Here is a 138,428-nt window from a genome sequence, read left to right on the forward strand (position 1 = left end):
CGCTATTTCCTCCGTTGACGGTAAACCTTTACCCGGACTCATCACCACGGTTACCGCCGAAGTAGACCTTCAAATCGGAGCTCTCCACCTCGAGAAGATAGCCTTCTATGTCTTGCCACAACTAGCCCATGCTGTTCTCCTAGGGCTTCCCTGGCTCAGACGGCACGAGCCTGTGATTGACTGGCGCTCTGGGGAAGTTCTCCGTTGGGGGCACTCCTGCCAGGAGCACTGCCTACGGGCTCTCACGCGTCCCCGTCCATGCTTGAAGCCTGCCGACCTCCCGGGCCTACCCGCACCCTATCACACGTTTGCCGACGTGTTTAGCAAGAAGGAGGCGGATTCCTTACCCCCTCATCGCTCCTATGACTGCCCTATCGACCTAGTTCCTGGTGCCACTCCTCCCAGAGGGAGAACTTATCCTTTGTCCCCAGCAGAGACCTCGGCTATGTCGGAATATATACAGGAAAATCTGGCCAAGGGGTTCATCCGGAAGTCCTCGTCCCCTGCGGGCGCAGGCTTCTTCTTCGTCCGGAAGAAAGATGGGTCCCTGCGACCTTGTATTGATTACCGGGGCCTGAACAACATCACGGTTAAAAACCGGTACCCGCTCCCGCTGATTCCTGAACTCTTCGACCGGCTGAGGGGGGCCAGAATCTTCACGAAGTTGGATCTGCGGGGAGCTTACAACTTAGTCCGAATCCGAGCGGGGGACGAGTGGAAGACGGCCTTCAATACCCGGGACGGCCATTATGAATACTTGGTCATGCCGTTCGGTCTCTGCAATGCTCCAGCGGTGTTTCAGGAATTCGTAAATGAGGTGTTCCGAGACCTACTCTATTCCTGCGTGGTGGTGTATTTGGACGATATCCTCGTTTTCTCGACCGACCTCTCCTCCCATCGGAGAAGTGTACGCATGGTCCTGCAGCGCCTTCGAGAAAATCGTCTTTACGCCAAGATCGAGAAGTGCCTTTTTGAGCAAACAGCCTTACCCTTCTTGGGGTATATCATCACGGAGTCCGGTCTTAGGATGGATCCGGAGAAGCTGTCCGCGGTACTCCAGTGGCCTCGTCCAGTTGGCATAAAGGCCATCCAGCGTTTCCTCGGCTTCGCTAATTATTACCGGCAGTTTGTACCCCACTTCTCTACAGTTACCAAGCCCATTACGATCCTGACCCGTAAGGGGACGAAGCCTAACGTCTGGCCTTCTGAAGCCGAGGACGCCTTTCTGACCCTGAAACGCTCGTTTGCTTCTGCTCCGATCTTACACCGTCCAGTGGCTAGTAGGCCCTTCATCCTGGAAGTTGACGCCTCCTCCACTGGAGCTGGGGCAGTTCTCTCCCAACAGGCTCCATCTGGACGTCTTGTCCCCTGCGGGTTCTTCTCCAAATCCTTTTCTCCCGCGGAGTGCAACTACTCCATTGGGGACCGGGAATTATTGGCCATTAAGATGGCGCTGGAGGAATGGCGATATCTGCTCGAGGGGGCAGTGCACCCCTTTACTATCTTCACGGACCACAAGAACCTGGCCTACCTGCAATCTGCCCAGAGACTCAACTCCAGACAAGCCAGGTGGGCTCTGTATTTTTCCCGTTTTGAGTTTAAGCTCCATTTCCGGCCCGGCAGTAAGAACATCAAAGCTGACGCGCTTTCCAGGTCTTTGCAGCCACCAGAGAAGGAGGAGGACCCATCTTATATCATCGAGCCGGCTAAAGTTATCTCCGTGGCCCCCGTGAGGTTCTCTAACCCTCCGCCTGGCAAGACCTTCGTTCCTCCAAACAAACGTCTGGAAGTACTGCGCTGGGGTCATTCTTCCAAGGTTGCTGGGCACGTTGGGATTAAGAAGACTCTTTTGCTTCTGTCCCGGTATTACTGGTGGTCCTCTCTCCACCAGGATGCAAAGGACTTTGTAGCCTCCTGCAGGACTTGTGCTCAGAACAAGATTCCAAGGACTCTGCCCTCCGGCCTCCTTCATCCGTTGCCTGTGCCAGAGGCTCCTTGGCAGCAAATCGCCATGGACTTCGTGACTGATCTGCCCCGCTCTGCAGGATGCACTACCATCTTGGTCGTCGCTGACCGCTTTTCCAAAATGGCCCATTTTATTCCCCTGGTCGGACTGCCATCTGCTCCAAAGTTGGCCGAGATCTTTATCCACCACGTGTTCCGGCTACATGGTCTCCCTCTGCGAATCGTGACCGATCGTGGGGTCCAGTTTACTTCCCGATTCTGGAGGGCCCTCTGTCGGCTCCTGGGCACGTCTCTCGACTTCTCCTCAGCGTATCATCCTCAAACCAACGGCCAAGTGGAACGGATTAACCAAATTCTGACCACCTACCTACGCCACTTTTCTAACGCCCATCAAGATAATTGGGTCTCTCTTCTACCTTGGGCGGAATTCGCTCATAATAATCATTCCAGCGAATCAACGTCCAAGACACCGTTCTTTGTGGTAACTGGGCTAAATCCTGGGGTTCCATTGCCTTTTTCCGCATCATCCGGAGTTCCTGCAGCAGACACTCTCGCCAAGGAGTTTTCACAAATTTGGAAGGAGACCAGAGAGGCGCTCGAGCTGGCCAACGTCCGAATTAAGAGACACGCGGACAAAAGACGAAGGGATCTACCACCGTACCAGCCCGGGGACAAAGTCTGGCTTTCTACCAAACATATCCGCCTGAAGGCCCCTGCTTACAAATTAAGTCCTCGGTACATCGGGCCTTTTGAAATACTTGGGCGCATTAACAAGGTAGCCTACAAATTGAGGTTGCCGGCGTCACTCCGGGTCCCTAACGCCTTCCATATCTCGCTCCTCAAACCTGTGGTCATGAATCGGTTCCAACCAACCTCCATGTCTTCTCCCTCGCCCATTTGTTCTAACAATGTCTTTGAAGTAAAGGACATCCTGGCTATGAAAAGGGTCAAGGGTAAAACTCTTTTTCTTATCGACTGGAAGGGTTTTGGCCCAGAGGAGAGGTCCTGGGAGCCCCGAGAGAATGTCGATGCCCCCCTTATCATGAAAAGATTTCTGACCAGCCTCAGAAGGAGAGGGCATATGGGAGGGGGTACTGTGACATCGGCGGCCGTACCCGCCGATGCCCCTTTAGCGGCGGTGCCCGCCGCAGCTTCCTCTCACCTGCCTCCCCCTGCTCGCGCGTCCTTCCGCGCTGCTTGCCGCTCTGCTGCGGGTAACCGCGCCGGCCTTAGGCCGCGCGCGCGCGTTCCTCCGGCCTCTGTTGGCAGGGGGCGTCGCTAGGGGAGGGTCTGTAGGGCGCACTTCCGGTCTCCGCATATATCAGGCGCCCGCTCCATTCTGAGGGCGCCTGATGATTGTTTGTGACTCGCAGCACCCATCGGCCTTACCTTTTTCAGTGTTCCCTGCCTATCCTTGTTGCTCCGTTGTCTGCCCTGTTCCTGGTCCTTGTCCGTCAGCCTGTCTCCTTCCGTGGTCCTCCCTGTACCTTTCCTGTAGTCTTCCTGCCATCATCTTCTGCCTTCCTCCCCGCTACTCCTGCTCTGTCTGCCAGTCCTCCGAGTCGTCCCTGCTGGCTCCGGCTGTCGCGGTTCCGCCCCCTGTGGTCCTGCCCCTAACGATCCCTGTACAGGGGTCGGTCTTCACCAGGTGCGCTCGGCCCAGGGGCTCCGGATCCGCGATCCAGGGGGTCCACTCTTGGACGTATTGCCAGAGGCGTCACAATCAGAAATCAGGGGTAACAGATACTGATATTTAACAGTGATTTTGTTAAGGGAACAATAGTCCATACATGGCCTTAATGAACCATCCTTCTTGGCCACAAAAAACCCAGCACCTAAAGGTGAGGAGGATGGTCTAATATGACCTTTCTCCAACGACTCCTTGATATAAAATTGCATAGCATCATGTTCGGGTACCGATAAGTTGAAAAGCCGACCCTTGGGAAATTTACACCCGGGCATTAACTCAATTGCACAGTCATAACTCCTATGAGGAGGCAAAGACGCAGACTTACTCTCACTAAATACATCAGAAAAATCAGCCAAATAGTCAGGAATATCATGAGACTGGGGAGAGGTGGAGAAAACAGGAGTGTCACTAAGAACACATTGACAACCCCAACTCACCACAGACACAGATTTCCAATTAAAACAGGATTATGAGTCTGCAACCAAGGAAAGCCCAGAACAATAGTATCATGCAAATTGTGCAACACCAAAAATTTACAATTTTTTTGGTGGTCCGGGGCGACCCGCATTATCACCTGGGTCCAAAACTGGGGTTTATTCTCCGCCAAAGGAGTAGCATCAATACCCATCAAAGGGATAGGCGTCCGCAGGGGTATCATAGGAAAACCACAACGTTTAGTAAAGTCTAAATCCATCAGATTCAAAGCTGCTCCTGAATCTACAAAAGCCTTAGCGGAAAATGTAGACAAGGAGCAGATCAGGGTAATTGCCAAAAGGAACTTAGGCTGTACACTGCCCACAGCAAATGTATGAGCAAAAAGCTTTTCTCGTTTAGGGCAGACAGAAATAGTATGAGAGGCGTCCCCACAGAAAAAACACAGCTTATCACGCCTTCTAAACTCTTGATGTTGCGCCCTAGACAAAACCCTATCACATTACATGGGTTCAGACGTTCGTTCGAAAGGCGGCAACGCCTCTCGTGTAGTTTTACGTTCACGTAAACGCCGATCAACTTGAATGGCTAATGACATAGAGTCATCTAGACGAGAGGGAACAGGAAATTCCACCATAACATCTTTTATGGTTTCTGCCAAACCCTTCCGAAAGAGAGCTGCTAGGGCATCGTCATTCCATTTAGCAACGACCGTCCACTTTCGGAATTCTTGACAATATAACTCTGCAGAATCCTGACCCTGGTTCAATGCCAATAGGGTTTTCTCAGCTTGATCAATAGCATTAGGTTCATCATACAACAACCCCAAGGCTTGAAAAAATGCGTCCACATTAGCCAGAATAGGATCTCCGGGTGTCAAAGGAAAGGCCCAATCCTGGGGATTGCCGCGCAGCAGGGAGATGACAATTTTAACCTGCTGCACAGAGCTCCCCGATGAGTTAGGTTTCAAAGCAAAAAATAGTTTACAATTATTCTTAAAATTCAAAAATTTAGACCGATCCCCAGAAAACACATCAGGAGTAGGGATTTTTGGTTCAACAGCAGATGATTGAGTGAGATAGGCAGAAATTCCCCGCACTTCAGCAGTGAGCTGCTCAACACGATCAGACAATTGCTTAGTCTCCATTTATAAAAAGAAAAAAAAAAATCTCCTCCTGCAGCCCCAGAAAAAAAGAGGAAAAAATATAGAAGAGAAAAAAAAAAATTCTGACTTTTTTTTCTATTTTTCCCCTCTTTTAAATTCCCTCCTACTTTAGAGTACCCTAGAGTCTACAGCTAGGCTGGTGATTCTGTTATGATTGGGTCACCGAGGAGGAGAGCAAGCCCAAGCTAAGCGACAGAAAACCAGAGAGGTTGGTACCTAAGCGGATTGCAGACCCCTGATCCTATCCACACAACTAGCAGAAGCCGTGGAGCGTACCTACGATGATTCTAGATGCCTCGGCACAGCCGGAGAGCTAACTAAGCCTAAAGCAAGAAAGGGTAAATCTAAACTGTCCCAGAGCAGACCCCAAAGGAATAGATAGCCCCCAGACATATATTGTCGGTGAGACAAGATGAAAACACAAACGCAGGCAGGAAAATAGACTGAGCAAATGATGGGGCCCACACTGACTAGACAGGAAAGGAAAGACGCTGTCTGCAATCATGCAAAAAACCCTGCAAAAAGTCCAACACGTCTGATGCAAAAACACAGAAGTCGCACGACTTCGCCCACTATATCAGCACTCTGGTATATTCTGAAAGCAGAGCAAAAAGAGGCCAATCTAATAAGGGACAAAAACAAACTGGCACAAGCAGTAACATATGGACGGTGATTCAGCACAGCCCCAGCCGGAGCTGGCTGACCCACACAAAACTGAGATAGACAAAACCAGATTACATGCAAACAGAATAGCAAATGAACACTTAGCTGAACATGCAGGGACTGAGCTGGAAACATCTGACCTCAGGAGGCAAGAAGAAAATCACCAGCAGGGATAGAGGGAGTCGGCTGACTTAAATCCCAATCTGAAAGAAACCCCAGATCTCCAATCGTCGTCCTCATCCTCATTATCAGGTGGCGAGCCTCTGTTAATCAGATCAGCTCCATTACCTCCAGTAATAATAATAATAATAATTTTTATTTATATAGCGCCAACATATTTCCGCAGCACTTTACAATTAAGTAACCAGTAACCACCAGAGGGAGCCCAGAAAGAGAACTTGCAACCCCTCTGTCAATCTGACCATCTCCACTGTCTTCAGTAATAACCAGAGGGAGGCCAGAAAGCGAATTCACAACACCTTCCCTTTGCATCCTCCCACCATGCAACATCATCATTCCCCCATGCAAGTAACATGACAAACATTCTCATGTAGCCTTTGACGAGTGACATCACTCCTTCCCTGCAGTCTACTGCATGCAGCCCCACGAAAGTAACATCACTCACTTCAACGCTCAGCCCACAACCTCACGCAGCCACCTGGCATGCAGCCTCACATTGCATTATCCCTCCCCCCCACACAGCCTCAACATGCAGCATCTTCACCCCCTTCTCCGCACAGCTCCTCATCATTATCATCCCCTTCTCCGCACAGCCCTTCATCATTATCATGCTCCCTTTTCCACATAGTTCCTCAAAATAATCTTCCCCCTTCTCCGCACAGCCCCTAATTATCATCTCTACCTTCTCCACACAGCCCCATCATCATCCCTACCTTCTCCGCACAGCCCCATCATCATCCCTACCTTCTCCACATAGCCCCCATCATCCATACCTTCCCCCCACAGCCCCTCATCATCATCCATACCTTCTCCATACACCCCCTAATCATTAACATGCCATCATCATACCCTTCTCTGCACAGCACCTCATCATTATCATCCTCCCTACGCATAGCCCCTCATCATCATCCCACCTTCTCCATACAGCCCCTCATAATTATCATCCCCTTTCTCCACACAACTCCTCATTATAATCCCCCCTCTCTGCACAGCCACTAATCATCCCTCCTTCTCTGCACAGCCCCACATCATCCCACTCTTTTCCGTACTGCCCCTCATTATTATCATTGCCCCTCCACAGCCCCACATCATCATACCCCTTTCTCTGCACAGCATTCCATCATGATCATATCCTTTCTCTGCAATGCACCTCATCATCATCCCCCGATTCTGTGCACAGCCCCTCATCATTATCCCTTCTCCGCACGTACCTCATCCCCCTCCTCCGCACGTCCCTCATCATCATACCCCTTTCTCTGTACAGCACTCCATCATGATCATATCACCTTCTCCCTCATCATCCCCCTTCTCCATACAGCTCCTCCTCATCACCCACTTCATTGTCATCTCCCCTCCACACAGCCCCTCATCAGCATCACCCCCCTTGTCCACACAGCCACTTATCATCACCTTCTTCATGCAGCCCCACTCAAGTAACACCAACCCTTTCCCTGTTAATGCCCCCATATAAGCAGCCTCATACAAGTAGCAGAGGCCATTTCCCTGTTCAACCCTCCAACATGCAGCCCCATCTCTATATATAAAAATGAATGTGTGTGTGTGTGTGTGTGTGTGTGTGTGTGTGTGTGTGTGTGTGTGTGTGTGTGTGTGTGTGTGTGTGTGTGTGTGTGTGTGTGTGTGTGTGTGTGTATCACCAACCAATCATGAAGCATCTTTCATTTCACCAGAGCTGTTCAAAAGTAGCTGAGCTGTGATTGGTTGCTATGAGCAACAGTTTTCCCACTTGACAACACCTCAGCAGACACTGACGTGGTGGGAGAAATATAGCATCCCTGGGAAAATAAGCTCCCAGCCATTGTCTGCCCCCCTGAAAGGCGCAGAAAGCACATGACAGAAATGAATCCCCCCTCCCGTGTCCATATACCAATCACACATCCTCTATCCCGTAGGCACATCTTCCATCTTAAAGGGATCATTGGTATGGAAGTCAGAGCAAATCCATCCAGCGCTTTGGTTTTGACCCCAGGCCTCTCTTAAAGGGATCCCTGGTTTGGAAGTTAGGACAGTTCCACTCAGCTCTGTAGTTCTGACCCCAGGGTCTCTTAAAGGGATCATTGGTATGGAATTTAGGGCAAATCTACTCTGCGCTTTGGTACTGACCCCAGTTAGGGTAAATCCCTCAGCGCTCTGATTCTCACCCCAGGCTTCTATTAAAGGGATCATTGGTATGGAAGTCAGGGTAAATCCACTCAGTGCTCTGGTTCTGACGCCAGGCCTCTCTTAAAGGGATCCCAAGTATGGAAGTTAGGACCGTTCCACTCAGCACTCTGGTTCTGATTCCAGGCTGACGGGATGATGTGGGATATTAGTGGTAGTAGTCTGTTGGTTCGGGATGATATGGGATATTAGGGGTAGTAGTCTTGTGGCTCTGGCTGATGGGACGATGTGGGAAATTAGTGGTAGTAGTTTGGTAGCTCTGGCTGACAGGATGATGTGGGATATTAGGGGTAGTAGTCTGTTGGTTCGGGATGATGTGGGATATTAGGGGTAGTAGTCCGGTAGCTCTGGCTGACGGGATGATGTGGGATATTAGGGGTAGTAGTCTGTTGGTTCGGGATGATGTGGGATATTAGGGGTAGTAGTCCGGTGGTTCTGGCTGACGGGATGATGTGGGATATTGGGGGTAGTAGTCTGGTGGATCTGGCTGACGGGATGATGTGGGATATTAGGGGTAGTAGTCCGGTGGTTCTGGCTGATGGGACGATGTGGTATATTAGGGGTAGTAGTCCGGTAGCTCTGGCTGACAGGATGATGTGGGATATTAGGGGTAGTAGTCTGGTGGATCTGGCTGACAGGATGATGTGGGATATTAGGGGTAGTAGTCTGGTGGATCTGGCTGACAGGATGATGTGGGATATTGGGGGTAGTAGTCCGGTGGCTCTGGCTGACGGGATGATGTGGGATATTTTGGGTTGTTGTCCGGTAGCTCTGGCTGACAGGATGATGTGGGATATTATAGTGAATGTGGCTATGCGGAGTGGGCGGGGCTCTACACTCAGCTTTATATTATATATAGATATATATATATTCATTATAATTTGTTATAACTACCTGTAGTTACTATGCCCGGGCAGCGCCGGGCTCTTCAGCTAGTACTGTTATATTATCCATGCTTCTTTGCCCCCACAATATATCCTCAGAGCTTTCTCACTGAGTCTTGTGTCCCCATTCCCAACCTCAGCACAACGCTCCGTGGTCTCCACTCCAGCAGCCTCAGCACAGCGCTCAGTCCCGCTATGGTTGGCACTGGCACGGAGGAGGCCCCGCACCTTCCAGTGACTGACATCATTCCCCTCCCCTCACAGGAGCCTAAAGGAAAGTCGAGTCTATAAACACGTCTCAGACAGGCCAAAACGAGGAGCAGTTTACTTGACCAATCAATTGCCATGTCTGCAGAAGTTACCCAATGAGAAGTTTGTATACACTTTCCACTTCCTCACTCCGCGCCAATCAGCAGAGTGTGGGCGGTGTTTGCGGTCCCGGTTGCTGCCGCCACATTTTGAATCTCTGGAGTGGTGACAGCTGTCCTCGCCATGGTGGAGGGTCCGGGCTGCACGCTGAACGGGGAGAAGCTCCGGGCTCGGGTCGCTCGGGGACAGCGTGTGCAGGCCGTGCGGGGGAGTGCGGGAGGCACGGTAATGGAGCCGCCATGGTGGGAGGTGGAGGGTGCGCTGGTGCAGGCACGGATGGCGCCGCAGCTCCCCTCTCCGTCCTGGGGGCGCTCTTATGTGGGGCTGACGTTGGTTTCTTATTTCCATATATTTTTTATTTTTTTCTGAAATTAACGACAAAAATACAATAATGAGACACAAGTGCATCGAGGAGCCCTGATGGGAAGACACTGACTAGCAGCTACGACACTGAAAGGGTTAAATGTCTCTGGGCCGCTGAGCTCACACCGTTCCATAGCTGGTGTTACCCCACATCAAGGTCGCTCCCCCATTCCTCACCCGAGTTGTGACTTTAACCCCTTAATGGCGGGGCCAATTTTTACACTTCTAACCACTGTCCCTTTATGAGGTAATAACTCTGGAACGCTTCCATAGATCCCGCTGATTCTGACATTTTTCCGTGACATATTGCACTTCATGTTAGTGGTAACGTTTCTTCCATATGACTTGTGTTTATTTATGAAAAAAAAAACAGAAATTTGGCAAAAAATTTTTGAAAAGTTTGCAGTTTTAAAACTTAAATTCTGTGCCCTTTAAATCAGAGAGATATGTCACACAAAATAGATAATAAATAACGTTTCCCACGTGTCCACTTTACATCAGCAGTTTTTGAAACCTCATTATTTTTTTTTTTTTGTTAGGAAGTTATAAGGGTTAAAAGTTGACCAGCGATTTCTCATTTCTCCAACTTGTCTCTTCAGAGAGGAAGAGGACAGAACTCTAGTGCCCCTCGTCAGTGCAAAGTGTGTGATCTGGTTTGGCTGGGTGAGAGGCGTCGGACCGATATCCAAGAAGTACAGATGGTGTGGGTTCAATACATGGCTGCTGTGATTTATTTCTGGGGTGATGCATTGCATTGTCAGAGGGACCCGTCTAAATAAGAACGGGCTCTTTATTATTTGAGAAGCTATTTTGGAGTGCCCTATGGTTGGAAAATGAGATTGGGAGAACGACCATAGCTAATGGAGGCTTGTTCCACACAATTAATTACAGTACAAAGGAGACTCTCTTAGAATCAATCATTGTTGTGATTTTTGGTATATATGTCTGTGATTATGTTTGTCGCTCCATTATATATAATCACCCGTTTCCTTTCAGATCAGATAAGTAAAACTCACACTGAACTGAGCCTTTCTTAGGCGGAGTTCACACGTGGCGTTTTTTTCGCGTTTCCGCGGCAGTTTTAACCGCGCGATTTTGCCGCGAAAAATAAGCATCCCATGCATTCCTATGGGATTCCGCAATGCTGTGCTAATGCTGCGGTTTTTACCGCGGCGGAATCGCTTCGCGGTAAAAAACGCAGCATGCTCATTATTTTGCGGAATCGCGGCGATCCCGGACCCATAGGAATGCATTGTTCCGCTTCCTTCCCGCATGTGGCTGTGCACACCATGCGAAAAGTAAGCAGAACAATTGCGGATGGTACCCACGGTCCGGAGGAGAGGAGACTGTCCTCCGGGCTTTGGGTACCATATCCCTGTAAAAAATAGAATTATAAAATAAAAAATATTGTTATTCTCACCCTCCGACGTCCCGCGCAGCCTTCCCGCTTCTCTTCACGCTCCCGTTCCCAGTAGTCCTTTGCAAAAATGCCCGCGATGGCATCCAATCTCACGGGATCGCGAAGTCTCGCGGTCATTCGCGTGACGTCATCGCGAATTACCGCGAGATGTCGCGATCCCGCGAGAACTGACGTCATCGCGGGCATTTTCGCAAAGGATTACTGGGAACGGGAGCGTGAAGAGAAGCGGGAAGGCTGCGCGGGACGTCGGAAGGTAAGAATAACACCATTTTTTTATTTTTTTTTTACATTCTATCTTTTACTACTGATGCCGCATAGGCGGCCTCAGTAGTAAAAAAAAGTTGGTCACACTTGTCAAACACTGTTTGACGAGTGTGACCAACCTGTCAATCAGTTCTCCAAGCGATGCTACAGATCGCTTGGAGAACGCTAGCATTTTGCAAGCTAAATACGCTTGCAAAATGCTAGTTTTTCCGCGGGAATTTAAAATGCGATTTTCCCGCGGACTGGAATTCCGGAATTCTCGCGGTAATTTCCGCGAGAGTTCCGGTACGTGTGCACTTAGCCTTAATGTTTACCGTCTATAAATTAAGGGTCCCGTTTCACTTAGCGACGCACCAGTGATCCCGACAACAATACGACCTGTAAGGATCGCTGGTGCGTCGCTAAAGATCGCTAGTAAGCTGTCAAACAGGCAGATTTCTTCAGCAACGCAGCAACCATCCAGCCATCAAACACAGCGATGCACGCTGGCCAGCGGGACCCCGACGACGAAAAAATGGCCCAGGACATTCCTGCACGATCAGCAATATCCAGCAGGGGGGCCGGTCGCTGCTGCGTGTCACATTTAGCGAGATCGCTGTTGCATCACAAAATCGGTGACACATTAAGCCTCTTTCACACTTCCGTTTTTGACCATCAGTCAAAATCCGCCAGTTTTTGAAAGAAAGGAAGTCAGCCGGGGATTTAACCCTGAAATATATTCTCCCTCCCTCCCATCCTCCCACATCCGTTCACATCAGTTAGCAACGGATCCGCTTTTTGGCGGATTTTAACTAACACAAAAACCTGAAGTGTGAAAGAGGCCTTAGCAGTAAACTTCATCCACTATAAGTTCATGCTCAAAACCTATAACTCTGCCATTCATCTGCCCAAACAATCCTACTTCACCACCCTCATCACCTCACTATCCAACAACCCAAAATGACTTTTTGAAACCTTAAACTCCCTCCTGAAACCTAAAGTACTGGCCCCCATCACCAACATCAGCGGTGAGGATCTGGCCACTTATTTCCTAGAAAAAAATCAACCACATCCATCAGGATATCTCAGCTCAATCTCCTCAGTGCCTGGATCCCTTTCCCTGCCGCACCTCAAGCTCACTAGACATCTTTGAGCCTGTTTCAGAAGTTTCCAAGCTCCTCGCTTCTGCTCGGCCTACAACCTGCAACAGTGATCCCATTCCTTCACATCTCCTGCAGTCTCTCTCACCAGTGGTCACCACTCACCTGACTAAAATATTTAACCTCTCTCTTTCTTCAGGTATATTTCCCTCCTCATTTAAGCATGCTATCATAACCCCTTTACTTAAAAAGCCATCCCTGGACCAGAACTGCACTGATAACTCCAGACCTGTCTCTAACCTTTCCTTTATCTCTAAACTGGAACGCTTGGTCCACTCCCGTCTGATCCGCTATCTCTCGGATAACTCCCTTCTCGACCCCTTACAATCTGGTTTCCGCTATTTACACTCCACTGAAACTGCCCTCACTAAAGTCTCTAATGATCTAATAACAGCTAAATTGAAAGGTCATTGCTCCCTGCTGATTCTCCTGGATCTCTCTGCCGCATTTGACACAGTGGATCACCAGCTCCTCCTCACTATGCTCCGCTCTATAGGCCTCAAGGACACAGCCCTCTCCTGGTTCTCCTCCTACCTCTCTGACCGCTCCTTCACTGTATCTTTTGCCGGTTCCTCTTCCTCTCCTCGTTCCCTCACTATCGGGGTCCTGCAGGGCTCAGTCCTATGCCTCCTCCTCTTTTCTCTATACACTGCCCCTATTTGACAAACAATCAGCAGATTTGGGTTCCAGTATCATCTCTATGCTGATGACACCCAACTATACACTTCTTCCCCTGACATCACCCCTACCCTAAATCAAAATACCAAGGATTGTCTGTCTGCTGTCTCTAACATCATGTCCTCCCTCTATCTGAAACTAAATCTCTCCAAAACTGAACTTCTTGTGTTTCTCCCCTCTACTAACCTCACTCTACCTAACATCGAAATAACCCTTGAGGGTTCAACCATAACTCCCAGGCAGCATGCCCGCTGTCTTGGGGTCATATTCGACCCCGAACTTTCCTTTACTCCCTATATCCGATCACTCACTCGCTCTTGTCACCTGCATCTTAAAAACATCTCCAAAATCCAACCTTTTCTCACCTTTGAAACTGCTAAGACTCTTACTGTTGCTCTCTGGACTACTGCAACTCTCTTCTGATCGGTCTCCCTCTTACCAAACTTTCTCCTCTCCAATCCATCTTGAATACGGCAGCCAGGGTCATATTTTTGTCCAGCCGCTTCACCGATGCCTCCATCTTGTGCCATGCAAAACACAAGCCACGGAGACACCATCACATGTTTCTCAACGCAAGCAATGACTAGCCAGGTCTTTCCCCGTGAAGGAACAACCAAGGGAAGGGCAGACTCCAATGAAGGAAACCACCTATGCCAAAACATGGTATCCATCCACAGACAGCTGTTTCGGGGTATTGCTCCTAATCAGTGTAGAGTAGGAAACTGGCCAGTAGGAGCAATGCCTAGTAGAAGACTGTGAAAAATGAGGATGAATGAACTTATGGAGCTCAACATCCAACACTGCGGAGACGCCATCACATGTTTCTCAACGCAGTGATTCTAGAGCAATGCCCCCATCCCTTATGATAATGGTGTCTCCGCGGCTTGTTTTGCGTGTTTTTACATCCGTGGCTAGCAGCGGATACTGCGTCCAGGTCCATACGCCCAGGCACTACACCTGCACGTGTTCATGTAATCTGATCTACTGTTAAAGCGCCTCAGGCATTAACCTCTTAGGATTATAAGAAATTTATTTTTCTCTAACATTAATTGGTTCAAGTATCAACAGATATTAACTCATACCCACCAGGCATAAACTCTTACAGGCATAAAGCCCCTAGAGACTTAAGCTCCATTGCCTGTTCCAATTTCTCCCGGATTCACCAGAGCACTACACGTGTTATAGACAGTTGGTCATTGCAGTAACCTCCAAAATCACTGCCTTGTAATAGGATCTTATATAATTCTCCACTTTTAACTTCATCATCTGCACCAGTCGGCAGACTGACGAAGGCCAATTGTAGGCCTAAACGTCCTTTGTGACTGCCACAATAAAAACTTATTTTCAAAAAGGATCATTCAGTTGAGTGCCAAGTTACTTTATTACTCACTCCTAATGTCACTGTTTAAATTGTCTTAACTTGTATTGAATTTATTGTCTGTACATGTCCCCGCTTAATTGTAAAGTGCTGAGGAATATGTTGGCGCTATATAAATAAAAAAATTTATTATTATTATGGGTGACTATGGGCTGTGCATTATACTTGATGGGTGACTATGGGCTGTGCATTATACTTGATGGGTGACTATGGGCTATGCATTATACTTGATGGGTGACTATGGGCTGGGCGTTGTACTAATATGAATGACTATGGGCTGGGCAGTATATTATATGGTGGGCTATGGGGGTGCTTTATAATTTTATTATTTTTTATGTTGTTGGGAAGAGGGGTCAATTAGAACTTCAGCTATGGGGCCTCAGGACTTCTGTGTATACCCCTAGTGAGTGTAATGGTTTATTTTCTTTGATACCTTAATGAACGGGGGACATATATCAGGATGGGGCCAGGATGAGGGACATGTATACCAGGATGAGGGATATATATAGATGTATAATGTATTCGGGATGGGGGGGACCCTGTCTTAATCACTCATCATGGCCCATCAGACTCTAGTTACGCCACTGTTTGCAGTCTCTCTATGTGACTGCAGACTTGTGAATTCTCACATTGCACGCACTGCTCACTGTGAGGATTCTTCGGTAGCAGCGGGCATATGACCACAAGGGGCAGCACTGTGGCTCAGTGGATAGCACTGCAACCTTAGTTTGTATGTTCTCCCCGTGTTTCCGCGGGTTTCCTCCGGGTTCTCCGCTTTCCTCCCACACTCTAAAGACATACTGATAGGGAATTTAGATTGTGAGCCCCATCGGTGACAGCGATAGTAATGTTTGCAAAACTGTTATTGTTATTAAGTATGTGATTTTCATACTTTCGACCACATTATGACTAGACATGTCTGGCCTCGCTCAATTCCCTTGCATTAAGCAAAGCCACACCCATTTAGTTGTCACATGACCGCACGTATGGAAATCGCATCATAGCTTTCACACGCCCGGCGCAGACACTGTAATGCTGTAGATAAGCCCCCAATCCGATCTGTAAGATTAGAAAAATGTTTTATTATACTCACCCGGGGGCCTGTCCGGTCCAATGGGTGTCGCTGGTCTTGGTCTGGCGCACCCGATCCGACATGCAAGATAAGGGTTTTACTCACCCGGGGGGGCAGTACGATGCGGTCTGATGGGTGTCGCGGGTCTGGCGCTTCCCATATTCTAGCGCCGCTGCCCATCTGCTTGCTTCATGGTTCCCCGGCATCGCGCTACTGCGCAGGCGTACTGATTTACCCTGTTGAGGACAGAGTAAAGTACTGCAGTGCGCAGGGCCTCTCTGACCTTTCCCAGGGCAGAGAAGTACGCCTGTGCAGGAGCGTGGTGCCGGGGAGCCTGTGTGGATGATGCATGGACGCGTCATCCGTACGAAGCAAGCAGGATGACAGCATCGCAAGAACATGGGAGGTGCCGGACCAAGACCAGGGCCACCCCGCAGGTGAGCATAATAAGTTATTTTTCTTCTCTTGCAGGTCGGATCTGGGCAGATATACAGCGTTATGGAATGCTGTATATCAGCCCTGAAAGGTGATGGCCGTAACTTATATTGGCCAAACCCTGGTGACAGGTTTGCTTTAAGTCTAGACAATTCCTTTAACCCTTAAAAGAAATCTTATTCAGATCAGTAAAAAGTTGCAATTTACCAACTTTAATGCCAGCTTTTTTGATCAGTAGTCTCTCCGGCCAGCCTAAAAGAAAACGGATTTTGATGTGCATCTTCCTGTTTTGTGGTGCTTCTGTAAAGGGCATGTCACACTAAGAGATATCGCTAGCAATATCGCTATAACTAGTGACGTTATAGCGATATCGCTATGTCTGATACTTACCACCGACCGGCTCCCCCGCTGATGATCGCGCGAGAACGTCCTGGACTGTTTCTCGTCGTCAGCTTCCTGCGGCGCTTCCTGCTGTGACGACGAGCGACGCGTGGAGCCGGGCGGGAGGACGCAGGATCGCCTGGTGTGACAGGTAAGTAGCGATCCCCGTCCCCAGCGATGTCGCTGGTGAGATCTGCCTATGTGGCAGCTCACTAGCGACTACTTAGCGATGTACCAGCGATCCTGACCGCGTCATATCGCTGGTCGGGATCGCTGGTACATCGCTAAGTGTGACAGTACCTTAAGACTAGTGGCCCAAGGTCATTTAACACTTTAAAAAACTCCTGTTACTTAGTCACGCTTCACAGATTTGAATATCTGCCCGCTTTGAAGCCCAGGACCCATTTGGGCCAGGCTGCAGTGACCCGAATTTGATGTGGGTCATCACTATGTATGTAATGGTGGTGTGAGATCAGTGGCCCAGAGTCCTTTAACCCCTGAAAAACACCAGTTACTTATTCAAATCTGTGAAAAATGGCTATTTGCCCGCTTTGATGCCAGTTCTGATGCCCAAATCCATTTTGGGCCAGGCTGGAGAGACCTGAATTTGATATGGGCCATCACTATGTATGTGGTGTGAGATCAGTGGCCCGGCGTCATTTAATCCCTTTCAATAACGCCCTTCAGGGGCCACTTTCATGCCAGTTTTATAACTTTTGTAGCTGCCAGTAAGTCCATTCACATCAGCTACTCACTGTATTGTATTTTTTTGTTCTTGTTACACCTGTAAAAAAACAGGAAAAAATAAATTGCTGACTAAGAAACTGCCAAAGAAACCAACTTTAGCCCTGAATAAGAAAGTGGCCGAATAAGAAACCAACTCCAGTATCATGCTAATTTCTTATTCAACAGCTTCTTACTCACTGAGCCATCACATCTCTGTTCCGCCTCGTTCTGTCCATATAGGAGGAGCTGGGTAAAACCGATGAGAAAAAAAAATGCCTGAAAGCAGAAAATTTTTACTCAAAGTTGCTGAAAAATTTTGCGAGTTATCAAAGTCGCTTACACCAGAATTCTTTCAAAGACACTTTGATGAGAAGATATTCAAATCAATAAGTAATAATGGTCACTGTAGTTTTTAACCCTTACCCTTAGTGATTAAGGTAATACAGGCATCATTAGGTATTAGGAAAAAGCGCTCCTCAGACCTACAGGTGCCTGTCATATCCGGTCCCCTCTAACGTGTAATGTGGGGCCTGACATACCTGCCGCCAGGTAATGGCGCCTCCATGTGTCGTACTGTCGATGGCTGTATTGTCACCCATTGCTATACGATGCTTCCCAATGACAGCAGTGAGGGATCTATGTATAGCCACAATGGAGAGCAGATCACCAGGGTAGAAGCATATGTACCATGTATAGAGCATCGAGGAGACCAGAAATCTGTGCTTCTGGGATATTTCAGCTTCTCCATTAATATTAATGCCATTTTAATACCGCAGCTTTTCATCTCCTTTTCTTTCGTTTTCCCTTACAACGCCTCCGGCTGCCACAAAGCTTTCCTCTGCAGTCATTTCCCTTTTTAAATTGTATTTAAAGTGATGTCGACTTCATCTTTAATTACAGATTTGTGCTCAGCCCTGAAACGAAGTAATTGACCATGGAGTATACCGGAGCATACATATGCCAATGGTGGCGGTATAATTACCTGGCTGCAGATGAGCGCTGCCATCCATTAGTGACACCGGCAGCTCCTTTTTACTTTCCTTATTTGCGGTCCGAGGCTTTTTTTTTTTTTCTTCTCCGTCTCGTCCGGGCGCTGACTGCTATTTAGACTTTTACATTTCACATCATGTCGCTGACGTTCAGCCTGTGCAGTTATTCATCAGTGCTGTTGTACCCCTCCTGGATATTTGGGGAACATTTTGTTCTATGGCAGAGAGATGTCGTTTTAAAGAGATTTTGTTACATTAAATTATTAAAATAAATATTCCAGCAATCCGTTCTTAGATATAATGGTGCCGGCTAAAAGGGGTCATTTCACTGTGAATTTGCTCTTGGGGACATTCTCGGGGTTATCAATATGGTGGAGGGTAGGATAACGGAACGAGGCTATACATCCTGACTGCGCTGCTTATTAGGGTTCCTGTAATACATCGATGTCATGGCCGTCGGGAGAGCTTAGAGACCTTGTTATCCTACGTGAGAAAAAATCTGCATTTCTACCACACTGTATCTTCTAAATCTGCTACTAGTATATGGAATATTAACAAGGTGACCTATTTGGTTGGATAAATGGCTGTGGCTGCTGCCATGTTCTTCCCTAAATCATGCCGGCTGAGCCTTCCCATATGTTTCTATCGGTGACCTTTGCAGAAGTACAAGGTTTTTTTTTTTTTTTTTCTCAATTCCTAAAAGACTTAAAGGGTCTAGTGAAATGGCATAAATAAGGCCGTGCGCTTAATGAGCTGTGCGGAACCACCGGCTGCTGTGCCTTATGGAGGCTGCGTTGGTCCGATTTATGTGGTTTCTGTCTGGTACCAAATCCCTCAGAAAGTAACATCCTCGTCAGATCGGTCACAAAAGATTTGTGGCTCTGGGAATATTCATTTTGATACAAACACCCTCTATTCAGGTGTATTATTCAGAAACTGGATCATTGATTTAAAGGGAATGTCTGGCTGGTGAAGGCAAAAACATATATATGTGCATACTATAATACTTCCATTAACAAAGGTACCCCAATGTTAAAATATTGACTCCGGCCATAGCATCTGTACTTGGAATTGTTCCCTTGGACTGCTAATGCGTAGATCTAGAGGAGTACTGGCTTATCTATGGAAATAAGCAGTCAGCCCCATTCACACACAGCCCTCGCCATGTTCCAACAGAGGAAACGGTCCTGGGTAAAATCTATTCTAGAAGTTCTTTGAATCTGAACTGATATCTGGAGATCGGGGCACTTTTATTAAAGGGTCCCCCCGACAACTGGCACCCCCACCGATCGGCTAAAATCTGATCCAGGGTATAAAACGGCAGCCTCTCACATTATTTAATGGCAGCTACTGAGTTCTGCACCATGGCTCCATTCACTTGTATGGGAATGTATGGCTGCTGAGTTCTGCCCCAAACACTGGTCTGGCAATCACAAGAGCAGATTTCCATTGATTTCTTGTTGATGACCTATCCTTTGCGTAAGGTCATCAGGCTTTCTTTAAGTTCACGACATCCCTTTTAAATTTTAATTAATCTTTGAGTAGATATTTTTTTTTTCAAGCTGGACGTCCCTTTTAAGTCCTTGATCTATCCACTGCTTCATAAAGTAGAGCGTGCTAGAGATACCGTCACCTTTGTTAATTGAACCATAAGAATAAATGATATATCTTTATATTTTGACCAAAAACCCTAGTATGTAAAAAAAAAAAAAAAAAAAGTGGCGGGCTTGATTGTGGATAACTTGGTATGGTCCATTCTTATTGAATTAAGTTCCACCAAACAGGAAAATATTTATAAAAAAAAAAAAAAAAGTTCCATGGCAAGGAACAGTTCATCTTCTCTTCTACGATGTGGATCCATGAACATAGAAGATCTGAGCAGGCCCAGACAGCTCTATAACTAAATGTAGTTTATGAAGGTGTGAGTTAGCCCTGGTACCCTACCTGGTCCTTCACAAAGGGGGACACGTTTATATAGAACTGACAGGTCCTCTAAAGTGTGATGTAAACATGCATTAACCCTTCAGACAGACACTCTAACAAACCGGGCAATAGAGAGGGAGGTCACCACATCGATGGCAGGAACATACGGTGCATTTCCTGTTGCTTCTTTACTTGCAACTTTATAGAAGACACCATCTCAGTTCAGAAATCTCACATCTTTGCTACAGATTAAAAATGTTCTGTTGTTAGAAAGGCACAAAATTTAACTTTGTTTTATTTGAATTTCAAAAATACTATTTTTATTTTTTTAAATTTTTTATTTATTCATTGTTTTTAACTGATAGACATCAGCCACCAATGCAGCCCCCGACTCAAATGGCAGCGTTCTCCAATCTTTGGTTTCATGCAGCTTTACTGGGGTGGAAACTTTAGGAAAAGAACTCTTCATGTACTTCGGACTGAAGGCCTTACGGTAAGATATTTAATGTTTTCATCTGTTTATAAAGCTTTCTAATCTTGTTACGAATTCTTGTGCATCCAAACCCTAAAAGTGTCGGCCAATAGGTATTCCTCCTGTCTTCCCCCATATGTATTAATACTCGCTCAACTGAGCGTGCATTTGTTCTCAGAAGAGAAAGAGGAGTAGGCTGCTTATGTCCTGTGAAAATAGAGTCAAATATGTTAAAGAAGCACTCCCACTAAAATTCTTATCCTCTTAATATGTTGCAGTCATCATATTATATAGCTCTGTGTACTTACAATTGCTTATTTTGCCTTTCTGCACAGTTAACCTCTTCGCGACTGCCCACAGTAGATAAACGTTGGCGCTTGCTGGGCTTTGTGCAGCGCCGACGTTTATCTACTGTCGGCGGTTTTGTGCCCCCCGGGACCCCCTCATACCTTATAACACGGGGATCCCGGTGCACAATGCATGCTGGGACCCCCGACGTCATCGAGACCTGATTGGTTCAGGTCCTGATGACGTCGCGTCACAGCAGCCAATGAGAGAGCTCGCTGGGAAAGCTGCTTGTTTCCCGGCGATCTCCCTCATTATAACGCGACTTCTCCTCTGAGCTCATGCTGACAGATGAGCAGAGGTGAAGCAGCGTTACAGTGTGACTAGATCGCTGCCTGGCACAGCTGATCGCTGCCTGGCACAGCTGTGTCAGGCAGCGATCTTGTCACACAGTAACGCTGCTTCACCTCTGCTCATCTGTCAGTGTGAGATCAGAGGAGAAGTGGCGTTACTATGTGCCGGGCAGCGATCTTGTCACATAGTAACGCTGCTTCTCCTCTGATCATCTGCCAGTGTGAGATCAGAGGAGAAGTGGCGTTACTATGAGTCAAAAATACAAAAAATAAAAAACACAAAAATAAAAAAAAAAAGTAAGGAAAAAAAAAGCAGGTAGGCAGGCTAGGGGTTAGGTCTAGGGTTAGGGCTAGGGTTAGGGCTAGGGGTGTGTTGGGGTTAGGGTTGGAATTCGAATTGGGGGTTTCCACTGTTTAGGTACATCAGGGGCTCTGTAAATGCAATATGACGCCCGCAGACCATTCTATCAAAGTCTGCATTCCAGAACGTCACTACTTCCCTTCCGAGCCCCACCGTGTGCCCAAACAGTGGTCCCCCCCACATGTGGGGTACCAGCGTACTCAGGACAAATTGGACAACAACTCTTAGGGTCCAATTTCTCCTGTTACCCTTGTGAAAATAAAAATTGGGAGCTAAAAGATCATTTTTGTGGAAAAAAAATGATTTTTTTATTTTCACGGCTCTACATTATAAACTTTAGTGAAACACTTGGGGGTTCAAAGTGCTCACCACACATCTAGATAAGTTCCTTGGGGGGTCTAGTTTCCAAAAAGGGGTCACTTGTGGAGGATTTCCACTGTTTAGGCACATCAGGGGCTCTGCAAACGCGACATGACACCCGCAGACCATTCCATCAAAGTCTGCATTCCAAAACGTCACTACTTCCCTTCCGATCCCCACCGTGTGCCCAAACAGTAGTTTTCTTCCACATATGGGATACCAGTGTACTCAGGACAAATTGGACAACAACTTTTGGGGTCCAATTTCTCCTGTTACCCTTGTGAAAATAAAAAAATTGGGGGCTAAAAGATCATGTTTGTGGAACAAAAATGATTTTTTATTTTCATGGCTCTACGTTATAAACTTCGGTGAAGCACTTGGGGGTTCAAAGTGCTCACGACACATCTAGATAAGTTCTTTAAGGGGTCTAGTTTCCAAAATGGGGTCACTTGTGGGGGTTTCCACTGTTTAGGCACATTAGGGGCTCTCCAAATGCGACATGGCGTCCTATCTCAATTCCAGCCAATTCTGCATTGAAAAAGTCAAACGGCACTCCTTCCTTTCTGAGCTCTGCTGTGTGCTCAAACAGTGGTTTAGCACCACATACGGGGTATCGGCGTATTTGGGAGAAATTGCACAAAAAATTTTGTGGTTCATTTTCTGTTTTTACACTTGTGAAAATAAAAAAAAATGGTTCTGAAGTAAAATGTTTGTGAAAAAAAGTTAAATGTTTATTTTTTCCTTCCACATTCCATTCATTCATGTGAAACACCTGAAGGGTTAATAAACTTCTTGAATGTGGTTTTGAGTACATTGAGAGGTGCAGTTTTTAGAATGGTGTCACTTTTGGGTATTTTCTGTCATATTGACCCCCCAAACTCATTTCAAATGTGAGGTGGTCCCTAAAAAAAATGGTGTTGTAAATTTTGTTGTAAAAATGAGAAATCGCTGGTCAACTTTTAACCCTTATAACTTCCTAAAAAAAAAAAATTATGTTTCCAAAATTGTGCAGATGTAAAGTAGACATGTGGGAAATGTTATTTATTAACTATTTTGTGCAATATCACTCTCTGATTTAGGGCATAAAAATTAAAAGTTTGAAAATTGCAAAATTTTCAAAATTTTTGCCAAATTTCGATTTTTTTAACATATAAGCGCAGTTCATATCTAAGAAATTTTACCACTATCCTGAAGTACAATATGTCATGAGAAAACAATGTCAGAATCAGCAGGATCCGTTGAAGCGTTCTAGAGTTATGGCCTCATAAAGTGACACTGGTCAGAATTGAAAAAATTGGCCTGGTCACGAAGGCAAAAACAGGCTCAGGCGCGAAAGGGTTAATTCATCTCTTTTCCATTAGGTCTATAACATCACATGATTAAAAACTGACTAGCTGAATCCTTCTTAGCTTTATGTAGAAAAAGGAGGTCAATTTTCCCTGTATGACTTATGAGAAATCCCTGGTAGGGGGGAGTTGTAGAGGGAAATGATAAATGTAAGAACAAGAGACTTCCTGTTTCTACATAGAACAGAAAAAGAGGAGAATTACTGTATCTGGGTAGAAAGGCAAAATGAGCAATTGTAAGTACACAGTGCTGTATAATATGATGACTGCAATTTATTAAGAGGATGCAAACGTGATGGGGAGTGCTTCTTTAAGATTCAGTGTCGATCACTGGGAAAATGAGGAACCTCCATGCATATTAGATGATCAGCTGTTTTTTTAGAAATAAGTTGAATTGTCCAATAAATGTGTAATGTGTTTGCCCAATGTCACTCCTGAAAGTAGTATAGTTATTAGCCTCTCTGAATTATGGAGAGTGCGATATAGAGGTTATCACCCTGGAGTTAGTGATTTCAGTGGAGCTAGGCCTATCCATATGTCATGGAAGGGAACAACTTGCAAGTTTGAAAATTGCATACTGAACAAATTTTAGCTCTCTAATGAAGTACAATACATCATGAGAAAACAGTCTGAGTCACAGTCATTCGTTGAAGCATTCCAGAGTTAGTTGCAATAAACACATAGTGTAAATACAGGGAAAAACAGAGTGCCTCACCATGTCAATGTGCCTGGTAGCCTTGAATTTGCCAGCAGCGATCCAAAAAATTCCGGCTGATCGTCGGATCACAATGAGAGGAAGAAAAAAGTTGTCGGATCACACAGCTGAATAATCAAAAACAATTCCACATAGTGTCACTGGTCAAAATTGTAAAATTTGACCTGGTCATGAAGGTGTGAACATGCCTGTGTGTGTGATTTAACCACTTCCCAACATGTGCCGTACATATACTGCTCTGCTGGAGCTGCGTTCCCGCAAAGAGAAGTATATGTATGGCGCCGCGATCGCGGGGGCTCATGCTGAGTGCCACCGCAATCTGGTGCTGATGTCACCTCTATGTGAGATCTGACACTCTGCAGCAACACCCACAATCAGTTCTAGCTGATCGTGGGCATTTAGCCCTTCTGCTGCCGCTGTCAAGTGACAGCGACATCGAGGAGCATCACACAGGGAATGTGCTCGGGATGCAATCATGTTGTGCTGGTGGTCTCCTTGATGACCCACCAGCTGCAAAATGGCCGCTGGGTCCTTCAGGGAAGCTGACTTGTCGGTGCCTGCCTCCTTCGGTGCCTGTCAGCCGCTGATCTGATGGTCTGCAGTGCAGAAGCATTGCAGAGTATTAGATCAGTGATCTGTTGCTCTACAGTGATGTCCTATTTTGGGACAAAAAAAGTTATTAAAAATTGTAAATATTTTTTTACAATCCCCAAATATACAGCAAAAAAGAAAATATTAATTCAATAAATTTATTTATGTAAAGAAAAAAGCAAAAAAATACACATGCTGCGTCCAGAACGACCCCCTCTATAAAAATGTCCCACTAGTTAACCCCTTCAGTGAACACCGTAAAAGAGGCAAAAAACAATGCTTTATTATCATAACGCCGAGCAAAGTCAATAAAACGTGATCAAAAAGACTGTAAATATGAATGGTACCGCTGAAAATGTCATCTTATCCTGCAAAAAACGAGCCAACATGCAGTTCCATCAGCAGAAAAATAAAAGTTATAGCTCTCAGAATAAAGCAATTAAAAAATTTTTTTTTTTCTATAAAATTGTTTTCATTGTGTGAAAACGCCAAAACATAAAAATATATTAATGGGATATCCATGTAATCGTACTGACGTGAAGAATAAAACTGCTTTATCAATTTTACCGCATGCAGAATGGTATTAAAAAAAAAAAACCCCGAAAAACAATTCCTGAATTGCTGGTTTTTGTTCATTCTACCTCCCAAAAATTGGAATAGAAAGCGATCAAAAACCCAGCTGACAGCAGCTAAACATAAAAAAACAAAACAAAAAAGCAAACAATATAGATCGGGCATCGCTGCAATCGTACTGACCCAAAGAATAGTCGTCTTATGAATTACACCACACGAGCTGCGGCGTAAGAAATAAAACAAATTTTCTCCTTCGTCTCATTGGGGGACACAGAGACTGTGGGTGTGTGCTTCTGCCGTCTGGAGGCTGACACTAAGTATACAAAAAAAGAGTTAGCTCCTCCTCCGCCGCATACACCCTCGCCCCCAGACCGGGCGTAACTCAGTTTTTTGCTTAGTGTCTGATGGAGGCACACGCAGTCTGGAGCTCCAGACTAGATTTTTTTTTTTTTTTTTTTTCTTTTCTCTTCTTTTCTATGAAGATAAGACAGGGGCGACGGATCCTATAGAGAGGGTCCGATCTCCCCAAATCATCAACGGGCGACCACGTGTGAGTAACCCTCCACGTGTTTCTCTCCCGCACCGAGGGACACATCTGGGTCTTTTCCCCAGACAACCATTTTTCTTTTTTATTTTGTAAAGAGGCGGCAACGCATCCTGATAAGAGGATTCGGTTTCCCCATAACCTCAACGGGCGAGCACGTGTGAGCAACCCTCCACGTTGTTCCTCTCCTGCAACGCGATTCATTGAGGCCCCTTCCACCCCTAGGTAGTGAGACCAGGGGTTGAGTTGGAGGCGCAGGTGAGCCGAGGGATCGATGATTCGTCCCGATACCAGAAGCCTCCCCCTCCCTGCCCAGGGATGGAGTTGAGAGCACCCCAAGAGAGCCCCCACGGCGGAAGGCCCTGCTCACCTTTGATAAATGGGGAGGTCCGCCTCTCTCCCGGCACCGCAAGTACCCGGTGCTGCCCCCGGCGAGTAACGCCGCACGCCCCGTCTACCGGAGTGCGGCCGGAAGCCCCACCGACGGCCGCGGCCCCCGCTGCATGAGGAAGTCCGTGGGTATCGCGCGAGGCTCCGCCCGCCGACTTCCGGTGGTAGCCGGAAGACCCGCCCACTGACTTCCGGTACGGCTCAGCCCAGGGGGTGGAGAGCGGCGGGCGCACATAGTACCGGAGCGGAAACTCCCGACCCCCCTCCCCCCCTCGCATTTCCGCGGTCGTTCAACAGGAGTGGAACGTTACCTGTGGGTGAGTGCAACCCCGTTTCGAGAGCCGCACTGGTACTCAGGGAAGGGGTTACTCTCCTCCTCCTACCCTACCTTCAAGCTTGGGCAATATGTCTGGCAAAGGGAAAGCTCACTCTTTCCTATACGCTGTTTGCGTTTCCTGTGGGGTCAGGCTGCCAAAGGCGCAGGCGGGTAAATTTTGTGAAGCCTGCGAGTCGGAGCGCGCCCAGGAGCCCCCCACTGTTTCAGAGCCCAGGGGTCAGGACCCCCCCGGAATGGGCGGTATCTTTATCGCATTCTATGTTGTCCCTTACAAGGGCAATTGAATCCCTTCGAGGCCCGGGCAGGGACAAGGATGGTGGTCTGCCAGCGGAACACAGCTCGTCCACGTCTCAGGACCCTCCGACCGTTAGAGGCCGCTCCAGTTCCAGACAAGCTCATGGCAAAAGAGCTCGTTCCCCGTCGGCCGGGCCCTCCGGGGCTTCGGCGGCGGGTATTAGGGCATCTCGTTCCCCGTCGCTGAGCTCAGGGAGCGATCAGGATGAGGACGAGGAGGAGGAGGCCTGGAATCTAGAAAGCCTGGGGTACCAAGACTCGGTGGACAGCCTCATTGAGGCAGTCAACCAGACATTAGAGATCGAGGACGATGTGTCCACGGCCTCAGGTCACAAGGTCTCCTTCAAGAAAACCAGGCGACCACATAGAAGGTTTGCCACGCATCCGGAGTTCGAGGATCTAGTCCAGAAACATAGAGAACACCCGGATAAGCGTTTTGCAATGCAAAAAGCGCTGCAAGCAAAGTATCCGTTTCCTCCTGAGCTCCATAAAGGATGGGTGGAGTCGCCAGTAGTGGACCCACCGGTATCACGTTTAGCATCAAGGTCGCTATTGTCGATACCCAGTGTTTCTTCCATCAAGGACCCAACTGATCGCCTCATAGAGGGGCTTGCCCGCTCAGTGTATGAGGCAGCAGGGTCGGCTCTGGCCCCCTCCTTTGCGGCAACTTGGGTGGCTAAGGCCATGGTTTCATGGGCGGACGCTCTGCATAAGGCCCTCCAAGACAGGGATCTGCCCGCGGAGGTCTTGGAAGTTGCAAATCAGATATCAGGAGCGAGTGATTATCTCATCAGCGCCTCACTGGACGCGGCCGAGTGTTCGGCTGTGGCAGCAGCAAATGCGATCGCCATTAGGCGAGCATTATGGCTGAGGTTGTGGAAAGCGGATTCTATCTCTAAAAAATCCTTAACCTCATTGCCTTTTCAGGGCAATCGGTTGTTCGGTGAGAAGCTTGATAAGCTTATCTCAGAAGCCACAGGGGGGAGAAGTAGTTTCCTCCCGCAGCAGAGGAGTTGCCCGGCATTCAGGCAAACGCAGAGGCGTTTTCGGCCTTTTCGTAGCCCCTGGGGGGGGACTTCGGCCAGGGCATCCTCCTCCGCAAACGATGGCCAGAGTAGGGAAAGGCAAACCTCTTACAGGGCCAATCCGCTGGGTAGAGGCCGAGGCCGTTTGCCCAGAGCGAGGGGGGCCAGATCCCAAAAGCCTCCGGCAAAATGACTCGAGGCGCTTCGTACCTACGGACGACAGAGTGGGCGGACGCCTACTGGGGTTCAGCCACGTTTGGGTCGCAGTGGCACGCGACGCTTGGGTGGCGGAATTGATATCGTCCGGGTACAAGATAGAGTTTGTCGGACTCCCGCCACAGCGATTCTTCCGTTCCCGACTTTCCGGGACAGAATCGCAGGCGGAAGATTTGTTACAGGCCATAATGACGCTTCAGCGCAAAGGGGTCATTGTCCCAGTGCCGCAAGGCGAAGAGACGCAGGGTTTTTACTCCAACCTGTTTTCGGTCCCCAAAAAAGACGGGACTGTGAGGCCGGTACTGGATCTAAAGATCCTGAACAAATTCATCAGGGTCAGGCGGTTCCGGATGGAGTCCCTCCGCTCGGTCATTGCAGCCATGGATCCAGGGGAATTCCTGGCCTCGATCGATGTGCAGGATGCATATCTACACATTCCGATATTTCCTCCACACCAGAGGTTCCTGCGTTTTGCGATCGGAGGGCGACATTTCCAATTTGTGGCTCTGCCCTTCGGTTTGGCCACTGCCCCCAGAGTCTTTACAAAGATAATGGCGGTGGTTATGGCCATCATGCATGCACGGGGCATAACGGTACTACCGTACCTGGACGACCTTTTGGTAAAGGGACCGTCGTTTCAGGCGTGCCAGGGGAATGTCAGTATCACTCTGGATACCCTGGCCCGTCTAGGCTGGTTGATCAATCGAAACAAGTCGTCCTTGGTTCCAGCCCAGAGAATCGTATTCCTAGGCATGGTTTTCGACACCTCCCGGGGGCTGGTGATCCTCCCTCAGGACAAGGCGCGAAGGATCAAGCAGGGGGTACGGAACCTTCTACAGCCGGGCACCAGATCCATCCGGTACGGCATGAGTGTGTTGGGCAAAATGGTGGCGGCGATGGAGGCAATCCCGTTTGCCCAGTTCCATCTCCGTCCGCTTCAGCATGCGCTCTTGTCAGCATGGGACCGGGGGCTGCTGTCTCTCAGTCATCAGTGCAAGTTGCCTCCGCCGGTCCGGCGATCACTCCGATGGTGGACTCGCGACTCGTCTCTGGTCCAGGGGAAACCTTTTCCCCCGGAACAGTGGTTGGTGGTGACGACCGATGCAAGCCTGCATGGTTGGGGAGTAGTTTTCCAGAGTCACACAGCCCAGGGGCGGTGGTCCATTCGGGAGATAATTCTCCCGATCAACATTCTGGAGATACGGGCAATACAATTGGCCCTGCAACATTTTCAGCGGTTGCTGAGACACCGGCCGGTGCGCATTCAGTCGGACAATGCTACAGCAGTAGCATATGTCAACCATCAAGGGGGCACGCGCAGCCAGGCAGCCATGCGCGAGGTTGGGCTGGTACTGCGTTGGGCAGAGAAGAACCACGTGGTAATTTCAGCGGTGCACATTCCGGGAGTCGAAAACTGGGCGGCAGATTTTCTCAGCCGTCAGGGGGTCACGGCAGGGGAATGGTCCCTGCATCCCGAGGTCTTTCAACAGATCTGCCAACGGTGGGGGACACCAGACGTGGACCTTATGGCATCCAGAGAGAACGCCAAAGTACAAAGGTTTGTCGCTCGATCCCTCGACCCGCAGGCAATCGCAGCAGACGCTCTGGTGCTTCCGTGGAGCCAGTTTCGTCTCCCGTACTTGTTTCCCCCGCTGCCTCTGCTTCCAAGAGTCATCAGAAAAATAAGGAGAGAGAAGGTTCCAGCAATTCTGGTGGCCCCAGACTGGCCCCGGCGGGCCTGGTATGCAGATCTGGTTCAACTAGTGGTGGACGTACCTTGGCGTCTCCCAGATCGGCCGGACTTACTGTCCCAGGGGCCGATCTGCCATCCGAACTTAGGGGCCCTGTGTTTGACGGTGTGGCCATTGAATCTTGGCTGTTAACACAGGCAGGATTCAGGCGCGATGTGGCGGCCACGATGGTGAGTGCCCGAAAGCCTTCCTCGGCGAGAGTATATCACCGGACTTGGGAAGTTTTTTTCCGTTGGTGTAGGGATCGCGGAGTGGCTCCTCTGGTTTTTTCGATCCCCAACGTACTGGCTTTTCTGCAGGCAGGGCTGGACGCAGGATTGGCTCCGAGTTCGCTCAGAACGCAAATCTCGGCCCTGTCGGTGCTTTTCCAACGAAAGGTCGCTTCCGTCTGGCAGGTTAGGACGTTTATGCAGGGGGTCGCACATTTAGTACCCCCCTATAAGGCGCCGACGGAATCATGGGACCTGAACTTGGTGCTCAGAGCCCTTCAGGAGGCTCCTTTCGAACCATTGCAAGAAGTCTCCTTACCTTACCTGTCCAGAAAGGTCGTTTTTCTGGTTGCTATAACGTCTATTAGGCGGGTTTCGGAATTGGCGGCCTTATCTTGTAAATCGCCGTTCCTAACCTTTTATAAAGATAAGGTAGTTTTAAGGCCAGCTCCTCCCTTCTTGCCGAAGGTTGTGTCTGCGTTCCATATCAACGAAGACATTGTCTTACCCTCGTTTTGCCCGGCACCGGTGCACAGGGTAGAAAAGGCATTGCACACCCTGGATCTGGTAAGAGCCCTTAGGAGGTATGTGACAAGGACAGCACCATTCCGCCAGACAGACTCTCTATTCGTGATTCCAGAAGGGCAGCGGAAGGGGCTCGCTGCGTCCAAAGCGACTTTGGCCAGATGGGTTCGCCTGACGGTCCATGAATCTTATCAAATCAGTGGCACGCCGGTTCCGGCAGGAATCAAGGCACACTCGGCTCGAGCAGTGGGTGCCTCATGGGCACTGCGACACCAGGCTTCAGCGGAGCAGGTGTGCAAAGCAGCTACCTGGTCCAGTTTGCATACGTTTGTCAAACATTATAACGTACATACCCAGGCATCCTCGGATGCAAGCCTGGGAAGAAAGATTCTCCAGGCAGCAGTTGCGCACCTCTAATCAGGGGCGCAAATTAGCATGGATTGGGTGAGCTAAGATCCCGCCCAGAGGACTGCTTTAGAACGTCCCACAGTCTCTGTGTCCCCCAATGAGACGAAGGAGAAACATGGATTTTTGTGAGTACTCACCGTAAAATCCTTTTCTCCGAGACGCTCATTGGGGGACACAGCACCCACCCTATTAGCCAGTTGGCATTTACTTATTTTGAGTTATACAAATCCTTGTGTAAGGTTTAGGGTGGCCCCTTTTTCAGACGTATAATTTCTTGCCTGAGTTTAAGGCACGTTCTCCTACTGCTTATGCACTAAACTGAGTTACGCCCGGTCTGGGGGCGAGGGTGTATGCGGCGGAAGAGGAGCTAACTCTTTTCTTGTATACTTAGTGTCAGCCTCCAGACAGCAGAAGCACACACCCACAGTCTCTGTGTCCCCCAATGAGCGTCTCGGAGAAAAGGATTTTACGGTGAGTACTCACAAAAATCCATGTTTCCTGCTGTTGATTTATTCATTCTGCCTCCTAAAGATCACAGTAAGGCTTAGCTCACATGTATCCTGTGCTTTTTGTTGAGTGCTTACACCAGGGCTACCTTGTAAATATCTGAAACTCGTTATTCAGATGCAACCCCCGACAAGAATCCCTATATATAGGCAGCTGGAGACACACTGGATGCCTTCTGGCCTATGATCCATCGATCCATCGACTGCAAACTAGTTTTCTCTAGCAACCTTCCACGACAGCATAGGAGGTCGTCTCCACGCACTAATGGGGGACAAGAAGCACGAGTGGTTAAAAGGTCCCTCCCTCCTCCATCTCACCAGTGTCTTTCCTGTCCCCCATGGGGCATGGAGAGGTCTGGTGTGCTTTGTGGCCGGCTGCTATAGCATACCTGTGAATTTAAAAGCCGGGCAGTGGTGGTCGGTGGCGCAGCCTCCCCTCCTCCGTTCTGCTCCCGTCTGCTCCTGCATTCGGGACCGTTTCCTGGCCCTCCCGCAGCTCTCAGGCGTCTCCTCCTCCCCTGCGTGCTGTGCGACCCGGAAGTGACGTCACGCACGCGGGTCACTTCCGGGGTTGTGGAGGGCGCGCTGTCATTGCGGCCCCCATCTTGCTGCCAGCGCGCGGAGCTCGTCGGCATCTGCTGTGCCTGCTCCAGGACCCAGGGAGGAGGAGGGGGAATCGAGCTAATGCGCTGAGGGCGGAGTTAACTCTTCATTAACCGGCCAGAAGACGCCGACAGGTAAGGCAAATCCCCTGCTGTCATGGACGCTTCCTGCCCTGCATCTGCAGAGCCCAGCGCTGCCCCAGCCACAGTGAGTGTTACCTGGGGTCGATCCTAAGGGTGCGATCCGGGATAGAGGTCCTTAAAATACTTCTCCCCCTCTATCTTATAGGGAGAAAAGTCTGCCTATAAAAGCACCAATACGCCCAGCAAAACGGCCAAATGTGCCATTTGCAGTACGAAACTTCCCTCTAATTGGGAGAAAAAGTTATGTCAGGCATGCACGGATAAAGTGGTCAGGGCCGAGCACCCGTCATTAATTGACGAGATCCGCAGCTTGGTCATCAGTCAGGTTCAGACCTTTTTAGCTGCCCTGTCCCCACCTCCACCCCCTCAGATGATGGGCTCACCACCTTCAAAAAAACGGAGGATTCAGGTGGAGGATTCAGAATCCGAGTTGGAGAGATCATTCAACCAGAGCGCCGAAAATTGGGAGCAACCAGGGACCTCTAGGGCACCTGACGTTAGAAGGTATCTCCTTTCCACAGAATACGTGGAGGAGTTGATTAGCGCAGTACGCGCCACTATGGGCCTAGAGGATGAACCTTTCACGCAAACAGCACAGGATCGCATGTTTGGGGGATATGAAGGACCTAAACGAGCAGGCTTTCCAGTTCATAAAAGCATAGTGGACATGATCTCCCAGGAATGGGAATACCCTGAAAAACGCTACTCAGCCCCTTCAGAGCTCCGTCATAGGTTTCCTCTGGAAGGAGAGGAGTTTAAATGGGACATCCCGAAAGTCGATGTCCAGGTGGCAAGGGTGGTAAAGAAGACGGTTCTACCGTTTGATGATGCGTCTCAGCTTAGAGACCCGATGGACCGTAAAGCTGAAAGCCTCCTGAGGAAAACATGGGAATCCTCTGCGGCCACCTTAAAATCAGGAGTTGCGTCCACTTGTGTCTCTAGGTCCCTCTTTCAATGGATCGAGGAGCTAGAGAACCATATCTCGCATGGTACCTCAAGGAGTGACTTCCTTAACTCACTCCCGATCTTGCAGAGAGCCACGGGCTTCCTGGCATATGCATCAATGGAGATGATCCGTACTTCTGCCAGAGCCATGGTACAATCAAATTCTGCCAGACGAGCCCTCTGGCTTAAGACGTGGAGCTGAGACATTACATCCAAGGTTAAACTATGCTCTTTACCCTTTAAAGGTGAACATGTCTTCGGCCCTGCCTTAGATGAAATTCTGGAAAAGCCACTGACAAAAAGAAGGTGCTTCCAGAGCAGAGAACCTCTAGGAAACGTCTTTTTTGAGGCCCCCAGAATCAGTCGTCCCGACCACGAGGACAGGGGAAGATGGAGCTACACTAAAGGGAGAGGCAGGAACATCCTGGTCCCCCAGCAGCAGCAACAGCAGTCCCAAGAGAAACAGTGACTCGATCCCGGTGGGGGGGAAGGCTTTCGAGTTTCTTTCCTGCTTGGCAGTTGATTTCCAGCAGCCCCTGGGTCCTCAGTGTGATCAGAGAGGGCCTACTGCTGGAACTCGAATCCTATCCCCCGCGGGGTATAAGAGTCACCTCCCTACCATCTTGGGAGACCCCAGCTCTAAATTCCGTCATACTGCAGTTGCTACAGTCAAATGCCATCTCTCGAGTCCCTGTGAAGGAGCAGGGAAGAGGGCATTATTCCAGATTGTTCCTAGTAAGAAAGCCTACAGGGGAGTCGAGAATAATAATAAACCTAAAAGGCCTCAACCGACACATTGCATACCACAAATTCAAAATGGAGCCGGTAAAGACCGCCATTCCTCTAATAGGGCAGTCTTACTTTATGGCAACTATAGATCTGAAGGATGCCTATTTCCACATCCCCATCCATCCTTCCCACAGAAAGTATCTGAGGTTCGCGGTCCACCAGGGTCCAGAAATAAGACACTTTCAATACAACGTACTTCCATTTGGGATATCATCTGCTCCTCGAGTATTCTCCAGGATCATGACGGAGGCTGTGTCCCACATCCGAAGTCAGGGCATATGTATTGTACCCTACCTCGACGACCTACTAATAATAGGAGCCTCCTACCGCACTCTGGAACTACAGGTGACTCAGACCCTGAGCATCCTCCAGTCGTTAGGATGGATCCCGAACATAAAGAAATCTCAGATCCAACCCTCCCAGGAGGTGAAATTCTTAGGACTCCTATTGGATTCAAAAAATCAAATGTCCTTCCTCCCGGAGGAGCACCAGAGATCCATAATATCAAGGATCTCAGAGTTCAGGGAACAGAGGTCCCCGACCCTCAGGTCAGCTATGTCCATACTAGGATCTATGACCTCCTGTATCCAGTCAATACCTTAGGCACATGCCCACTCCAGAACTCACCAGTCCCATATTTTAAGAAACTGGAATCGGGATCACACCTGTCTGAACAAAAAGGTCCAGACCCCAGGGGTAGTGCGAGCCTCACTGGCATGGTGGATGGACCACAAGAACCTGTGCAGGGGAATCAACTAGTCTCAGACCCCTTTAGTCACGGTAACAACAGATGCCAGCAAAAAAGGCTGGGGAGCTGTAGGGTCTCGTCACCCATTCCAGGGGTTATGGAGCCAGGGAGTGAGCGCAAGATCCTCAAACTTCAGAGAACTGAAGGCAGTGGAAGAAGCTCTACTGGCAGCAAGGCACCTGGTCTGGGGCCAGCACATCAGAGTCTACTCAGAAAATATAACAACGGTGGCCCATCTCAGGCACCAGGGTGGTACGAGATCCAGCAGCCTGGAGGGCCTCTCAAACCGAATATTTTCCTGGGCCGAAAAGCACCTTCGCTCTTTGACAGCAATTCACCTGAGGGGTACCGCCAATCTTCAGGCAGATTTCCTAAGCAGAAAAAGCATCCAGCCTGGCGAGTGGACCCTGAGCAAATTAATCTTCCAGAAACTGGTCGACAGGTGGGGCCTCCCGTAGGTGGACCTGTTGGCCTCAGGAGAGAATGCTCAAGTGGAAAACTACTTTTCACTGAACCCCAGGGACAGATCTCTGGGAGTGGATGCCTTCGCCCACAGGTGGAAGTTCCATCTAGCTTACGCCTTTCCGCCAATCCCAATCCTTGCTGCAACCCTGAAGAAGATTCGGGACTATCAAACCCCGAGAATCCTAGTAGCTCCATTATGGCCAAAGAAGAGCTGGTACTCTCTGATTACGGAGCTGGTGGTAGACGGACCATTCATCCTACCCATGGAAGACTACCTTCTCTCGCAAGGCCCCCTACATCACCCAAACCTCCAGGGAATGAGGTTGGCGGCCTGGCTACTGAAACCCAGATCCTGAGGGCAAGGGGCTTATAAGAGGTGGTAATAAAGACCCTACAGAAATCCCAAAAACCGCTCACTATCGCCATATATAATAAGATATGGAAGAGGTTCTCTTCATGGTGTCTACCAGACTTACCTGACCCAGAGAAACCTAACATTTCTCGTATCCTGGATTTCTTGCAGAGGGGGCTAGAACTAGGTCTAAAACCTACCACATTGAAAGTACAAGTGTCAGCATTAAGTGCTATGTTCGACTGTGACTTGGCCAACCACAGGTGGATAAGAAGATTTAAGACATCGGCCACTAGACTTCATCCAAAAAAGTTAATAACAGTCCAAACATGGGACTTGAATGTGGTGCTTACGGGACTCACTCAACCTCCCTTTGAGCCCTTGTCATCCTGTACTTCTCAGCTCCTCACCTGTAAGATGGCCTTCCGTGTAGCAATAACTTCAGCAAGGCGAGTAGGAGAGCTCCAGGCGCTCTGTTAGGGAACCCTACCTAACTGTTAGAGATGATTCCATAGTTCTCTCTCTTGACCCATCTTTTCTGCCGAAGGTAGTGTCCGACTTCCATAGGTCACAGAATATAGTCCTTCCGTCATTTTGTCAGAACCCAACGAACCCCAAAGAAGAGGTGTTTCATAAGCTGGATGTAAGATGTATTGTTCTCCACTACCTGAAGTGTACCAAACCCTATAGAGTCGACCACAACCTATTTATCCATACCTCTGGCCCAAACAGAGGGAAGAAGGTGGCGAAGAACACCATTGCCAATTGGATTAGAAAGGCTATCTCTGAAGCTTACCTGACGCAAAACATCACTCCCCCTGCTGGGATCAAGGCGCTTTCAACACGATCTACCGCTACGTCATGGGTTGAGAGGGCAGGCGCATCTTCAGAGCAGATTTGTAGGGCCGCAACTTGGTCCTCCTTACATACATTTACTAGACATTATAGATTAGACCTTGTATCCAACAGAGATCTAGTCTTCAGCCGAAAAGTTCTTCAGGCCGTTGTCCCCCCCCCCCCCCCCCCAGTGCAGTATAGGTTGTCATGCCTCCTATGCTGTCGTGGAAGGTTGCTAGAGAAAATAGAATTAGACTTACCGGTAATTCGGTTTCTAGAAACCTTCCACGACACCATTATTTCCCTCCCTGCATTCTTGGACAAATTCTGAGAATCTTAAAGGTAACTGGTGCTATGGTAATCAGTTGTAAGTCACTGGTGAGAGGGAGGAGGGAGGGACCTTTTAACCTCTCGTGCTTCCTGTCCCCCATTAGGGCGTGGAGACGACCTCCTCCTATGCTGTCGTGGAAGGTTTCTAGAAACCGAATTACCGGTAAGTCTAATTCTATTTTCTTAGGCCGGACAACCCATTTAAGTGTGTCCCAATACTTTTGTCCATGCAGTACATGTTTAAATGTCTCTCACTGACCTAGCCAGCAATGTGGGATGTCCTAATGAGTGCCCTTTACAGCTAGATTAAAGGAATTCTCATGTACCTGTGTGTTCACTGGACGCTTCTCATTTTTGCATTTGCTGTGCTTTTCCTTTTTCTGAGCAGATATATGCTGTCAGAACAGTGCAAGTTGTAATGGCAGAACATCCAGCTTATTTTTCTATGTGAGTGATGACCTGTTGAGTTGTTTGGTAAGTGCATAAGTTTCCAGCGGAGGCAGCTAGTGACAAATACGTTATCCATCCCCTCATTCACCTCCGCTCCATGTAGTATATTGTTTCTTGCGGCAGCGCAGCCTTCACTTCCATCTTTATTTTGTAAAACAAACAAGTGTTCGAGAGGCTCCATGTAGCCGAGCGTCTTCACAGTGACCTTGGATAAATATTTAAAGATCGAGAAAACAAGATAATTTAATTGTAAATAATTCAATGTTTTCAGCAAACACAAACATCAATACCCTGTTGTCTTCCGTACAAGTATACAAGGCTGTGCGCAATGCCTTTTTAATGTGGTTTTTTTTTTTTTTTTGTGTAAAGTGCCTTTTAACTTCACCTCTGCCGGTCACAGGACTTGCTGAACTTCTAGAATCAGAACTGCAATGACCCATGAATTCAACTTACATGGAAGTAATAGACTTTGTCGCTTTCTAGAAGAGACCTATATAAAATGTTTGGTAACTTAGCCTGTAATACCTCATGCCAGGAAAATGACCCGCTAATGAGCTGGCCAGTTTTATCTACTGCTCGCTCGCTTTTCCGAAGTCGCTTGCAGCTATAATCACACTTAACGTCCCGTTGTTCCATTGTAGAGTCCATTTTGGAATGAATGGATCAATGCGCATTAATCCAGCAGAGAAGACGGATAGAAGTGGAGCTCCAGCCGCTCTGGAAGTGCAGCTCACCAAGGACTTGATTTGCTTCTTTGACTCCAGAGTAGATGTCAGGTAAATCTGAGGCTCTGTCGACTATTGTAAATTGCTCTGTAGTAAGAGGATATAGAAAAAAATGTTGCTAATCCTCTAATACTTTTTTTAATATGTTGGATCAGGTAAGTTTGATGTCGCTTCCACTCTTGTATATGGTGTAATCAATGCATCCGATTGCTGGATATCGATTTAGCAGAGCTGCTTTTTTTTTATTGACAGACAACAGTTGTTATGTTAACATCGCCGGTGGTAAATGTGTCAGCGCCGCCGCAGTAGTAAACCTGTATAAGCAGAAATTACTTGAAGGGAACTTGTCAGTGGGATTTAACCCTATAAGCCATTTACTCTGCTGCATGTTACTTTCTAAACTGATCGCAGTTGTTTTTAAGAAAAGTTCCCTGCACTTTGTCAGACACAACTATTTACTATTGTGATGCCCGATATGCTAATGACTGACTAGTCCAAGAGTCGAGCACCCATCACTCTTCTATTTTGCCCATTCTGCTGAAATTATGGTCAGACCGGATCGGATCGCTGGTCTGATCGCTGGTGCTTCGCTAAATGTAAAAGGGCCTTTAGCCTAGCCATGGCGAAAACTTGGCTGTCCTTGGGCAACCAAAAAAGACTGATCTGACCTTCGCACCTGTAAAAGGACAACCTTGATAAAACCTGATAACACTATAATTTATTCATTGTACTAAACAGGCTAACTATGCTTTAATCTATCGTGGATCCAGCAGTCGGGTTATTTTTTTTTTTTTTTCCATCAGTGTGTAAAATAACACATCTACTCTGTATTATACTCCTTATCTATTATACTGGGTAGCTATGGTTGTGTTGGATTCAAAACACTTCTAGCGAGACTCCCGTCTGTGGCACTTTCCTATATATACACTAGTGATGAGCGTGTATACTCGCTGCTCAGGTTTCCCCGAGCATGCTCGGGTGATCTCCGAGTATTTTAGCGGGCTCGGAGATTTAGTTTCTGTCAATGCAGCTGCATGATTTGTGGCTGCTGGACAGGCTGAATACATGTGAGGAATGCCTGTTTGTTAGGGAATTCCCACGTGTATTCAGGCTGTCCAGCAGCCGCAAGTCATGCAGCTGAGGCGACAGAAACTAAATCTCCGAGCACGCCATAATACTCGGAGGACACCTGAGCATATGCTCGGGGAAACCCGAGCAACACGTATACTCGCTCATCACTAATATACACTTATCACCATTTACCAACCCACTCGTATTATATTCAGTCAGTGGCCTTCATAAGATCCTCTCCTGCCTCCATGATTTCTCTTGTGCTGCCCCCCATAGTGTGGCACTTACTGCTTGGATCAGTAGGCTTGCTCCTGACATTCCCAATTTATGAATGCCTCAAAAGATGAGGAGGAGATCTGTGTTACATAACCACCCACTTACCTTCGTCTGCCCTTTATACTCATGTAGGCTCACATAGAGGTAGCACATCTTTATTTCATATTCCTTATCCTAACTAAATTATGGGGAATTTCATTGTACATATGGTCATTCCACCATTTCATTTCGATTGTAAGCTTTTATAGAGAGCCACAAGGCACACATCTTCTCCAAAATCACAAAAATGAATGGATTTATATACATTTTTCCCCATTTATTCATTTATTTAAGGAATGCATCAGACTGTAAAGAAAAAGTCCGATCTTTTGAGGTGTTGGATGTCTGCTCCTTCAAGTTCAGTTTCTCTAGAGCAAAGAATGAGATTAAGATGCAGGGCAGCCGTATGCTCTGTGATGTGCTCCTCGATCAGGCCGTGCTGCCCGGAGTTGGTAACATTATTAAAAATGAAGCACTTTTTGACAGTGGCCTCCATCCAGCCTTTCAGGTAAATTGTGTTCATCTCAGCTTCTGGCCTGTGTTCACAATTATTAGACACGAGTATTTTGACCATATCCTCATTTTTATGCAAATTTTCCAACTCAAAGCTGTATAAATGTGAATTTTTATTGGGTAAATCAGATTAGTTGATGTGCATTTGTGTAATGAGGGATGGTGTTGCGAAAGGATATCAACACTTTTTTTTTTTTTTTTATTAAGGTGTGCAGAATTATTAGTCAGCTTATTTTCCTATGGCAAATGGGACAAAAGAGATTTAACGGACTCTCAAAAGTAAAAAATTATGTCTTTACAGGGAGATGCAGCACTTTTGTAATTGCTAAGATATTGGGGCGTAATCATAGTCATTAAACGTTTTGTTGCAAATTGTCAACAGCATCACAAAAAAACGTGTTGAGAAACGAAGTGCACATAAACTGCCAAAGATTTGAGAAGAATCATATGTGAAGCGAGCAGGAAACCATTATCCTTCAGTGCTGTACAAGTTGTTCATGGCTCAGAGATCTGGCCAAGGTAATGAAGGCTGAAACCCGACCGCCACTGAACAAGACACAGAAGTTTAAATTTCAAGACTGGGCAAATAAATATCTCAACAGATTTTTTGAAAGTTTTTGTGGACTGATGAGATGACACTCTTAATGGACCAGTTGATGAGCCTGTAGCTGGATCAGTAACTGGCATAGACCTCCACATCGACTCAGAAGGTCAAAGTGCCAACAAGGTGGAGGTGTGGTACTTCTATGGGCTGGTATTACTAAAAATGAGCTAACTGGTTAAAAGATGGACTCCATCAAATCCCAAACCTACTGACCATTCTTAGAAAACACTTTCTTCAAGCCGTGGTGCAGGAAAAAGTCTGCATCTTTCAGGGAAACCATGACTTTAATGCAGGACAATGCTCCATCACATGCACTGTAGTACCTTAAAAATAAATAATGACATGGCCCCTTTCTCATATGTCCTGAACCACACCGAGAGCTTGGTCCACAAGCTTGTTAAAACTAGAGATTTACTGTGACGAAAAACAGTCACCTCTCTGACTAGTGTCTGGGGGTTGTGGTTGGTGCTGCCCAAAGAGTTGATTGTCAACACATTAAGAAACTGTCAGACACCATGGATAGACAGCTTATAGCTGTTATTGAAAAGAAGGGTGCCTATATTGGACACACATACCATATTTTTCAAACCATAAGACACTTTTTTTTTTTGTCCAAATTTGGGAGGAAAGTGTGGGTGCGTCTTATGGTTGGAATGTAGCATGTGGGGAGGGGGCAGCGGCGGAGTAGGCTCGCAGGAGGCAGGAAAATGTAGAAATGAAGGGATTGTCCAGCTCCACAATGTAGTGAAAATACACTATTCTTTTGTTCACTTCAATTCATATGGTACAGACGAGGTAAAATGCCCGCATAGTACAAAGGTTGCTTGCGTTATCAACGCGTTTCTGGTGACTGCGCACCCTTAGTCATGATAATGCCGGCGCACACTCTCCTGACCCCCCGGAAGTAATGGTTGAACTTCCGGGGCGGGATGGCTGAGAGCGCGTCGGGCATGCGCGTGGTGATCCCAGGGAGGAGGAGCAACTTCCGGGGGGACGGCAGGAAAAAAAAAAAAGAGGAGCAGATTATTTAAACAGCGGCGCAGCTGAGCGGCGATGCAGCAATGTCGTCCCCAACGGAAGCACACGCTCCAGCGGGGGATTCTGCAGGAGGTAGCTCCACCAGGGACCGCAACACCGGCCGCAGGAATGAAGCAGGAGAATCAAGGCCTAGGATGTCTCAGCCATCTGATCCGGTAATATAAGGCTTCACTGGGTGAGTGTGCAAAGTATATACTCTGCCTACTAAGCTGACCTCTCCTACCCCCCCCCCCCCCCCGCCTTGGTGTCCCCTTCTAGACCAAGAAAAAGGATAATTCCAAGCATAAAGAATGTGCGCTATGCTCTGAACCTCTCCCTGACTCCTACCCTAAGAAGCTCTGTAAACAGTGCACCAAAGAGACAAAGCAAGGGACCGCATTGTCGACAAAGGACATTAGAGCTATAATCAGGGAGGAGATACAGGCTATTAACCGCGCCAAAACTCCCTCAGAGACTGGCAGCAAAAAGCAGTTAACCCTCAGCTCAGAGTCAGAGGAAGAAGGGGGGTTAATCTCTGACTCCTCACTAACATCCTCGTCATCATCAGACATGGAGGGACAGTCATGTTTCCCCCTGGATAGTGTGGACAACCTAGTCAAGTCGGTGAGAAGCACTATGGGGTGTGAGGAACCAAGGGGTGCCCAAACCGTACAAGACATAATGTTTGCGGGATTGGCGGAAAAGAAAAGGAGAGCGTTCCCGGTAATACCGGCAATTAAGGCCCTAATAAAGAGGGAATGGGAAAAAAATGACCAAAGAAGTTTTCTCCCATCAGCCTCAAAAAGAAAGTATCCATTTAGCGATGAGGAGCTATTAAAATGGACCAAAGTGCCAAAAGTGGATGCCGTTATATCCTCTACTTCGAGACAATCGGCTATTCCAGTAGAGGACGCAGGCTTGTTGGCAGACCCGTTAGACCGCAAGGCGGAATCATCATTGAAGAGGTCTTGGGAGTCTACCACGGGTATTTTTAAGCCAGCGGTAGCCAGCACATGCATCACTAGATCTATGCTCGTGTGGTTGGACCAGCTGGATCAACAAATCGAGCAAAAGGTGTCCAGAGAAAAATTAAGGGCCGCTCTCCCATTGATAAGAGGGGCAGCTGCCTTTGTGGCTGATGCGTCGGCAGACACTCTACGACTGGCAGCAAGATCAGCAGCTCTAGTGAACAACGCCAGAAGGGCGTTGTGGATGAAGAGCTGGAAGGGGGACGCGCAATCAAAGGCTAAGATCTGTGCAACCCCGTGTGAGGGTGAGTTTCTCTTCGGGAAAGCCCTAGACGAGATACTCGCCAAAGCAAAGGAGAGGAAGAAGGCATTCCCTGACTCTTCTATCCCTTTCTATAGGAGAACCTTTAAGAGGCGACCGTTTGGAAGAAGGAGGCAAACGGAAAGATCAAATAGATGGGCCACAAAAGAAGAGAAACAAAAGGGTACCATGTTCAGGGGTCCAACGTTCCGAAGGGAAAATAGAAATTAAAAAATCAGACCCACCGGTAGGGGGTAGATTACGGTTCTTTTATCCAAAATGGGAACAAATATCCTCAAACCCATGGATCTTGAGTATTATTAAAGAAGGAATGAAAATAGAATTCCTTCAAAATCCTTATGATTTCTTTGTCCTAACCCGCCTTAACTCTATGGCCCAACAAAAGGCCCTCGAAGAAGAGATTCGGAGCCTACTATGCAAAGGGGTTTTAGTAGAGGTCCCAGAGGGACAGGAAGGTAGAGGCTTCTACTCTCCCTTATTTTTAATTTCCAAACCAGATGGTACGTTTAGAACAATTATTAATTTAAGGAAGCTTAATACGTTTATTAAAAATTATAAGTTTAAGATGGAATCAATCAGATCCACCATAAAGCTTCTCTTTCCAAATTGTGTGATGGCGGGGATTGACTTAAAAGATGCTTACTATCATCTTCCTATCCATAATAGATACCAAAAATATCTAAGGGTCGCAGTGGTATTCGATGGCAAGGTCCGTCATTTTCAATACACAGCCATGCCTTTCGGCCTCTCAACAGCACCAAGAATCTTCACCAAGGTGATGGCAGAGGTGATGGCCTATGTTCGTCAAAAAGATACTTTAATCGTACCTTACTTAGACGACTTCCTAATAATCGGGAACTCAGATACCCAATGTACCGAAAGAGTGGCTGATGCAATCTCGTCTTTGCAGGACCTAGGCTGGATCATCAATATACAGAAGTCCAGGCTCGTTCCGCAATCCCTCCAGATGTTTTTGGGGTTCCAATTGAACTCCATAACCCAGAAATGTCTACTTCCGCAGGTAAAGCTTGCACTAACAAAAGAGAAAGTAGAGGCAGCCATAGATAGACCACGCATGTCTCTGAGAGGGGCAATGTCACTATTGGGGTCGCTAGATTCCTGTGCCCCTGCAGTCCGGTGTGCCCATTATCATGTCCGCACACTCCAGCATCAGATCCTCCAGGAGGAGAGGCGACATGGTGGTCACCTCGAGAGCAAGATAACTCTAACGCAGGAGGTCTTGACTTCTCTGGAATGGTGGTTAGATGATGACCATCTATCCTCGGGAGTCCCATGGGTCATAGTACCATCTAGTATCCTAACCACCGACGCTAGCCCCCAAGGCTGGGGAGCCCATATGGGGAATAGCTTTTGTCAAGGAAGATGGAACAGAGAGGAAAGAGAATACTCGTCTAATTTAAAAGAACTGACAGCAGTATACTATGCTCTACATTATTTCCTTCCACAGCTCCAACAGAAACATGTCAGGATCCTGTCGGACAACACCACCACAGTGGCCTACATAAACAGACAAGGAGGTACTCGATCAGAGACTCTGATGTCTTCTGCGGCAAGAATCTTAGACTTAGCCGAAAGCAATTTGTTGTCCCTCTCAGCTCTTCATATCAGAGGAGAGGACAATCAAGAAGCAGATTTCTTAAGCCGACACACACTTCGGCAAGGGGAGTGGTGCCTCAATCACCAAATCTTCCAGAACATAGTGGCTCTATGGGGGCATCCTCAAGTGGACCTCTTCGCCACAAGGGAAAACAGACAAAGACCTTTGCTTCCCTGTCTCCAGCAGATCACCCAGACATACTGGATGCCCTCCAGGCCCCATGGAGATTCAAGCTGGCATACGCCTTCCCTCCATTGATTCTCCTGCCACAAGTGATTCAGAAAATCAGAGAGGAAAAGGCGAGAGTAATCCTGATAGCACCTTTCTGGCCCAAGAGACCGTGGTTCTCGTGGCTACGAATTATGTCAGTGACAGATCCTTGGGTTCTCCCCTCAAACCCCAACCTACTCTCCCAAGGCCCTTTCTTCCACCCTCAAGTGGACAACTTACACTTGACGGCATGGAACTTGAAAGGCACCTATTAAGATCAAGAGGGTTTTCGCAATCATTAATTACTACACTCCTGCAGAGCAGGAAGCAGTCCACAACCCAAATTTATAAAAGAATATGGAAGAAATTCCTACAGTTTCATACAGCATCTCATACAGCAGAAGTCCCGATAGTCCCTATCTTAGAGTTCCTACAAAAGGGAAAGGAATTGGGCTTGTCAGTAAACACACTGAAAGTACAGGTGTCTGCATTGGGGGCGCTGTATGGCCATAATATAGCAGGGAATAAGTGGATATCACGATTCATTACGGCATGTGAAAGAATAACTCCGGTTCACATACCCACAATCCCTACATGGGACTTAAACTTGGTGTTAGACGCCCTTACAGAAGAACCTTTTGAACCGATAGATACGATATCCCTTAAATATTTATCATTTAAGACGGCCCTCTTGGTAGCACTGACATCTGCTAGGAGAGTGGGTGATATCCAGGCCCTGTCCATAGATCCACCCTTTTTGCAGGTATATCGGGATAGATTAATATTAAAGCCAGACCCCTCATACCTGCCTAAGGTATGTATCAACAAGGTACCATAGGTCTCAGGAGATACTCCTCCCAACCTTCTTTGAAGATCCCTCCACTCCGGAAGAGCAGAAATTCCACACTTTGGACGTCAGAAGAACTGTCCTAAAGTATATTGAAAGGTCCGAGAGCTGGAGGCAGTGTAGGGCTCTCTTCATTTCTTTTCAGGGCCATAAAAAAGGGTATGGAGTCACAAAGAGCACCATTTCCCGATGGATCAGGGATGCCATTCGTTTAACCTACTCTGCAAAAAATGAAGAACCTCCGGGAAACATCAGAGCACATTCCACCAGAGCAATGGCGGCTTCCTGGGCGGAGAGGGGAGACGTTCCAATTGAAACCATATGTAAGGCGGCAATTTGGTCATCCCCTTCTACCTTCTATAGACACTATAGACTTGACCTTTCGTCTACCTCTGACCTAAGCTTTGGCAGGACTGTCCTTGGCACGGTGGTCCCACCCAGGTGATGGTCTCTGGAATCTCTCCAGTGGGTGCTGTCGTGGCGAAGGGTAAAAAGCCGGATTACTTACCGGTAATGCTCTTTTAATGAGTCCACGACAGCACCCGCTCACTTCCCTCCCTGCTACAAATATCAATATTAAAAGTATATCTGCTAAAGTTGGATAAGTAAAGTTAGTACAAGACATTGCCTAATCCTTGGCGGTCCTCCTGGTACTCTGAAATGCAAAACTGAGGAGGAAAGGCGGACCGCCCCCTTTTATCTTTCCTGTAGGGTTTCCTGTTCCAAATGGGGCGGATACGATACCTCCAGTGGGTGCTGTCGTGGACTCATTAAAAGAGCATTACCGGTAACTAATCCGGCTTTTTTCACTACATCGTGGAGCTGGACAGTCCATTCATTTCTGCAGTTCAAGCTCCCTGACACGGCGGCTCCGATGTTCAAGATGCCTTCTCTGGTGAGCTGGAATTTTTGATTTACGGCAGGAAAATGTCCCCGCTGCAGGAACATTGTTCTGGGGAAACCACTGGTCCTGATACTTAAAGTGAAGTGAATATTCATTAGCTGCTTCCCTGCCCACCTGTCAGCGCTGAACAGTGGGCGGGGACCAACATATGAATATTCCTTCACTTAAAAAGCGAACCCATGTGGTTTCCCTAGTGCCGGATTTCTGCAGCTGCTGGGGAGATCTGTGTCAGAAGGAGAAGGAGGCGGCAGGAGCAGAGTGCCACAGGGGATCCGCGCATACCTGACAGCACAGCCTGGGGGCTGTGCTGATGCGATACTGAATGCTCCTGTGGAGGACCTGTGCTGAGGTCATGAAGAGGGCGGGCTGGAGCATCACATGACCGCACAAAGCCCTGCCTCTTCATGATGTCATCACACCGCACCAGAAACAGTGCAGCTTCCTCTTACATGATCTGTGGTGGGGTCATAACAGAGAGGGCACTGTGCAGTTATGTGAATGTCCATTACCTCACCACAGTGTGGCTGGCTGGCTGGCTGCAGGACCTGCACTGATGTGAGCACAGCCTGTACAAGAAAGAATTAAAAGGTTAGTAATTACAGCACATAAAAAAGCACTCTGCCACTCCTGTGGTGAACTATAACTCCCAGCATGCCATAGGATCTGCAAGACATGCTGAGAGTTATAGTTCTCCCATGGGATCTTAAAGCAGCAATCCAGTGTTATTTTTCAGTGCTGAAGTAGTGCTTTAAATATAAGCCCTGTGCCCCCATTCTTATACTCACCCTCCAGCGTCTTCATATAGTACTTTACAGACACCACACTGCACCAATCTTCTACCTGTAGCTTCCAACATAACATATTATATATAATAACACCAGATATAATAGTATGTTATTTATGTTATTAAATATTTTACCACATTTTTTGCTTCAAATATATTTTTCCCTGTTTTCCACCTCTAAAACCTGTGTGCGTCTTATAGCCCGAAAAATATGGTGTATATATATATATATATATTTTTTTTTAATGTACACTGACGAGCAAAAAGGTAACAATGTTTTGACTTTTAACTAGCATATGATTAGATTGTGCTTAGCTATTAGATATGATTGCACGTTTGTTAATGATTTGCTCTTGGTGGGTAAAAAATGTTTTACTTCCTGTATACCTCAAAATATAGTCTGTTCTCACGTTCTCTAATAACTTAGTGCATTATTCGATTGATTACCAAGCAAAAAGAATCAAGGAGCAGCCATAAAGATTTCCCATAAAAGAGAGACAGCAACATCCAGCTCATCAATAGTGGTCTCTTGTCCAAGAAAATTGGCAGTGTGATGAATCAAGTTAGTGCCATGACAATGAGAAAAATAGGAAATTAAAGTCATCCATCCATTCAAAAGCTAAGAGGTGGACGTCCAGGCAAAATATTGTAGTCAACAAGTCTGCCCATCACAAAGTTAATTAGTTCTGATGTGACAAACACCACAGTGAAAGTGGCTCATATGCTTTGTAATAACGAGATCACAGATGTCCCTGCTAACACCATGCAACGCATTTGAAGGAACTGTCAAGTTTGGTGGAGGAAGCATGATGATATGAGGTTGTTTCACAGCCAAAGGTGTTGGATAGTTGACCAGAATGGTGGTCTCAATGCTCAGCTATATATGAGAGGATACAAGTTACTTCGTGCACTTGAGTACAATGGGTATGAAAAGTAGAACATGGTGTTTCAGCAGGACAATGACCCGTAGCATATGTCAGTACTGGCAAAGAAATGGTTCAACAACAATGAAGCCTAGGTGTCGGATTGGCCCCCACAGTCCCCAGAACTCAATCCAATCTAACACTTGTAGGTAGAGTTGAAGAAAAAGCTGTATTCATACCCAAGTGAGTCGACCAGTATTCACCAACTATGAGAACACGTAGAAGATACCTAGCATCAGATTTCAGTCAAGACATGTTTGAATCTGATTAAGAGCATGCCAAGAAGGATTCAAGCAGTGTTGAAAGCCAAAGGTAGATTTATAAAATGCTGACAAAATTATTAAATTTTGATTTTTAGGAGCAAAACAGTAACAATGCAAGAATCTGCATAACTAATCCTATGCTAAATAGTTGCAAGTAAAATTTATGTATAAGATGGCCAAGATGATTGTCTATAAAATAATGGTAGTCTCACTTTTGAAAGAAAAGCAAAGCCTGCTAGGGGTACAAAAATCCAGTCAATCTATGTACGAGTAAGCAGGATCAGGTATCATAGATAAAATGTCCCGTATCTTTTGGACTATAATATGCACCAGACCATAAGATGCTCCTAGGTTTTAGAGGAGGAAATTAGAAAAAAAATTGAAGCAAAAAATGTGGTCAATTCTGTACTTAATATCCCCTATCCTGGTGTGCATGGCCCCCTCATCCCTATCCTGGTTTGCACGGCCCCCTCATCCCTATCCTGGTTTGCACGCCCCCCTCATCCCTTTCCTGGCTTGCACGGTCCCCTCATCCTCATCCTGGCATGTATGGCCCCATCTCTGTTCTGGTATGATTGGCCCCCATTCCCATCCTGGCATCCATGGCCCCCATCAGAAAAACAAGAAAAATAACTTTATACTTGCCTTCCCTTCGCACTGTCGCAGCGTCTTGTTCCAATGCCAGCAGCTGCATTATGCTTGTAAGCAGCGCATGGCAGAGACATCTTGCACTTCTTACAAGCTGAGGACAGCTGCCGGAATACTCGCTGCTCTCCAAGCCGGGACTATGTGCATGGGGAGCAGTGAATACCGGCTTCCTGCCGGGCTTTTACATGTGCCGCTACTAAAGGGAATGAATATTCACTGTATTCCACGCCTATGGGAGTGGAGATCAGTGAATATTCATTGCCTTAAGTAGCGGGCACACACAAATGCCTGGTAGCTGCAGGAAGCCGGCGGCTGCGGCTAACAGTGTTTCCACTAATAAAGAGAAATAAATATTCACTGCCCTCCACGCCAATGGGCATGGAATGCAGTGAATATTAATTTCTCTTTAGCAGCAGGAGTTAGCCACAGCCGCCGGCTCCTGCTTCCTGTGACCTGCTGCTTCGCCAACTTTCCACCACTGCCAGAGCAGGTACATCCGGACTATAAGACGCACCCCCACTTTCGTCCACATTTTTGGAGGAAAAAGTGCATCCAAAGAATATGGTAACTTTTAATATTCAAGAATAAAATATGGATAGCCAATAGCTCGCTATGAAATAGACATTATAATGATAAAGTGAACCAATGCTCAATTAAAAAATGGTTGGATCTTATTAGAAGTTTTTGATTAGCAAAAGCATCATGCAAGAGGGAGAATAGGGAAATAGGTAAAACTACATTACCTGTCATGCCCAATGTAATATCTCCTGTTTTGAAAAGGACAGTGCTCGTGTGACCTATCCCTCTAAAAATATCCTTGTACAAACACTCCCTACACTGCTCAAAAAAATAAAGGGAACACTAAAATACTACATCCTGAATATCACTAAATTAAATATTCCAGTTTCAATTCTTTAATTATTACGTAGTATAATGTGTTGGTAACAATAAAACTTAAAAATCTATGTAAACCAAAATTATATCCTATGGAGGTCTGGATTTGTAATGATACTCAAAATCAAAGTGGAAAATCAAACTGCAGGCTGATCCAACTTCAGTGGGAATGCCTCAAGAAAAGGAAATGATACTCAGTAGTGTGTGTGGCCTCCACGTGCCTGTATGATCTCCCTACAGCAGCTGGGCGTGATCCTGATGAGGCAGTGGATGTTCTCCTGAGGGATAACCTCATCCATTTGCACAACAGTAGGATACATTTATTCACAATCAGTGTTGCTTCATAATTGAACAGGTTGAATACACAGAAGAATCATTGTGTTGTTTAAGTGTTCCCTTTATTTTTTTTGAGCAGTGTATTTTATCTATATTATCTGATCCTGTTTATTCCTAGTCCCACTTTTGAAGCACTAGTGGATGGTGAGATATGGATGCTGAAAGACAAAAGTTCAAAACCTTGTTTCCCCTTTGCTCGCCCAGTGTATTTTGACAGTTTTGACTTGTTTGAGTATAACTCTCACTTTAACAGATACAAATAAACAACTGAGATGGGAAAATTTACATTTTTCATTTAGTTGCATAATAATTCTGCACACATAGCAATTCTCTTAACGACAAAACCTCATTTTTACTCTCTTAAATATTCAGGTTTATTTACCTTTTTGAATTGACCGACAGCTCTGTAGGTGCTCAATAATAAAATTAATCATCAAAATTACAAATTGGCTAATAATTCTGCACACAGTGTTTTTAAACTGTTTATTCTCCAAATGAAAAAGGTTGTTCCATTGTAATAGCTGTGGATGGGTTAAATAAAGGTTAATCTTATAATTGTGGTCTAGTATGTTGGAACAATTTTTTTTCTCATTCTTAGGTTAATAGTGTTGGGAAAAGTAGAACAAAAAAATCTTTCCTTTTGTGTCTTCCTAAATCATAGGCTGGTCTACTAACTGACAAGCAAGTGAGCCATCTGGTGAAAATGACACGGGATTTCTCAATACTCTTTTATAAGGTAGTTATTGGGGTATATTCAGTGGCGGCCATTTAAGCTGTGGCTATATGTGTTTATTTTTTTGTAGAGCTACTTTCAGCTGCAATCCACATGTCTTCTTCTATTCCCCTGGATTGCAGGTCTCCGTTCATTCAGAAAAAAATATATCATATCTTTTGCAGTGTAGAAAGAATGGCTCTGCAGTCTACCAACATTACAGGGTGTACAAAAAACCTGTCTGTAGCAAGTGTGGGACGAAAATTACAGTGTGTCGTCTGGGAGAAAACAACAGAATGACATACTTTTGCTCAAACTGCCAAAAAGATAAACCTGAACAGAATGATTTAAGGTACAGAACAGACCTTCTTGACTGTTATAACCATAAAGATTGAATTAGAAGGAAATTTTATTGGTCGAAATGGTTTGTAATACATATGATGGTTATCTGATCGCTAGGACCCCACTGATCCAGAGATCCATACTTGCAAAACCTCAGATAAAAACAAAATGAGCAAATACCCTGCAGTAAATAAATAGTAACAGTGCATGAAAATAACATGGGGTACTTGGCTAACATAATTTTGATTAAATTAAAAACGTAAAAGCCATCCCGCAGTGTCAAGGTGACCCTGTTCGGGACTGTCCTAACCGCCTAGTATTAAAACCTTACCATATGTCAAATGAAATAAATATGAATAAGTCCCGAGCAGGGCCAAGACCATGAGCAATGGGCACCCAGCCATGGGAAGCTATATAAACTAGACAAAGAAAAGGGAGTCCATACAAAAACCTATAGAGATGGACTGGAAAATAAGTTGGTACGCATGCGCCTGCACGGTGCATGCATACCATGTTCACACTGACCACTAAACAGACACAACCTAACATAAAAACAAAATGAGCAAATACCCTGTTGTAAATAAATAGCAAAAGTGCTTATTTAGGCTGCACACTCTGGCTGGCAGGACCTGTGGACTCAGGTCATGTGACCCTGATGATGACATCACAAGTCCTCCTGCACTTCTATATTGGTGCCTACTTATGATTGGACAGTGTCATAAAGGTGGCAGAAGTACACACCCCCAGTGAAAACTATGTAATAAGTCCCCCTTGGACTTAACTACAGTTAAATTTACTAGGTGCCAAATATTTGATTGCTAATATCTTTGCAGTAGTAAAAAAAAAGTTTTATTCTGCCCCTAGGCCATTGTTAAACTGTGTGTCCAGTTCAGCTTGAAAAAATTGTTGAAAGGTCCTCAGACTCTCTAGTGAGAGAGTTCTGAATGTTCAGATAAATGGATGTATTCATAATTTGGAAACTGAACGCATACTTAAGTACTTATGTTATGTGTTTTTTCTTAATTTAATTTTCTTCTATTTTTGTCCATTTTTCCTGCCTAAAAGGGAAGAAGACTGGGCATGTGAAGTTTGCACTCTCATTAATAAACCATTAGACAACAATTGTGATGCCTGCCTCACTCCTAGGACGGAAGGTTTGTTCTCATTGTGAACAAAATGCTTTTTTTTCTGCTTTGCACCTTCTGAACATCAATTAAATCAGACTTTTAGGAAATTAAATAAAAAATCCCCCTCTAGCACCTTCAGTTACTGGGAAAATACGTTCCTCATTACTCCCGTTGCTCCGTTAAATACCTCTTCAAGAGGAAAAATGATAAATTGCCGGCATCCATGGGGCTGCCCTACTATAGTATATGGGCATTGCAAGATTGCAAGAATCAGTAGTGGATGAACGTTTTTGTAAAGGTTGTAAACTTAAGACTTGATGTTCCCCCTCCTTTTGGGTTGAAGGGACCTTTTCTCCTGATAAATGGTTGTCTTGGAGGTGGGAGCTTTTTCCCATAAGACATTTTATGGTATATTCTACAAATATACACTAAATGTTTGTTGCATTACCCTTTTAACGATTACAATGATTATACAATTACGGTATATAAATGTGAAATCGCTTTAATCGTACTGAACCAAAGAATAAAGTACTGTTATCACTTTTACCACATGGTGAACGGCATCTTTTAGAGTGGGAGAACAACCAAACATAAACTATATAAATCTGGTTTCGCTGTGATCGCACTATCCCAAAGAAAAAAAGTTGTCTAATCACTTATACTGCACGAGGAACTGCGTAAAAAAATGAAACCAATTCACCATCTGCTGTTGATTTTTTCATTCTGCCTCCCAAAGATCGCCGTGAGTCTCGGCTCACATTTATCCTGCACTGAGCATTTACACTGGGGTTTCCGTGTAAATCTCTGAAATACGTGATTCAGATGGAAGCCCCCCGACAGAAGATATCCTTTAATGAGGCAGATGGAGGCACTGTCAAAACTGTCTGTCCTATGATCCAGCAACCATTGGGGTTTCCATATAAATCTACAAATGATGTGACTCAGATGAAACCCTGAAGGATCCATTCACTATAATGAGGCAGCAGATTTACTCTGGACTCATTCTGCCCTCTGTTTAGCAGTGTTCTTTTCAGAAGTCCACAAAACTGTGGTCGACTGCGCTTTTATTAACAGTTAAGAAGGCGAATACTGTTGGATCATAGGACAAACAGTTTCGACAGTGCCTCCATCTGCCTCATTATAGTAAATCTTCTGTCGGGGGGGGGGGGGGGTGGGGGGGGGCTTCCATCTGAATCTCCAAAGTAAGTGCTCCGCTTAGAGCGCTGGATAGATGTGACCTAAAATGGTATTGTAAAATGTTCCCAATAAAAGCATTAAACCACAAAACAATCAAGTCCCTACTCAGGTCCATTACCGGTAAATGGAAATATAGGTGTACAAAGTGTCTGGAAAAGCGCTATGGATCTTCAGTTCCCAAAATAAATCCAGTTAATTCTGTACTGCCACATCCAAGTGCCCCTCTTTTGAGTCAAATGTTTGGCATTTCTATAGTGATAAGAGCCTAATTTTCAGGTGCGTATCTCCAGAAGCTCGAACTGGGAATAATGTACTGGGCAGATTTGTAATTTTCACTTAGCAACATCCATTGCTCCTCCTTTCTTAAAAATGCCCATGGAGTCAAAATTATCACTATACCTGTAGATAAATTCCCAGAGGAGTGTTATTTCCAAAATGGGGTCACTTGAGAGGGAATCCTGCTCTTCTGGCACTTTGGGGCTCTGTATATGTAGTTTGCAAACCATTCTACAATGACTTGCTCTCCAAGAGTCAAATGGCTATCCTTCTCTCTCGAGTCTCGCAGTATGGCAATGCAGTACTGTACAGCCACAAATGGGGTATGGGGTAAGAAATGATGCTGATGACGTAGTAAATGTTATATATTAATTATTTTGTACAGCATGACTAACTGGTTTAATGATATAAAAGTTGAAAGTTGGAAAATCGACAAATTTTCTATATTTTCACCAAAGTACCTATATTTTCACAAATAAAGGCAAAAAAGTCTACCTAAATTCACAACTAACACAATGTACAATCTGACTTGGAAAAAAGCAGTCTCAGCATCAGTGGGGATCCTTTGAAGTTTTCCAGAGTTATTACCTCATTAAGCGACACTGGTCAGAATTGAAAAATTTGGCCTGATCAGGAAGGTGAAAACAGGTTTGGGGGTGAAGGGGTTAACACAGGGAAGATATAGGTCTTTCATGGATGTCTATCATTGGTGCATTCTATGAGGAAGTAAAAAGGTTTTCTTTTACATTACTGATTAACCCTTATATCATTCAGGAATAAGTATGAAGAAAACAGTGTTTATTTTTTGTTATTTTCGCAACATAAAACCATTACTGAAAAACCAAGAGCTGTGATGGGCAAGAATGAAGGCATGAGGACAGGTGATGTTGGGTGCTCGTGTATAATATTGTTCTATAATTCTTCATTTTTTTTTTTTTTTCTTTTCAAGCTCCCAAAATCCCAGGCAATGAAGATGACTCCTCTGACTCTGGCTTGATTAAATATCCGTGTAATAATTTTCGAACACCGCTGTCTGAAGTGAAGATTAATAGAAAGACAGCTTTTGGATTCACAACATTGGTGTTGAGTGATTTCAGTCCAAAAAGTAATACAATTACAGAACCGCTGAGTTCACCTATGTCTCAAGCAGGCATCTCTTCTAGTACCCATCACAACAACAAGGTGTCCAGTAAGAGAAGAAGCAGTGAGAATGAAGAGTGGACAGTGAACGCTGTTAATTGCACCAGTTCATTCACTCAACAAAAGAAGAAACAGAAGACTGAACACGCCTCAACTAGTAACAGGAGCAATCCAATCTTGTCTCTAAGGTAATGCTCTCCACTCTAGTATGACAATCTATTGTTTCTTGTTGTCAGTCACTCCAGGCTAGGAGGAGACATAAGTGTTTTTAAATGGAGATAAAGACAGGAAGTGAAAACAAAAAAGCCCGCTTTCATGATATTCTCTTAACATCCTCCTCAGTGTCTCCTTCTGCTGCTATTGAAATCTCACACTGCTCAGTACAAGCTGCAGCTGTAAGTCAGGCTGGGTGAACAGAGATCGGGTTCAGCTCACGAAAAGCATGAAAAGAGGTTTGTTCTCGTAAAATTACTAACATAATAATGGAAACCTGATGGACCCCTTCACAGTAAATGGGTCCATGAAGCGTCACTGCTGTCCAGCTATGTTCTATCCTGTAACTGCAGAAATCTAGAAATACTAGTGCAGATGTGTTCTCTCCAAAATGCTCCCTTACATTTCAGGGATTATACAGCCATTCTAACATGGATTTCCAAAGTAAAAAATCTGTCCTTTCCAACATTAGACATACTAGTACATCCAATCTCAGTACCCATAAATAGTGCGGGCTCAGGAGCTGAGCCCACCTTGTACCGGTCAGTTGCTGACTGTTACACAGCCACTCTGTAACAGCAGCAATTGGCGATAAGTTAGGATATCTTCTATTAACCCCAATAAAGCCTGTAAAATCTCTTATTGCAGTATTTAAAAAGAATCTGTCACATGAAAACGCTGTTAATCTGCAGGTTAATAGTGTTGTGAACCTGCCTGATGCACACACTTAGAGCCCATCTGCCAGGAGGAAAAATTAGATTTTTTACTTACCGCAAAATCTTTCTCGTAGTCTTTTTTGGGGGAACACAGAACCGTGGATTGTCTGCTGCCACGTGGAGGCTGACACTATTATTACTATTAAATAAATTTGGCTCCTTCCCAGCAGACTATACCTAGCCTGCCAGAGTGAGGCTTCCTTAGTTTTGTGAAAAAGCAATGGGAGGAGAAAATAAGCCAAGAAGAAACATAACTGTATTCCCATCTGGACAATCAAGGGAGGGAACTGTGTCCCTCAATGACAAATAGATTTTACAGCAGGTAAAAAACATATTTTTCTCGTTCATCTAATTGGGGAACACAGAACAATGAGACATCCTAAAGCTGTAGGTTTGGACAGTATTAAATCTCATACCTTTACCATCTGGTCTTTCACCATAACTTAAGCAAAGTCTGGGCTAATGTCGCCTGTAGTCTTTTCCCAGCAAGACTTGCATCTGCTGAAGCAAAAGTGTGCACCCTGTAAAACTTTGAAAAAGTATGCACCGATGCTCAAGTAGCTGCTTTACAGAGCTGCAATACTGATACCTGATGACAAACCACCCAGGAAACCTCCCACCGTTCACATAGAATGCGCCCTAATCCTAAATGGGCCTTAGCCGTATAAGCTTGGATAATAGCAGACTACGGGTAATCGTTGCCCAACAAAACAATATTTTCATGGAGGTAAAAATGCGAAACTACCTTCGGGAGAAAAGATAGAACCTGCCTCAACACTTCCTTTTCCTGATGAAGAATAAGATAAGAGGTGTGAAAAGACAGAGCCACAAGCTCCAAGACCCTCCCAATAAAAGTAATGGCTATAAGGAACGCTAACTTTTAGGAAGGAAAAGTGCAGAGACCTCTCTGACTCAAAAAGTGGAGACTGAAGAGCCTGCAAATTCAGATTCAAGGGGACACGATAGGGTGGCTTAACATGTGCCACCCCCTGGAGAAAAGTTTTAACCTGGGGTATAGATGCTAAATCCATCTGAAACTGAATAGCCAGGGAGGACACCTGACCATAGAGGGAATGAAGCGCCAGCCCTGCTTCCAATCTGGACTGTAACAAAGGGAGTAGCATTGGCAAGGAAAAAAATAGGCGGAATACTGTATTTTTCGGATTATAAGCCGCACTTGTTTACCCAAAATTCTGGGGGGAAATGGGGGTGTCTTTTAATCTGAATTGTAGCTGCGAAGTGGAGCTTCATGGCTGTGGTGGAGTGAGGTCCCAGGGTCGCTGCTGCCGGAAGCTTCTGGCTGCTGTAGGAGTCGGGCGATGGCCACGTGCCCCCCGGCTGGTACGACGCAGGGGCTCCACCGACATTTTGTGACAGGCCAGAGTCCTGCACTTTCCATACTCTTCTATGCAGTGAACTCCAGAGAAATAGCTGCCGGAGTCATCGCATGCACAAATTGAGATCTCAGCTCCCAATATCTCGGCCTCCGAAGATCTCAACTGCGCTGCCTCCAGCGGCCATTTTCCCAGAGTCCACAGCATTAGAAAGTATGGAAGGTGCTTGGCTCTGGGCTGTCACAAAAAGTCGGCAGAGCCCCTGCACCACTGAACACCTCGTCGTACCAGCCTGGGCTCCGCAGCCATTGCCCGACTCCTGCAGCCGCTGAACACCTCATCCTTCCAGCCTGCAGCCCGCAGCATCTCCTGCCTCCACCTTCGGCAACCCAGCCACTTGGGACCCCGCCCCACCAACGCTGCCCCCTGGTAAGTTACAGCAAAAGCTGATTATAACACGCATCATTTTATTTAAAATAAAACAAACTTTTTTTTTTTCTATTTTTCTCTCCAAAATTTGGGGTACGTTTTATAAACGGGTGCGTCTTATCTGCAAAATACGGTGGGATGAAAAGAACGACCTTGAGTTACCATGGGTGGCATGAACCACCACCTCCTGAGACTGGCAACAACAAAGGGGAAGACAAATAGGCCAATCCAGGGACTATTGATCTGTCCCAAGAGGCTTAGGGGCATGTTCTGTATAGGCATTGACTGAAACTGAGCAAATTGTACAGCCTTGAACTTCAATGCCATCTTTCCCAGGACCCTCCTGCAAATATGAAGGAAATGTCTGCCTGGTCATTGTAATGTCCTGATGGGAGACTGGAGAGAGAATCTCTTTTCCTCCTGAAGAAATACTAATGACAGAGTGGTGTCGAGCACCATTCCCAGAAATGGTAGCCACTGTGTTAGAACTAAACCAGACTTGACAATCCAACAGAATCGCTCCCGTGTCTGAAGAACATAGAATCGTAGAGTTGGAAGGAACCTCCTGGGCCATCTGGTCCAACCCCGTGCTCAAAGCAGGCTCCGCTAAATCATCCCAGACAGATGTCTGTCCAGCCTCTGTTTGAAGACTTCTATTGAAGGAGAACTCGCCACCTCTCGTGGCAGCCTGTTCCACTCATTGATCACTCTAACTGTCAAAAAGTTTTTTTTCTAATATCTAATCTGTTTCCTCCCATTCAGTTTCATCCCATTGCTTCTAGTCTTTCCTTGTGCAAATGAGAATAAAGATGATTCTTCTACAATGTGACAGCCCTTGAGATATTTGTAGACAGCTATTAAGTCTCCTCTCAGTCTTCTCTTCTGCAAGCTAAACATTCCCAAATCCTGCAACCTTTCCTCATAAGACAGGGTTTGCAGACCGGTCACCATTCTGGTCCCTCTTTTCTGAACTTGCTTCAGTTTGTTGATGTCTTTTAAAATGTGGTGTCCAAAACTGGACACAGTATTCCAGATGTGGTGTGACCAAAGAGGAGTAGAGGGCAATAATGACTTCTCGTGATCTAGACTGTATGCTTCTGTTAATACATCCTAGGATCTCTGTAGGATCCCTAGATTTTACTCAAAGGATGGTGGCATATCAACCAGGGACAGGAATAGGCTGGACAGACTGATTAGAAGGGCCAGCTCTGTCCTGGGATGCCCCCTTGATCCAGTTCAGGAAGTAGGCGACAGGAGGATACTGGCCAAGGTGAGCTACATGGTGCAGAATGATTCCCATCCCAAGCATGAGACCGTGACAAAGATGTGCAGTACTGTCAGTGACCGGCTACTTCATCCTAAATGTGAGAGGGAGCGCTATCGAAAGTCCTTCCTTCCTGCTGCAGTTAGGCTGTATAACCAGCACTGTCCAAAACGGAGAACGATCCAAAGTTGTGATAGTCCGGTTATATCTTTTTTTTTTTTTTTTTTTTTCTTTCGTATATGTACCTACCTACTGTCAATGTAATGCCTTTATGCATCTGTATCTGTACTTGTTCCTGCCTTGCTGCTGTAATGCTCTGAATTTCCCCATGGTGGGACGATTAAAGGATTATCTTATGTTATCTTTTCCAAGAATGTCATCCAGATAAAAAAAAAAAAGCAAAACAATTATTCCCCTGGACTGTAGAAGTGCCATAACCGGGGCCAGGATTGTTGTAAATACCCTGGGCGCTATGGATGGTCCCTGAACTGATTGTGTACCTGATTGACCGCAAAGCGAAGAAATCACTGATAGTCCGGAAAAATTGGCACATGCAAATAGGCATCTCCAATTTCTATTGAAAAAAGCACTCCAGTTTTCATAGCTGTGACCAGTGATCGGAGCGAATCCATTCTGAAATGTCAAGGCCGAACCCAGCTGTTAAGGTTTCTTAAATCTAAAATAGGCTGCACCAAGCTGTCTTTTTAGGGGAGAACTAATAGGTTTAAATAAAACCCTTTGAAGTGCTCTAAAGTGGGCACACTTACAATCAGCCATGCTTGAAGCAGGGTCCCAAAGATCGCGGACTGCCCCAGCCACGCCTTCTAAAAAAGGAGGCGGTGACACACATGAAGAAACCCCGTGTGAAAACAGACTTTCAAGCACCGACCCTCCTACCACTACTGGACCCAGAGGGCCTAGCTCCTGACCCAGAGGTACGTCCAACGGGTGGCACTGTAAGGCTGCGTTCACACGTCGCGGTTTTCTCTATTGCTTCATTGGGGGACACAGAAACCATGGGTGTATGCTGCTGCCACTAGGAGGCTGACACTATGTACAGAAAAAAGTTAACTACTCCGCAGTATACACCCCACCGACCGGCACTAGTTTCCTCAGTTTAGCTTAGTGTCAGTAGGAGGTGGACACTTGTCTTTCATTAGACCCATATCTACCTCAGTGTGCGTCGTTTTCTTTTACAGGTTTTGCAGAGGGATAGAGTGATTGGTCACATCTGTAGTCCCACAAGGAGGCTATGAGTACGGCGTGTACTGCCACCCCGTATCCTCATAGCTGTCCACGGAAGGACCAAGAGCCCCGTGCACGGACGTGTGTCAGGCGATCCAACTGGTCCTCTTCTCCCACTCGCCCACCAGAGCCTGTCGGTCTGGAAGAGGCGCGGACATCCTTTGGCTGGATGATGTAGGTACACAGAAGACATTGAAGAGCAGCAGGACTAGGTAGAGGGTAAGTATGGGATCCCTGAGTGGCATTTTCCCCCCTCAGCATCCTCCCCGGCTGCACTTATCTCAGTGCTTGTTAGCAGCCGGGCTGCAGTCATGGCTCCTTTTCCCCCAGGTATCTCGGTCCCCCTCAACAGCCCCTTCCTCTCCCTGAATCTTCTCACCTCCCCAGCTGCACTTTTCTCAGGGCTCGTTAGCAGCCGGGCTACATGCTTAGCTCCATTGAGGAGCAATCGCCGCTGCAGTGCGGCGCTGCCTCCGCGCCGCCCCGTGCTTCCAGGTGGCCGCCGCATCTACTACAGGCCCCGGCTTCAGTTTGGGCCTACCTCGGCGTTGCGGCCACACTCCCCGCCTTCTTCCTTAGGCCGGTTTCACATTTGTGCTTCAGGGCGCAGCGACGGCCTGCGCACGGCCGCTGCTAAGCTCCGCCCCCTGCCGCGTCTCCGCCGGTAGCTCCGCCTCTGGGTGCATGATGCGTCATGAGTCCCCTATCTTTATCACTGAGGACGCAGGCCGTGCGCAGTATGCGTTTGGCGGCGCCTGCGTCCTTTTGATGGTGCGCCGAGCGCAACCAAATTGCAACAGGTTGTGTTTGGCGCTGGTCGGCGCGCCGCAAAAACGCATACTGCGCACGGCCTGCGTCCTCGGTGAAAAACATAGGGGACGCATGCAGCGTCATGCGCCTGGAGGCGGAGCTACCGGTGGGGGCGGGGCTTAGCGGCGGCCTTAGTCGGGCTTCTTTCCCGCCCATTCTAGGCCCGCCCACCGCTCTTCCTCGGTGTCTGCGTTCCGGGGGCGGCGGTGAGCCCCCTAGCCTGCCTATAGGCAGTGGGCGGCGCCATCTACCGCCTCCTTACTGCGGTCAGCCCCGCCCCCTCCTTCCCTCTGTCTCCTCAAGGAAGCGCGCGCTTTTTTTTCCTACCCGGCTCTTCTCAGGCTGCCTGTCAGCCGGACTCCGTCTCCTCCATCGGGGGCTCTGCAGATCCAGTCGAGCTGTGCAGCATTGGGGGACACAGCAAGCATTTGCTGGAAGCATCTACAGGACACCGGACCGTGAGTAAGCTCTGCTCTGCAGACTGACACCCTCCTCTGCCTCCTGTCCCCTAACCTTCCGGCACCCATCATTATGTCTAACTCTAAGCCTGATCGTGCTCGTCCCCCTTCTTCCACTTGCACTTTAGTCAAGTTTTTTGCATGTTCTTGCAAACGCAAACTTCCCTCAGGTCAGTCCACTCCCCTCTGTCTTGACTGCAGCAATCCCATTCAGCCCGCCGCCCAGGAGCCACCTATTGCTCCACGTGAGAGTGAATCCCCCATTCCTGACTGGGCTTCTTCTCTATCTGTCAGTGGCGGATCTCACCAGCGTGTCTGTCCTTAGAGGCCGTTCTTGATAAGTTGCCCCTGGACACTTCGGCAGGATCCAGCAGGTCACAAGAGGCTCCATCTGAGCCAGCCAGCATTAGCTGCAAAAGGCCCAGGCATGATCTCCGGCCGGAATCCTCTCCTCGCCCTATCTCACTACATAGTCCTTCTCAGCAGTCTCCTTCCCGTGCCTCCTCACCCGAGTCAGGCGAAGCGTTCTCGGATACATCATCGAAAGAGATTTTAGAGCTGGTTTCGGACCATGACGCGGACATGAAGATTACGGTACAGAACCTCATTGCAGCGATTAACCACAGTTTCGAGATTACAGACTCCCCTGTGAAACCCTCAGATCAGGAGGTTTCGTTCAGAAGGGCAGAAGCACCTTCCAGAGTTTTTGCTTCTCACTCAGAGTTTGGCAAGCTCCTCACCAGGGAAAGAGAAAATCCGACAAGGCGCTTTCAAAGAGGGAAGCGTTTCGGCGTGCTGTATCCATTTTCTCAAGAGCTCACCGACAACTGGTCGGCTTCCCCCTCTGTAGACGCTCCCATGTCTAGACTATCTAACAACACGGTCCTTCCGATTTTCAGATGTGGCATCTCTGAAGGATTCTAACGATAGGATCCTTAGCAAAGTCAGCATTCGAGGCTGCGACGGTGCTAAGTCCGGCCTTTGTTTCCACTTGGGTAGCAAAGGCCATAGCTACTTGGGCGGAGGATCTCCGCCAAGGCATTCTTGATGGAGCCCAACCAGAGCGATTGGCCGAGCTAGCCAACCAGATTTCCCACGCAGGGGAATATTTTGTCTCTGCCTCCTTAGATGCCGCGTCTTGCGCAGCTCAAGCGTCCAGCAACGTAGTTGCAGTTCAGCGTACAGTTGGGCTCAAGCCTTGGCAGGCTGATTTGTCATCAAAAAAGTCCCTTACCAATCTGCCTTTTCAGGGAGGGCATCTCTTTGGATCCCAGCTGGACCAGATTATTAAGGACGCCACTGGGGGCACAAGCTCTCTTCTCCCTCAGGCCAAACCTCGCAGACCCCCTCCAAGGCGTTAGTTTCGGCCCTTTCGGCCTTTCCGCCGCCTCGCTCCTGCAGAACCTTTTTCCAACCAACAAAGGCCGCAAGCGCGCCAGGATAGGAAGAAGGTCTCCTTTAAGCCCACTCCCTCCTGGCAATCTCACTCCTCCCAGGGCAGATCCTCCAGGTCCAGAACTGGACGGTCCACATCGGCATGACTATCCCAACTGGGCGGCGACTCCTTTTTTTTCAGGGACGTCTGGCTTGCCTCGGTGGAAGACGCTTGGGTCAGAGAAGTCGTATCCTCAGGATACAAGATAGAGTTAGTTTCTCGGCCCCGGGATCGCTTCTTCGAGTCCCGACCTCCAAAAGACCCCGCCCTAGTTCCGGGTTTCTTTGCATCCATATCCTCCCTTCTCAGCTCCGGGGTGATTGTGCCCGTTCCCGAAACAGAACAATTCTCAGGGTTTTACTCAAACCTGTTTGCAGTGCCAAAAAAAGGCGGCGCGGTTCGGCCCATTCTGGACCTCAAACTACTGAACAAAAGGGTCCGCCTGCGACATTTCAGGATGGAGTCCCTTGGTTCAGTAATTGCTTCCATGGAGGCGCAGGAATTCATGTGCTCAATAGACATTCAAGATGCCTATCTGCATGTCCCCATTTTCCCCGGGCATCAGAAATTCCTGCATTTCGCTATTCATCAGGACCACTACCAGTATGTCACCCTGCCGTTCGGTTTCGCCACAGCGCCCAGAGTGTTTACAAAGATCATAGCGGCGTTGATGGCCTTGTTGAGGGTCAGAGGTCTCGTCTTCTTTCCGTACCTCGACGACATTCTAATCAAAGCTCCGTCTTTTCACCAGACTCTCCAAAGTCTTACCATCGTTCTCGACACCCTGTCCAATTTCGGGTGGCTCGTAAACAAAAGGAAGTCCTGCCTTGTTCCGACTCAACGGCTTGTGTTCCTAGGCTTATTGTTCTACACCCGTCGAACAAGGGTCTTCCTCCCAGAAGAGATGATCTCTCTGCGTCGAGATGTAGGAGCGCTGCAGAGCTCACAGCTTCCATCTTTCCGGTCTGCCATGAGAGTCTTGGGAAAGATGGTGGCGACGGCCGAAGCAATTCCCTTTGTTCAGTTTCATTCGAGACTGCTTCAACAGGCCATCCTGTCTCGGTGGACCAGGTCTGTTCTTTCCCTGGATCGTCCAATTCGCCTTTCGTCCCGGGTCAAACAGTCCCTCAATTGGTGGCTGATGTCACCTCTCATTTCTCTAGGCCGGTCATTCCTTCCGATTCACTGGCAGATTGTGACAATGGACGCCAGTCTTCTCGGCTGGGGGGCAGTGTTTCGCAATCAGACTGTTCAGGGCCGGTGGTCAACTCAAGAGACAACTCTGCCGATCAATGTCCTCGAGATACGGGCAATTTTTCTGTCTCTTATTCACTGGGAAAGGCTTCTCAGGGGTCTGCCAATCCGGATTCAGACAGACAATGCCACAGCGGTGGCATATGTCAACCACCAAGGGGGGACATGGAGCTCCTCGGCTCTAGCGGAAGTGTCCAAGATTCTCCACTGGGCAGAGGCATCAGTCCCAGCGATATCCGCCGTGCACATTTCCGGCGTGGACAACTGGGCCGCCGATTTTCTCAGCCGCGAGGGTCTCGCGGCGGGAGAGTGGTCCTTACATCCGGACGTCTTTCATCAACTTTGCCGTCGTTGGGGGACTCCGGACGTAGATCTGCTGGCGTCTCACCTGAACAGAAAGGTCCCACAGTTTGTATCCAGGGCCCGAGATCCTCTCGTAGTGGGCGCCGATGCTCTGACCATTCCCTGGTCTCAGTTCAAGGTCCCCTATCTGTTTCTTCCCCTTCCTCTTCTGCCTAAGCTGCTGAAGAAAATCAAGGCGGAAGGGGTACCAGTCATCCTCATCGCTCCGGATTGGCCCAGAAGGTCTTGGTTCGCGGACATCGTCAACCTTCTCGCAGACACCCCTGGAAGCTTCCGGACAGAGCAGATCTGCTGTCAGGGTCCAATCTGCCACCCCAATTCTCTGCCGCTCAATTTAACGGCGTGGCTGTTGAGACCACGGTTCTAAAACGGTCAGGTTTTTCGGATCGGGTTATCCACACCATGATCCGGGCTAGAAAGCCATCGTCTTCCAAAATTTATTATCGCATGTGGAAGGCCTATTTCACTTGGTGCAAGGCCAATGACATTCCGCCCATGTCCTTTTCTCTTCCTTCTATCCTGGCGTTCGTCCAGGCAGGCTTGGATGTGGGCCTTGCCCTCAGTTCTTTAAAGGGTGAAGTCTCAGCGCTTTCCATCGTTTTCCAGAAGACGTTGGCCTCCTGACCACAGGTCAAGACTTTTCTTCAGGGAGTGGCTCTTGTGGCACCTCCGTACCCCGCGCTCCTGTTGATCCATGGGATCTCAATCTGGTTCTGGAGGCTCTACAAGGTTCACCCTTTGAGCCTCTCAAGGAAGTTTCCCTATCGCTTCTCTCCTGGAAGGTAGCCTTTCTGGTGGCCATCACCTCCATCCTGCGCGTGTAGGAATTGGCGGCCCTTGTCGCCCCCCTTTCTTGGTGCTCCATCAGGATAAGGTGGTCCTGCGGCCCTTCCTTCCTGCCTAAGGTGGTGTCCACTTTCCACCTAAATGAGGACATTGTTCTCCCGTCCTTTTGTCCGGGTCCAATCCACCCGCTCGAGCTTTCCTTGATCCTTGAACAAGCTAGACCTGGTCAGGGCGATGAAGGTCTGCCTGGCTAGGACGGCTCCCTAGCGGAAGACAGACTCACTTTTCATCATTCCAGATGGTGCGCGGAAAGGTCAGCCGGCCTCCAAGGCTACTATTGCTCGCTGGATCAGATCGGCAATTTTGGAAGCCTACTGGGTCAAGCATCAAGAGCCCCCTCCTGGAATTAGAGCTCACTCTACCCGGGCAGTGGGTGCCTCCTGGGCGGTGCGCCACGGAGCCTCCGCGCTGGAGCTTTGCAAAGCTGCAACCTGGTCTTCGATCCACACGTTTGCCAAATTTTACAAGATCCACACCTACGCTTCGGCGGACGCCAGCCTAGGCAGAAGGATCTTGCAGGCGGCGGTGGTGAGTTCTCAGACCTAATGGGACTGCTTTGGGACGTCCAATGTTTTCTGTGTCCCCCAATGAAGCGATAGAGAAAACAGGATTTTTGGGTTGCTTACCGTAAAATGTTTCTCCGAGCCTTCATTGGAGGACACAGCACCCTCCCATGTTTTGGAACTCCTGTTCTTTTGTTTGGTTACAGTTGAGTTGCCTGTTCTGTTCTTGTTCTATTTTGTTACTTCTCCTACTGCTTTCTCACTAACTGAGGAAACTAGTGCAAAACCTGTAAAAGAAAACGACGCACACTGAGGTAGATATGGGTCTAATGAAAGACAAGTGTCCACCTCCTACTGACACTAAGCTAAACTGAGGAAACTAGTGCCGGTCGGTGGGGTGTTTACTGCGGAGGAGCTAACTTTTTTTTCTGTACATAGTGTCAGCCTCCTAGTGGCAGCAGCATACACCCATGGTTTCTGTGTCCCCCAATGAAGGCTCCGAGAAACAGATTTTACAGTAAGCAACCCAAAAATCCTGTTTTTTCATGGCGGTTTTAAATGCGCGATTTTGCCGCAAAAACGCGAAAAATAAGCATCCCATGCAATCCTATGGGATTGCGCAATGCTGTGCTAATGCTGCTTTTTTTTCGCAGTAAACGCAGCATGCTCATTAATTTAGCGGAATCGCGGCGATTCCGCCCACATAGGAATGCATTGTTCCGCTTACTCTCAGCATGTGACTGTGCCCACCATGTGAAAAGTAAGCAGAACATTTGCGGATGGTACCCACTGTCCGGAGGAGAGGAGACTGTCCTCCGGGCTGTGGGTACCATATCCCTGTAAAAAATACTGGGACATGAAGATGCCGGGAGCGTGGAGAGAGGCGGAAAGGCTGCACGGGACGCCGGAAGGTGAGAATAACAATATTTTTTATTTTAATTCTAAAAGCCTTTGTGCTACCAGTAATGTGGAAGCCCCCTATATTTCCGTTAACAGCTGAGTGGCTTGAGTTGAAGGTTTTGTTGGGAACATTTTACATAATATTTTGAAAAATGTTTATCCTGTGCTATATATTGAGTACTTACATTGTCTTCCGGGGGCACCACTCTTCACAGTGACATCTGGGTCTCAACTTTAAGTTAAGCTGAGCTCCCAGAGGAGATCGCACTGGCTGTAATCCTGTACCCCACACGATCGCCATGACATATCTATATGTCAAAAATCGTGAAGAGGTTAATTCCTTTATTGAATGTGGTTTGGAGCAGTTTGATACGAGCAACTTTTAAATTAGTGTCACTTCTGGGTGTTTTCTGTCACATAGGCCCCTCACTTCAAATGTGCTGTTAAACATTTCTGATAACATTTTAACCCTTTAAACTTCCTAACAATAAAAAATTATTTTTCAAAAATTATGCTGATATAGACACATGACAGTGGTACGACCATCTGCTTTAAAGGCAAAAATTAAAAGTTCGAAAATTACCAATTTTTCTAAATTTTAATAAAATTTCCAATTCTTTAATAAAACGCAAATCACATTGACCTAAATTACATAGTTTTTTTTTTTTTGCTTTTTTTATGGCCCTATTTAGTTTTGAAGTCATATTGAGGGGCCTTTTTATATTGGAAAGCCCACAAAATTGTTAGCATTTTCAAATAACATTTATTTGTTAACCCTTCAGCTGCTTTGACAGAAGTAATACGGGGGAAGGGCCATGTTGCTTTTCAAGAGATTTTAGCTACGAGTAACGTGAAAACACCCTTTGTTTTTCTGTAAAGAAATAAAAAAGCAGTGTGACTGAGATTTTAGAAATCTTGTTCATATTGTTGGTAGTGTTTTTCCCCCACACAAAAATCAAAGATTGAAAAAAAGAAAAAGCATTAAAAACGCTACATGTGAATAAGTCATATTGACTTCAAACAACTTTAAAGGGGTTGTCTAGTCCAGATTGATAAATCTGCAGTTACTATGTGTGACTACAGACTTATCAATCCCCCCAGTGCACACACTGTGCCATACAGGGATTCGTCATTTTCTGAGCTGGGACTGGAGGGTGTGTATGAGTTATACATACTCCCAGACAGTGGGTGCGGCCTCTAGTCAGCCACACCCACTGGAGGCCTCATCAATAGTTAGGGTGTGGCTTCGCTCTGTACAAGTGTATGGGGCGAGACCATGCCCACTAGACGGGCGCTGGCCGGGAATATGCATAACACAGACATGCACTCCACTCCTGGCTCAGAAACCGGCGAATCACAGAGTGACTGCAAACTTATTGATTTGGACCGGACAGCCCCTTTAAGGCAATGTTCAGATGGTCCTAGTAAAATTTAGGTCAGTAATGTCCATAAATTGCAGATGTGACTGGTTCGGTATTTCTCCACATAGTGGATGGGGTGCAGGAGTTGCCTGCTATGTACATGTACTAGACTGGTCCTTAATGCCAACCAGACTAGCGCATGTTGTGCAAAATTGTCTATTGGCACTAGCACATTGGCTAACATTGGGTCAGTGTGCGGTCTTTTGTGTAAACAGAACGAAAAAAAAAATGCTTTTGTGAACGTACCCTACGGCTACATTTTACAATTTATAGAATCGTAGAGTTGGAAGGGACCTCCTGGGCAATCTGGTCCAACCCCCTGCTCAAAGCAGGATTCGCTAAATCATCCCAGTCAGATGTCTGTCCAGCCTCTGTTTGAAGACTTCCATTGAAGGAGAACTCACCACTTCTCGTGGCAGCCTGTTCCACTCATTGATCACTCTGTCAAAAAGTTTTTTCTAATATCTAATGTGTCTCCTCCCATTCAGTTTCATCCCATTGCTTCTAGTCTTTCCTTGTGCAAATGAGAATAAAGTTGATCCTTCTACAACGTGACAGCCCTTTAGATATTTCTAGACAGCTATTAAGTCTCCTCTCAGTCTTCTCTTTTGCAAACTAAACATTCCCAAATCCTGCAACCTTTCCTCATAAGACAGGGTTTGCAGACCGGTCACCATTCTGGTCGCTCTTTTCTGAACTTACAACAGTTTGTTGATGTCTTTTTTAAAATGTGGTGCCCAAAACTGGACACAATATTCCAGATGAGGTCTGACCAAAGAGGAGTAGAGGGAAATAATGACTTCACGTGATCTAGACTGTATGCTTCTGTTAATACATCCTAGAATTGCATTTGCCTTTTTTGCTGCTGCATCACACTGTTGACTCATATTCAGTCTGTGATCTATTAGTATACCCAAGTCTTTTTCACATGTGCTGTCACTTAGCCCTATTCCTCCCATTCTGTATATGCTTTTTTCATTTTTATTGCCCAGATGTAGTACTTTGCATTTCTCCCTGTTAAAAAACCATTCTGTTAGTTGCTGCCCACTTCTCCAGTTTATTTATATCTTTTTGAATCCTCTCTCTCTTCTATAGTATTAGCTATCCCTCCTAGCTTTGTGTCATCAGCAAATTTAATCAGTTTGCCCTCAATTCCTTTTTCTAAATCGTTGATAAAGATGTTGAACAATACAGGGCCCAGGACAGAGCCCTGTGGTACCCCACTTGAGACATTCTTCCAACTGGATGTGCAGCCATTTACGACCACTCTTTGGGTCCGATCACTAAGCCAGTTATGAATCCACCTAACAGTTGCCTTGTCCATTCCATACTTAGTCATTTTTTTCAATAAGGATTGTATGAGAGACTTTGTCAAATGCTTTGCTGAAGTCAAGATATACTATATCTACAGCATTTCCTTGATCCACCCAATCAGTGATTCCGTCATAGAAGGAAATTAAGTTAGTCTGACATGACTTACTAGTTACAAACCCATGCTGACTCTGTTTAATCACTTCATTCTTATCCAGGTACTGACATACATGTTGTTTAATAATTTGTTCAAAGATCTTTCCTGGTATAGAAGTCAGACTCACCGGCCTATAGTTGCCTGGGTCCAACTTCTTCCCCTTTTTGAAGATAGGAACAACATTTGTTCTTCTCCAGTCTTCTGGGACTTCTGTTCTCCAAGAATTTTCAAAGATTATGGATTTCGTCTATCTCCTTCAGTTCTCTGGGGTGTAATTCATCTGGACCTGGAGACTTGAATTCATTTAGGTTAGCTAAGTGTTTCCTCACTATCTTTCTGTTTATAGATATCCTGGATTCTTCTATTCCCTTAATAGGACAGTGAAGAACAGTTGATGTTACATTTCCTTTCTGAGAGAAAACAGATGCAAAATAGGAATTTAAAAGTTCGGCCTTCTCAACATCCCGTCTTACCTTTTCATCCTGTAAAAATCCTATAGCATCTTTGACTTTTCTTTTACTTTTGACATATCCCCAAAATCCTTTATTATTGCTTTTGACATCTCTTGCAAGCCTCAATTCATTTTCAGCTTTAGCTAATCTGATTTGTGCCCTGCAGGTTCTGCAGACAGCATTATATTCTTCTTTAGATATGCCTCACTCTTTCCATTTTAGAAACATTTTTTTCTTCCTTTTTAGCATGTGCTTAAGTTCTGTGTTCATCCATCCTGGTTTCCTTAAATGCTTCCTATTCTTCCCTCTTTTCGGAATTAACAACTGTGCTTTGAGAATTTCATTTTTCAAGATTTCCCATCCTTCCTGGACATTTTTGTCTTTAAGGATGTCCAGCCATTGGATCCCTCCAATTCTCTTTCTGAATCCCTTAAAATCTGCATTTCTGAAATCTAACCTTGATGTCTGAGTCTTCACAGGTCTTCTGCCTCTAGTTATCCAAAATTCTAAAATAACATGGTCGCTACCTCCTAGGGTCCCAGCCACTTTTACCTCAACCATTTCCTCCCTGTTTATAAGGATTAGATCCAAGGTAGCAGTTCCCCTTGTTTTCTCCCCTACCTTTTGGAAGATAAAGTTGTCAGCAAGAGAGGATAAGAATTTCCTTGACCTGTTAGTTTTGCCTGAGAGATTCCCAACAAATGTCTGGATAGTTGAAATCTCCCATGACAACTGTGTCATATTTTTTGGAGAACTTGGCCATTTGATGCATAAAGAGTTCATCCATGTCTTCAGCTTGCACAGGCGGCCTGTAGTAAATGCCTACAATGGTGTCCTTTCCATTGTTCTGTCCTTGTATTCTTACCCAAACAGTTTCCACAGAACTCCCAGTCTCTGAAGCTTCAATCTCTGTGCAGATATACGCGTTTCTAACAAACAATGCGACACCTCCTCCTCGTTTATCAAGTTTGTTTCTTGCAAATAAGTTGTATCCTTCTAGTCTTGTATTCCAATCATGTGTGTCCAAGCATTCCAAGGTTTTTCTGCCTCGATCTTGGCCCGCCATAGAGATGCCTGGTGCTCTAATTTATTGGCATTGCATTTTTCTGGTCTGATTTTTCAGGCTGAATTAAGGCATTTGCTCCAATATGAATTCTGACATTTTTAATACCATAAAAACTGGGAATAAAAAGTTGTAAAAGTGAAATCTGTCAGCCTGGAAAATGGCTAAAAATTGTGATCATGAAAAGGTACAAGTCTGCAGACACTGTATGCGACTGCAGACTTGTTAATCCTCACATCGCGGTGCCTCGCTCAGTATAAGTATAGTCGAGCTTTTAGTGCGGCAGCCCGGGTAGATTTACAACCTTCAGATTAACCCTATATCTGCAAGTTAATTGCATCCCTTTTAATTTACGTCCCTTTAAAAGTACATGTTCTACCCTTTTTGTTTTCATGTATTGATTTCTTTATTTTTTTTCCTTCGTGTTTTGTTAACTTAAAGAAATAAAAACTGTCGCGTTCGTTCTTTCACCTATTCCTATCCTTGTTAACGCAATTTCTCGGCACATATCTCCTTCGGTGGTATCAGAACAATGTGACTCTGTAATTGCTTTCTGGAAATGTCATTTTGTTTTTCCTGCAACCAAACGTCAGAAAACGATTCAAATATTATTCCTTCAGTGCAAACACTCCCTGTATAGGTATCATTTATTTATGGCACTAGTACGAGCCACAGCTACAATATTTAAACCATTGTGTGCATTTGTGACCAACGTTAATGAAAAATAGATGAGTTATTCCTTTGCGTGACACACTGGGCTGCCTTTGTGTCATGTTTCTAGCAGCTGTACATACTGTCTGCACAGTTTATTAGAATATCCCTTTATGAAAGGAGAGGTTTGTTTCTTAATTATGCCCATAGGAACTCAAGAAAATATTCACACTCTGAAGGTTTTATGGAGACAACTCTGAGAATTGCCAATTTATCTGAATTGGGCTTAAAGAAATCAATGCACCTCCTGTAAAAACAACCTCATTCCGATGATTGGAAGGGATTATATTACACTTGATGACATTTTTGCAACAAATCTTCCTATTGCCCTAAATTATGAAAATATGCTTTTTTTTTCTACAAAACGGCACCACTCCTTTTCATGGGCTGGGTCTGTTATTGCAGCTTATCAATTCAAGTCAATGGTTCAGCTGCAATGTGAGACAAATTCCATAGTCAAGAATGATGCTCTTTCTGGAGAGAAAATAAAACCGAGCGCAAACATCAGGGTTTCCATGGTGTAAATCCCACAAAAATGCTATTCAGATTAAAAACCCAACAGAACTACTCACAATAATGAGGCAAATGGAGACACTATGTACACCTTTTTGCTTCTGGTCCCTTGGTATCAATCTTATTAGGCATGCCCACAACGTGGGCTGTCCACATTTGTGCACTAAAAAGACACCTAAAATCACATAACGCCACCGAGACAATTACCAGATTGAGTCCAAAGTGTCTACTTCTGCGTCATAAGTGAGTAGTTTTGTCAGGGATTTTGTTTGATTTGCGGTTTTTGGGATTTACACAGAAAACCATTGTAGGCGCTCAAAGGAGAGCACAGGATAAATATGACCCAAGCCTTATTCGTTTTAGGAGGTAGAATGAATAAATAGACAGCAGTGCAATAGTAGTTCTCATGTTACTGCAGTGCCTGAGACCAATGGAGCTGTAAGACTGTTAATAAATCAGGATCTTGCAGGCCACCGTACCTTGGGGTCATCACGTGACGTTGGTACCATGGCAATGATAATCGTAGGTGTACAACAGCAAAATTTGAATCCCTCCCCGATGAAGGCACACTGCCGAATCACGCGTAGGGGAAGTGGCACCATTGCATGGTTTCCTGGTAAGACCTAACTATATTTGTGATATCTATTTAGGATACTATGGGTCAAATATCCACACTTTAGTGGTGTACCTTAGATGCATTGTAGGCACTTGAGCAATGTTGAATCATTTTAATTTAGTATATACAATTTATAATTATTGGTTTGGATGCAAGCTTAGTATGCTTGGTACATTAGCTGCTCACATTTTAACCCTTCTTTCCTTATGGTGTATTATCATTACATTTTAGTCTTGCCCACTATCTGGTGGTGCCACTTATTTTCTTTTGGCTTATCACCATGCACTATTGGCACTGTATCAAATGTACTGTTTGTACCTTTTAGTACGGTGCTTCTAATAAAATATAGCAATTTTATTGTTCATTATACGCTTCTTATTTTATATGCTTTACTTGATGATCGCGGGTGATTGATCTTGTCAAATGGTGTCTCTTAACCACTTAGCTACCGCTGTTGTGATTGACAGCGGTATTTAATGGGTTAATTTTTGCCGATACCGCAAGGTGTTTGTTGTCGTGTAGAGCTGTCACCCATGGGAATTTCAGGCTCTGGGTGCACTATTTACTTCCAATCATAATTTTAAAACTTCGACCAAAATTAGGCCCCTTAATGACCACCATTTTAATGGGTATCAGCGATCGTTAAAGGGAATCTGTTACCTATTTTTTCGACTATCAGCTGCTGGCACCGCCATCAGGGGTTTATCTACAGCATTCTGAAATGCTGTAGATAAGTCCCCGATGTAACCTGAAAGAGAAGAAAAACGAGTTATATTATACTTACCCAGGGGCGGTGCGGTTTTGGTCCGATGCGTATCGTGGTCTGGTCCGGCGCCTCCCATCTTCTAACGATTACGTCCTCTTCTTTGCTTCCCGTCGCGGCTCCTGCGCAGGCGCACTGCTCTGCCCTGTTGAATGCTGTAGATAAGCCCCTGATGGTGGTGCCGGCAGCTGATAGTCGAAAAAATAGGTGACAGATTCCCTTTAAAGGGGTTAAATTTTATATTGTGGGGAGAAAAAAAACAAAAACATGCTGACCTTTCGCACCGCTGCTGTTCCCAAAATGCTGAGACATCCTGTGACATTGGTTACAGGTCTCGCATGACAAAATAGTGAGTGATTTGCTATTGGGCTACTCCACTTGTCTAAGGTCTGGCTGAATGCATGAACCTTTCATAATCAGCAGAAGTGATGGCACAACAGCCAATTTCACGTGAAACCTAGAACCAACATCACAAACCGGTTTGGGAGGTGTGGTGTGTGTGTTTTGTTTTTTTTTATAAATTGCGATTACTTCATTTAAAATGTGGTTGTCTGGGTACTGGACCCCTTTAAGCCCAGCCACGGACCATGATTTTTACTGTATACTACAAAACTGTGGTATTACTTTATATAGAACAATTCATCAAATGGTTGCAGGTTTAAGTTGTTAAATTATAGATCTTTGAAATAACCCTTATCCGCAGACAAACAGGAATGACTTAAAGGGAATCTGTCGTTGGGTTTTTGCTATTCCATCTGAGAGCAGCATGATGTAGGAGCAGAAATCCTGATTCCAGCGATGTATCATTTACATGGTTGCATGTTGTAAAATTCCTCTTTATCTGCTGCAAATCTACCAGCTCTTTATACCCCCACCCACCCCACTGATTAGCAGCTTTCTGCCTATGCACAGTGTACACAGAAAGCCACCAATCCTTCGTGGGATGGGGTTATATACAGCTCACTAATATGAAGGACTGAATGGTCAAGTATTCTGTCAGCGATGATCTGTTGATAAAACAGTAGGTGGCACATAATTGGATTCGTTGTGTCTTAGCAGTATGTTGATCTCTGATTAGGTGGCGAAAACCTTTTTGACTGATTTCCTTTATCTGCTAATTTTAAAGCTTTATATTTTTGCGTATATATCAGATTTCTTCACTGTACTGCTATGACTTTCTTGTAGTTCACCACTTGTTAACGTGATGGGGGGCTCCTCTCCGCTGAATGCAAACGGCCCCCACTGCAGTCAACATAACCACCCCTCTGTCCTTCGTGTTGTGAGAAAAGATGGCGATAACAAAGGAAGACAGTTTTATTGTTGTGCTTTACCAAAGGAAAGACAATGTGACTATTTTGAAGTGAGTAAACGTGAGTCTTCGCATTCAGCTGTGCCCTGCAGTCCCTTGTGTATTAGGGCAAATTCATTATTGCATCTGTGCCTTTTTCCCATGTTTTTTGTTGTTTTTCAGTTGCTCTTTATTCTTCCTTTTGTTTTAAAGTCTATTTTATGTGTTAGCCAATTTGTTTAATGTTTGTCATAGCGGGTGTAGTTTGGGGGTTTCCAGATATTACAATTGCGTCATCAATTGTGACTTTAAAAAAAAACAAAACTTTTTTTTTGCAAATTTACTCCAGTCACCTTCCTTTCTTTGTGTGGATTTGCCAAAATTTTAGTAAAAAATTTAACTTTTTGCCTTAAATCACAAAAAAGGTGAAAAGACAATAGAAAAGCCTATTTTATTTTTTGCAAAACTCATGAACTACTTGAGTTTTTTGTTTGTACAATTTGGCACAGAGAACTTCAACTAACTAAAAAAAATTAACTGAACTGATCAAATAAGCTTGGTCCATAAACTGTCGATTTTTTTTTTTTTTTCTTCCACAGACCACATTAAGACCGAAAATAGTCATGTGACTGAACCTTAACATTCATGTTAAATGGTAGTCAATACACTGACGCTATATATTAGTGATTTTGATTATCTGCACAGAAAGTTTAACTGTTCTGGTAGGATTTTCCTGACATTTTCTTGCATTTTACAGCAAAAGCCGTGATCATAAACAGCTTAAAACACAGCAAAGAATTTAATTATTGAATGTTATCAGTTAGGAGAAGGGTACAAAAAAAACCTCAGGCACTAAATACACCATGGAACACTGTGAAGACGCTCATCACAAAGTGGCGTAAATTTGTCACAACAGTCACATTAACCATGACTGGACATAACTCAAAAATTGAGGAAAAGGCAAGAAGAAAATTGATACAAGAGGCCTGCAGCAATGCTAAAGGAGCTTCAGGAATTTCTACTGCATGTGACCACTATCTCCCATATTCTTGATATGTCTAGCCTGTGGTGTAGGTGGCAAAATGTAACCAGTTTATTAAAAATACCCATGCTTGACTATGCTTTGCTAAAACTTACATCAAGTGTGCCAAAAGCATGTAGGAAAATGTGATATAGTCTGGTGAGAACAAGTTTGAAATTTGTAACAATAATTAAAAAAAAAAGTTTGGTGCAAAGACAACACTTCGCATCACCAAAAGAACACCATACCCACAGTTAAGCATGGTGGAGGCAGCATTATGCTGTGAGGCTGTTTTTGAGCAGCTCGAACTGGGTGTGTTGGTGAAGGTGAAAGGAATTATGAATAGTTCCAAATATTAATCAATTTTGCATCAAAATCTTCTGGGCTCTGCTAAAAAACTGAAGAGGAGTTTCACCTTTTTTAGCATGAGAAAAACCCTAAGCATACTTCCAAATGAACAAAAGAATGACTTCATTAGAAGATCAAAGTTTTGGAATGGCTGAGCCAGAGCCCTGACCTGAATCTAATGGATATTCTGTGCACCCTATCCAAGCACGCTCACTCATCATCTGACAGATTTGGAGTGCTACTGCAGGGAAGAGTGGACAAAGATTGCCAATTCTAGTTGTGCAATGCTGATGTTCCTCCTACCCCAAAAAGACTGAATGCTGTAAAAAAAAATTCAAAGGGTGCTTCAACAAAGTAATATGTCAAGGATGCACATATTTATGCAACTACATTATTTTAGTTCTTTAGGGGTTTTTTCACCTGAAAAGACTTCAGTTTTACTTTTTATTTAAATTGTACAGATTTCAGGTGACAAAGGTGGAAAAAGTCCTGAAATGTTTTTTTTTCTTGGTATGACTTTTTTTCTTTTACGTGACAAAACATGGCATTTTAATAGTGGTGCGTAAACTTTAATTTTTTTACGAATACATACTACACAGTTTTGTTAATGTGCAGGCTCTACTAGTAACACTTTATAGAGAAAATATTGATCATACACAAGGAGGTTCAAAACAGAATTGTAAATGTTTTGAATCCTACTTTTTTGTTTAGGAACTTCATTCCAACTTGGAAAAGCAGGACTAAGTATTCTGCCCATGGCTTTTTAAAAGATCAGTGCTCTACAGATCCATAGTATGGCAGCAGTAGCTGTCCCATGTGCCTCTGCTTTTATAGGGAGGTACAGTATTGAGTAAAATAAAATCATGGAAAGCAATGCACAAAATCAGCTGTAGAAAGCTTGTAATAGAGAATATAAAGTGCCTACTGTAATGCATACCATTGCTTCCTGGGTTTTAATGGTTACCAAGTCCAAAACGACAAATGGCTGCATAAATATAAACTATACATTCATCTGTACATACAGTTGTGCGCAAAAGTTTACATACCCCGACAGAATTTCTGCTTTCTCTGCCTTTTTTCAGAGAATATGAATGATAACACCAAAACTTTTTCTCCACTCATGGTTAGTGGTTGGGTGAAGCCATTTACTGTCAAAGTACTGTGATGTTACCTCTAGTAGCCAGTCAAACCCATTTGTGTGAACTTCTGTGCATGTTATCAGGCCAAAATCAAGGGTATGGGAACTTTTGATCAGGGTCATTTGGATATTTTGGGTTGTCATTCTGATTTGAAAAGATAAAACACAGACGTTTGACAATAAATGGCATCACCCAACCACTAACCATAAGTGGAGAGAAGGTTTGGTGTTGTCCTTTTTTCAGAGAATATGAATGCTAAAAAAGCAGAAATTCTGCCATGGTATGCAAACTTTTGAGCACATCTGTACTTATAGAAAACAGTATATATCATTTTATTAAACATCACTATAGAATGTGCTATGGATGTGCCTGTTTTCAACAGAAACCTGCAGAATTTCAAATGCCGCCCTGAGCTAGTAATGATCTTTTTTTAAATTATTTTTTTATATATAGCGCCAATATATTCCGCAGCACTTTACAGTTTGCACACATTATCATCGCTGTCCCCTATGGAGCTCACAATCTAAATTCCCTATCAGTATGTTTTTGGAGTGTGGGAGGAAACCGGAGAACCCGGAGGAAACCCACGCCAACACGGGGAGAACATACAAACTCCTTGCAGATGTCCTTGATGGGATTTGGACCCAGGACTCCAGTGCTGCAAGGCTACAGTGCTAACCACTAAGCCACCATGCGCCAACATATTCCTCAGCACCTTACAATTAAGCAGGGACATACACAGAAAGGGAAAACACTACAATGTACCACATTTCAACAGTCACAGGAGGAGTGAGGGCTCTGCTCGCTATCTTACAATCTATAAGGAAATAAGGGGACACAATAGGTAGAATGTGCTTGTCATGTATGGTCCGGCAATCTTTATAATAAGTCAGGGTTTTCCATTACATGATGCACGGCAGGAACTGTACACGATCTGTAATATATTGTTTTCACACAATATTGCCTCTTTTCCTGGAAGATACAGTGTACATACATGGACTGTGGTTCATTAAGGTGCTTACATAAAAAATCTGGTGTAAAAGCATTAAAGGGCAATATTTTTGCACAACTTGGCAGTTCTGCAATAATATTTGAACTTTTGCATGCAATCTCCGCATGTGTTGCAGCTTACAGCCGCGAATCACGCACCCACGGGGACTCAAGCATATTACTTGAACACGCCAGAGATACTCGGATGATTTCTGAGCACGTTTGCGCATTACTAACATCTATCTCTGATTCTTATGAAGCCAGTGTTGTCAATCAAGGAAACATGATGGATCGTGGAAAAATGGAAAAATACAACAACTGCAAAAGTCCTAAAACATTACATTTATTAGTAGATTAAGACATGAAAAGGAAAAATTTAAAAAACATAACTGTTAACGCGTTTTGAGCTACAGTAGCTCTTAATCATGATGGATGTCTATCAAGTAGGTGGGCAGGTGCACTTAACTGTTCAGTCATGGTTTGAACAATCATTTTCTGTTGAGAAGATACTCCTATAAAGGCTCATTCATACAACTATTTTCAGTCTGAATTCTGTCTGTAAAGAAAAATGGACAGCAATAAGACCAATGTTATTCAATGTGGGCCATGCAGATTAGCATTTTTTTCCACACCCATGACTGCACCTGAGAGGAATCTGCACCTATCGCTGGACAGGAATCCAAGAGCACAATAAAAAGGCATCTCTCACTCCCTCCTTCAATATGGTTTTTTGTCCTTTGGATGTAGGAGCCTTAGGCACACTGCTGGAGCAGCTGTGAATCATAGGACACCATTGCTTGTTCTATAGCAACTTCTAGTAAGTTTGGCTGTGAGTACAGTTGTTCTCTGAAATGCTAATATCAGTTGGGAGAATTTAGGTTTAAAGCTTCAGTACTTATGTTTGTCTGGCCTGGAGTCTTGTGTTTTGGTGGGCCTGCAGCCTTGTGATTCTCGCATGTCTTGCAGCATGCCGTTTGTGTGGCCTGCCGCCTGGCCTGCAACCTTGCATTTCTCGTTTTAGGTGTGCCGTGGTTAGTTGGTTAAAGCACCTGCCTTGTCAAGAAGAGATCCTGTGATCATCTTCTAGTAGTGTCTGGCCTTGTGTCTTGTATGTTTGGACTGCCACTTCAGGTATGATTTCATGTTTGCCATGCCACCTCATGTCTGGTGTTTGGCCTGCCATAGAGTACTCCCCATTGTAGTTGTTGAATAGCCTGCCATCCTAGATTTAGGGTTTTCTTCGGCTGCCTCATGGCGTGACTTGATGGGGTGGATCTGGTGAATATATTCCAAGACCATTGTGTCCTCGTGGTTAAAGTCGGCAAATGTACTCATTGGAAATTGTCCGTGGAGACATTAAACACTAAGTACCGTATTTAGGAATGAAAAGTCTTAAAACTGGTAGATTGAACTAAGTGGAGAGTTAAAATGTCCCCTTACCTTGTTGGTGCTTTTGTGTTGGAGCTCTAAATCAATAGAGATAGTATCTTGATTGAATATCTAAAACTTTCACAGTCTACCTTCCTTAATCACTATCTGTTGAGCTAGGATATTTTTGAGATTTTTCTTCAGTTGTAAGATCTTATAGGGGTGCTCTCTTTCGTATCAGAGGATTCCTTGGTCATCGTCCCGCAGATGCTGTCATAGGTCAGGGGAAAAAATATACTTACTGATTATTTCATTTTCCTGAATCCCATGACAGCACCCCTATTTATTCCCTCTCTCTAGCTTTTGATTTGTGGTGGCTATCAATCTTCTCTCACAATGAAGAATGGGGTTGAGTGAATGTACATAATAACGAGAATAATAATTTTGGTGACTCCTACGTGACTTCTTGGAAACCACATTGAGCGAGGAAGTGTGAATTGCTTTTTTTATTTTATGTTCTTGGCTTCCTGTCTAGTGATAGGGCCAGATCCCACTCTCAAGTGCTGTCATGGGTTTCAGAAAAATCAAATTACCGGTAAGTAATTGAGTCTGTGGAGAAAAAAAAATGTCAGTCTGCTTGTTAGAAAAATTTCAACATGCACTTGTTTTTCCTAATTCAAATGAGACTGCTAAATTGATGGATGCACAAAAAAAATCAATGCCATATGGAGCCACTAGTATAGCATCCTTTTTTACGGATATATTGCTGTTCTTTAATATAGGAAACTGGAAACGAACATGTAAAGCAATCGCTGCCGTAAAAAAAAACGGATTGCATTCAGATGACAAGTGAAGAAAAAGAAGCTGAGTTTTCTGGTTGAGGCTATGTTCACACGTTGGCGTTTTTACAGTTTTTTTCTTTTTTTCCCTGCAGATAACACCTGCTCTCTTGGCAATAAAAAAGCTGCTTACAAACCCAGGCTTTGCTGCGTTTTTGTCTCTTGTTCAAGCTGATAACGATTAGTGCACTCAAAAAAAACATGATTCCACTTAGCAAAACCTGATACGTGTTTTTGCTGCGTTTTTACACTTACTCATTGGTTTCTGTGGGTGAAAAAACACTGACGGAAGTGACATGCTGCAGTTTGCAAAAATGCATCAGTTTTCCAATTCAGTCAAGTAAAAAAAAGTGTGTGCATGAGTTTTTCTGCTACTGTAAAATGCAGCTTAAAATTTGCATAAAAACTGCAACGTGTGAACTTTGCCTAAAACTCTTTTTTTTTTTTTTATATATATATATACACGCTCCTCTGAACTAGACTATCCGCTGTAGAAATTGCAGGCATGCTTATTGATTAACTCTGTGGGTCTCTCACTGTGACTGTCTGGTGAGCATTCTATAGACTGCAGTAGTTTCCTGGACTACTTCCAGTCTGTCCAGCAGAGATCAGACATATGAAAGATCCAGTCACTGGGTGGAATGTATCAAAAATGGGGCAAAGAAAAGGACTACCAAACTACTCACATCTTTAAAGTTTAAAGAGCCTCTGAAAATAAGTGACTTTTTTTTGGTTCCAATGTGCAACTCTCTCCCCAATCTGCTGTACCAAACCTGGCCTCTTCTACATGTGTCAGATATAATGCTAAAATCTATATTTTAAAGGTTTCTTAAAATGTCAGAGCATGGACTGGCCTCAGATCTCCCAACCCGAGCATGATGGCTTCATATATGTCTGAGGCTGCGACCCTCGGGTGATGAGAGCCGTGGCCAGTCCATGCACTGTGGTCTATGCTCGCAACGATTTGCACAGACTTTTGAAGCATCCTTAATCCTTTAGTTGATGCATGTGAATTGGTTTTCTTTAACTATATTAACAAGTAATGAAAAATTTCTTCTTTATGTGGTAGAAAAAAATATAGGCACAGCAATAAGTCTAATGCTACTAATTAAAGATGAAAACTGCCTAGAAAATGGATGAGTTATCCAAATACACCACTGAAATGTAAAAAAAATGATCATTTTATTCAGATAAATGTTTTTAGTACACAAGCTATCATGAATCAAAGGTAATATGAAACATGTAAGCGAGAAATAAAGTCTTGAGGAGATCATTTGCATATTCCCAGTGCCTTCTGGGATAAGTGAAGAGTCTCCGCGAGCTCAACGATCACTGGGTTTTGGCCGTTGCAGCTGAAAAGAGGAAATCGGAAAACCAGGGGAAGAGTCTTGAGGAGATCATTTGCATATTCCCAGTGCCTTCTGGGATAAGTGAAGAGTCTCCGCGAGCTCAACGATCACTGGGTTTTGGCCGTTGCAGCTGAAAAGAGGAAATCGGAAAAACCGAATTTGGGCTCATCTTTCATCGTTTTTAAGAAATCTCAAGATGGAAGAGGCCAGGAGCCATTTGGTGAGCTGCATTTCTTGCTACATGTTCACAGACTTACCAGTGGAAAAGCCAAACTTCACATGCCACAAATGCAAGCTTGTGTCCCTGTTGGAGGAAAAGTTGCAAAATCTCGAAGAGAGGTTAGCTACGTTGAAGATCATTAAGGAAGGTGAAGAGTTCTTGGACAGAGCAGAATTATCTCTTCATGTTACAGAAAGAGAAGAAATTCGAAGTGCACCTGAAGAAACAGAGGAATGGAGACATGTGACCCAGAGAAGCAGGAGGATCAGGAGGCAGTCAGCACCCATACTGCTCAGAAACCAGTACCAGGCTCTCACGCAGGAAAACAATGAAGAAATACATCAGGATAAGACTTTGCCAACAAGCAGCAACCTTGTACGCCTTCAGAGTCCTCCTGGATGGAGAAAGAAAAATGTTGTGAAGAAGAAACGGAGAGTGGTGGTCATGGGGGATTCCCTGTTGAGAGGAACTGAGGCCGCTATCTGCAGACCGGATATAACTTCAAGAGAAATGTGTTGTCTTCCAGGTGCAAAAATTAAAGATGTGTCTGACAGGATATCAGGACTCTTCAGACCTACAGATGACTACCCATTCCTGCTACTACATGTGGGGACAAATGACACTGCAAGAAACGACCTGGAAACCATCTGCAGAGACTTTGAAGACTTAGGCAAGAAAGTGAAAGAACTGGGAGCGCAGGTGGTCTTCTCTTCCATCCTCCCAGTGGATGGCCATGGAACAAGGAGGTGGAATAAGATTCTGCAGGTGAACAACTGGCTACGTCGATGGTGCCGTCAGCAACGATTTGGATTCCTGGATCACGGAGTGAACTACTTATACGATGGACTACTTGCTAGAGATGGGGTGCACCTTACGAAGACTGGTAAGCATGTATTTGGAAGTCGCCTTGCTACACTTGTAAGGAGAGCTTTAAACTAGAACAACATGGGAAGGGAAGCAAAAGACCAGAAAAAGCCATACACCTGACAAATGCTATTGAGAACTCTGCTATTAGAAGTGGAAAGGAAGAACAAAGACGAAAGAATCTAATTAATAAAAATATTGGAGAAAGAGAAACCAATCACAAACTAAAATGTTTCTATACTAATGCACAAAGCATGGGCAACAAACAAGGAGAATTGGAACTACTAACACAGGAAAAGAAATATGATGTCATTGGAATCACTGAAACTTGGTGGGACAATACACATGATTGGAATACAAGACTAGAAGGATACAACTTATTTGCAAGAAACAGACTTGATAAACGAGGAGGGGGTGTCGCATTGTATGTTAGAAACGCGTATATCTGCACAGAGATTGAAGCTTCAGAGACTGGGAGTTCTGTGGAAACTGTTTGGGTAAGAATACAAGGACAGAACAATGGAAAGGACACCATTGTAGGCATTTACTACAGGCCGCCTGTGCAAGCTGAAGCTATGGATGAACTCTTTATGCATCAAATGGCCAAGTTCTCCAAAAAATATGACATAGTTGTCATGGGAGATTTCAACTATCCAGACATTTGTTGGGAATCTCTCTCAGGCAAAACTAACAGGTCAAGGAAATTCTTATCCTCTCTTGCTGACAACTTTATCTTCCAAAAGGTAAGGGAGAAAACAAGGGGAACTGCTACCTTGGATCTAATCCTTATAAACAGGGAGGAAATGGTTGAGGAGGTAAAAGTGGCTGGGACCCTAGGAGGTAGCGACCATGCTATTTTAGAATTTTGGATAACTAGAGGCGGAAGACCTGTGAAGACTCAGACGTCAAGGTTAGATTTCAGAAAGGCAGATTTTAAGGGATTCAGAAAGAGAATTGGAGGGATCCAATGGCTGGATATCCTTAAAGACAAAAATGTCCAGGAAGGATGGGAAATCTTGAAAAATGAAATTCTCAAAGCACAGTTGTTAACAATTCCGAAAAGAGGGAAGAATAGGAAGCAGTTAAGGAAACCAGGATGGATGAACACAGAACTTAAGCACATGCTAAAAAGGAAGAAAAAAATGTTTATAAAATGGAAAGAGGGAGGCATATCTAAAGAAGAATATAATGCTGTCTGCAGAACCTGCAGGGCACAAATCAGATTAGCTAAAGCTGAAAATGAATTGAGGCTTGCAAGAGATGTCAAAAGCAATAATAAAGGATTTTGGGGATATGTCAAAAGTAAAAGAAAAGTCAAAGATGCTATAGGATTTTTACAGGATGAAAATGATGAAATGGTAAGACAGGATGTTGAGAAGGCTGAACTTTTAAATTCCTATTTTGCATCTGTTTTCTCTCAGAAAGGAAATGTAACATCAACTGTTATTCACTGTCCTATTAAGGGAATAGAAGAATCCAGGATATCTATAAGCAGAAAGATAGTGAGGAAACACTTAGCTAGCCTAAATGAATTCAAGTCTCCAGGTCCAGATGAATTACACCCCAGAGTACTGAAGGAGATAGCAGAAGAAATTTTTGAACCCCCCTCTATAATCTTTGAAAATTCTTGGAGAACAGGAGAAGTGCCAGAAGACTGGAGAAGAGCAAATGTTGTTCCTATCTTCAAAAAGGGGAAGAAGGTGGACCCAGGTAACTATAGGCCGGTGAGTCTGACTTCTATACCAGGAAAGATCTTTGAACAAATTATTAAACAACATGTATGTCAATACCTGGATAAGAATGAAGTGATTAAACAGAGTCAGCATGGGTTTGTAACTAATAAGTCATGTCAGACTAACTTAATTTCCTTCTATGACGGTATCACTGATTGGGTGGATCAAGGAAATGCTGTAGATATAGTATATCTTGACTTCAGCAAAGCATTTGACAAAGTCTCTCATACAATCCTTATTGAAAAAATGATTAAGTATGGAATGGACAAGGCAACTGTTAGGTGGATTCATAACTGGCTTAGTGATCGGACCCAAAGAGTGGTCGTAAATGGCTGCACATCCAGTTGGAAGAATGTCTCAAGTGGGGTACCACAGGGCTCTGTCCTGGGCCCTGTATTGTTCAACATCTTTATCAACGATTTAGATGAAGGAATTGAGGGTAAACTGATTAAATTTGCTGATGACACAAAGCTAGGAGGGATAGCTAATACTAGAGAAGAGAGAGAGAGGATTCAAAAAGATTTAAATAAACTGGAGAAGTGGGCAGCAACTAACAGAATGGTTTTTAACAGGGAGAAATGCAAAGTACTACATCTGGGCAATAAAAATGGAAAAAGCATATATAGAATGGGAGGAATAGGGCTAAGTGACAGCACATGTGAAAAAGACTTGGGTATACTAATAGATCACAGACTGAATATGAGTCAACAGTGTGATGCAGCAGCAAAAAAGGCAAATGCAATTCTAGGATGTATTAACAGAAGCATACAGTCTAGATCACGTGAAGTCATTATTTCCCTCTACTCCTCTTTGGTCAGACCTCATCTGGAATATTGTGTCCAGTTTTGGGCACCACATTTTAAAAAAGACATCAACAAACTGGAGCAAGTTCAGAAAAGAGCGACCAGAATGGTGACCGGTCTGCAAACCCTGTCTTATGAGGAAAGGTTGCAGGATTTGGGAATGTTTAGTTTGCAAAAGAGAAGACTGAGAGGAGACTTAATAGCTGTCTACAAATATCTAAAGGGCTGTCACATTGTAGAAGGATCAACTTTATTCTCATTTGCACAAGGAAAGACTAGAAGCAATGGGATGAAACTGAATGGGAGGAGACACAGATTAGATATTAGAAAAAACTTTTTGACAGAGTGATCAATGAGTGGAACAGGCTGCCACGAGAAGTGGTGAGTTCTCCTTCAATGGAAGTCTTCAAACAGAGGCTGGACAGACATCTGACTGGGATGATTTAGCGAATCCTGCTTTGAGCAGGGGGTTGGACCAGATGGCCCAGGAGGTCCCTTCCAACTCTACGATTCTATGATTAATATAAGAGGAAGTCCCAACATCTAGTTGGTCAAAAGATCCCAAATTCCTGAGCACTGACAAGACCATGCAAAAAACAGGATGAGTGTGAGTAAATTATTGGAATGAAAAAGAATGAGTGATAAGTCACGATGTCGCCTCTATAAAAGCAAAAATCTTTCTGGGGCCAAAAAACAGACATGGGGATGTTACCCGTGTGGAAGTTGCATAGCTTGTAATAATAACAATATCCAATGAGCTAAGTCATTTTTTTCAGGTGATGATAGCCATGAATTTACTGTCACCCATTTTAGCTCTTGGCCCTTTTTATTCATGTATTTTTTCTTATGTATTGTATATTTATTTGCGCTTTGTAATAATATACGTTACACATGTACTTGTCTAACTGATTAATGTTGCTCCTTTGCATTTTTTGCACTTTGTATTTTCTTCATATTTATTTCCATCACACATACCATACATAACTTTTCTCATTATTTTAGTTTCACATTTATCTTTACTTGTTCGGATCCTTTCTGTCTACTATGTGAGTCTTTTTCACTCATTTTTCCTTGTTTCTCTGACCGTGCACTACATCTATACAATCCAAAATGGCTGCGGTCAATGGGCTTCTAAAAAAATGGCGATTTAGTCGCACATGCGCAGTGCGTCTGTTATAAATTCAAAAATGGCAGCCTCCATCTGGCTTCAGGGAAACGGCGATATGCGCACTGCACCCATTGTCCCTGCATTGCCTAAAGGCCTCTATCAACTACCAGCCTGTGTATATGACGTCCATGGAGGCATTTCCTCCACACGCCGCAGCTGAGTGCCAGAATGCAATACACCTGGGACCCGGGGGCGGTTGTGGTATGCACAGCATATGATTTGCATCCTTCCTGGCCAGATGATATAAAAATAGGATGAGGTAAGATGGGACACACACTCCCCTTAAGAGAGCACATTCGCAAAACGCGCGCCGGGGGTATCGTGGAAGGGCGTTACACTGCAATATGGGTAGGACTTGAACTCATTAACTATATGGTGATCCTGTATGGCTTTAAGATTCTACACTTTACTTTTTAGCCTGGCACTTTTTTCTTCAGGATAGGACCATTTGGTATATTTATTACACACTTACCCATAGCCTGCTATTATTCCACTCCACCACTCTTATCTTGCTTGAGTATTTTTTTCCTCTTACGTGGTTTTTTGGATAAAATAATTTTTTAATATACTTCAGTGGTGTGGTTGGATACCTCTTATCCATTTTCTAGGCTGTATATATTTCTAAACCACCCCATTTTCTTATTGCAATAGGATTCAATGTTTTTTTTACACCTGAAGATCCCTGTATATAGTTGATATATTTATGGACGTTTTTGTCGTTATAATTAAAGATGAAAATATAAATGAAAGACAATGGAGTTAATAGTAATCTGCTGAATATGCCGTAACCCATGTTAAAAATGAGTGTGGTCAGTCTTGGATTATAGACAGAAGTTCACATTGAAATTTAAGCTGACTTGTGTTTAGAGTTTAAAGATCCTAAATGATTCTGCTTTTGTTTCAGTGGGCTGATCTGCATTTTCCATTCTGCAACCATAAGAAGAGATGTATTATGAGGACAGTTTTGAAGCTCGGTCCAAACAATGGCAAAAAATTTTACGTGTGTCCTTTAGGCAAAGACAAGCAATGCAAATTCTTTGAATGGGCAAAACCCACAGAGTAGCTGTCTGGCGTGTGTCAATGTCTTGGCGCACTTATACATTTAATCACAAATCGTGAAAACACTTAATGTCTTTTTTTTTTCCAGTTAATGTAGAATAAAATATTTTTTTTCTTCAGCAGACATTTTTTTGCAGCAGGACTGCTAGAGTTGCTATGTCTTGTTTTAACACCTACAGTGGGTACAGAACATTCAGACCCCTTTAAATTTTTCACTCTGTTTCATTGAAGCCATTTTGTAAATTCAATTAAAGTTTATTTCTCATTATTGTACACTCTGCACACCATCTTGACCGAAAAAAACAAATATAGAATTTTTTGCAAATTTATTAAAAAAGAAAAACTGAAATATCACATGGTCATAAGTATACAGTCCCTTTGCTCAGTATTGAGTAGAAGCATCCTTTTGAGCTAGTACAGCCATGAGTCGTCTTGGGAATGATGCAACAAGTTTTTCACACCTGGATTTGGGGATCCTCTGTCATTCTTCCTTGCAGATCCTCTTCACTTCTGTCAGGTTGGATTGTGAACCTCGGTGGAAAGCCATTTTTAAGGTCTCTCCAGAGATGCTCAATTGGGTTTACGTCAGGGCTCTGGCTGGGCTAGTCAAGAATAGTTACGGAGTTGTTCTGAATCCACTCCTTTGTTCTTTTAGCTGTGTGCTTAGGGTGATTGTCTTGTTGGAAGAAGAACCTTCGGCCAAGTCTTTTTCATCCAGGATATCTCTGTACTTGGCTGCATTCATGTTTCCGTCAATTGTAACCAGTCATCCTGTCCTTGCAGCTGAAAAACGCCGCCATAGCATGATACTTCCACCACCATGTTTTACTGTTGGGATTGTATTCGGCAGGTGATGAGCAGTGCCTGTTTTTTCCCCACACATACCGCTTAGAATTATCACCAAAAAGTTCTATCTTTGTCTCATCAGACCAGAGAATCTTATTTCTCATAGCCTGGGAGTCAATAATTTTTTTTTTTTTTAGCAAACTCTGCTTGCTTTCATATGTCTTGCACTGAAGAGAGGCTTCCGTCGGGCCACTCTGCCATAAAGGGCCAACTGGTGGAGGGCTGCAGTGGAGCTCAGCCATAGTGATTTTGGAGTTGTTCTTTACCTCTCACCAAAGCTCTTCTCCCACGATTGCTCAGTTTGACTGGACGGCCAGGTCTAGGAAGACTTCTGGTGGTCCCAAACTTCCATTTAAGGATTATGGAGGCCACTGTGCTCTTAGGAACCTTGAGTACTGCAAAAATTCTTTTGTAATCTTGTCCAGATCTGTGCCTTGCCACAATTCAGTCTGAGCTCCTTGGCCTGTTCTTTTGACCTCATGATTCTCATTTGATCTGACATGCACTGTAAGGCCTCTTTCACACTTCAGTTTTTTACAATCAGTCACAATCCGCCAGATTTTGAAAAAAACGGATCCGCAATTTTCTTTTGAGGATCCGTTTTTTTCCCCATTGACTTCCATTATTGGCGGATTGTGACGGATTGCCGTCCATTGCATCCGTTTTTTTTGCGGATCCGCCAAAATTTGCTGTCCGTCACCATCCTCAAAGATTTCAAAATGGAGCTTGCAACGTTTTTTCCTCTGGCGGATCCTCCAGACACTGATTTAACCCGAAATTCTTTCTGGGTGCCGGAAAAAAACAAAAATTCTCTCTCTCTCTCTCCCTCTCTCCTTTTGCAGGCTGCGATTCCTTTAAAATTCTTCAATTGTCGGATCCGTCAAAAAAACGGACGGGTGGCATCCGTTGTCATCAGTACTAAAACGGATCCGCCATCCGTCCTTTTGGCGGATTTTGACTGATGCAAAAAACTGAAGTGTGAAAGAGGCCTAAGCTGTGATGTCTTATATAGATGGGTTTGTGCCTTTGCAAATCAAGTCCTATCAGTTTATTTAAACACCGCAGGACTCCAATGAGGAGTAGAACCATCGCAAGGAGGATCAGTAGGAAATGGACAGCATGTGACTTAAATATGAGTGTCTGAGCAAAGGGTCTGAGTACTAATGACCATGTGATATTTCATTTTTTTTTTTAAATTTGATAAAATTTCTTGATTTGTTTTTATCAGTCAAGATGGGGTGCAGAGTGTACATTAATGAGAAAAAAATGAACTTTTAGTTTACCTTTTGTCACTGGTGTTGGCTGGTGGGACTACTACTCCTATCAGACTATGGCTGCTAATGACAGCAAGAGCAGGCAGTGGCTGATGGGAGTATTAAATGGCGTGGGTTCCATTGTATTTTTGATAATCAGCCAGGCAAAACTGACAGCGCCAATCCTCAATTGCCAGCTTTAGCAAGGTTGGTTATCAACAATGGGGGTCGCCAAGCCATTTTTATTTAAATAAATGGTTATAAAAAAAACAAAACAATGTGGGGTTCATCCCCATTTCTGATAACCAGCAAAGCTAAAGCAGACAGCTGGGGATTGGTATTCTCAGGCTGATAAGGGATCATTGATTTTGCACCCTGAGGCTAAAAATAGTCTGGATGCTGCCCAGAAAAGGCACATTTAATAGATGTGCCAATTCTGGCACTATGCCCGCCTATTCCCACTTGCCTTTTGGCGATGGCAAGTGGAGTTCATATTTATGGGGTTGATGTCACCTTTGGTATTGTTCCATGACATCAAGCCTGCTATTTTTTGGCTGGGGGGGGTCATGGATATCCATGGCCCCTTACCAGCCTGAGAGTACCAGCCCCAGCTATTTTATTTAGAGTGCAGGCACCTACTGATGAATACTCCCATCAGCTGCTGCCTGCTCACACTGTTATTAGGGGCAGCAGGCATAGGCTGCTGGGAGTAATAGTCCCAGCAGCCAACACTTTTTACCTCCGATCACAGCTGCAGGCTCACACTATCAGTTAAGGCCCCGTTACACATAACGATGTCCCAGCGATCCCACAATGATCCGACATGGATGGGATTGCTGGGACATCGTTAGACAGCCCCTCCAGCGATCAGGACCAGCGAGTGAGCTGGTTTCCAATGTAAACATCGGGTATCTAAGCCCGCTGTTTACCTTGGAAACCAGCATGTACGCTGATATCTAAGGTAAACAGCGGGTTTCTATGAGCCGCGCGGCTCTTAGATACCCGATGTTTACATTGGAAACCAGCGTCGCTGATCGCTGGTCTCTCGCTGCCACAGGCAGCGATGCGCGCTAGCCAGCGGGAGACCAGCGATCAAAAAACGGCCCAGGATGATAATACACGATCAGCGATACCCGGCGGGGGGAAGGCGGTCGCTGATCCCTGTCACACACTGCGATCTCGCTGGCGCTTCAAAAAATCAGCGATCTCGCTGTGTGTGACGGGGCCTTTATAGTTTGGTAACCGCTGCTCTCTAACATGACAGCATGGCAAACAGTGGATGTTCGGGTACGGTTTTGGATCTCGAACTGAACTTATTCTTTAACTATTTGGCCGAACCCAAACATCCGGGGCTTTGTCCATCACTAGTGATGCTCTGTTATCGTGTTATCCAAGTATCCTGCCCATGCTTGAATACTATGTTCGGGTCCCTGCGGCTGGATGGTTCGCATACATGCTCAGATTGCCTAACAGCTGCAGGTACTCTAAACAGCTTACATTGTAAATGATTGTTTTTGCACCTATCCATAAACTTGCTAATGTCAAATATTTTGAACACTACAAAACTTGATGGGTCTATTTTGTTTGATTGTTTGGGCATGTGGTTAAAAAGCTAATTTGCTATTGATATCAAGACAACATAGCGGAGTTCTTTTGCAGAGAAATGATAGTCTAATGGAGTCACGAAGAGATTAGAGATTTAAAGGGGTTTTCCAAAAAACAAAAGTTCATTTTATTCACTAGATCTTAAAATGAAAATGAACTCCACAATAGGAAGTGATTAAAAAAAAAAAAATGTTCCTGTGCTGAGATATGTATAGATGTAGGGACTGTATAATCACTTATATTTTTGGTAGAATCTGTTAGGATTCCTTTTACAGTTATTTAGCACATCATTATATGGGTGTCTTTGTATAACTATATTATATGATTGTTGTAGGAATAACTATTCTTTAATACTTAAACAGACCTAAGAGATACAGCAAAGCATTATAAGTTTTCTATCCAAGTATACAGACCTTTTTCCTGTATTTGTACTCCCCGTTTATATTACACTATATATTCTTTTGCATTATATTGTTTTAATGAATTGTTGTAATAAAGATATTTTTAGCCTTCTATAACACCTCTTTAAGTGTTTGATTCTCGTAAGCTTTTTTGGCCTTCACAATAGGATTGAGGATTTTTGGTTTAATAACTACCCATCCCAATGTATTTAGAACCAATTCCTAAGTTTACCAACACCCTCCAGAGGCAACTTTACACCACCCTGTCAAAAGTGTTGGTGACAAAAAGTTACATACGGTAATAGAACGGTGATCCCCGGTCCAAAAAATCATACTTCCATAGTCAATGTACAGTCAAAACTCCATTACATCCTTTATAATAATAATCATTATTTTTATATAGCGCTAACATATTCCGCAGCGCTTTACAGTTTGCACACATTATTATACATCCTGGTATAAAATTGTTCAGGCAGACCTGAACCAAATTAGAAATAACTCTGTCATTGCCAATATTTTTAGGTTGGTGTTGAGTAGCATTGGTCTTATATGCCTTCCTTACATTAGGGTTGTTTTTCCCTTTAGTATGAGTGTAATTATACCTTCCATCACTGACTCGGCCAAAGCTCCCTCATCCCAGGAACAATTCAACATTTCTAATAGGAGGCAATATCTTCCCATACTTCCTGTATATTTCAAAATATACAGTGGGGGAAAAAGTATTTAGTCAGCCACCAATTGTGCAAGTTCTCCCACTTAAAAAGAGGAGTGAGGCCTGTAATTGACATTAGGTAGACCACAACTATGAGTCAAAATGAGAAAACAAATCCAGAAAATCACCTTGTCTAATTTGGCAAGATTTATTTAGCAAATTATGGTGGAAAAGTATTTGGTCACCTCAAAACATGCAAGATTTCTGTCTCTCACAGACCTGTAACTTCTTTAAGAGGCTCCTTTGTTCTCCACTCATTACCTGTAGTAATGACACCTGTTTGAACTTATCAGTATAAAAGACATCTATCCACAACCTCAAACAGTCACTCTCCAAACTCCACTATGGTGAAGACCAAAGAGCTGTTGAAGGACACCAGAAACAAAACTGTAGCCCTGCACCAGGCTGGGAAGACTGAATCTGCAATAGGCAAGCAGCTTAGTGCGATGAAATCAACTCTGGGAGCAGTAATAAGAAAATGGAAAACATACAAGACCACTGATAATCTCCCTCGATCTGGGGCTCCATGCAAGATCTCACCCAGTAGGTTCAAAATGATCACAAAAACGGTGAGCAAAACTCCCAGAACCACACGGGGGTACCTAGTGAATGACCTGCATAGAGCTGGGACCACCATAACAAAGGCTACCATCAATAACACACTACGCTGCCAGGGACTCGGATCCTGCAGTGCCAGACGTGTCCCCCTGCTTAAGCCAGTACATGTCTGGCCCCATCTGAAGCTTGCTAGAGAGCAGTTTGGGAGTATGGGGAGAAAGTCATATGGTTTGATGAAACCGAAGTAGAACTGTTTGGTAGAAACAAAACCCATCGTGTTTAGAGGAGACAGAATGCTAAGATGCATCCAAACAACACCCTACCTACTGTGAAGCATGAGGGTGGCAACATGCTTTGGGGCTGTTTCTCTGCAAAAGGACCAGAAGGACTGATACATGTACATGAAAGAATGAATGGGGCCATGTATTATAAGATTTTGAGTGCAAACCTTCCATCAGCAAGGGCATTGAAGATGAAACGTGGCTGGGTCTTTCAGCATGACAATGATCTGAAGCACACCACCAGGGCAACGAAGGAGTGGCTTTTTAAGAAGCATATGAAGGTCCTGGAGTGGCCTAGCCAGTCTCCAGATCTCGACCCCATAAAAAACCTTTGGATGGATTTGAAAATCTGTGTTGCCCAGCAACAGGTCCAAAACATCACTGCTCTAGAGGAGATCTGCATGGAGGAATGGGGCAACATACCACCAACAGTGTGTGCCAACCTTGTGAAGACTTACAGAAAATGCTTGACCTCTGTCATTGCCAATAAAGGATATATAACAAAATATTGAGATGAACTTTTGTTAATGACAAAATACTCATTTTCCACGATATTTTGCAAAATAAATCTTGCCAAATCAGATAAGGTGATTCTGTATTTGTTTTATCATTTTGACTCTCAGTTGTAGTCTCTGATGTCAAATACATTCTCATCTTTTCCAGTGGAAGAACTTGCACAATTGGTGGCTGGCTAAATACTTTTTTCCCCACTGTAAGGCTAAGTGCACACGTACCGGAACTCTCGCGGAAATTACCGCGAGAATTCCAGTCCGCGGGAAAATCGCATTTTAAATTCCCGCGATTTTCCCGCGGAAAAACTAGCATTTTGCAAGCGTAATTAGCTTGCAAAATGCTAGCGTTCTCCAAGCGATCTGTAGCATGGCTTGGAGAACTGATTGACAGGTTGGTCACACTCGTCAAACAGTGTTTGACAAGTGTGACCAACTTTTTACTACTGAGGCCGCCTATGCGGCATCAATAGTAAAAGATAGAATGTAAAAAAAAATAAAAAATATTGTTATTCTTACCCTCCGACGACCCGCGCATCCGTTCCCAGTAATCCTTTGCGAAAATGCCCGCGATGACGTCAGTTCTCGCGAGATCGCGACGTCTCGCGGTAATTTGCGATGACGTCGCGCGAATGACCACGAGACTTCGCGATCCCGTGAGAACGGACGCCATCGCGGGCATTTTCGCAAAGGCTTACTGGGACCGGGAGCGTGGAGAGAGGCAGGAAGGCTGCGCGGGACGTCGGAGGGTAAGAATAACAATATTTTTTATTTTTAAATTCTATTTTTTACAGGGATATGGTACCCAAATCCCGGAGGACAGTCTCCTCTCCTCCGGACCGTGGGTACCATCCGCAATTGTTCTGCTTACTTTCCGCATGGTGTGCACAGCCACATGCGGAAAGTAAGCGGAACAATGCATTTCTATGGGTGCGGGATCGCCGCGATTCCGCGAATTAATAAGCATGCTGCGGTTTTTACCGCAAAGCGATTCCGCCGCGGTAAAAACCGCAGCATTAGCACAGCATTGCGGAATCCCATAGGAATGCATGGGATGCTTATTTTTCGCGGCAAAATCGCGCAGTTAAAACCGCCGCGGAAACGCGAAAAAAACGCCACGTGTGAACTCAGCCTAACAAATCTGCTCCAGGGGTAGAATTATCCGACAATGATCTTAAAGCCTCTTCTATCTCTAGGACAATTAGAGCTTCCAACTTGATTTTTCAATTCTTTTAACAGTACAAGGATAATACTTCGGCCAAATACATAACTATTGCTTAAGATCACCCTTAAATTTTCAAATCTTTCCTCAAAAAGGCAACAAATTAATTAATTGCAGCGTGTTAATGAGACATTCCCAGCCTGGTTATAATATAAGTAATTCTGTCTTTCCCTGATTTCTTATAATCCCAGTCAATATTTTACCAGGTGTACCATTTTCATAGAGAGGGTTTTGACCCATATAATTTAATTTTTGTTGTATAAAAATTCCTTAAGCTTTGTCTGTACTTGACACAGTCTACTTTCCTTTGAGGGGTCCCGATTACAATCTGGCTCACATTCTAGGATGTTGCTTCTCAGTGCTTCCTTTAATAAATGATTTATGGAGAGCAAGAATTTCACTAATTAGTTCATCCTGTGAGGTTTTCAGGGCATTCCACACAAAGTGAATGCGCGCTGAGCCAATATTAGGCCATGTGCACATGTTGAGTATTTGTTTTCTACCTCCAGTATTTGTAAGTCAAAAGCAGGAGTGGGTGAAAAATGTAGAAAAGATGAAGTGTTTCTATTAGAGTTGAGTGACTTTGGTCGGATCGGGTTTCGTGAAACCCGAATGAAACAAAATTTGAGTCGGATGAAACTGGTCCGACTAAGGCAAAAAAAGTCGGAGTTTCGTCCGAAACCCGACCCCAATGCAAGTCAATGGGGAATAAAAGTCGGCATTGAGTGAATGAATGTCAGATAAGAATTTTTTCCATATTCTCCCATAAATTTTTATAGTCATTGGTTTTATGCTACCGAGTAAGGTGGATATTAACCCCGCTGAGAATCCCTTTTTCTCTAGTAGTGACCTTTCAAATTCCAGGCTGTCAAATGCAGCCCGGACTTCTGTGGGTGATTGAAGGGACCCTGTGTTAGAAGGTCCTGGTCCTCTGAGAGTACCCATGGGTCTGTCACTGACATTACTCTCAGCCAGTAGAACAATGGTCTTTTCGGCCAAAAGGGGGCTATCACAATCGCTCTGTCCTCTCTGATCTTCCTCAGAAGCGCTAGTATGAGGCATATTGGAGGGAAGGCGTACAGGAAACCTGATGTCCACTCTATCCTGAAGGCGTCTACTGCCAACGGCCTGTCTGCTGGACTTAGGGAACAGAATTTCTGAACCTTCCTGTTGGCTTTTGAGAAGAGATTTATACTGGGTTTCACCCACATGGGCACTATCCGTTGAAAAATGGACTCTTTTAGGGACCATTCTCCTTGCCTCAAGTGGTTCCTGCTCAGAAAGTCTGCCTTCAGGTTGTCTACACCTTGGATAGGCAGGGCCGATAATGAGAGGAACTGGTGTTCTGCCAGAGTCATGATCCTCTTTGTTATCGGCATCAAGGACTGAGAATGGATGCCCTCCCTGGTGGTTTACATTTGCGACCGCTGTTCGGTTGTCTGATACGACTCTTACATGGTGTCCTTTTAGGTGTGTCAACAACCCCTTTAGAGCCCTTTCGATTGCCAGAAGTTCCTAATCGTTTGAGGATAGATTTCTTTCCTCCTGGGCCCAGGGATCCTGGAGCCATAGATTGTCTAGGTGGGCTCCACACCCCCAAGGACTGGCATCCGATGTGACTACCTTGGAGGCTGTGTATGTCCAGGGTACTCCTGTCAGAGATGACCATCTGTACCCACCACCTGAGTGACTGGAGTACAGAGTCCGGGAGGGTGAGCTTCTGCTCTTACTGTCCCTGAAGTCTCCGGTCGTTCTGCAGCACACATTATTGCAGTTCCCTTGTGTGAAACTGGGCCCATTTCATTGCCGGTATGCAGGAGGTTAGAGACCCCAACACCAACATGGCCCTTCTCAGAGTAATTTCTGGCTTTTTTATTGTTGTTACAATTAATTTTTGGATTCTTTCTTCTTTCTCCTCTGGGAGGTGACACTCCTGCACCACTGTTAATCCCAAGAAATTCTGGATCATTGGTGGTTCCAGTTTGGATTTTTTGAGGTTCAGCTGCCATCCCAGCGTCCCTCCAGGAATGGTCTGGTTTTTTTTAAAAGAAATAGGGGGGAGTAAAAATCTTCCTTTCTTTCCTCTACCGGCACCTTTTCCAGGACATGCTTGTCTAGGAGCGAGATTACTTCCCCTTCCAGACTGTTTTTTTTTTTTAGACTGTACTGGAATCTGCATGTATCTTTGTGGTGGAACCTTAATTCCAGACCTGATCCCACAATTTGCTGGATCCAGGTGCAGGATGAGATCCTCTCCCAGGCTGGGAGGAAGTGAGAGAGCCTTCCTCCCACCTGAGAAGGACCATCACTGGGAGGGTTTTTTGGTGTCTTTGGAGGGCTTGCCATAGAAGCCTCTCCCTCCTCTGGATCGCTTGTCAGAGCTGTTTGTCTCGGTCCTTGTACTGCGGTCTTCTGAACCGCTGGCCCTTCTGAAAGGAGCGTTGAAAGGCCTGAAATGGCTGTTTTGGGAAATTTTTCTTCTTGTCGCTGGCTTTCTCCAACACGTCATCCAGTGCCAGTCCAAACAAGAAATTTCCCTCACACGGCAGAGAGCAGAGTTTCATCTTTGCCTGTGTGTTCCCGGCCAGCATTTAAGCCATACCGCACGGCGGCCAACATTAGTCAAAGCTGCTGATTTTGCTACTAACCTTGCTGAATCCGCAGCTAGGAATACTGCCGCTGTTCTTATGGCTGGCATTGCTTCTATGATAGACTCCCTGCGAACTCTTTGCTCTAGCTGATCCTCCAGGTTATCAACCAATATTTTTAGGGATCTAGCCACACAAGTGGCCGCGATGGCCGGCCTTAGTGCCCCAGCTGAGGCCTCCCAGGCTCTTTTAAGATGACTATCTGGCTTTCTGTCCAGAGGTCCTTTCAAGGAACCTAAATCCTCAAAGGGCAGGGAGGACTTTCTGGCGACTTTTGAGATCGCTACGTCAATCTTTGGAGCCCTATCCCAGGACGAGGATGCCTCTTCAAAGGGGTATGTCCTTTTCAGGGAATTGACTATCTGGGACTTCTCTGGTTTTTCCCATTCCCTTTTTATGAGTCCTTGCAGCTTTTAGTTAATAGGGAAGGCTCTATGTTTTTTCTTTTGCAAACCGCCAAACAGGAGTTCCTGGGCCGTCTTTTTTGCTCGCTCATCTACCAGCCCCATGGTAGATCGGATTGCTTCTATAAGCTTATCTGTAGCTTCCACTGGGAATGCATCTTCCTCATCAGAACTACTTTCTGAGTAGCGGGATTTATCAGAGTCCTCCTCTGATCCTGTGGAGTCCTCCTGAGAGACCAATGAGGGGCTGGACCTATCCCTTGCTTTGCTATCCGTATCCGTTGATTGTAAAGCCCTCACTGATTTACAGACTTCTGACTGAATCAGGGATCTCAGGTTTTCAGCGAAAGAGGGTGTCTCTTTCGCTGCTGCCTTATCAATACAGTCCTGGCACAATCTTATTCCAGGATGCTCATAAGGGACATTCCTTATTCTTAGATTTTGATCTACTCTTCTTAGGGACCACCTATACTCCACCCCACCAATGTATGTAAAAAGAGGGGAGACGAGAGAGAACAGACATTAGCGTGCTGGACTTTCTAGAAGATCACTCACCACTTGGACGCTTCACAGAACGGGTACCGGATCTGGAGGCTGACTGGTCTCGCTGCCTCCCAATGAGACTATGGACCCCTCCTTTTTAGAACCATGATGATCCACCCATACGCTGCCTGAGCGGCTTCCACTGCTGCTACGGGCCTCTGGCTCTTCTCATTTGAGCGAGATCGCCTCTCTTGCACCTCCTGGTGCGGCTGCAAGTGCTCTGGCAAAAGGCTCTCCATCTCACAAGCTGCTTAGCTGCTGCTTCCTGATGAGAGCAGTCACATTCAACCCAGTAATGGCCTGGTGACACCCGCCAGCACTTCTGATTGCCTTTAAATAACAGCATTACCCCTTTTTTATGATGAATTGATCACCTGGTTGATCCTGCACCTGCCGGCCACTTGCGCTTCCTGGATCAATCCACATGCATGCACGCTGTGCCTCGTCTGCACGTGTTCTCAGGACCGTACACGCACCTGGGGTTCACCTCCGGAGCGCCGGCTACTTCCGGTGCACGTTCATACCCGGTGCCTTCCTGACGCCCCCGCATCTCTGCTTCCAGGTGTACCTGCTCCCACCCGGCCATTTCCCATGTCTGGGCCACATCTGGAGCACGCCGGATTACTTCCGGTACGTGCTCCCCTTGCTTACGGCTGCCCCAGTCTCTCCAAGTACCCGGCGCACACCCGGCCCTCACTTTCAGTGCGCGCCCGCGTCACTTCCGGTGTGCGCCCAGCACTCACTCGGCTCATTCTCAGCGTTCCAGTGCCATGACACCCAGCACCGCTGCCCTTCCATACCTGCCTCATGGACCTGGAGTTCGCCTGGAGGGAGCAACCACGCCGCTGGCTACCACTGAGTCCTGCAGCTACACTCCTTTCTTCCATATTTTTTTTTGGTGGCCCGCGTCCTGGGCTCAACAGGGAGGGTAGACAAATCTGGCCTCCGAGGAGTTTTAATTCGCCAGGGCACCAATGTGCCTCACGGGCTTCATGGCCACCAGATGTCAATAGGGAGGGTGCACAGAAAGTGGCCTCCGAGGACCTCCATAAAATGTGGGGCATGTCGGCATCAGGGAGGGTGTACCCAAAGTGTCCTCCGAGGCTCCTGTCTTCACCCGGGCATTGCCTCACGGGCTGTGGCCATGCATTCGCTCAGGGGGGCATGGGAATACATGGCCCCCGAGGTGACTACCGGTACCTGGTGATGGATGTAGCAGACCCATTCCTGCCAATAACCATCCGACCCAGGCATCCTCTTCTTTAAGATCATCAAGGACAGGAGATCAACTGATGTGGAGAGGAGCCACCCCTTTTATTTTGAAGGTTTCCTGTCCTTGAAGGGAGGATCCCCCTCTCTCGTGGTGTCATCATGTATGATGGAAAAAAGTGACAGAATTTAGATTAAAAGGAGTTGAAAGCTGTCACTTTTTCCAGTTCCTTCCAGGAAACTGATCCTGACCAGTTTGTCATTCATTACGCAGTTAGTCACCATTGATAATCGCCATGCAATGATTCTGTTGTCCGAGAAACTTAAATAACTTAATACTACAGGGGGAATGAAGTGGTGGAATATATTCAAAACAGGGATTTTTGTGTGTACTCACCGTAAAATCCTTTTCTCTGAGCCAATTATTGGGGGACACAGGACCATGGTTGTTATGCTAATACCACTAGGAGGACACAAAGCAAATACACAAAGAAAATATCTCCTCTGCAGTACACACCCTCTGCTGGCTCTGTCCTGAACCAGTTCGGTGCCAAAACAGTAGGAGCTCATAAATAGCAAACAATGCAACATATCAAAAACAAAGAACAACCACAGGCTAACAGGGTGGGTGCTGTGTCCCCCAATGATTGGCTAGGAGAAAAGGATTTTACAGTGAGTACACACAAAAATCCCTGTTTCTCCTTCACCTCATTGGGGGATACAGGACCATGGGATGTTCTAAAGCAGTCTCTTGGTAGGAGACAGCACAACAGCTGAAACCTTGTGTACCAAAGAATTAAATCTGGCCTACAGATGTGATATTGCCGATTGCAGAATCCATCTGCCAAGGGCCGCATCTGTAGAAGCTTGAGAATGAATGTTGTAATGTATAACAAACGTGTGAAGACTGGACCAAGTCGCAGCCTTGCAAACTTGCTGTGCTGATGCCTGGTGCCGAATGGCCCAGGAAGCCCCCACTGAGTGGAGTGTGCCTTAATCCCTGCCGGGATAGGCTGACCTGACATGGTAAGCCTCTTGAATCGCTGAGCGATTCCACCTTGCTATTGTAGCTTTAGAAGCAGATAGGCCGTTTCTGTGTCCTTCCAGAAGAACAAAAAGGGAATCCGATTTGCGGAAAGACGCTGTTCTGGAAATGTATTTCCTGAGTGCCCTCACCAAATCTAACTTGTGGACAGATTTCTCAGTACGATGGCCTGGAGCTGGGCAGAAGGAGGGAAAAACTATGTCCTCATTCAGGTGAAAAGAAGAAACGACTTTAGGCAAGAAGGACGGAGATGACCTCAACACCAACTTGTCCTGGTGGAAAACCAGAAATGGAGGTTTGCAAGACAAAGTCGCCAATTCTGAGACCCGCATGATGGATGTTACTGCCACAAGGAAATCAACTTTCCAAGAAAGAAAAGTAAGTGATGCGTCCTCCAGGGGTTCGAAGGGACCTCTTGTAAGGCACCTAGAACCAAATTATGGTCCCAAGGCTCCAGTGGCATCTTGTAGGGAGGGAGAAGATGCAACACTCCCTGTATGAAGGTCTTAACCTGCAGTTTAGAAGCTATCCTTCGCTGGAACAGGACGGATAGGGTTGAGATTTGGCATTTGAGAGAAGCCAGTGCTAGGCTTGAGTCTAATCCTGCTTGGAGAAACTCCAAATTGGAAGGGATAGAAAACATAAGTGGGGAACATCCATGGGTTTTGCACCAAGAGAAAAAATTCTTCCAGATGCAATAGTAAGTGTGCATGGATGTAGGTTTCTGAGCGTTATTCATAGCGGAAGCTACTTGTGGTAAGAAACCGGTCTGGGCTAGGATCCAGGATTCAGTGGCCAGGCCGTTAAACTCAGAATTCTCTGGCAGTAAATCAGCCCTTGAGAGAGAAGGTCTGTGCAGTCTCGTAACCACCAGGGAACGTCAGCGACTAGTTGCACTAGTTCCGCATACCGTGCTCAGTGTGGCCAGTCTGGTGCGACGAGAATGACTGGGATTTCTTCCGCCTTGATCTTCTGGATGACCCTTGGAATTAGCGGAAGCAGTGGAAAAATGTAGGGGAGGCAAAACTGATGCCACGGAAGCACCAGGGCATCCGACCTGATGGCTAATGGTTCGTGGGACCGAGCTACAAATGCCAGAACTTTGGCGTTCAGCCTGGAGGCCATGAGGTCCACATCTGAGTTCATTGCTGACAAATCTGCAGAAAAACTTCTGGATGAAGGGACCACTCTCCCGAGGCCAGACCCTGACGGCTGAGAAAATCTGTCGCCCAGTTCTCTACTTCCGGAACATGAACTGCAGACATGACTGGTTTGTCTCAGACCATTGAAGAATGTGTGCTACCTCAAGCATTGCTCTTCTGCTTCATGTGCCCCCTTGACTATTGATGTATGCCACCACCGTGGCGTTGTCCGAATGGGACGACTGCCCAGAAGTTGATGGAATCGCTGAAGGGCTAGCTTGATTGCCTGAATCTTGAGGATATTGATCAGGAGGCGCGATTCCTGAATGGACCAGTGTCCGAGCCGTGTGGTGATGGAAGATCGCTCCCTAACCTAGAAGACTGGCTTCGGTGGTCACCACCAGCCAGTGGACTGGAAGAAAGGACTTTCCTTGACTCAATGAGGATGTCGTTGTCCACCACCTGAGACCGCCTAATCTGGGGGGACAGGCAAAAACAGCGGTTCAGAGAGGCCAGATTTCTGTCCCAAGCTGACAGCAATGCCTGCTGTAGAGGACGGAGATGTTTGGTACTGCCTCGATCATCACTACGATCTTCCCCAGGACCTGCATGCCAAACCACAGGGAGTGGGGGCGGGCAAGAGAAAGCTTCCCAAATCAGCGCAGAGATCTTTTCTGGAGGGAGAATTACCAACCCTCGTGAAGTGTCCATGATCATCCCCCAAAAGATTTGCCAGGATGGGGCTGGAGAGGACTTGCCTAACTTCACTAGCCACCCTAAACGAGTGAGAATGTCCACAGTGATGCTGACACTCTGCACAGGCCTGAAGGGACGATCCCTTGATGAGGAGGTCATCTAGGTAGGGCAGAATCACCATGGCCTGAGAGTGCAGAATAGACACGACGGTTGCCATGACCTTGTTGAACACTCTGGGGGCAGTGGCAAGACCGAAGGGCAAGGCCATGAACTGAAAGTGCTCGTCTCTGATGGTGAAGAGCAGAAATCTTTGGTGTCCTGAAAAGATTGGAATGTGAAGATATACGTCCTTGATGTCAACAGACGTTGAGTATTCCCCTTTTCCCAGTGAGGTGATAACAGAATGGAGAGATTCCATTATGAATTGACTCACTGACAAACTTGTTCAATAGTTTTAGGTCTAGTATGGGACGCATGGTTCAGTCCTTCTTTCGGACCACAAACAGGTTTGAGTAAAACCCCTTTCTGTGCGAGGGACCGGGACGATGACTCCATTGTTGCGGAGAGCGTATATAGCCTGATAAAATGGGTCTGTGTGTGCCTACGTCTTTGGAAGACGTGACCGGAAGAAGCGTGTTGGCGTGGAGGGTGCAAACTCTATTTTGTATCCGGAGGACACCAGATCTCTGACCCATTGGTTGTAAATGACCACCCGCCAGACCTGACGAAACAAGAGTAGACGGCCACCTACCCTGTCTGTCCTCCGGATACTGCAATGGGTCATTGAGCAGAGAACTTGCGGGAAGAGGTACCCTTGGGTCCGGACCATGAGGGTCAGTTTTTCCAGGAATGAGAGGGCTTGAATGAAGGTTGTGGATCCCTGTCCCAGCGCGGGAGACTGGCTGAGCTATCAGAAGCTGCCACGGATGACCGGCTTGCGGTACTGCGAAAAGGCCGGAAGCGAACTTAGTGTTGGTTCTGAAAGGGCCAACTGGGTCTTTGTTGAGGGAGGAATTTGCTCTTGCCTCCAGTAGCATCAGAGATAATTTGGTCAAGTTTATCTCTGAACAAACACCTGCTCTGATAAGGCAGGGAAGTTAAAGATTTCTTGGAAGCGGAGTCTGCTCACCACTCTGAGTCATAGGGCTCTCCTGATGGTAATTGCGTTTGCAGCTGCAAGCGCGACAGTTTGCCCAGGCCGGGGATCATGTGGTACATGCCTCCCTAGATGTGGCTATCTGGTAAGCAAGACTAACCACCTCAGGAGGCAGGTTATTGTCTTGACTGGTCTTAGCTAGAGCCTCTGCCCAGGCCACCATAGCTATGGCCACCAAAGTGGCGGCGAAGGAAGGGAAGAGCGCTGCTCCGGCAGCCTCAAAGACTGATCGAGTAAGATTGTCAATCAGTGAGGTTTTTAATGAACAAGCCATCAGACAAAGACAGGAGGGTTTTGGAAGCGGGCCGTGATATGGGTGGATCCACTGCAGGGGACTCATTCCACTGCTTTCTTAGAGTAGGTGCAAAAGGGTACCGTGCTTCCAGCAGCTTTTGCCCTGTGAATCGCTTGTCTGGGCGACTTATATGTCTCTGAACAATGTCCATAAACAAAGGGTGGTTAGCAAAAACCCTGTGAGGACGTTTGGTCCTTTTGAAGGACACTGTTTCGGACTAGTTTCAGGTTCTTCGTCTACTCTGAGCCTTATTGACCACTTCGATGAGAGAATCTAAAGACTCCTGGTACTCTACTGAGTCTGAAGATTGCATGTCTTCTGCTGCAGTCTGGCCCCTGTCTGAGGAAGACTCTCTCATGGCTGAAGAGCCTTCTACAGAGGGTAAACTGATGCCCTGGGTTGAGGAGTAATCATGGAAGGATTCTATAGCTTTAGCCAGGGAGGCCATGGACTGTGCCAGAGACGTGGTCAGGTGGACTAGGGTCAGCATTAGCAGGGGGCTCCTGTGCGCATGAGGAGTCGCAGGCCGCAGATTGCAGTACGATGTCTGCATGGTAGTGGACAATTACATGCGGTACATCAGGCATACACCACTGTGTGTCTTATTAGCCTTCTATAGATGCTTAGAGGCTGCTGCCAGGAAGGGGTTAAGCGCTGTGTACCAGCTTACCCTGGCCTTGTGTCCATGCCCCTAGGGAAGGTTGTCTGTGCTGCGGATGTAAAATCCTGTAGTCACACGTGCGGTGAAGTATGATGGCGTCCCCCAGCCTTGATACACGCGCGGTGCAGTAGTGATGGGTAGCTCCCGAAGGAGCCGGCTCTAAGAGCCGGCTCTTTATAGTGAATCATATGAGCCGGCTCCTGGCAGGGAGCCAATTGAAATTTAAACGGCTCTTTGCCAGTTCACGTTCCACAGTCAGTCCCCTCTTGCCCCGCCCCTCCCGGCAGTAGTCACTCTGATCTTATCCAGGAGACTGAGAAAGAATGCATGCTCCTCCTGCTGCCGCACATAGCACTGACTCACAGCCCCGCCCCCCTCCAATCTGTGACAAGCATTCCTTGCCCTCTTGTGATTGTTTTTAAGTTAACACACACGCTGTGTTCCTGGCAGCCTGCCCTACCCTGGATGGATGTGTCGTGGATGGATACAGAGTGTAACAAACAGTAGTGCATGCAGATTGAGGTGCGTGTAATCAAATCAAATCCTCCCAATTTTGCAACCATATTGGTGACGGTGAGGAACTTGGGTATTAATTTCCTCACAGACTATTTTTAAAATACCCACAAATAAATAAAGAGGGAGGTTGATAGCCTGCAGAGAGAAGAGGAGTGCACGTACAGTGGATAACAAGATGAGTGACAGCCGCAAACGAAGTAGGATTTGGTCGCATTTTGATTACATCGACAACACAAAAACGGCTTGTCAAGGTGATGACCAGAAGACTGTGCATCGTAGCGACATCAGTCCCTTCAGAGAGGATTTTCTCCAAAGCAGAGCAAATAATAACAGAGAGAAGAAATCGGATCAGCCCATCCAAGCTCCACCACTTGGTCTTTCTTAATGCCAATCTGCCCAAATGACAATCTTAACATGTTGCACTTTTAAAAATGGTTTTCTGCTGCTGTTTTGAGCATTTGTTATATTTTTGCACATTTTATATTTGTTAATGTTTTCATACTAAACAGAATACACAAAATGTTATTTTGGAAATTATCAGGTTTAAAGGGGTAGGCTCAATTCTTACCTTTCCCGGCTCCAGCGCTGCATTTTCTCTTATGACATGCGCACAGAACTCCGTGATTGGCCTCCGGGGACCGATCGCACAGCTCCGTGCTGTCACCGCCCGACCCACAACGGCACAAATTCCTTATCTAAATCCGCCTGGATGCAGATGCGACATGTGACACTGCAGTTTTGCTGCAGACTGTTTGCAGCAGACAGCCCACAGCGAACTTGCGAAGTGTGAAGGTAGCTTTAAAATGTGGCACTGATAATTAGGATCTTGTTGCTATTTTGCATGTTCATTTTGTGTTTGTTAAAGTTTTTACAGCAAATAATATAAAATCTGGTTATTCTGGAAACTATTCTGTTTTATGTCATAAATTGGCACATGTGTAGATTTTTACTAAAAGGTATACAATCATGGGTTAACACATACCAGAATTTGGCTTCAAATTTAAAGCCAAAGGTAATAGGAAATGAAGAGCCGTTTTCGGAGCCAAAAGAGCCGGCTCTTTTTGGTGTGCCGATCCAAAAGAGCCGGCTCACCAAAAAAAATCGCATTTTACCCATCACTACGGTGCAGGAAGTGACGGCCCAAGAACAAGCCGGCAAAAGAGGGCGGAGTTGGGGCCAGGGAGCCGGGATGTGGCCACAGCGCTTCTCAGTCAGAGCGCCTAAGTAGGCGGAACCTCCGGGTGGGCAGAGTTGGGCCTATCCTGGCCAGAAGCCGGGGTCTAAATTTGAGGTGACTGCAGTGATGGTGGCGGCAGCGGCTGGAGAGCAGTAACCAAAGCAAGTATCCCCCAGGGAGCCCGGACATCCTATGCAAGACCATGGAGAAGGACCCCCCCTGTGACCGCGGGTGCTGCGCTACTCACAGGGCATGAAGCAGAGCCAGGTGCTCAGTGGGTGAGATTGTGGCCATGCAGATCATCCTCAATCCACCATCCCTTTGAGGTGGAGAGGGCTCATTCGCCTCCTGACATCAGCCACTTTCTGACAGTGGTGGTGCAGTGGGGCTGCACGAACACCAATGGGAGCCTCTGCAGAATATCTTAGGTAAACGTAGGAAGGGCAGGGCATTTTGTCCGTCTGAAGGCCTGGCTCCAGAAGGGGGTACGTGGGGGCGACCCCCCCATGTTCCCGTCTGTTGTTGGTGTGGGGAGAGCGGACCCATTAAAGGGAACAGTCATCCCTAAGGAGAGCCAGGCATGGCATTGAGGTTGCAGGAGGGGGTACGGGGAGGCAACACTCCGCATTCCCACCTGTTGATTTTGTGAGATCGGGACCTTGAAAAGCCCCGTCGCCACTTCAATCCATAGGAGAGAGTAAAAAATAAAGATATAAATAAAATAATGATGCCTCCTACAGACACTAAGCAAGAACTGATTCAGGATAGAGCCAGCAGAGGGTGTATACTGTGGAGGAGGAGTTAATTTCTTTGTGTATTTGCTTAGTGTCCTACAAGTGGCAGCAGCATCACACCCATGGTCCTGTGTCCCCCAATGAGGTGAAAGAGAAAGCAAGAATACATTAGTGATCTCCTCGAAACTAGTACAGAAATGCATATCTTTCTACATCAACAGTGGACTTGCTTGATTTGAACATGATAGTTTTGTGCATAAACACAGACTCCACAAAAGTATTTGGATTGGCAAGAATTAAATCCTGACTGGCCCATCTCCTTTTAGTCAAATATTTATTTATTATTTTTCATTCAAATGGGTTTCAGTCAAATACAATTGGCACCAGATTTCTATTGATGAAGTGAAATACACCACATCTCTTGGACCTGTCTTTCATGCTCCTCACAATCCGGGTTAGAACTCTAGTGATCAACATCATTAGAGATACTTCAAATCCACTCTCCCAGGTATAAAAATGGAAAGGGAGAGAACAAAAGTGAGAAAACAATTCCAACTTTGCTAAACTTGAACTGTAAAAAAAATTGTAAAAAAAAAAAAACCCTCCTTTTACTGTTCTGAGGCTGGTTTCACATTTGCGTTTTTTAGCGCTGGAAAAAAACGCATACGTGCGCATGCGATTTTTCCCCTATATTTAACATGGGTGCGCATACCTGCGCGCTTGTAAGCGCATGTATGCGATTTTCATGCGCTGCGTTTTTTTGGGGTGTGCGTTGGTATTTTCCAGACGCTGCATGTTGCATTTTTTGGCCCTTGAAAAAATCGCATGCGCACGTATGCGCACGTTTTGCGCTAAAAATGGCCATTATAGCCTATGGATGCGCATACGTGCGCACTGGCATGCGCAGGTATGCGATTTTTTTAGCGCTGCGTTTTTTGGGTGGTGTCCACTTTTTATCCTAGTTAGAATCTTCTAAAGTCAAAAAAAAAAAGTCTATATAAAGGAGGTGCCTGCCAAAACTCTGCCACTACTACACTAGACAGATTGAAGAGCAGACATTCAACCAAGAACCCATTATATCAGCAAAGAATGTGAGTATATTACATTATATGCCTGTCCTTTTAAATTATGTATGTACTAATGATTTTTATTATTTTTACATGCAGTATGTCTTCAGAATCTGAGTATTCCCCATCGCGGCAGGAATTGGCGCAAGCAGACCGTGAGGTGATTATTTTCGTGCATCTGGTAAGTATATCTGCTGCTTCTCCAAATCTCTTACGTTTTTTTCAACTTTCAGACATCGTCATCATCATCTGTGGACGGGAATAGTGAGGGCGAAGAGCAGGAGCAGCGAAGCCAAGTCCCGGTGGTGATACGGAATGTAAGTATCAAATGATTTGTAATGTTCTTTATTTTTTTTTTATCTTCTATTTTTACTCTTTTTTTTGTTTCTTTTTTTGTAACTTTTTAGTCAATTTAAATTTGATTATTCTAATGAATGTGTTTTGTCTAGGTTCCACAACGGGATGAAGACGTCTACCTGGATAATGAGCAGCTCATCAGCCTGGTCCAGGAGCGTTCGCCGTTGTGGGACAGCCGTGACCGGCTGTACAAGGACAATGTGGTGACCCGGCGGCTATGGAATGAGGTGGCCGCAGCGTTGATGGATGGCTGGGACAGCGCCACAGCATCCGCCAAAAAGGCGTTTAGTGAGTATTTCCCTGCTCTGTATTGTGCCGCAGTGACTGTTGTCCTTGACGGCACTGTTGGGTTTCGTGCTAGGCGTATTCTAGCAGGAAACCCAACAGTGTCATCGGGGTCTACAGTGACTGCTTTGAGTATTGTATTGCTACATTGTGCCGCAGTGACTGTTGTCCTTGACGGCACTGTTGGGTTTCGTGCTAGGCGTATTCTAGCAGGAAACCCAACAGTGTCATCGTGGTCTACAGTGACTGCTTTGAGTATTGTATTGCTACATTGTGACGCAGTGACTGTTGTCCTTGACGGCACTGTTGGGTTTCGTGCTAGGTGTATTCTAGCAGGAAACCCAACAGTGTCATCGGGGTCTACAGTGACTGCTTTGAGTATTGTATTGCTACATTGTGCCGCAGTGACTGTTGTCCTTGACGGCACTGTTGGGTTTCGTGCTAGGTGTATTCGAGCAGGAAACCCAACAGTGTCATCGGGGTCTACAGTGACTGCTTTGAGTATTGTATTGCTACATTGTGCCGCAGTGACTGTTGTCCTTGACGGCACTGTTGGGTTTCGTGCTAGGCGTATTCTAGCAGGAAACCCAACAGTGTAATCGGGGTCTACAGTGACTGCTTTGAGTATTGTATTGCTACATTGTGCCGCAGTGACTGTTGTCCTTGACGGCACTGTTGGGTTTCGTGCTAGGCGTATTCTAGCAGGAAACCCAACAGTGTCATCGTGGTCTACAGTGACTGCTTTGAGTATTGTATTGCTACATTGTGACGCAGTGACTGTTGTCCTTGACGGCACTGTTGGGTTTCGTGCTAGGTGTATTCTAGCAGGAAACCCAACAGTGTCATCGGGGTCTACAGTGACTGCTTTGAGTATTGTATTGCTACATTGTGCCGCAGTGACTGTTGTCCTTGACGGCACTGTTGGGTTTCGTGCTAGGTGTATTCGAGCAGGAAACCCAACAGTGTCATCGGGGTCTACAGTGACTGCTTTGAGTATTGTATTGCTACATTGTGCCGCAGTGACTGTTGTCCTTGACGGCACTGTTGGGTTTCGTGCTAGGCGTATTCTAGCAGGAAACCCAACAGTGTCATCGGGGTCTACAGTGACTGCTTTGAGTATTGTATTGCTACATTGTGCCGCAGTGACTGTTGTCCTTGACGGCACTGTTGGGTTTCGTGCTAGGCGTATTCTAGCAGGAAACCCAACAGTGTAATCGGGGTCTACAGTGACTGCTTTGAGTATTGTATTGCTACATTGTGCCGCAGTGACTGTTGTCCTTGACGGCACTGTTGGGTTTCGTGCTAGGCGTATTCTAGCAGGAAACCCAACAGTGTAATCGGGGTCTACAGTGACTGCTTTGAGTATTGTATTGCTACATTGTGCCGCAGTGACTGTTGTCCTTGACGGCACTGTTGGGTTTCGTGCTAGGCGTATTCTAGCAGGAAACCCAACAGTGTCATCGTGGTCTACAGTGACTGCTTTGAGTATTGTATTGCTACATTGTGACGCAGTGACTGTTGTCCTTGACGGCACTGTTGGGTTTCGTGCTAGGTGTATTCTAGCAGGAAACCCAACAGTGTCATCGGGGTCTACAGTGACTGCTTTGAGTATTGTATTGCTACATTGTGCCGCAGTGACTGTTGTCCTTGACGGCACTGTTGGGTTTCGTGCTAGGTGTATTCGAGCAGGAAACCCAACAGTGTCATCGGGGTCTACAGTGACTGCTTTGAGTATTGTATTGCTACATTGTGCCGCAGTGACTGTTGTCCTTGACGGCACTGTTGGGTTTCGTGCTAGGCGTATTCTAGCAGGAAACCCAACAGTGTAATCGGGGTCTACAGTGACTGCTTTGAGTATTGTATTGCTACATTGTGCCGCAGTGACTGTTGTCCTTGACGGCACTGTTGGGTTTCGTGCTAGGCGTATTCTAGCAGGAAACCCAACAGTGTCATCGTGGTCTACAGTGACTGCTTTGAGTATTGTATTGCTACATTGTGACGCAGTGACTGTTGTCCTTGACGGCACTGTTGGGTTTCGTGCTAGGTGTATTCTAGCAGGAAACCCAACAGTGTCATCGGGGTCTACAGTGACTGCTTTGAGTATTGTATTGCTACATTGTGCCGCAGTGACTGTTGTCCTTGACGGCACTGTTGGGTTTCGTGCTAGGTGTATTCGAGCAGGAAACCCAACAGTGTCATCGGGGTCTACAGTGACTGCTTTGAGTATTGTATTGCTACATTGTGCCGCAGTGACTGTTGTCCTTGACGGCACTGTTGGGTTTCGTGCTAGGCGTATTCTAGCAGGAAACCCAACAGTGTAATCGGGGTCTACAGTGACTGCTTTGAGTATTGTATTGCTACATTGTGCCGCAGTGACTGTTGTCCTTGACGGCACTGTTGGGTTTCGTGCTAGGTGTATTCGAGCAGGAAACCCAACAGTGTCATCGGGGTCTACAGTGACTGCTTTGAGTATTGTATTGCTACATTGTGCCGCAGTGACTGTTGTCCTTGACGGCACTGTTGGGTTTCGTGCTAGGCGTATTCTAGCAGGAAACCCAACAGTGTCATCGTGGTCTACAGTGACTGCTTTGAGTATTGTATTGCTACATTGTGACGCAGTGACTGTTGTCCTTGACGGCACTGTTTTTTTTTATCAACAGTGGACAAAGTCCGAACACGTTGGCGTTCGATCAAGGACCGCTTCAACAGTGATGTTCGTGCTGAGGGCCAGGTTCGCAGTGGATCTGCGTCAAGGACCAGAACTAGATACCGTCACTATCACGCGTTGCAGTTCCTAAGACCGGTCCTTGCCACAAGATCGTAAGTATTATACATTTTGGGTTTTTATTTTTATTAATCTGTGTTTTTCTAATCCACAGCTGATGCTTCTTGTAAAGGCATGGTAGTAATGATTTTCCTTTCTTCCACAGCACCTGGAGCAGCACCCTGCAACCTGGCCCTGGAGCGGTCCTTCCTCGGACGTCCTCTGACCCGTCCCAGCCATCCGACAGCCAGGAAGCACCTTGCAGGTCCCACACACACACAGCTGGTGACCAGGAAGCTGGGCCATCAGGTGTTCCCCTGTCCCAGGTCTCTGCCACTGGTTATGCGGGCACTACCCGCCAGCGGCAGAGGGCCTTGGACAGGAATGTCTTGCCCGAGTTTATGCATTTGAGCGAGACATTTAATTCCAGCCTCAAGTCACTGTCCGACAGAGTTGAAAGCGGTTTTGCACTGATGGAACGTGGTTTTAACCACTTTGAACACCGCTTCAATTCTGTAGAACAGCGCCTTGACCGTCTGGAGGCCGACCTCAACAGACCAGCACACCATTTTTTTAGTAAGATTGAAAAGGGCATGGCGGAACACCTTAGTCCTGATCAACAGCTGAATGTGCTGCAGGCCTGCAACAATGCTTTCTTGCAGGCTATGCAGCATAATCGGTACGGTCAGCAGTCAGTGGTGTCCTTTCCACCTGTGCCACCATTGACTCGCTTCACCTCACTACCGACTTGTGCTGCATACCACTGCACGGACACCTCTCTTCAAAGCCAGGACACCCACCGTTACACCACCACAAGTCTGAGTGCAGCTGGTCACTTCACCGACACCACCATGGCAAGCGCTGCTCCTGTCTGGAGCACCACCGCCAATCCCATGCATGCGTGGAGCTCAGCCACCACTAGGCAAACATGGAACAGCCCTGCCGCTACAACAACATGTAGTAGCCCTGCCACCACCACTCTGCAAACCTGGACCATCACTGCCGCCACCAGTCCTCCTGCAAGGACGAGCACTGACAACGAAGAGCAGCAGCAGCCACCTCAGCAGCAGCAGCCACCTCAGCAGCAGCCACCTCAGCAGCAGCCGCCACCTCAGCAGCAGCAGCAACCACCTCAGCAGCAGCAGCCACCTCAGCAGCAGCCGCCACCTCAGCAGCAGCCGCCACCTCAGCAGCAGCCGCCACCTCAGCAGCAGCCGCCACCTCAGCAGCAGCAGCCATACCAGCAGACGGGGGACCTGCATTCCATATTTGCCCCTAGTTCAAGGCGAAATCAATCAAGGCGGGCATTGGGCCAAAGTCGGTCCAGGCACACAAGCCTACGGCGACATGCCATTACAACTAATGTACCTGAACAGATTTCCTCTCCTACAAGTGTTCCTACTTTAATTCCCTTAACTGGACTACCTTCCCCCACAAGTTTTGTTGCCCCTTCCCCTCAAACACCGTCTTCAACTGCAAGTGTTGCATATTCCCTGCACACCCCCAAATTGAAACCATCTGCCCCCAAACGCCGTAAAAAATAATTTTTAGTTTTATTTTTGTGATAAAAAATAAATTTACATTTGTGGTTCACCATTAATAAGTTTCATTAATGTTGTTTGCGCCGCTCACACACACTGATGGGTAAATACATGTTAAAAACAAACCCAAGGGCTAGTATAGTCATATGTGAAATAACATGGACTAGTATAGTCATTCCAAGGCCTAGTGTAATAACTCTAGTTTTACCAAATAGAATCTGGTTTCATGAAAAACAAACTGTGGAAACTTGTCTAAAAAATAAGTTTCTTTCTAGTTTCACCAGTTTGTTTTTTGTGAAACAAGATGCTAGTTGTTAAAAATCGAGTTATTACAGTAGGCCTTGGTATGACTATACTAGGCCGTGGTATTTCACATATTACTATACTACTAGCCCCAAGGCCTACTATACTCATATTTGAAATACCACGGCCTAGTATAGTCATTACAAGGCCTAGTGTAATAACTCTAGTTTTACCAAATATAATCTGGTTTCATGAAAAACAAAATGTTGAAACTTGTCTAAAAAATAAGTTTATTTCTAGTTTCACCAGTTTGTTTTTTGTGAAACAAGATGCTAGTTGTTAAAAATCGAGTTATTACAGTAGGCCTTGGTATGACTATACTAGGCCGTGGTATTTCACATATTACTATACTACTAGCACCAAGGCCTACTATACTCATATTTGAAATACCACGGCCTAGTATATTCATTCCAAGGCCTAGTGTAATAACTCTATTTTTACCAAATAGAATCTGGTTTCATGAAAAACAAACTGTTGAAACTTGTCTAAAAAATAAGTTTCTTTCTAGTTTCACCAGTTTGTTTTTTGTGAAACAAGATGCTAGTTGTTAAAAATCGAGTTATTACAGTAGGCCTTGGTATGACTATACTAGGCCGTGGTATTTCACATATTACTATACTACTAGCCCCAAGGCCTACTATACTCATATTTGAAATACCACGGCCTAGTATAGTCATTACAAGGCCTAGTGTAATAACTCTAGTTTTACCAAATATAATCTGGTTTCATGAAAAACAAACTGTTGAAACTTGTCTAAAAAATAAGTTTCTTTCTAGTTTCACCAGTTTGTTTTTTGTGAAACAAGATGCTAGTTGTTAAAAATCGAGTTATTACAGTAGGCCTTGGTATGACTATACTAGGCCGTGGTATTTCACATATTACTATACTACTAGCCCCAAGGCCTACTATACTCATATTTGAAATACCACGGCCTAGTATAGTCATTACAAGGCCTAGTGTAATAACTCTAGTTTTACCAACTAGAATCTATTTTCAAACTGTTGAAACTTGTCAAGTTTTGTGAAACAAGATACTAGTTTGCCAAAATCGAGTAGGCCTTGTGGCCTTGTTATGACTATACTAGGCCGTGGTATTTCACATATGAATATACTAGTAGGCACAAGGCCTAATATACTCATATTTGAAATACCACGGCCTAGTATAGTCATTCCAAGGCCTAGTGTAACTTACTTGTATTCCCCATGGACTTTCATTGGGGTTGGGTTTTGAGGGTTGTGTTTTGAGAAAATCACATACTTTGTTTTAAACTAGTTGCACAATTTTCGATTGAAAAAAAAATGGTTTCATGATTCATGGCCTGCAGCTTTGCTCATTCCAATATATTTCACGCAGACTAGCAATGCTGAATTTTAACTCATATGTGTATTTACCTGCCCAGGTGTGTGAACATAAAAAAATTCAGTTATACATGGGAAGTTTTTTAATTAATTGGAGTTTAAAAAATATAGTGCACTCAGTAATGGTATCAAATAAGGATTTTTATTACCATAAACAACAACATTACACCATTTCATCTTGCCAGTGCACCCGTCCTACATCAGAAATAAAGTAGGCCGCAAATTTGTCCCTCATTTGGCCAACTTCAACGGATGACCTGAGAGTGTGCTGAGTGAATTCAGGCAATGGGTTAGGAGCATCATCGTCCAGTTCAAAGGTCGGGTGCTCTTTAGCCATCACAAAGTTATGTAGAACCACACAGGCCTTCACCACCTCATCGACTGTTTCAAGTTTAAGATTAATGGCCGTGCCCAGAATTCGCCATCTGGAAACAAGAATCCCAAAAGCACACTCGACAGTTCTTCTGGCCCTGGTCAGCCTGTAATTAAATATTTTTTTGGTGTGGTCCAAGTCCCGGCTGGAGTAGGGTTTCAGTAAGTTTCCGCACATTTGAAAAGCCTCATCGCCAACCATTACAAAGGGCAGTGGCGGAGCTTCGGTGTGAGGAAGAGGCCGTGGCATAGGGAAATTAAATTGGTTGCCATACAACCTCCGGCCCATGTCTGAGTTTTTAAAAGCCTGCGAGTCATTACCACGGCCAAATGCTCCAATGTCCACTGCTACAAACATACATCCGGCATCCGCAATTGCAATGAGTACTATTGAAAAGTACTTTTTGTAATTATAGTACTCAGATCCCGTTCTTTGGGGTTTGATGATCCGTATGTGTTTCCCATCAACAGCTCCCAAACAGTTGGGAAAATTGCATACTGTCCAGAATTTGTCAGCAATTTCCATCCACTTTTCAGCGGTGGGCAGGGGCATAAATTCTGGGCAAAGAACATTCCAGAGAGCCCGGCAGGTGTCAGCAACAATTCCAGACAAGGTAGAGATTCCAATACGGTACTGGAAGTGTAGTGAGGATAGGGTTTCTCCAGTCGCCAGGAATCTGTGAACAGACAAAGAAGTAAAATTAATATTTATGTATATTATTTTTAAAAACGATAAAATAAGATATTAGTACATTCACGAAAACTAATTACCCAAGGTTTTGAATACTAAATTTCCAAAAAAAAACATCAGACCACACCCCTTTGTTTTTAAAACATACCGTAATGTCACCAGTAGCCGTTCTTCAGGAGGAATCGCAAGACGGAGCTGTGTGTCCTGTCTCCGGATGGATTGTTGGACACGAGCAAGCAAATCCATGAAACTTTCGTGGGACATCCGGATATAATCATTAAATTTCTCCGGGTTTGCACGTAGCTCGCTGTAGAGGGTGTGGTATGCCCCACGGCTCTCCCGGAGTTCAACAATCGGATGTATCCACATACGCCGCCGTCTTCGCTGCCTCTCTCTCTTCCTTTGTTCATGGCAAGCAACTGCATACGCCTGAGCCATCGCGATGTCCAAATCCAAGTTGAAGTGAAAACTCTTCCAGCGCAGATCCATGGTCACGAGAAGAATCAAGCAAATGTGAAGAATACTGTAGACAAGGTCTATATATATTAACATACCACACCCACAATGAAGTCCCATTGGTCTTGTGTGTTGTTGAATGGTTGTATTTTCTTTTTTGTGGGGTTTTTCCAAAATCTGTAAAAAAACGCAAACGCACAAAAAACGCATACAAACGCGCAAAAACGCTGCGTTTTTTTCCTGCATGCGCATTAAAATGCTGGAAAAAAACGCAGCGTTTGTATGCATTTGTATGCGTTTTTTTAATGCGTTTTTTTGCGGGAAAAACGCGCTGCAAAAAAAAGCAAGTGTGAAACTAGCCTTACACAAATCACTGCTTCCCTTCATCCATGAAACCATCACATTTTAATCCATCAAATGGTCCCTTCATGAGACTGGCTAAATGGAAGACGCTGTGACGTGGCCAAAGAACCGTATCTCACCCTAAAAAAGAATATGCATTTTGGCTGGACACATTAAAGAATAAGATTTTTGCTTGGATGTCTCTTTTTAACACTGAAATTTATCAGTTTTAATAGTGTCTCTAGTAATCTGGAAACCTTCCCACATCTCCTACAATGGTGGCAAGTTTCTTCTGCTCACCTATTTGAGCAAAGTACACTCACAATTATTACCCAGATAGGCAAACCTTACAGTTTTTTTTTTAATTAGGAATACGATGGACACACTGTGTCTGCCACTAGGTGACTGCAGACTTGAGAACCTTTACATTCCATGTGTGCTTGAAACAAGAGGGGATTATAGGGTTTAAAAATGGGAAGTGAAAGCTTCTAAGTGTAGTAATTAGTTTCCAAAGGTATATACTCAGTGTGAATACACACCTATTTGGTGTCTTGAGATAGTACATATAGATCCAATCCCTAGATCACTCCATTCCTCTTTCCATCCAGTTTGCTGCAAAGATCTGGGAACTGGTGAGAGCACTGGACAGTGCTTTCATAGGCTATAACACTTGGTGAATGTTTTTCCCAGCAATATGCGCTCCTGAAGGATGATGAGGGAACCTCATCATCCTTCAGGAGCGCATATTGCTGGGAAAAGCAATCACCAAGTGTTACATTCCATGTGTGCTGTGAGAATTCTTGAATTCTCTGGTGCTGGTGTTGAGAGAGTAGTCATGTGACTGCAAGTATGCCATATGCATACCCACAGCCACATTCTGACTAGATGTGCTCGGCCTTGCTCAATTCATTTGTATTGAGCGAGGTAGGGCATGTCTAGTCGAAATGCTCCTTGAAGTATGCATGACCGCTCTCTGTCTCGTCGCCAGCACTGGAGAATCCTCAAAGTGTGTTGTGAGCAATATGAGAATTTGCATGTCTAGCACTCATTGACTACAGGCTTTTGTGATAAGCCTGGACAACCCCTTTAATAAGTAGACCGCTTGCCTTGAAGCTCAGGCTAAGGCCTGTTTCACACTTCAGTTTGTGACCATTAGTCAAGATCCGCCGATTTGAAAAAAAAAACGGATCCGCCATTTTTCTTGGCGGATCCGTTGTTTTCCTCAGACTTGCATTATCGGTGGATCTTGACGGAAGGTCGTCTGTTCGATCCGCTTTTGTACGGATCCACCAAAAGTTTGGCGTCCGCTCAGCGGCCCGGATGGAGCATGTAATAATGTTTTTTTTGCTGTCCGGGTCCGCTATTTCCTGATTTAACCCACATTTCTGTCTGGCTGCTGGATAAAAAAAAATCTCTCTCTCTTTTTCCCCAGGCGCGGTTCCTTTAAATTTTTACCTTCGGCGGATCCGTACATCCGCCGGTCCGCTAACCCCCGTTTCTGTTAGTCCGCCTGCGGATCCGTTTTCCGCTATTTTGGCGGATTTTAACGGACAGAAAAAACTGAAGAGTGAAACAGGTCTAACCACAAGCTCTAAATAAGACAGTTGTAGCTCTACTCTGCAGTACTTTTTAGTTCACTTCCCATCCCCATAGTAGCAAATTAACTTACCCTTTTTATTGGATTAAATATCAAGGCTGTAAATGTCAAATTATATACGACTTTTAAAATGATAGTGGGTTCAATTAAACAGTAACATGATGATGATCATAGTTAGTGTCCAGGAGTTAATCAGTGTTAGTAATTCTGAGCTGATACTGCTCAGGTCATTTAAGCAAATACTGCAAAGATGGTGAGAAGTAGAGTACATTAGTCAATATAAGTCATCACAACTGCACAGCTATTATGTACAAAGAGTAATGGCACAATATCTCAGAAGAAATACTGCTTTCTACAATCTGATTGATGGACAGAGAAGTGAGGGTGCACATTCACTTGTAGAGCACTGAGATATAAGCGAAGCCTGGACAAAATAAATTCTCATCAGGGTCAATATTCTCCAAGTCAGAAAACTCCAGTGGGCAGAAGACAGAACAAATTATAGGAAGCGTGGTGGCTCAGTAGTTAGCACTGTTGCTCTGAAGTGCTGCGTGTCCTGGGTTCAAATGCCACCAAGGACAACATCTGCAAGGAGTTTCTATGTTCTCCCATTATTCTGCCACTTCCTAATGGCTGCAAATTCCAAGTGTTCCAATTATCAGCTTCTTAGATAATTGTATAGCTCGTACTCACATCACCAGGCGTCTGCAGATAGTTTTAACTCATCCTCCACTGCAAATGTAGAAAGACCAGGAGAAACGATGCCGTTTTCTTCCAAAATCTTGTATTAGTTTACAATGAACAGTAGGTAAAAAGGAGTAATCTGTACAAGGGAGTACACATGCGTCTTGAGTAATGGCTGAGTAATGGCTGCTGTAGGCTAAACTGAAAAAAAAGGAGGAGCAACCTAATACAGAGCTCAACTACAGGAGGGACATAGGAACAATCTTAACAGTCTAATTCTACCTAGCAACAACAGGGAATTTTGCGGATTGGAGGAAAAAACAACACAATATACATTAAAGGTAGTTCCCATTTGTGGGACACAACACTCCCCCCCCATCTGAAATCGTCAGATTTCATAAGTCCTTATACGACGTAAGGAGTCGACTCTGTCCCTCGACATCATGAAACCTGCAATGAGAGGAGAGAAGGAAAAACAATGCAACAATAATGCAGTAATCGACTCCAAACTTGCAGTAAAATGTAGTTCTTGAATGAAAAAAATAGAAAAATGTGTCCAACAGAAAACCCATCTTCGGATTGGGGAAGCCGCAACATGCCAACTTTTCCACCAACCCAACAGTAGAAGTTCAGTCCACAAGGGGAAGTTCAAAGTTCAGTTGGACGCTGTTAGTCCTTGTCCTACACGGCAGTAGTATGCAAAGATACGTTCCCCGCCATGGCAGAGTCTAGCGACAAAGTTCATGTGACTCCTGCTTGAAAGAGCCAGCAGATAATGAACCTGAAATGGATGTCAGCAGGCTCGATGGCTGGCCAGTGGGAAGGATGTCCAGGATGATGAGATCTCAGCTTTCATACTGGCAACTTGGACAAAACTTGTATTTATTGTATTGTTAAAGTTGTTACTTATGACTTGTGTTTTGAAACTGTTAAACTGTAAAGCACTGTGGAATATATTGGCGCTATATAAAGATTATTATTATTATAATGCAGGTTGGCTCAAGATCCTTCCTTGACTCTGGTACTCTTGGCTCAAGTTCATTAACAAGTTCATCACAGGGTAATGCTTGGGAAGTGAACATTTCTTGTTCGACAACCGGCAGTGTGCTGAGGCTGCGTTGCATGGGGAGAACGCTAGCACCATCTGTAAAAGGTAGGCTGTTGAGAGAGGGGCTTTCACTCTGAGCACTGAGGTCTAGCACGGCTTCGGCTTGACCAGGCTTGGGATGGAGATAGGCATCAAAGGCTGGGAACTTAGCAGTTGCTTGCTGTGAATCCCTTGGCAACTGGGAGCTACCCAGCTGTTATAGTTGTCATCGGTGGGTTTGATGCTCATGCCCCTGAAGATCACCTTGTTTTCCTCTGTAGGTGGTGAGTTGTTGTCCTTGGTTGAAGGATCGAGTGCTGTTGTCTCGAGGTTGTAGTCTCGAGGATAATGCAGACTTGAATTGTCATATGGTTGTTGTTGACAGTGTCGTTTGACTTCTTCATCCAGTAGTGACGTGGGTCTGGCGGGGGGACAAGTCATGGTTATCTGATGTGATAAATGGTTTTGTAAGAGATGTTGCTTGGATACTTTGTCTGGTCACCACAGACGTTGCCGATGATAACCCAGCCTAACTCAAGGCGCTGGGTGTATGGTTCATTAACCCTTTCGCGCCTGAGCCTGTTTTTGCCTTCGTGACCAGGCCAATTTTTTCAATTCTGACCAGTGTCACTTTATGAGGCCATAACTCTAGAACGCTTCAACGGATCCTGCTGATTCTGACATTGTTTTCTCATGACATATTGTACTTCAGGATAGTGGTAAAACTTCTTAGATATGAACTACGCTTATATGTTTAAAAAATCGAAATTTGGCAAAAATTTTGAAAATTTTGCAATTTTCAAACTTTTAATTTTTATGCCCTTAAATCAGAGAGTGATATTGCACAAAATAGTTAATAAATAACATTTCCCACATGTCTACTTTACATCTGCACAATTTTGGAAACATAATTTTTTTTTTTTAGGAAGTTATAAGGGTTAAAAGTTGACCAGCGATTTCTCATTTTTACAACAAAATTTACAACACCATTTTTTTTAGGGACCACCTCACATTTGAAATGAGTTTGGGGGGTCAATATGACAGAAAATACCCAAAAGTGACACCATTCTAAAAACTGCACCTCTCAATGTACTCAAAACCACATTCAAGAAGTTTATTAACCCTTCAGGTGTTTCACATGAATGAAAGGAATGTGGAAGGAAAAAATAAACATTTAACTTTTTTTCACAAACATTTTACTTCAGAACCATTTTTTTTATTTTCACAAGTGTAAAAACAGAAAATGAACCACAAGGTTTTTTATGCAATTTCTCACAAATACGCCGATACCCCGTATGTGGGGCTAAACCACTGTTTGAGCACACGGCAGAGCTCAGAAAGGAAGGAGTGCTGTTTGACTTTTTCAATGCAGAATTGGCTGGAATTGAGATAGGACGCCATGTCGCATTTGGAGAGCCCCTAATGTGCCTAAACAGTGGAAACCCCCACAAGTGACCCCATTTTGGAAACTAGACCCCTTAAAGAACTTATCTAGATGTGTCGTGAGCACTTTGAACCCCGAAGTGCTTCACAGAAGTTTATAACGTAGAGCCATGAAAATAAAAAATCATTTTTGTTCCACAAACATGATCTTTTAGCCCCCAATTTTTTATTTTCACAAGGGTAACAGGAGAAATTGGACCCCAAAAGTTGTTGTCCAATTTGTCCTGAGTACACTGGTACCCCATATGTGGAAGAAAACTACTGTTTGGGCACACGGTGGGGATCGGAAGGGAAGTAGTGACGTTTTGGAATGCAGACTTTGATGGAATGGTCTGCGGGTGTCATGTCGCGTTTGCAGGGCCCCTGATGTGCCTAAACAGTGGAAATCCTCCACAAGTGACCCCTTTTTGGAAACTAGACCCCCCCAAGGAACTTATCTAGATGTGTGGTGAGCACTTTGAACCCCCAAGTGTTTCACTAAAGTTTATAATGTAGAGCCGTGAAAATAAAAAAATCATTTTTTTTCCACAAAAATGATCTTTTAGCTCCCAATTTTTATTTTCACAAGGGTAACAGGAGAAATTGGACCCTAAGAGTTGTTGTCCAATTTGTCCTGAGTACGCTGGTACCCCACATGTGGGGGGGGACCACTGGTGGGCACACGGTGGGGCTCGGAAGGGAAGTAGTGACGTTCTGGAATGCAGACTTTGATGGAATGGTCTGCGGGCGTCATATTGCATTTACAGAGCCCCTGATGTACCTAAACAGTGGAAACCCCCAATTCGAATTCCAACCCTAACCCCAACACACCCCTAACCCTAGCCCTAACCCTAGCCCTAGACCTAGCCTCTAGCCTGCCTACCTGCTTTTTTTTTCTTTATTTTTTTTATTTTTGTGTTTTTTATTTTTTGTATTTTTGACTCATAGTAACGCCACTTCTCCTCTGATCTCACACTGGCAGATGATCAGAGGAGAAGCAGCGTTACTATGTGACAAAATCGCTGCCCGGCACATAGTAACGCCACTTCTCCTCTGATCTCACACTGACAGATGATCAGAGGAGAAGCAGCGTTACTGTGTGACAAGATCGCTGCCTGACACAGCTGTGCCAGGCAGCGATCAGCTGTGCCAGGCAGCGATCTAGTCACACTGTAACGCTGCTTCACCTCTGCTCATCTGTCAGCATGAGCTCAGAGGAGAAGTCGCGTTATAATGAGGGAGATCGCCGGGAAACAAGCAGCTTTCCCAGCGAGCTCTCTCATTGGCTGCTGTGACGCGACGTCATCAGGACCTGAACCAATCAGGTCTCGATGACGTCGGGGGGTCCCAGCATGCATTGTGCACCGGGATCCCCGTGTTATAAGGTATGAGGGGGTCCCGGGGGGCACAAGACAGTAGATAAACGTCGGCGCTGCACAAAGCCCAGCAAGCGCCAACGTTTATCTGTGGGCGGTCGCGAAGAGGTTAAGTAGTACGTGGATTTGTTGACGCCTCTTGCGCAGTCGTATAATGTCTGCCGAGGAGAATTAGGATGTCTGCCTTGTTGTCCAGGGGTGGTATCTCTTTGGCTATCGTTCTGAGATGAGAATGCTGAAGTGCGACTTCTGGCGTTGGGATTTCTTCCCTGTTGAATGGTATTTGGTTACACTCAACAAGCATGGGTAGTGGTATCTCCATGGTGTCCTTCTCAAGAGAAGTTATCATGAGACCACCGTCCCTTCTTCCAGACGTTTTTATAACGCCGCTGCAGATGCCCAAGGTGTAGGGATAGACACCTCCTTTTAAGTCGAACAAATTGAAGAGTTCTGACCTGGCCAGTGATTTGTTGCGCTGGTCGTCCAGACTAACGTGAACCTTGACTGACTTCTCTGGATTAGCCTTGGGATACACCCTTGCCAGGCAAATCTTCAAGCAGGACTTGTCTCAAAGACCTTCTCCGCAGAGAGGAAGATACCGCAACATGGTCGCTTGGTCTGAACTCTCCCCGCCATGGCTTGTAGTGGGAGGTGTAGACGTAGAGTCAGGCTGTAATGGATGGATCGCTTGTACATGGTCTTCACTATCGCAATCTAGACACTTTATGGCGATGACACAGTCCTTAGCAAGATGTTCGGTAGAGAGGCGCAGCACCTGAAGCATACTCCATACTTCAAGAGCTCCATTCAATCTTGAAGGGGTTTCTTCCTGAAGCCGATGCAATTCTTCAGGGGATGTGGCAGTTTGTGAATTGGACACTGGCGATTCGGATTATCCACCTCACCTTCATTGTCTTTGTCTGGCACGGATGTCTGTGTAGGCAGAACTTCTGTCTTTTTTGCAGACACCGGACCACTGCGGTTACTGTCATGAGAGCATGAACTCCCATACTTAGGAGATGACACAGAGCCGCTGGGTTCTTTGTAGCAGAAGCTGGGGTTGGTTTTGCACGCTGCAATCTTCTTATTGAAGTCACAGAAATAGGAAAATGGAGGAAAAGAGACTTGGTATTATCTTTTGTAGTTTGACCCTCATATGGTCCACCTTTCTTGTATCAGGTAGGGTAACTTGGCAATTATGGGTTTCACCCCACGAGCGGTGTCCAGGTAGTTGAGGCCAGTTAGGTACGTGTCTGCCTTAGCTAACTGGAGCTCTAAGAACAGGTCGCTGAGCTCTAGGAATTTTGAACTGTCCTTGCCGGATATTTTGGGGAAATCCTGTAGTCGCTTGAACAATGCATTCTCTATAGCTTCGGGACTGCCAAAGCTAGATTCTAGTCTTTCCCATGCAGCCATGAAACCAGCTGCTGGATTACTGATATGGACGGATCTGAGCCTCTTGACTCGCTCTGTGGATTATGGACCGAACCAGCTGATTAGCAGATCCAGCTCTTCAGCAGCAATGCCAAGGTCACTAATTGCAGCTTTAAAAGGCACATTTCCAACCTCTATAGTTCTCTGGTTGATCTTTGAACCTTGTGAGACCGGTCATAGTAAGTTCACGGTGAACCATGTACCTTGTAAAGTAAGACTTGTCAGTTTTCTCTGACTTTGGGAAGACAATTGCTGACTGAGTAGCGCTGTTCATATGGTCTGTAGCGTCTTGACTTGGAAACAGAGAATAGTATGGTGCGGCATAAGCATTTAGTGAGAATAGTTTCTGCCATAGATGCGACTGGAGCTGTATGGCTTTGCTGGGGTATAAGATCTGGCTGTGTATTGAAGCATGAAGGAGGTTCGGGTTTGAATGTTTGTGGCACATGACTGACCTTGAAAGCTGGGAGCTGCAGGCGGATCGACGTCTTGATGCTTTGGAGAGAGGTCGGTACTGATGGGAATGTTAGTGGTCAGGGGTTCGTTGGCTTGGCTCAGCACGTAGTTTCTTGTGCATTTAAGCGAGTCTTCCGTGTCGAATTGGCACAAATTGAGGCTGCCTCCTTGGCTCCCACCTAGGGCTTGCTGGAAGACCTTTAGCTTTGCCATGGCTGCTGCATGTTCACATTCCTTTTGCAGGGCCTCCATTTCTGCCCTCTCGCGTGCAGATTCAGCTTCCATCTCTGCTTTCTTGTGTGCAGATTCAGCTTCCATCTCTGCTTTCTTCCATGCAGATTCAGCTTCCCTCTCTGCCTTCCTTTGGTGAAAATGGCTTGCTCTTTCGTAGATTCTGCTTCAGCATGCGCTCTTATGAATTGCTCACTGAGGATTGAGTACCTAGATGAGCTTGACTTGATTAAATGCTTTGAGCTCCTAGCGGACCTGGATCTGTACGATGCTGCTTCTGACATTTGTGCGATTTTTGTTTCTGTATTGTCCACAATGTCACACATGGTGCAGTCTCAATCGGCATTGAGCTGTTGGAAGTCCCGGAGTTCCTTTAGAGACTCTGGCATATTTAATTACAGCAGAGTAGAGATGTAATTTTTACAAGTGTCTTTATAAGACTGGTATGCAGAGTACAATTGTTCAAAGGCTCCCTCTGGTGGTAACTTGTGAGAGCCGGGCATGTTTAAGGCAGTCACTTGGTTGAGCACTCTTTTCCATAGGGAAGTTGTGTGGTTTAGCAATTCACTTTTGGTGGATTCTAGGTTCTCTTTGACCTTCCATGTAGGATTGGTTGATCATTTGGATTTTTCACTGCGAACTGTGAGTTCTGTTTCCATTTCTTGCTGCTGCAGGACTGGCAGTGAAAGGGTTCTTTTAGTCTCGGACATAGTGGCAAGGTTGGGGGCTGTTCTGCTCCTGGCTGTCAAGGAAACAAATACAAAGTTGCAAATAGCTGAGCTGAAAAGCACAGAATGTGATACAAGTCTATGAAAACTGCAGCTTCTCAATAGCTTATAATCCTTTCTTTGGATTACAGGCTGTGAACTGTTCTTAGTGACAGGTATATCTTTGGCTGTGCAATTTTCTGAAGTGAAGAGCACAGAATGTCTGCAACCATGTAAACTGCTGTTGTGACTTTAAGTTAGCCTTATAAACAATCATCTTGTATTACAGCTGTATACTGTTCCTGGTCACAGCTATTCCTTTTTAATATTCTGCCTCTTCCTAATGGCTGAAAATTCCAAGCGTTCTAATTATCAGCTTGTTAGATCATTGCATAACTCGTACTCACACCACCAGATGTCCGCAGATCATTTTAACTCAACCGACACTGCAACTGTAGAAACAATGCTGTTTTCTTCCAAAATCTTGTATTAGTTTATAATGAACAGCAGGTAAAAAGGAGTAATCTGTACAGGGGAGTACACATGCGTCTTGAGTAATGGCTGCTGTAGGCTAAACTGAAGGGAGGAGCATCCTAATACAGAGCTCAACTACGGGAGGGAATAGGGACAATGTTCATATGGTCTAATTCTACCTAGCAACAGGGAATTTTGCTGATTGGAGGAAAAAACAACAATATACATTACAGGTTGTTCCCATTCGTGGGACACAACACCGATGTTTGCGTGGGATTCCTCCAGGTACATATTGGTAGAGAATTAAGATTGTCAGACCCAATGGGGACAGTGAAGATGTCTTAAGTACTGTGGAAATAATGGTGCTATATAAGTGAGTAAAATAAATACAAAGCCTACAGTTGTGGCCAAAAGTATTGACACCCCTGCAATTTTGTCAGATAATACTCAGTTTCTTCCTGAAAACGATTGCAAACACAAATTCTTTGGTATTATTGTCTTCATTTAATTTGTCTTATATGAAAAAACACAAAGAATTGTCCTAAAGCCACCTCTAACTTACCTGTGGCACCTAACAGGTGTTGGCAATAACTAAATCACACTTCCAGCCAGCTGACATGGATTAAAGTTGACTGAACCTCTGTCCTGTGTTCTTGTGTGTACCACATTGAGCATGGAGAAAAGAAGATCAAAGAACTGTCTGAGGACTTGAGAAACCAAATTGTGAGGAAGCATGAGCAATCTCAAGGCTACAAGTCCATCTCCAAAGACCTGAATGTTCCTGTGTCTACCGTGCGCAGTGTCATCAAGAAGTTTAAAGCCCATGGCACTGTGGCTAACCTCCCTAGATGTGGACGGAAAAGAAAAATTGACAAGAGATTTCAAGGCAAGATTGTGCGGATGTTGGATAAAGAACCTCGACTAACATCCAAACAAGTTCAAGCTGCCCTGCAGTCCGAGGGTACAACAGTGTCAACCCGTACTATCCGTCGGCGTCTGAATGAAAAGGGACTGTATGGTAGGAGACCCAGGAAGACCCCACTTCTTACCCCAAGACATAAAAAAGCCAGGCTGGAGTTTGCCAAAACTTACCTGAAAAAGCCTAAAATGTTTTGGAAGAATGTTCTCTGGTCAGATGAGACAAAAGTAGAGCTTTTTGGGCAAAGGCATCAACAGAGTTTACAGGAGAAAAAAAAAAAAAGAGGCATTCAAAGAAAAGAATACGGTCCCTATAGTCAAACATGGCGGAGGTTCCCTGATGTTTTGGGGTTGCTTTGCTACCTCTAGCACTGGACTGCTTGACTGTGTGCATGGCATTATGAAGTCTGAAGACTACCAACAAATTTTGCAACATAATGTAGGGCCCAGTGTGAGAAAGCTGTGTCTCCCTCAGAGGTCATGGGTCTTCCAGCAGGACAATGACCCAAAACACACTTCAAAAAGCACTAGAAAATGGTTTGAGAGAAAGCACTGGATACTTCTAAGGTGGCCAGGAATGAGTCCAGACCTGAAAACCATAGAACACCTGTGTAGAGATCTAAAAATGGCAGTTTGGAGAAGGCACCCTTCTAATATCAGGGACCTGGAGCAGTTTGCCAAAGAAGAATGGTCTAAAATTCCAGCAGAGCATTGTAAGAAACTCATTGATGGTTACCGGAAGCGGTTGGTCGCAGTTATTTAGGCTGAGGGTGCCAATACTTTTGTCTGGCCCATTTTTGGAGTTTTGTGTGAAATGATCAATGTTTTGCTTTTTGCTTCATTCTCTTTTGTGTTTTTTCATTTAAGACAAATTAAATGAAGATAATAATACCAAAGAATTTGTGTTTGCAATCATTTTCAGGAAGAAACTGACAGAATTGCAGGGGTGTGAATACTTTTGCCTACAACTGTACATAGTACAAATGTTGTCTAACCAGAAGTCTGCAATCAGTGATCAGATAAGCCACAAGACTGGAGCAAGTCAATTATAAAGGAGCAACAGCCACAGCATCCAGCTGTGATCTTGACGGAAGGTCGTCTGTTCGATCCGCTTTTGTACGGATCCACCAAAAGTTTGGCGTCCGCTCAGCGGCCCGGATGGAGCATGTAATAATGTTTTTTTTGCTGTCCGGGTCCGCTATTTCCTGATTTAACCCACATTTCTGTCTGGCTGCTGGATAAAAAAAAATCTCTCTCTCTTTTTCCCCAGGCGCGGTTCCTTTAAATTTTTACCTTCGGCGGATCCGTACATCCGCCGATCCGCTAACCCCCGTTTGTGTTAGTCCGCCTGCGGATCCGTTTTCCGCTATTTTGGCGGATTTTAACGGACAGAAAAAACTGAAGAGTGAAACAGGTCTAACCACAAGCTCTAAATAAGACAGTTGTAGCTCTACTCTGCAGTACTTTTTAGTTCACTTCCCATCCCCATAGTAGCAAATTAACTTACCCTTTTTATTGGATTAAATATCAAGGCTGTAAATGTCAAATTATATACGACTTTTAAAATGATAGTGGGTTCAATTAAACAGTAACATGATGATGATCATAGTTAGTGTCCAGGAGTTAATCAGTGTTAGTAATTCTGAGCTGATACTGCTCAGGTCATTTAAGCAAATACTGCAAAGATGGTGAGAAGTAGAGTACATTAGTCAATATAAGTCATCACAACTGCACAGCTATTATGTACAAAGAGTAATGGCACAATATCTCAGAAGAAATACTGCTTTCTACAATCTGATTGATGGACAGAGAAGTGAGGGTGCACATTCACTTGTAGAGCACTGAGATATAAGCGAAGCCTGGACAAAATAAATTCTCATCAGGGTCAATATTCTCCAAGTCAGAAAACTCCAGTGGGCAGAAGACAGAACAAATTATAGGAAGCGTGGTGGCTCAGTAGTTAGCACTGTTGCTCTGAAGTGCTGCGTGTCCTGGGTTCAAATGCCACCAAGGACAACATCTGCAAGGAGTTTCTATGTTCTCCCATTATTCTGCCACTTCCTAATGGCTGCAAATTCCAAGTGTTCCAATTATCAGCTTCTTAGATAATTGTATAGCTCGTACTCACATCACCAGGCGTCTGCAGATAGTTTTAACTCATCCTCCACTGCAAATGTAGAAAGACCAGGAGAAACGATGCCGTTTTCTTCCAAAATCTTGTATTAGTTTACAATGAACAGTAGGTAAAAAGGAGTAATCTGTACAAGGGAGTACACATGCGTCTTGAGTAATGGCTGAGTAATGGCTGCTGTAGGCTAAACTGAAAAAAAAGGAGGAGCAACCTAATACAGAGCTCAACTACAGGAGGGACATAGGAACAATCTTAACAGTCTAATTCTACCTAGCAACAACAGGGAATTTTGCGGATTGGAGGAAAAAACAACACAATATACATTAAAGGTAGTTCCCATTTGTGGGACACAACACTCCCCCCCCATCTGAAATCGTCAGATTTCATAAGTCCTTATACGACGTAAGGAGTCGACTCTGTCCCTCGACATCATGAAACCTGCAATGAGAGGAGAGAAGGAAAAACAATGCAACAATAATGCAGTAATCGACTCCAAACTTGCAGTAAAATGTAGTTCTTGAATGAAAAAAATAGAAAAATGTGTCCAACAGAAAACCCATCTTCGGATTGGGGAAGCCGCAACATGCCAACTTTTCCACCAACCCAACAGTAGAAGTTCAGTCCACAAGGGGAAGTTCAAAGTTCAGTTGGACGCTGTTAGTCCTTGTCCTACACGGCAGTAGTATGCGAAGATACGTTCCCCGCCATGGCAGAGTCTAGCGACAAAGTTCATGTGACTCCTGCTTGAAAGAGCCAGCAGATAATGAACCTGAAATGGATGTCAGCAGGCTCGATGGCTGGCCAGTGGGAAGGATGTCCAGGATGATGATATCTCAGCTTTCATACTGGCAACTTGGACAAAACTTGTATTTATTGTATTGTTAAAGTTGTTACTTATGACTTGTGTTTTGAAACTGTTAAACTGTAAAGCACTGTGGAATATATTGGCGCTATATAAAGATTATTATTATTATAATGCAGGTTGGCTCAAGATCCTTCCTTGACTCTGGTACTCTTGGCTCAAGTTCATTAACAAGTTCATCACAGGGTAATGCTTGGGAAGTGAACATTTCTTGTTCGACAACCGGCAGTGTGCTGAGGCTGCGTTGCATGGGGAGAACGCTAGCACCATCTGTAAAAGGTAGGCTGTTGAGAGAGGGGCTTTCACTCTGAGCACTGAGGTCTAGCACGGCTTCGGCTTGACCAGGCTTGGGATGGAGATAGGCATCAAAGGCTGGGAACTTAGCAGTTGCTTGCTGTGAATCCCTTGGCAACTGGGAGCTACCCAGCTGTTATAGTTGTCATCGGTGGGTTTGATGCTCATGCCCCTGAAGATCACCTTGTTTTCCTCTGTAGGTGGTGAGTTGTTGTCCTTGGTTGAAGGATCGAGTGCTGTTGTCTCGAGGTTGTAGTCTCGAGGATAATGCAGACTTGAATTGTCATATGGTTGTTGTTGACAGTGTCGTTTGACTTCTTCATCCAGTAGTGACGTGGGTCTGGCGGGGGGACAAGTCATGGTTATCTGATGTGATAAATGGTTTTGTAAGAGATGTTGCTTGGATACTTTGTCTGGTCACCACAGACGTTGCCGATGATAACCCAGCCTAACTCAAGGCGCTGGGTGTATGGTTCATTAACCCTTTCGCGCCTGAGCCTGTTTTTGCCTTCGTGACCAGGCCAATTTTTTCAATTCTGACCAGTGTCACTTTATGAGGCCATAACTCTAGAACGCTTCAACGGATCCTGCTGATTCTGACATTGTTTTCTCATGACATATTGTACTTCAGGATAGTGGTAAAATTTCTTAGATATGAACTACGCTTATATGTTTAAAAAAATCGAAATTTGGCAAAAATTTTGAAAATTTTGCAATTTTCAAACTTTTAATTTTTATGCCCTTAAATCAGAGAGTGATATTGCACAAAATAGTTAATAAATAACATTTCCCACATGTCTACTTTACATCTGCACAATTTTGGAAACATAATTTTTTTTTTTTAGGAAGTTATAAGGGTTAAAAGTTGACCAGCGATTTCTCATTTTTACAACAAAATTTACAACACCATTTTTTTTAGGGACCACCTCACATTTGAAATGAGTTTGGGGGGTCAATATGACAGAAAATACCCAAAAGTGACACCATTCTAAAAACTGCACCTCTCAATGTACTCAAAACCACATTCAAGAAGTTTATTAACCCTTCAGGTGTTTCACATGAATGAAAGGAATGTGGAAGGAAAAAATAAACATTTAACTTTTTTTCACAAACATTTTACTTCAGAACCATTTTTTTTATTTTCACAAGTGTAAAAACAGAAAATGAACCACAAAATTTTTTGTGCAATTTCTCCCAAAAATCATTTTTTTTCCACAAAAATGATCTTTTAGCTCCCAATTTTTATTTTCACAAGGGTAACAGGAGAAATTGGACCCTAAGAGTTGTTGTCCAATTTGTCCTGAGTACGCTGGTACCCCACATGTGGGGGGGACCACTGGTGGGCACACGGTGGGGCTCGGAAGGGAAGTAGTGACGTTCTGGAATGCAGACTTTGATGGAATGGTCTGCGGGCGTCATATTGCATTTACAGAGCCCCTGATGTACCTAAACAGTGGAAACCCCCAATTCGAATTCCAACCCTAACCCCAACACACCCCTAACCCTAGCCCTAACCCTAGCCCTAGACCTAACCCTAGACCTAGCCTCTAGCCTGCCTACCTGCTTTTTTTTTCTTTATTTTTTTTATTTTTGTGTTTTTTATTTTTTGTATTTTTGACTCATAGTAACGCCACTTCTCCTCTGATCTCACACTGGCAGATGATCAGAGGAGAAGCAGCGTTACTATGTGACAAGATCGCTGCCCGGCACATAGTAACACCACTTCTCCTCTGATCTCACACTGACAGATGATCAGAGGAGAAGCAGCGTTACGGTGTGACAAGATCGCTGCCTGACACAGCTGTGCCAGGCAGCGATCAGCTGTGCCAGGCAGCGATCTAGTCACACTGTAACGCTGCTTCACCTCTGCTCATCTGTCAGCATGAGCTCAGAGGAGAAGTCGCGTTATAATGAGGGAGATCGCCGGGAAACAAGCAGCTTTCCCAGCGAGCTCTCTCATTGGCTGCTGTGACGCGACGTCATCAGGACCTGAACCAATCAGGTCTCGATGACGTCGGGGGGTCCCAGCATGCATTGTGCACCGGGATCCCCGTGTTATAAGGTATGAGGGGGTCCCGGGGGGCACAAGACAGTAGATAAACGTCGGCGCTGCACAAAGCCCAGCAAGCGCCAACGTTTATCTGTGGGCGGTCGCGAAGAGGTTAAGTAGTACGTGGATTTGTTGACGCCTCTTGCGCAGTCGTATAATGTCTGCCGAGGAGAATTAGGATGTCTGCCTTGTTGTCCAGGGGTGGTATCTCTTTGGCTATCGTTCTGAGATGAGAATGCTGAAGTGAGACTTCTGGCGTTGGGATTTCTTCCCTGTTGAATGGTATTTGGTTACACTCAACAAGCATGGGTAGTGGTATCTCCATGGTGTCCTTCTCAAGAGAAGTTATCATGAGACCACCGTCCCTTCTTCCAGACGTTTTTATAACGCCGCTGCAGATGCCCAAGGTGTAGGGATAGACACCTCCTTTTAAGTCGAACAAATTGAAGAGTTCTGACCTGGCCAGTGATTTGTTGCGCTGGTCGTCCAGACTAACGTGAACCTTGACTGACTTCTCTGGATTAGCCTTGGGATACACCCTTGCCAGGCAAATCTTCAAGCAGGACTTGTCTCAAAGACCTTCTCCGCAGAGAGGAAGATACCGCAACATGGTCGCTTGGTCTGAACTCTCCCCGCCATGGCTTGTAGTGGGAGGTGTAGACGTAGAGTCAGGCTGTAATGGATGGATCGCTTGTACATGGTCTTCACTATCGCAATCTAGACACTTTATGGCGATGACACAGTCCTTAGCAAGATGTTCGGTAGAGAGGCGCAGCACCTGAAGCATACTCCATACTTCAAGAGCTCCATTCAATCTTGAAGGGGTTTCTTCCTGAAGCCGATGCAATTCTTCAGGGGATGTGGCAGTTTGTGAATTGGACACTGGCGATTCGGATTATCCACCTCACCTTCATTGTCTTTGTCTGGCACGGATGTCTGTGTAGGCAGAACTTCTGTCTTTTTTGCAGACACCGGACCACTGCGGTTACTGTCATGAGAACATGAACTCCCATACTTAGGAGATGACACAGAGCCGCTGGGTTCTTTGTAGCAGAAGCTGGGGTTGGTTTTGCACGCTGCAATCTTCTTATTGAAGTCACAGAAATAGGAAAATGGAGGAAAAGAGACTTGGTATTATCTTTTGTAGTTTGACCCTCATATGGTCCACCTTTCTTGTATCAGGTAGGGTAACTTGGCAATTATGGGTTTCACCCCACGAGCGGTGTCCAGGTAGTTGAGGCCAGTTAGGTACGTGTCTGCCTTAGCTAACTGGAGCTCTAAGAACAGGTCGCTGAGCTCTAGGAATTTTGAACTGTCCTTGCCGGATATTTTGGGGAAATCCTGTAGTCGCTTGAACAATGCATTCTCTATAGCTTCGGGACTGCCAAAGCTAGATTCTAGTCTTTCCCATGCAGCCATGAAACCAGCTGCTGGATTACTGATATGGACGGATCTGAGCCTCTTGACTCGCTCTGTGGATTATGGACCGAACCAGCTGATTAGCAGATCCAGCTATTCAGCAGCAATGCCAAGGTCACTAATTGCAGCTTTAAAAGGCACATTTCCAACCTCTATAGTTCTCTGGTTGATCTTTGAACCTTGTGAGACCGGTCATAGTAAGTTCACGGTGAACCATGTACCTTGTAAAGTAAGACTTGTCAGTTTTCTCTGACTTTGGGAAGACAATTGCTGACTGAGTAGCGCTGTTCATATGGTCTGTAGCGTCTTGACTTGGAAACAGAGAATAGTATGGTGCGGCATAAGCATTTAGTGAGAATAGTTTCTGCCATAGATGCGACTGGAGCTATATGGCTTTGCTGGGGTATAAGATCTGGCTGTGTATTGAAGCATGAAGGAGGTTCGGGTTTGAATGTTTGTGGCACATGACTGACCTTGAAAGCTGGGAGCTGCAGGCGGATCGACGTCTTGATGCTTTGGAGAGAGGTCGGTACTGATGGGAATGTTAGTGGTCAGGGGTTCGTTGGCTTGGCTCAGCACGTAGTTTCTTGTGCATTTAAGCGAGTCTTCCGTGTCGAATTGGCACAAATTGAGGCTGCCTCCTTGGCTCCCACCTAGGGCTTGCTGGAAGACCTTTAGCTTTGCCATGGCTGCTGCATGTTCACATTCCTTTTGCAGGGCCTCCATTTCTGCCCTCTCGCGTGCAGATTCAGCTTCCATCTCTGCTTTCTTGTGTGCAGATTCAGCTTCCATCTCTGCTTTCTTCCATGCAGATTCAGCTTCCCTCTCTGCCTTCCTTTGGTGAAAATGGCTTGCTCTTTCGTAGATTCTGCTTCAGCATGCGCTCTTATGAATTGCTCACTGAGGATTGAGTACCTAGATGAGCTTGACTTGATTAAATGCTTTGAGCTCCTAGCGGACCTGGATCTGTACGATGCTGCTTCTGACATTTGTGCGATTTTTGTTTCTGTATTGTCCATAATGTCACACATGGTGCAGTCTCAATCGGCATTGAGCTGTTGGAAGTCCCGGAGTTCCTTTAGAGACTCTGGCATATTTAATTACAGCAGAGTAGAGATGTAATTTTTACAAGTGTCTTTATAAGACTGGTATGCAGAGTACAATTGTTCAAAGGCTCCCTCTGGTGGTAACTTGTGAGAGCCGGGCATGTTTAAGGCAGTCACTTGGTTGAGCACTCTTTTCCATAGGGAAGTTGTGTGGTTTAGCAATTCACTTTTGGTGGATTCTAGGTTCTCTTTGACCTTCCATGTAGGATTGGTTGATCATTTGGATTTTTCACTGCGAACTGTGAGTTCTGTTTCCATTTCTTGCTGCTGCAGGACTGGCTGTGAAAGGGTTCTTTTAGTCTCGGACATAGTGGCAAGGTTGGGGGCTGTTCTGCTCCTGGCTGTCAAGGAAACAAATACAAAGTTGCAAATAGCTGAGCTGAAAAGCACAGAATGTGATACAAGTCTATGAAAACTGCAGCTTCTCAATAGCTTATAATCCTTTCTTTGGATTACAGGCTGTGAACTGTTCTTAGTGACAGGTATATCTTTGGCTGTGCAATTTTCTGAAGTGAAGAGCACAGAATGTCTGCAACCATGTAAACTGCTGTTGTGGCTTTAAGTTAGCCTTATAAACAATCATCTTGTATTACAGCTGTATACTGTTCCTGGTCACAGCTATTCCTTTTTAATATTCTGCCTCTTCCTAATGGCTGAAAATTCCAAGCGTTCTAATTATCAGCTTGTTAGATCATTGCATAACTCGTACTCACACCACCAGATGTCCGCAGATCATTTTAACTCAACCGACACTGCAACTGTAGAAACAATGCTGTTTTCTTCCAAAATCTTGTATTAGTTTATAATGAACAGCAGGTAAAAAGGAGTAATCTGTACAGGGGAGTACACATGCGTCTTGAGTAATGGCTGCTGTAGGCTAAACTGAAGGGAGGAGCATCCTAATACAGAGCTCAACTACGGGAGGGAATAGGGACAATGTTCATATGGTCTAATTCTACCTAGCAACAGGGAATTTTGCTGATTGGAGGAAAAAACAACAATATACATTACAGGTTGTTCCCATTCGTGGGACACAACACCGATGTTTGCGTGGGATTCCTCCAGGTACATATTGGTAGAGAATTAAGATTGTCAGACCCAATGGGGACAGTGAAGATGTCTTAAGTACTGTGGAAATAATGGTGCTATATAAGTGAGTAAAATAAATACAAAGCCTACAGTTGTGGCCAAAAGTATTGACACCCCTGCAATTTTGTCAGATAATACTCAGTTTCTTCCTGAAAACGATTGCAAACACAAATTCTTTGGTATTATTGTCTTCATTTAATTTGTCTTATATGAAAAAACACAAAGAATTGTCCTAAAGCCACCTCTAACTTACCTGTGGCACCTAACAGGTGTTGGCAATAACTAAATCACACTTCCAGCCAGCTGACATGGATTAAAGTTGACTGAACCTCTGTCCTGTGTTCTTGTGTGTACCACATTGAGCATGGAGAAAAGAAGATCAAAGAACTGTCTGAGGACTTGAGAAACCAAATTGTGAGGAAGCATGAGCAATCTCAAGGCTACAAGTCCATCTCCAAAGACCTGAATGTTCCTGTGTCTACCGTGCGCAGTGTCATCAAGAAGTTTAAAGCCCATGGCACTGTGGCTAACCTCCCTAGATGTGGACGGAAAAGAAAAATTGACAAGAGATTTCAAGGCAAGATTGTGCGGATGTTGGATAAAGAACCTCGACTAACATCCAAACAAGTTCAAGCTGCCCTGCAGTCCGAGGGTACAACAGTGTCAACCCGTACTATCCGTCGGCGTCTGAATGAAAAGGGACTGTATGGTAGGAGACCCAGGAAGACCCCACTTCTTACCCCAAGACATAAAAAAGCCAGGCTGGAGTTTGCCAAAACTTACCTGAAAAAGCCTAAAATGTTTTGGAAGAATGTTCTCTGGTCAGATGAGACAAAAGTAGAGCTTTTTGGGCAAAGGCATCAACAGAGTTTACAGGAGAAAAAAAAAAAAGAGGCATTCAAAGAAAAGAATACGGTCCCTATAGTCAAACATGGTGGAGGTTCCCTGATGTTTTGGGGTTGCTTTGCTACCTCTAGCACTGGACTGCTTGACTGTGTGCATGGCATTATGAAGTCTGAAGACTACCAACAAATTTTGCAACATAATGTAGGGCCCAGTGTGAGAAAGCTGTGTCTCCCTCAGAGGTCATGGGTCTTCCAGCAGGACAATGACCCAAAACACACTTCAAAAAGCACTAGAAAATGGTTTGAGAGAAAGCACTGGATACTTCTAAGGTGGCCAGGAATGAGTCCAGACCTGAAAACCATAGAACACCTGTGTAGAGATCTAAAAATGGCAGTTTGGAGAAGGCACCCTTCTAATATCAGGGACCTGGAGCAGTTTGCCAAAGAAGAATGGTCTAAAATTCCAGCAGAGCATTGTAAGAAACTCATTGATGGTTACCGGAAGCGGTTGGTCGCAGTTATTTAGGCTGAGGGTGCCAATACTTTTGTCTGGCCCATTTTTGGAGTTTTGTGTGAAATGATCAATGTTTTGCTTTTTGCTTCATTCTCTTTTGTGTTTTTTCATTTAAGACAAATTAAATGAAGATAATAATACCAAAGAATTTGTGTTTGCAATCATTTTCAGGAAGAAACTGAGTATTATCTGACAGAATTGCAGGGGTGTGAATACTTTTGCCCACAACTGTACATAGTACAAATGTTGTCTAACCAAACTCTGCAATCAGTGATCAGATAAGCCACAAGACTGGAGCAAGTCAATTATAAAGGAGCAACAGCCACAGCATCCAGCATTAATCACTTGAGTCTTTGGTTTGTCTGTGCATAAAGGGATCCACCTTTGCAGTGAGATGAACGTTGGATTTGGTGACTCAGTGGAAGACTTGGGCCGAGTCTGCGTTCTAAACATACAAGCCTCTGAGCAGAAGACGCGTGAAGCAGCAGAAGCAACAGGACCATGGTACTGCACATACTACCATCCATGGGCAACGTAGCTACTACAGGCTTATTGATTATCGGTGCTGTGTCACCTTTTATACATCTCATACTCTGATGTAATCCACATGACAGTAACATCCCAGGTAGAACTACAACAAAGGC

General features: G+C 45.3%; 1 protein-coding gene across 6 annotated transcripts; it reads left to right on the forward strand.

The window, feature by feature from the left end:
• The first annotated feature begins 9,540 nt into the window (after positions 1–9,540).
• On the forward strand, positions 9,541–92,172 carry NEIL3 (nei like DNA glycosylase 3). Of its 6 annotated transcripts, none has more exons than XM_073577802.1 (10): positions 9,542–9,751; positions 20,660–20,787; positions 37,859–37,993; positions 39,623–39,836; positions 50,841–50,915; positions 51,035–51,243; positions 52,299–52,387; positions 54,783–55,161; positions 74,936–75,110; positions 87,785–92,172. In XM_073577802.1, exons 1-10 carry the CDS (start codon positions 9,650–9,652, stop codon positions 87,941–87,943), a joined length of 1,665 nt encoding a protein of 554 aa, XP_073433903.1. In that variant the 5' UTR covers positions 9,542–9,649; the 3' UTR covers positions 87,944–92,172. The 6 variants fall into 6 exon arrangements, with proteins under 6 accessions (XP_073433898.1, XP_073433913.1, XP_073433903.1 ...); XM_073577840.1 differs by having other exon boundaries at positions 51,077–51,243; XM_073577823.1 differs by lacking the exon at positions 87,785–92,172 and adding an exon at positions 80,687–80,883.
• Positions 92,173–138,428: the final 46,256 nt, after the last annotated feature.

Source organism: Dendrobates tinctorius, unplaced genomic scaffold (assembly GCF_039654945.1).
Source record: "Dendrobates tinctorius isolate UK_male_01 unplaced genomic scaffold, ASM3965494v1 ptg000008l, whole genome shotgun sequence".
Taxonomy (NCBI): Eukaryota; Metazoa; Chordata; class Amphibia; order Anura; family Dendrobatidae; genus Dendrobates; species Dendrobates tinctorius.

Excerpts from the sequence above, each read along its gene's own strand:
- NEIL3 (XM_073577797.1), top strand. The coding sequence starts at position 9,650 with ATGGTGGAGGGTCCGGGCTGCACGCTGAACGGGGAGAAGCTCCGGGCT. Across the intron at positions 37,994-39,622 it reads GACTCCAGAGTAGATGTCAG|GAATGCATCAGACTGTAAAG; the intron begins GTAAATCTGAGG and ends CATTTATTTAAG. Across the intron at positions 39,837-50,840 it reads GCCTCCATCCAGCCTTTCAG|GCTGGTCTACTAACTGACAA; the intron begins GTAAATTGTGTT and ends CCTAAATCATAG.